Source organism: Hippocampus bargibanti, linkage group LG03 (genome assembly GCF_051943395.1).
Source record: "Hippocampus bargibanti isolate YZ-2025 linkage group LG03, ASM5194339v1, whole genome shotgun sequence".
Classification (NCBI taxonomy): domain Eukaryota; kingdom Metazoa; phylum Chordata; class Actinopteri; order Syngnathiformes; family Syngnathidae; genus Hippocampus; species Hippocampus bargibanti.
In genome coordinates, this window is record NC_142736.1 from 369,276 (window position 1) to 513,454 (window position 144,179).

The 144,179-nt window shown below is 42.5% G+C and overlaps 6 protein-coding genes across 10 annotated transcripts; 4 read left to right on the forward strand and 2 right to left on the reverse strand.

Annotated features, from left to right (window-relative positions):
- Positions 1–6,419: 6,419 nt before the first annotated feature.
- Positions 6,420–56,303, forward strand: LOC148899900 (ephrin type-A receptor 6-like). The gene is made up of 23 exons (XM_088991401.1): positions 6,420–6,680; positions 15,059–15,271; positions 17,265–17,604; positions 25,519–25,583; positions 31,572–31,700; positions 32,466–32,615; positions 33,254–33,415; positions 33,505–33,733; positions 37,314–37,469; positions 39,963–40,304; positions 48,274–48,398; positions 48,498–48,660; positions 49,691–49,796; positions 50,346–50,416; positions 51,406–51,531; positions 51,762–51,947; positions 52,039–52,100; positions 53,062–53,265; positions 53,336–53,485; positions 53,565–53,758; positions 54,673–54,783; positions 55,626–55,775; positions 55,877–56,303. Exons 3-23 carry the CDS (start codon positions 17,496–17,498, stop codon positions 55,989–55,991), a joined length of 3,105 nt encoding a protein of 1,034 aa, XP_088847527.1. The 5' UTR covers positions 6,420–6,680; positions 15,059–15,271; positions 17,265–17,495; the 3' UTR covers positions 55,992–56,303.
- Positions 56,304–58,564: 2,261 nt separating this feature from the next.
- On the forward strand, positions 58,565–64,809 carry arl6 (ARF like GTPase 6). The gene is made up of 9 exons (XM_088991403.1): positions 58,565–58,721; positions 59,424–59,576; positions 60,099–60,160; positions 60,252–60,320; positions 60,406–60,500; positions 61,076–61,205; positions 61,405–61,460; positions 61,954–61,999; positions 63,076–64,809. Exons 2-8 carry the CDS (start codon positions 59,457–59,459, stop codon positions 61,977–61,979), a joined length of 558 nt encoding a protein of 185 aa, XP_088847529.1. The 5' UTR covers positions 58,565–58,721; positions 59,424–59,456; the 3' UTR covers positions 61,980–61,999; positions 63,076–64,809.
- A 2,507-nt stretch (positions 64,810–67,316) lies between these two features.
- LOC148899902 (high-affinity choline transporter 1-like) lies at positions 67,317–76,910 on the forward strand. 2 transcript variants are annotated; one of them, XM_088991405.1, is made up of 9 exons: positions 67,317–67,492; positions 68,296–68,527; positions 68,962–69,075; positions 70,026–70,181; positions 70,252–70,400; positions 70,931–71,074; positions 71,171–71,324; positions 72,564–72,781; positions 73,662–76,910. In XM_088991405.1, exons 2-9 carry the CDS (start codon positions 68,344–68,346, stop codon positions 74,340–74,342), a joined length of 1,800 nt encoding a protein of 599 aa, XP_088847531.1. In that variant the 5' UTR covers positions 67,317–67,492; positions 68,296–68,343; the 3' UTR covers positions 74,343–76,910. The 2 variants fall into 2 exon arrangements, with proteins under 2 accessions (XP_088847531.1, XP_088847530.1); XM_088991404.1 differs by having other exon boundaries at positions 67,317–68,527.
- Positions 76,911–89,056: 12,146 nt separating this feature from the next.
- On the forward strand, positions 89,057–91,880 carry LOC148899903 (BTB/POZ domain-containing protein KCTD12-like). The gene has a single exon (XM_088991406.1). The coding sequence runs from the start codon at positions 89,422–89,424 to the stop codon at positions 90,238–90,240; it is 819 nt and encodes a 272-aa protein (XP_088847532.1). The 5' UTR covers positions 89,057–89,421; the 3' UTR covers positions 90,241–91,880.
- A 4,324-nt stretch (positions 91,881–96,204) lies between these two features.
- lmo7b (LIM domain 7b) lies at positions 96,205–118,749 on the reverse strand. The gene is given in 26 exon segments (XM_088991407.1): positions 96,205–96,773; positions 98,428–98,530; positions 99,799–99,907; positions 99,985–100,161; positions 101,024–101,073; positions 101,076–101,209; positions 101,862–101,914; positions 102,007–102,051; positions 102,259–102,401; positions 102,484–102,555; positions 102,638–102,745; positions 102,824–102,849; positions 103,672–103,786; positions 104,902–105,186; positions 106,681–107,205; positions 107,932–108,100; positions 109,051–109,202; positions 109,279–109,429; positions 110,425–110,563; positions 111,410–111,542; positions 111,619–111,732; positions 113,629–113,659; positions 114,604–114,710; positions 115,473–115,542; positions 116,737–116,807; positions 118,572–118,749. Coding segments are annotated over 26 exon segments (3,165 nt in total). The 5' UTR covers positions 118,641–118,749; the 3' UTR covers positions 96,205–96,759.
- Positions 118,750–122,790: 4,041 nt separating this feature from the next.
- On the reverse strand, positions 122,791–133,015 carry znf507 (zinc finger protein 507). Of its 4 annotated transcripts, none has more exons than XM_088991410.1 (10): positions 132,881–133,015; positions 130,363–130,937; positions 129,720–130,180; positions 128,379–128,744; positions 127,766–128,183; positions 127,001–127,121; positions 126,837–126,945; positions 125,425–125,529; positions 125,204–125,338; positions 122,791–124,004 (listed from the first exon to the last, which is right to left on the reverse strand). In XM_088991410.1, exons 1-10 carry the CDS (start codon positions 132,909–132,911, stop codon positions 123,656–123,658), a joined length of 2,670 nt encoding a protein of 889 aa, XP_088847536.1. In that variant the 5' UTR covers positions 132,912–133,015; the 3' UTR covers positions 122,791–123,655. The 4 variants fall into 4 exon arrangements, with proteins under 4 accessions (XP_088847536.1, XP_088847538.1, XP_088847535.1 ...); XM_088991412.1 differs by having other exon boundaries at positions 130,363–130,896; positions 132,881–133,010; XM_088991409.1 differs by having other exon boundaries at positions 126,837–126,942; positions 130,363–130,943; positions 132,881–132,986.
- Positions 133,016–144,179: the final 11,164 nt, after the last annotated feature.

Here is a 144,179-nt window from a genome sequence, read left to right on the forward strand (position 1 = left end):
AATATCATCTTGGCATACAAAGTAGTTTTCGGGAAATACACGGAGCGCCACGGTGGCTGGCGGACTAGTTTTCCACACCCACTTTCTTTGAGTGCACTCAGTGCAGACGTGGTTTGATATCGAGTGGATACCTTTGCTGTTTTGGGGCCGAAAAGACCCCACCTCAGGCTAGTGTTAAGCCGAAGAGGACACAAAAGAAAATGACGGTCGAGCAGAAGAAGGAAATCATCGAGAAACACGAACGAGGTGTGCGTTTGTGTGACTTAGCGTCTTAGTACCAGTACGCTAAGTGCGCCATTGCTACGTGTGGCTAAGGGTGTGTCTGTGTTGTCTAAGCAACGGTCTCAGGCAATAGAAGAGGTTGAGATACTTCTGTTGATTTGGATGAACGAAAAGCAGCTAGCAGGGGACAGTGCGAGTGAGGGTATTATCGCCGAGAAAGCACGGCCACTTCACTCGGATATCATCAAGAGGCAAACTGAAAGTTTGTCATTATTGACAACTACCATCACAAAGGTCAATAAAACAACTTTTTTTATACAGTACCGTTTATTTCAATAGCGCATTCATTATACGTGAAATAGGGTATATTTTGTGTAGTTCTAAGGCTTATTTAGTCGACAATTATGTTTTATGGGATCCCGGGAATGGATTATTCTCGTTTTTCATGGGGGAACAAATGTTTGGCAGAAGAACCTTTCGCCTTACACACACTTTCTGGGAAGCAATTAAGTTTGTAAGTCAGCTGAGGTGTCACTGTATACGAGATTCCATCTCTCCTGTTGCCGTTGTTAAGCAGAGCTATCTGCTAAAAACAACAAACTCCTCAACTTACAAACAGAATTAGTGAAGCTAAGCAGACACACTTTGGTTTGCGGTTTGGGTGAGAAAGTTTCAAAAGTGTTTCTCTTTGTCTATCAATCCCGGCCAAGACAAAGCATTGGCGTGAGTGGATGTAGCGGACAGTTGCTCAGTGGCTTCCGAGATGTACAACATTTCAGGGCGGCCATCATTCTTTTCAAACGTCGTCGCCATTTGTCAATATTCCATCAGTGGATGTGAGAGACAGAGCTGGCTTCCGCTGATGGATTGTTACACGCCGAACCTCGGAGGGCAAAAACAGCAAAGAATCAATAACCACAGGACGCCATTTGCGCCGCGTTGGATTTCGGACTGTTAAAAACAACGAGCCGACTTATTCGCCGGGCCACGTTAATGGCCAAGAAAGGACGCTTGAGCTTCCCGCGGCGTCAAAGACCACCGTGGGGACTCGCGGACGAGTGCCACGAGCTTGACAGACATGATGAATTAGCGGCGTGACACCCGAGGACGCCGCATCTTTGTTAACTTAGTGCGGGAGGGGGCGAAAAAAAAAGCCACAATAGGGTTTTCGGTTTCGGGACAACACAGAGCACCGTTTTGCTCGTCTTCCCACGGAAGCAAACATTCATTCTCTTGTGTTTTCTTATTGAGACATCAGGTGACATCAATGTCAGCGTTGAGGAAAATGACTTGGGGAGGAAATGAAAAGACAAGCGCCCCTCGGTTCATACCTGTCACATCGGACAGTGACTTTCAACCAGTGCGCCGTGAGAGATCGTCAGGTGGGCCGCGATCAATTATCCAATGTCACCCTTGAAAAATGTCATCACTTTCTGCAAATATGATGTCGTTGTCGGGTATCCGTGCTGAAAAGACGAACCAGGAGGGTCATTCAATATTCGTTCACGTGGCAACACGGAGCTGATCGTCTAGTTACTCCTATCGACTAATAGGTCGGTCGTGGTGACAGCGATGGCGAGGTTTTTAAAAAGGGCAACCGCAACCTCCGAATCGGGCTCTGCACAAGACGCTGACCTGGACGAAGGCCCTAGTATTAGTGGCGGGGGAAAAAAACTGCACGGACGCTCAAATCAAGACACGAGTGATGGGAATTCCGGCTCTTTTCAGAGAGCCAGCTCTTTTGGCTCAGCTCACTAAAAAGATCTGGCTCTATTGGCTCCCAATCGGCTCCTCCGTTTCTTTTTGTTGCTTACATTCACTAACCACCAAAAATGATGTAAAATTATGTGAAAAAGGAATTAATACGCTAGATGAAATATTTTTCTTGAGATGGCTCAATTTCTACGTGCACAGAGTTAGTGGATGCTAACTTTGACGTTCCCTGTGTTTACTCTGGTCTTATGATCACCTGTCGCTCATTTTCTTTTCATATGAATAATGCTATCATCCCAACAAGTAAAATTGATAGTACTCGAACAATAATAACAGCATCGTGCGCTAACATTTGTCCAGTGTCCCTGTCTCCACTGATCTCCATCCAGTGACCTGCTCAAATGGCTCCAAAACCGCTCATCCGTCAAGTCCATCATCAGCTCCTCTGCTAAGTTCTCCGAAATGTGTCTTTCATTGAACTCAAAACGATCCAGCAGACACGTCCCCACTTTGAAATGTTCAATCAAGCGGCATGTAACCAACGTGTAGGATGCGGTGGTTCGGGATGTCCAGCACTCAGCTATGGCTTTTTTGAGCCGTTCGTGGACTACAGCACATTCTTTGTCATATATGACTCTGCTGTGATTCTTTCAGAAAGGCTTTTCAGAATCAGAAAGCCCAAAGAAATTCCTTTTTTTCACTTGCTGCAGAAGAGCAGTGTTTGATCCCCCGCGCACCCCACCAATCAATTTGGAGAACTGAGTAGATGGACGGAGGTAATCTGTCCTACTTTTTGTCTGCGCTTTGTCTTCTCGTGCAGCTTTCATGGATGCCTTTTGTTTTCTTTCTCTCTCTCTCTCAGTACTACTCAGGACAGTATGGACATAAATCTCTAAGCGCACCTTGTCAAGTAGCGTCCAACACCACAGTTACGCTCCTGTAATCAGCTGAGTCGTTTTATCTTGATATTTGTAGAAGTGAAGTGAAAACACAAGCACATAACCAAAGCTATTTAAAGGACAACCGACGTCACTTTCTTGTTTCCGAACTGACGTCAGAAAAAAAAACATTTTCTCAAATAGCCAAAACACTTTTTTCTTGATTGTGTTTTTCTTCTTTCTTTTTCTTGTTCTTTTTTTTGTTTTTCTTCTTTTTTTTCTTTGTCTTCTTTTACTTGTTCTTCTTTTTCTTCTTTGTTTTTCTTTATCTTCTTTTTTTCCTTTTTCTTCTTATTTTTCTTCTTCTTTTACTTGTTCTTCTTTTTCTTCTTTCTTTTTCTTCTTTCTTTTTCTTCTTTTTTCTTTTTCTTTTTTTTCTTGTTCGTCTTCTTCTTCTTTTTTTTCTTTTTTCTTTTTCCTCTTTTTCTCCTCTCCTTCTTCTTCATTTTCTTCTTGCGGTTGTTCTTGTTCTTCTTAATAGTATGACTATGATTTCTGATGATGATTATTTTCTACCCCCGTCATCCGGAGTCATGTTTGTAAGGCATCATCTCCAGTGTAGTATGACCCACAAATAACGTATGCGCCTCCCAAAAAAAGATGTCAGATGATGGAGTTCTTGCACCTGACTTTTTAATTCATTTATGTCATGCTTCCAAGCTTCAAACCGGGGCCCCCTGTTGTGAAGAGAAAGGATGAATAATAGATTCTTCACCCCAAAGGGAAAAGGCGGAAAGAAAGTCAAAAAGGAGACATCTTTATACACGCAGACTTTCAGTTGAGAGTGAAATGTTGGATTGGCCTCTCGAAACAATATCATCAGTTCGGCCAAACTCTGTATTCATAGTTTCAGCTGAAGTTTAAAAGATGGAGGTGAGATGTGACGTCTGCATTTTAAATGTCTATTTTCGGTTGCTTGCATCTGGATGGAATACACAACTTTAGCATTTCTAGAATACAAAATCTTTTAGAAACTCCTAATCTGATGGATTGGATGAGCCCTTATTCGTCTCGCAGTGGAGAAATGTACATTTCACAGCAGCCAAGTGATGAAAGTAAGAGGAAAGGAAAGGAAGAAGTAGAAAAACAAAATACAGGAGCTGCTGGAAAGGCAGCCCCTCTCGCGGCGCCGTCTTGAAGTCAAAAGTACAAAAAAAAAAAACTAAAATACAAATAATATGACAACACAAAGACAAAGAGAGTCATTCAACCTTAAGCAATTTTCTGCACGCTCTTTGTTGCATGAAGCAACGGCAGTTCTCAATGAAAGAGGAGAGGATCAATGCGTCCTTTTCACCAGTGGATCAGAAACATCATGTTGGATTGTGTAGGTCTGCTACAAGCCAAACGTTGAAAGCAAACACGGAGCTCTAGCATCCATTGAGGAAAAGACACTGTCTCACATCTGTCCCAAATCCGCTTCAATTTCAAGCTGCGACCGTTCCACATCCGCATCGGCGCTCTGCACTGATGAATGTTGTGGCCAAAGATTCGTCACAATGCAGATAATTGCACAACTGAACAACTGTGACTTGTATGTATTTATTTTTCTCGAGGGTTTCTTATTTATTTGATGCGCAGTCAGCTGGGTTAGATTCCAATTTACCTACGACCCTTGCTAACGATAAGCGGTCTGGAAAAATGGATGGATGGTTGGATGGACGTTGCCGAAGTGACAAAGTATTTCATCAGCGGCACTTGGGCGGTCTTGGACTTAATCTCCAGACTGCGTGTACGGCGTACAATTTAACTTGCATTCACCCACCGTGCAAAACAAACAACCAAAAGATAATGAGGAAGGGGGAAAAAAAACAAAAGTGGACGAGGGAGCCTCTCAGTTTAATGTCTTCTCTCATTCAGCCGTCATTAGATTTGGACGACATGACAGCATTTGCGACGCACATCTTCAACTATTACGCAAAAAACGCCATTCAAATAAGTTAACAAATTCCATTACGAATCCATTATTTGTACAATGACAGATCAGATTATATATCACTAAATGATGCCTGGCGAAAAGTCAGTCGATGAAAGGCAATGACATCGCAGGCTTCCTAATTCAACGTAAGCACCATTTAGCTCCTCGGTGACTTCAATCGGAATCTGTTGTCGTTCCAGTGTCGGAGATGTTTCTTCGGACACTGTGAACAAAGGCTCCAACACAGGAAAGATCTTCTTTTACTGCCGGTGGCCATTCGTGACCGACGCCCGACCTCTGCAGCCCTCCGCCAAGCCATTTACTGAGAATACAGGTAACTAACATACGACCATTTTGACTTGCGACCGTTTGGTCCGAACGGAACTCGGTCGTAAGTCGAAATCCATTTAAAATGTGGAGTCGGAGGCTAAATGACTGGCAAACTCGTCCCTCTGGTGCCATCACACGGTCGATTGCCGTGCGACAGTATGACATGCTGGCTGGCTGGCCGAAACTACGTACGCGTTACCGACCTGTTTGCGCGTTGCGGTGCCAGGCGTAGAATAAAAAATTGAAAAATAGGGTCTAGAGGTTGTGGTGTAAGTACAGGTGGTCGTAAGTCGAGCCGGTCGTAAGTCGGATGTTACCTGTATATGCAAATGTAAGTGATACATTAGTAAAACAGAGTCTTCTTGATTTGAATACCACCCCCCCGGCCGGACCAACACCCATAAAGCGACAGAACGTTTTAATGGGTTGTCCTTTCCATGAAGTAATAGATTTGTAACGTGCCTGGCTAATGAGCTCTTCCTGCGAAGGCGTTTACCAAGTTGTAAATTCGTCCAAGGCTAGATCTCCTACATGAAGATGACAGTTTAACAGGCTGTGTCTGTTCACCTCGGATTGACCCCACCCAGATTTTCTGTGCTTCCATTGTAGGCCTTGCGTTCGGCCAATTAAGCATACAACAGCATGAAACTTTTAAATCTGCTAACTTCTATTCTGTCTATTGTCTAGCATCCAGGAAGGTTTTGTTTTTGTTTTTTGGAAACTCATTTTCCACCAATCGTCCAGATCACAGTCGCATCTGAAATGTACACCCTGGTATAAATGTCTCTTTCTCTTTCTCCACAGTCGAGCAAGCCTAAAGCAACATTTGGGGTCGGTAACGAAAGCCTTTTCCAAGCGCCGGTTGACGTCAAGTGACGTGACAAAGTGTATTTTTGAAACGCCACCTCTGGCTGGAACAAAGCCGTCTTTCAGGCCCGGCATTTTTCATTGATCTCTTTTCAAACTGCATCTTCTATTGCCGCCTCTTTGCCCGCATACCTTCAAGCCGTGTCCCCCTTTCCTCCCCCGTAGGCCCTCTCCCCCTAAGTGGCGCCTCCCGGCCGCGAGCCTCGGGGATGCGCGCAACTTGATTGTGTTTTGATGTTCTTGTGAAAGTCGCGAGTGCACTCAGCACTCCGCAGCCATAACATCCATTTTCAGGCCACGCACCCCGAGGAGAAGAGAGAGACTCGAGAAGAGCCAGAAAAAAGTCTTGACGAGCAATCCGAGGCGTGTACGCTCGAGCACACCGAATAAACACGCCCGAGCCACGGAAACACCATCTCGTGTATAAACATTGACAGTCTGCTACTGTAAACAGTTGCCGAGCTGTGAAGTGAACCCTGCCACCCTGAACGCTCCGATAGGTGACCCCCGTCCTGACCTCTTTACCGTGTCTCCCAATGCCGACGCACCTGAGTCAGATGATCGGGATTGGTTCTTAGGCACCCTGCGGAGCTTGCTGATCAGATGACCATTTGAGCTCAGGTCTGATTGGAGGCGAGGACAACTTGGACGAGTCACCAGCGGAGAAAAACCCACGCGAGCACGGCACTGAGGTACTGTCGATCATCAATTGTGTATATATATATATATATATATATATATATATATATATATATATATATATATATATATATATATATATATATATATATATATATGTATGCATATACGTGTATACGTATATACAGTATATATATATATATATATATATATATATATATATATATATATATATATATATACGTGTATACGTATATACAGTATATTTTTTTTTATATTTTTTTTTTTATCATGTTGGTTCAATTATTATTTAATGAGGTGGTTGCCCCAAATACGATCATCTGGATCCTGGTCATTAGTTTTTATTTCTCTATTTATTCATGTATTTATTTATTTTTGGTGGAATCACATGATAATATAAAATGGCTAATATTTACTGCGATGATATGACACGACACAATCGATAAAAAAGGACGTTTTGTTGATGTTTGAAATTGTGAGAAGCAAACTCTGTGAGACGGTGTGAAAAAGTGGCACCTTGGGATGTCATCAAAAGAATGGGAGGGAAAACATCAACACACGCTGCTGATTTGCCACATTCATTATGTGCCGCTCCTTTCGATGAATAATGCATCGGAATAAATGCTTCTACACAAGTACTTCAGTTATCATCATGAATAATAAATTTATAATCAAAAGGTGCTTGGAGATTTTAGTGATCGCTGTGTAATTATTCTCAGCGCGTCTCGTCTGTGTCAGCTTTACAAAACTTTCCACCTGTTGCTCGTAGAAACAAGAGACACACAAAAAAAAGTACGAGAAAATACGATTTGTTCGGGTTTTGTTTTTTTAAGATTGGGTGCTGATAAAGCGCCGGCCATGGCCTCTGGCAATGTTTTTCCATTCCACGAGGGGGCAGCATTTGCCTTTTTTCCATGTCAGCGCTTTGTTACAGCTTCAGCTGTTGTTAATGTGCTATATAAACCAATGAGTATATGTTGCATTGTATTTTGTACAGCCGCCCCCATTTCAAGCTCAGATAACACCAGACCTATATCATTTAGGAAGTAACTTTTTTTCTGATGAAAGAAGAGAATCTAAGGGTTCTAACTCTGTGTTGAATGTTTATGTAGTCCTAAAACTCAATATTGTGTGGGTCCTGGAATTCAAGTGACAATGCACATTTTTGCACGTCTGGCAGTGAATGAGTTAATGTTGAAATGAACAAATGTGATTGTTATTTCTAATTTCAAATGGAGACAGGTTTGGACTGCTGGCATGTCATTCTCGTACTGACCCTCTTTTCCTATCGAACTAAAATCTTACTGGTAGTTTCGGCCCTATAGTAAGACTTTAGTTGGCTGAAGAAGCATCTTGGATAAGAAGCGAAACGCCCGACGCTTTCAAAAAGTACAGATGACGGCTGAAGAAACCTTTTCATCGATGGACCACTCCTGTACGACTGAGAGCTTACACGGGCTCTTTTCCGAAGAATGGGGCGCCCCGACTCCTTCGTACTATCCGGGATGCAATCTTTTGAACAAACGGAATTGGACAATGTGCCCATCATTAGCAGTCGAACGTGGATGGACGGTACAGCGAAATATGAACCAGCAACACTACTTCCCCTTTTGAAGGCCTGAAGTATTGAACAGCGTGACTCCTTTGCTGTCAGTAGGCGCCGACTGAGAGATGCTGTGTCGGCTTCCTGCCTGGTCAACGCGAGGGCAGGCTCCTTCTGCCGCCATTTAAAGCCTCCCCCCCGGAGATACAGGCACACGGGATCTCGCCGACTCTTCTTTATCAAACCGAGGCTGCAGCTTGATCCTCAATCACAACACATTGCTTGGAGAGCCAGAGAGTGCAAAGCCTACCAGGGGAGCTGTTCCGACCGGACAAGTCTGCCATTCACCTTTTCAAATAAACAGACTCTTTGTGACACATAACCGCAGCACACCGAAAGTGGCAAACGTCGCCTGAAAGACATTTATTTAAGAATCGGGCACTGACCGTAGATTATAAAGTAGAATCACCAATCTTGTCCTTTTCCTTTGGGCTTCTCCCACAGCGAATCAGCATGCTCCATCTAACCCGGTTTTCTCTTCTCTCGCACCAGGTACCTTCATGTCCTCTTTGACAACATCCATAAACCTCCTCTTCGGTCTTCCTTTCGGTCTCCTGCCTGGCAGTTCAAGGCCCAGCATCCTTCTTCTGATATTAGGGTTAGGGTTAAGGATTAAGGGTGAGGGGTGAAGGAAGTGGTTCTTAAACTGGGTTCGATGAAACCATAGGGTGAGTCGGTCTCAGGGGTACGGTGGATCCTCGGCCACAGAGGTCCACCCCGCAGTCTAGTGGGCACAGTCATTGAAAGAAGGCTTTGATGAATGATCATATGAAACTGGTGGGGTTCGGTGCCTTCAACAAGATTAAGAACCACTGCAATATAGTCACTCTCTCTCCTCTGAAGATGTCCAAACCATCTCAGTCTGACTTTCTCTCCAAAGCCTCTAATATGAGTTGTCCCTGTGGTCGTATCCAACCTGGTCACTCCCAAAGAAAACCTCAAAGTAGATGAAGCAATGGAAGACAGATCACGATTTCTATCCAGGAGTCAGAAAACAGGTTGTCCATAACGTCGGCCAAAGATGAGGACGTGTTTCAGAGGCAGGGCGCCGTTCATATCCCATAATCACAGAACGAATTCTACGTCCTACTGGGCAAGTGGGACACAGCGTCAGTTAAACTCTTTAACCACGAATCTCGCCTCACTTTCCGCGACTTGGATCGATGCTCAAACAACAGGTGCTCAGATCCGCTCGCCCATCGACTGAAATTCCCGCCGGGCTTTTAGAACAAAGGCAATCAGCTCAGCGGGACACAAAAAGGGAGGATCACACTTTATGTGAGGTCCTCTGGAGAGGGCTGACGTGTCACCTTGACGTTTCGCGGGCGCTAACGAGGTGAATACAGAAAATGTCCTCTGACCGATTCAAGCCTCAAATGAAATGGGAAGTCCCTTATCAGTTCAGATCATTTGCAGATCTTTGCACAAGTCTGATCGGCTGAAGTGGAGGCAACAATTTCAACGCTATCTTCTTGACTCGCATGTCATTCTGTTGTCTGTCATCGTTAACTCATTCACTGCCAGACGTGCAAAAAATGTGCCCAGTCCGGTGCCAGGGGTTTTGTGATTGTCACTCAAATTCCAGGACCCACAGAATATTGATTTTTAGGACTACATAAATATTCAGTACAGCGTTAGAAACCTTAGATTCTCATCTTTCATCAGAAGGAAATTGTTAATGCCTAAATTATATGCATCTGGAGTTATATGAGCTTGAAATGAGGGTGGCTGTCCAAAATACAATGCAATACATACACATTGGTTTATTTTGCGCTTTAACAACAGCTAAAGCTGGAACAAAGCGCTAACATGGAAAAAAGGGAAATGTTTCTCCCTTGTGGAAGGCCAGAGGTCTGGCCAATGCTTTATCGGCACCTAAACAAGAAAAACCAAAACCCCAACAAAATCGGGAATGGCACTCTAAGTCATACTTTCAATTCCCCAATACATTCGTGAATGGCAGTGAATGAGTTAAAAGCATGGGCAGAGAAACATTTTGGTTTAAGGTGACCATACGGTTAGCTTGCTTAGCTTGGCGTGTTCAATGGAGCTGGAAGTTAAAATGACAGAGAGGAAAGAAAGAACGAACCGTTTGGTTGGCTGTTGGGATTCAAAATATATAAACCGCTATGTATGTGACCAAATGCACCTTGGCCAGACTCCAGTTGACCCCGTGACCCAAATGAAGTGAAGCATCTCAGATGATGGCCATTATGGGCGGATTGGATAGTCAATGCTTAACGTCACGTTGACATCTCTATGGCCAAGTTAGCGGGACCATGAAAGAAAACATTTATCAAATGTTAATTGTGACCTTTGCCGATGTTTTAAAGAAAAGTGAAAGGGCACCCCCGGGGGAGATAAAGGCACTGCATTTTCATCAAAGTCGTAAAGGGCAGCTCCATCCTTATGGATATGAAAGGAAACCTACAGATGATTTCATTTGGATTCTTCTCATGCAAACAGCTGCGGGAATACACAAAGTTGCACTTTCAGATTACGATGCAGCAGTCCCATATGAGATTCCGACTCCCACCATGGAGACATTTGCAATCGACATTGAAAGGGATAAGGCGGGGGGTCAAAGGTAAAACTAACTATTCAATGCACAAAATACATTATTCATCTTTTAGTGATGCATCAATTTATAGTCGCTAACATGTCAAATTTCTGATCCTGATTCCTTTGCATTAAACATTTTTTTTTTTTCTTCTTTTTTAAGAATGAACTATTCATATTTTTACAAATTGCTTTCCCATCTGGGTGGCCCAGTAATTGATTTCAAAATTTCCAATACTGGATTGGATGAGCATTTATTAATCTCGCAGTGGAGAAATTTACATTTCACAGTAGCAAAGTGATGAGAGGACAAGGAAAGGAAAGGAAGAAGTAGAAAAATAAAATACAGGAGCGGCTGTAAAGGCAGCCCTTCTCGCGGCGCCATCTTGAAGTCAAAACAACAAAAAAGACTCAATAACAAATAATGTGACACAGACATTCATTCAATCTTCACCCTCTTTGAGGTATTAAGCAGTTCTAGATGAAACCACAGAGGATCAAAGCATCCTTTTTGCCAGTGGATCAGGGACATCAAGGTGTAATGTGCACGTCTGCTACACAAAGCTATAGCATCCATTGAGGAAAACAAATTGTCTTATAACTCCTGTCCCACCTAAATCCGCTTCATTTCCATGCCGCGACATACGCATCACCGACCTTTCCCCTGAACAAAGCTGGGCTGTGAAGATATATCAGTATTATATAATGTATGAATATATTTATTTCTATTTGTAATATTTCTACTGTATAATCTATACATTTTTAGACATCGCTATCAGGTTTCAGCAGCTTCTGCGCAGGTTTCATGCCGGCCATGACGTAAAAAAGTGCAAAAATGGAATCCTCCCACTGTATGCAGTGAGATGAAAGATCTCTGAGTCAGACCTTTGACTTGAGCTCACGTACACATTTTGTCTCAGATGTTGCTCCATATGAGCCGTGATGCCCTTGTTCAATTACAGGACAACAATCAATCATAGTCGCTTGAGTCATGTGACCGTGAGAGCTCTTCAAATGGCATCTCCGGACTCCAAAACCTTGACTCCGTTTACTCGGGAACCCCTGGAAAGCACATCTGTAATAATCATCTTGGCCTAGTCCAGTAGCTGTCTGTTTAACTTGTCTGTCGTACGGGAGCGGTCCATCGATGAGAAGGTTTCTTCAGCCGTCATCTGGACTTCTTGAAGGTGTCGGACGTTTCGCTTCTTATCCAAGAGGCTTCGTCAGTGCACTGATTTTTTTTTTTGCTGGTAGTTTCGGTAAGGTAAAGTAAGCATCAATGTACGGGGTGTTGTCTCTCTTGCGGACGGTTGGGATCAGCGACATCATTGGCATTCATTCAGTAGCTGGGATGTACTCCCTGCACCGATGGGAGTAAATCCCCTTCCTAATGGGATGAATGCGTGTGTCATTAACTTAACCCAACCTATTTTCTTCTTTTGACTCGCACGTAAACCAAGACGCGGCATCTTTTTCCATCACTTGTCCATGAATAAAAGAGAATTATTTCTCTGAGCTTCTCTGTCAACATCCCCGGAGACTCCCCTTCCCTCTCTTTGGTCCTTTTCTCTTTTCCGAGCTCCACTCGTCCTTGCGTGTCGTCACTCTTCTGCATCGCCGCTTCCATGTCAGCCCTTAATTGTGTTTTGATGTTCCTCCAGACCTGCAATTGAGCTTCCCCTTTGCCAGCCAAAATAGAAAAGACATTTGCCAACGTGAGGCTTTCTTTCTCCTCCACCTTCACTTCCTGTCCTTTGACCCATTTTATCTATCCGTCTATCCATCCATCTAGCTATCTATTTTGCTATTGAGCTAGCTATCGAGCTATGAAGCTATCTATCAAGCTATGGAGTTATCAATCGAGCTATCTATCGAGCTATCTATCAGGCTAACTATCTAGCTATCAAGCTAGTTATCTAGCTATCGAGCTATCTAGCAAGCTATTGAGTGCACTATCGAGCTAAAGAGCTAGTTATCAAGCTGTGGAGCTATCTATCAGGCTATCTATCGAGCTAGCTATCGAGCTGGCTATTGAGCTATCGACCCAGTGATAGAGCTATTAAGCTAGCTATTAAGCTATGGAGCTATCTATCGAGCTATGGAGCTATCTAGCAAGCTATCGAGCTATCTATCTAATTATCTAGAGAACTCTATCCAGTGAGCTCTCTAGATAGATAGCGATCTATCTAGCTAGCTAGCAATTTGTCTCGCTATCTACCTACTGACCGACCGACTGACAGAGCGAGCGACCTATGTTGCTAGCGATCTATCGAGCTATGTATCTAGCCAGTTAGCGATCTATCCAGATAGCTAGCGATCTAGCTGTCTGTCTATCGATCTAGCTTGCTAGCTAGTTATCTGTCTATCTACTGTATCTATCTAGGTCTAGTATCTATCTGTGTATCTATATGTCTAGCGAGCTAGGTATCTCGCTATCCATCTATCCATCCCACTTCCATCCATCCATCCATCCATCTATCTAGCGCCATCATAGAGAAGGTGAAATGGAGCTGTATCATCAACCATGCAGGATGAGACCAAAGCCCTTCTCTGCCCTCTGGGAGCCATGTCACATGTAATCACAGTTACATCGATGACACGCACACACGCACACACACACGCACACGCACACACACACACACACACACACACACACACACACACACACACACACACACACACACACACACACACACACACACACACACACACAGTTTGTCCCGACACTCAACTAAGCCAAGTTCAGAGCGTAAATATTTGTGCTGTGCAAGCTCGAGACAGGCTCCTCATCTCAGCACTTCGCCACCAATTCATGAAATATTCAGAGCCAGAGAGAGAGAGAGAGAGGCAGCGAAGCGAGCGAGAGGGAGAGAGTTCATATCGGAGAGAATAAGATGGACCGAGGGTAAAAAGTGTGTGGGCAGGTGCCTCGGCGCTGCAGCAGAGGATCTGAGGGGAAAGGAATGGCTTGTTTGTGGAAAGGAAAAAAAGGAGGCAAAGAAACGCACAGGAGAAGGTGCTGAGGGAGGCACGATGAAGCAAGGCTGTGATGTGGGACAAGAAGATGGAGCGAGGGCCAAGAGACAACCAGGAAAAGGAGCAGAAAGGTGGCCGCTTCCTTAATCTAGATCTCGCCTGACAGGCCCATCAAATCCATCACGATCAGGTCCTTCCGTGAAGAAGGTGAAGGACACCAAGTTGTCAAACCTGCCGCGGTGGAAGCCGTCACAACGTTGCACGACTTCACCGCGCTTTACGTCTGCCTAAGCTCTCAGTGGTACAGGAATGGTCCATCGATGAAAAGGTTTCTTCAGTCGTTATCTGTACTTCTTTCAAGGGATCCAAGATGCTTCGTCATCAAACTAAAGTCTTACTGGTAGTTTCGGCCCTATATATGTCCAGACCTATCATAGCAGAGTCTGGCACCGCCACGTCTGGACAGTAGGGATATATATATATATATCGGGCCGAAACTACCAGTAAGACTTTAGTTCGCTGATCTTGAATAAGAAGCAAAACGTCCGCGATGAAGAAGTCAACATGCTTTTGAACTTTCAATGTATTTTCCAAAGATGGCGCTCAGTCTTTCAATGAAGCGACAACATATGAAAAAGTCTCATTCTTGCTTGCTTTACATGAGTTAACGCAATACAGTGATACCTCGGTTTACGAACCCCATGGCTTATGAACTTTTCGGTTTATGAACGTTTCATTTATGAAAATTTTACCTTGGCATATGAACTTTTTTCGTACTGGGAGCTGCCTCAATGAGTGATGTGTCATTCGCGAACAAGCCCGTTTTACTAACAAGAAAATGGCAGCCGCCTGCTTTTGTCCTCTATTTCTCGCCCCCAGTCTTCGGTTAAAGCCACGTGATTGGTCTGGAACGAAGCAGTGAGGGTGGGTGGTTTAAACATTAAAGAGACAGGCAGACGACAGTGAGAAAGTTTCAACTTTGATAGTTCAAAGGCAGAGTATAGACTGCAAGGTTAAAATATCCCATCAATCAGACTCCACAAATAACCAGCACAAGCCATCTGTACACTTGAAGCAAAAATGATGTTTTATAGGGACCTGGGAACGGATTATTCTCATTTTAATGGTTTCCTATGGGAAATTAAGTTTTGGGATACCCACTTTTCACCTCACACACTCTGTCTGGGAACCAGTTAAGTTCATAAGCCAAGGTATCACTGTACCTGCAAGCGATGGATGATTGGTGCACTTTGCGATTGTATTTGTGTGCAGGGTGTAAGACGGCCTTCCGGAAATGCAAATGCGGTGCGGTTGACTTTAGCGTGAAGTGGCTTGCTGGATGATGCGCCGCAGATGTCTCACACGGCCGCTGAATTGCTCGATGTCTGTCAACGACGGCGGATGAGAAAGATGTTGGGCAAAAAAGGCAGGTGCAGATGCTCGCGTCATTGCAAAAGCGGGACGGATTCTCATTTCAATTCACAGGTATGACATCGTTTCACAAAATGGAGATTTGTTTGCTCAGCTGATCTAACGGGACTGTCAACTAGTGGGAAATGCTAGATTGATGATAGTCATTGCTCCTATATAAAATATATATATATATACAGTAAAGTCTCGTTATATCGATATCGGATATATCGATAGTCCCGGTTATATCGATATTTTTTCAGACTCCCTTGAATATCGATATAACGAGACTTTACTGTATATATATATATATATATGTATATATATATATATATGTCGAGAGATCTAATTTCCAATCCCAGAGCATTGGAAGGATGATGCCGATTCTTTCATTTGTGCTTGAAACTGAAAATATGTGCATTTGTGCATTAATGTTTGTTTGTCGTCATAAAGGCCATCCATCCATACATCCAAAATCCATTCATTCATGCATCCATCCATATCAATCGATCCATCCATCCATCCATACAAAATCTGTTCATTCTTGCATCCATCGATCCATCCATATCGATCCATCCATCCAATACCCAATCCATTCATCCATGCATCCATCCAATAATATCTATCCATCCATTCACCTGTTCATCCATCCACAAAATAAAATCATTAAAACACTGGACTCCAAAAGTATTTCTATGCTATATTATAGCATACATATTTTAAAATGTTGTTGTCAAGTTTGCAAAATGTTACCTGCTGTAACGTTGTACAGCATCTACCTTCTATAATTGGGTATTTGAAATGAAAATACATTGGACAACATTCCCTACTTTGGGTCTTCCATCATGCTGATTGTATGTCACGCTAATGACACAAAATGAGCAGAAAAATTGGCTGCTTTGTGCCCGTACGAAAACACAATATGCGCTGCGGTATTTTTTATTGTTTTCCCACAATGCAAATGGTGCTCCAATCCGAACACAAAGAACAATATGAGGTCAAGGCGGAGGCCACTCAATAGAAATAGAAACACAAAAGGCGCTTTTGCGTCCAAGCAGGAAATAAATCCTTGCTTGTAGCCGCTGAGGGCTGCAATATTTGTCTGCTAAGAGCACTATCACCAGCGAGTCTAATCAATCAATCAATCAATCAATCAATCATTCAATCAATCAATCAATCAATCAATCAATCAATCAATCCGTAAATACATACGTAAATAGATAACGAAATAAATAAATACGTAAATAAATACATAAATAAATAAATAAATACATAAATAACCACAAGAATAAATAAATAAATCAATAAATATATAAATACATACATATATACATAAATAAATAAATAGAAAGAAGAGAGAAGAAAAATAAATCAATGAATATATAAAGAAATAAACAGACAAACAAACACATAAATACATAGAAGAGAGAAGATAAATAATCTCATGAATAAATAAATAGAGAGCAAAGACAAGTTTATAATAAAGACAAGAATAACATAAATAAATAATAGATAAAAAGACAAATACGTAAATAAATAGACAGACAAATAAATGAATGAATAGAGAAAATGAAGAAAAATAACTATATAAATAAATAAATAACAAATCAGTAAATAAATACATGACTAAGCAGATAAATAAATAAATAAATAAAAGAAAAGAGAAGAAAAATAAATAGAGAGAGAGAAGGGGAAAGAGTGTTAGAGAGAGGAGGGGGATACAAAGAGATAGCCAGAGAGAGAGAGGGGAGAGAAAGCGAGAGTGACAGAGAGATAAAGAGATGGAGAGAGCGAGAAAGAGCGATAGAGAGAGATATACAGAGAGGGAGAGAGAGGGGGGGGGGGAGATGTCAGGATGTTGATGGTTGTTGTTGCTTGCTTTGGGGATCAACCGCCTCCAAATGGCGTCCGTTACTTCGCGTTGAAAAGTTCGTCGTGGAACAATCCTGGCATATTCTTTTATTTTGGAAGTTGCGCTAACGAAGTGTTGGTGTCCCCCACTTCCCATTTTCCCCCTCCCGCAATGGTATCTCGTGTCCATCCCCCCTTCGCCCACCTCCACCTGCAGTTCCAAACGGGCGACTAGCGAGGAGAACGACTCGCGTGGAGCGGACGGTGGACGGCGGACGGTGGACGGTGGACGACGGACGCCGGACGCCGGACGCACCTCTCCCTCCGCCATCCGCCATCGTCAGCGTGGATACAACGGCTTCCTGGCTTTTATTTTGGAGGGTGACGTGAGGCTTCCGCGCACGCACGGCTCGAGCGGCACCGAGTGCTCACCTGTGCGCCTCCAACCATGGCAAGCGCGGCAAGCTCGGCAAGCGTGCTGTCCTGCGGGAGATGCTACCTGCTTCTCGTCCTGCTCGTCAAAAGTCACCTGGGCCAACAAGGAGTCTCAAATCAAGGTGAGCGCACGTGACCCGCCGGTGATTGACAGCGACGTGTTTTCGACTTGCTGGAAACTCGCGCGACGAGGCTCGTTTTTTGTGTTTTTGTTTGTGTTTTGTTTTGTTTTGTTTGTTTTTCCGACCACCTTCCGTTTTCGACGTGCACACATACTGTACCGGAATTCAATAATCAATAATAGCAGATGGGACTGCTGATTACATTGAACGACTTTTCGACTTTCTGCTACGGCGACGGTGCTACATATCATACGTATATGCATATTTGTCGCTTTCTCTGTCAACGTGACGTCTAGATAATAATGTTGTACACAAGTATATTGATCAAAGTCAGCTTTATTGTCAAATATGCTAATATGCATAAATAAATAAATAAATAAATAAACAACATAATTACAATACACTAATAAAACTATAAATAATAAGTAGATAATTAAAAAAAACTAATAAACAAACACAGACAAATAAATCAATAATCAAATCAACAAATAAAGAAACCAAAAAATAATTACAATACATACATAAAGTAAAATAATAAAATTAATACGTGAATAGACAGACAAATAAATACACAAATGCATAAATAAACAAACAACATATTTACACAACATAAATACAAATAATAAATATTAAATAGAAAAATAAATAGAGACAAATAAATCAATAATCAAATAAATAAATAGATTGACCGATAAATAAATAGATAACATAAATAAATGTATCCTTTGAATGTAAAGTATAAATGAAATGTATTATAAATATATACATAAAAACAATTTTTTGTCCATTTTGTTTCATCAGCATCAAAAACAACATAATTACAATATATAAATAAAATAAATAGATAGATAAACAAACATACGGACAAATAAATAAATAATCAAATTAATGAATAGATGAATAAATATATTCATAGATTAAAAAAAACATTTTTTGTCCCAATTTTTTCTTCTGGGTTTAACATCAAAAACAACATAATTACAATACATAAATAAAAATAAAATACATAGATACGCAAACTTGCAGACAAATAAATACATAATCAAATAATAACATAAATAAATAGATACATATTACAGATAGATACATAAAATAAAGAAATAAATAAAAGTCGACATTTTTGTTGGCCCAAATGTTTCATTTCACCAGATGAATTTGTTGTTATGCAGCTCGGTCAGCCTTCCTCAGTTAGATGAGGGAGGTCAGACTGGGTATCTTCATCAGAACATCACCGTGTGGACCTCGCACGCTCTCCATGGGCTTTTGTCACTTTTCTTTTTTTGCACCCGGCAAAACGCTTCTTAGGTTACTTCATGTAAAATGATTATCATTCATATTTTTTAATATTTGAATCAGTATGATGATGGTGATGAGTATCATTATGATGGCGAGTGCTACTGGGATGCTCCCCGGCTCACTCGTGACCCTAAAAAGATGGCTGGCCCGGTGTCAAAATCCACTTCTCCCTATCTTTATTTCTATTTAATCTTTTGAGAAATGGGCCAATACATTTTGCGTCAGTCTCCGCGTCGTAATTGTTTCAAAGTGCTCTGGCATCGTTATCCACAATCCAAAGTCAGCGATTGTTGCCCTGACAGGCAATGTGAGAGTTAAATGGAAGCCTGTGACATCTTGTCAGCTTGGCCAATACTTTGGACGTGCCTGTTGCCACCCCGTCGGCCATTTTTCTTGCTGGCAGACGTTTTGTTGGTGGAATATATTGCCAGCGTCCATGAAAGATCATCATCATCATCATCACGGCTTGCTCTCACCAAGCACGCGCAGTTAAGCGGCCTCCTTCATGTCAATCTCGTCTTGAAAAAAGTCCCACTTCACCCCTTCCTCTCAGGTCACTCGAATATTCCTCGCCGTCGGTTTGATGTTTAGGATACACGTTTTCAAAGCGGACATTTGGCCCGAGCCAAATGTCACTGTCTCCTTCACTTCATCTCAGCGTGCACATCATTTGATGTCAGTGGGCCCCCCCCTCGCAGAACACGCGTCTGCCTGCTTGCTTGCTTGCTTGCCTGCGTGCGTGCGTTAGAGACAAGCTTTAAAAGGACAACCGACACCAGTTTTTTTGGGGGTTTCCTAACTGACATCAGAAAAGCGTTTGAGAGCATCTCAAATAGCCAAAACACGCAAGCTGATATTTTGAGTCAAATGCAAAACACCAATAAAATGACTCCAAGTGTCCCAAAACTGCCACAAAATGAGCTCGGAACTGGGCAGATTCACAAAGTCCCGCCCCTTATTCGTGATGTCACTATGAGTCACACTGCCTTGCTCCAGAATCAAAACAATGGCTTCAAAGAGTTCAGATTGGGAGAAGATGCTTTCTTGTGACTCATCCACTTATGAATAGGATTCAAATAGTTGTGAAGAGGAAAGCACTCACTGCTCATCACTTTGCTGCTGTGAAATGTAAATTTCTCCACTGTGAGACTAATAAAGGCATATCCAATCCAATCAATGTTTGCAATCCATTAAAGAAGTCCTTCCGTATCAATTGGAGCCGTCTGGACTCCAATGTAGCGCCTAGAAAATGCACAAGATGGCGCACAAGCTTCGTTACTTAACTTACACCTTATTTATGCGTGTTAACAACACGATCAACACGGTGTTTTCAGACAAAAAAAAGTACCCAAAATGCATTGTGTTTTGCTTTGTCGGGCAGGGGCGTTCCCTACGTGTCGTCACTTAGGGCATCGTCATCAAGTGGAAAACAAGACTTCTGGAATATTCAGCGCAAGTCTTAAAAGGTCAAATCTAGCGACATGCGCTGGAATCTTTGTCAAATACGCTCAGTAGAAGTCATTTCAAGTCATTTTACAATGAATGAATAAATAAATAATTCAATAATTCAATAAATAAATGCAAGAATCGATTCAATAGTGGCGTTTCTTTCAAGTCATGATTTACAAAAACAAACAAAAGAAATGACCAATACTACATGTTTTAGAAGGCAAATGTAAGACACAAATTCCCCAAACAAGCACCAGAAACAAAATCATAAAAATACAAATAAAATAAAATGGAAAAAATGAAATTAAATTAAGAGATGACAAATAAAATAAAATTCAATCAAATAGAGCATGCGTGTGATTGTGAGAGCAGAGTTGCAGAGTTGCAAAGTGAGGGAGAGCGGCTGAGAGGAGAAAAAAAATATGAAGAAATCAAGGCAGAAATATATTTGATCAACCAAGTGATGGGGACAAAAATGTTCTCCTTAGTTGGGGAAGTCCTTTGAAGAAACAAGCCAGCCGTCCGGGCCGGCCGGGCCGGGCCAGAGCAGATCAATGCCAGAGTTCAATGATCATTACCGAGCGGGTGTTTCTCACACTTTGTGATGGAAAGTGACTGGCTCGCATTATCTTGGCACTTAGGGAGCCCGGATGCTCACACTCTTATTTGAATTAACTGCTCGCTCTTAAAAGAAGAACGGGGGAGTCATCGGTACAAAGGATGCCATTGATCGGAGAAGGTAAATAAATTGAGCGAGTGTCACCATCTTAATTGCATTGATTTTTTTTTTTCCGGGCGTCACAAAGTTTGCCTCACCGTGAGAACAAACATTGGTGCTGGTCTCCATTTTGGACTTGTTTTTTGCCTTGTGATTCTTGCTCCACTTTTTGTTGAGACTCTGCAAGAGATTTTGAAATACATAACACGTGTCATATGTTTTTGTTATGGTGAAATCATTCAGTGCCATTCACAAATTGTTTCGGGAATTGAAAATATGACATACTTCGGGTTAGTTTTTTTTCTTGCTTAGGTGCCAATAGAGCACTGGCCAGACCTCTGACAATGTTTTTTTTTTTCCTTCCACAAGGGGGCAGCCTTTCCCTTTTTTACATGTTAGCCCTTTGTTCCAGCTTCAGCTGTTGTTAAAGCGCTATATCAACCAATACGTATTGCATTGTATTTTGGACATCTGCCCTCATTTCAAGGTCATCTAAGTCCAGACCCGTATTACTTAGTCTTTAACTCTTTTTTTCTGATGAAAGAAGAGAGTCTAAGGTTTCTAACGCCGCCTTGAATGTTAATGTCGTCCTAAAACTCAATATTCTGTGGGTCCTGCAATTTAAGTGAAAATGACAAAAATCCTGGCACACATTTTGGCACATCGTCTGACGGTAAATGACACAAATTATAAACACAAATTAAAGGGCTAGATTGTTTTTGTTCACCAATTTTTCACTTTGCGTCCCAGTAGCAGTATGCTAAGTTGCTACCTGTGGCTAAGGGTCTTTCTGTGTCAAAAAGCGTAATTGTGGAATGATGATCAAGATGCAGCGATTTTGTGCCATCAATTGTCTACGTTGCAGTCCGTTCCACAACAAGAGTTATTGTCTCCAAATAGAAATCGGCATTGCATTGGCATAAAATATATTGCTCACTTTCTAAAACGGATCTTTTTTTTGGGGGGGATCGTAGTGCTGCGTTCGGAAACCTAAATACTCCTCCAAAGATGAGACAGTTGGACAGGAGTTACTGACAACCGTACTTGACTGACTTTAGTACTATTTAGAAAACAGGGAGTATTCATCAATCACATACGGAGTTCCACAAGGCGCAATCCTCGTCCCATCTCTTATGTTGAGTCCGAATTTTCAAATTTCTAATTCCTGAATAAATTGGGGAATGAGTGAACCTGACCGCAGCTTGTGGACGCCATATTGTAACAGAGGCTATTCCTATTCATAAGAATTATAGATCATGAATTATTAAAAACAAAAAAAAAATCATCAGTATGAATTTTTTGGGGTGATGCGCCGCCGTCGCATCTACAAATGCTGTTTTTAGCAATGACCCGAGAAGAGATATTGAATGGTAGCCATTTGCGATAATTGACGCCCGTGTCGCTGGTTAAAAGCGCCAAGTGCTGCAATCTCATCCGCCGCCGCCGCCGGTTTGGCTTTCGTCAAAGCGCGGCGGGGTGGCGAGGGGAGGGGAGGGGAGGGGGGGAGGGAGGGGAGGCTATATGCGACCCAGAGTGGCTCTCTGTACTGTACCTTCCATAACAGCGGGAAGACATTTATTTTTAGCGGAACGGAATCGCAAGTGGCGCCTTTCCGCACAATTCTACCACACGTGGCCCGGAAATGCCTTTTGCGTCTCCGCTCGGATGACGTTTTATTGGAAATGTCGCGACAGGTTCAAATATTTATCTTGAAATTATTTTTTTTTCAAAATCATGAATGAGATAGTGGTGTGCGTTGAGTGAGAGAGAGCCGTCCGAAAAATTACATGATAATGACATCCCTTCTTGGTCAAAATATATATCACAATCATCAGAATCAGAAAACCTTTATTCGTCCCACAATGAGGACATGTGCAGTCCACAGCAGCAATTTGAAAGGGGATGGGGTCATAAGGGTGGGGAGGGGGGGCGGGGGGGTTGTAACAACAACTTATATGTAAAAAAAAACAAACACACACCATGGAAGCACTTCTGAATGATTTGGTCAAACTGAAATGAATGTAAAAAAATGTATCAACAACAAATTTTCATTTTCAATGAATGTGATTTGACTGCGCACATTTCAAAATTAATGCCAGTGATGATGTTGCAAATATCATGTATGCAATATAAATATAATGTTGCTGGCCTTTTTTTCAACTTTGTGATAGATGCACTTGCTGTATATTATTGATTTTTTTATTTATAAATTCATTAATGTTTTTTTATTTATATATTTGTGTATTTATGTATTCATGCCTTTATTTATGTGTTTATGTGTGTATTTACGCATTTATTTGTTTATTTATTTCTCTATTTTTTATCATATGTACAGTATGTGTATTTATTTGTATATTTATTGTTTTTAATTTTTGATTTATTGATCAGTGTGTTTATGGGTGTGTTTTTGTTTATCTATATATTTATTTGTATATTTATTTTTTGAATTTTTGATTTCTTGATTAGTGTGTTTACGTGTGTGTTTTTGTTTATCTATGTATTTATTTATGGATGGATGGATTTATTTATCTATTTATTTATTGAATTGTTGATTTATTGATTAGTTTTTCATGTGTATCTATTTATCTATTCATGTATTTATTTATGAATCTATATATCTATTTATGTATTTATTTATTTGCTTATTCATTTAATTATTTATTTATTTTTAAGTATTAATTAATTTATTTGTTTATTTATTCGCAATGATTTATTTATGTATTAATTGATGTATTCATTTGCATATTTATTTAATTATTTGTTTATTTATTTCTTTGTGTGTTCATTTCGCCGTATATTTATTTATCTATTTATTTGTCTATTTATTGATTTGTTGATTCATTGATCAGTTTATGTGTATGTTTGTTTATGTGTATGTTTATTTATGTATATATTTATGTATTTATTCTTCTTTTCCTTTCGACTTTTCCCTTTCAGGGGTCGCCACAGCTAATCCGATTGATTAGTTTATTTATATTTATTTATTAATTTGTATTGTTATTATTCATGTATTATTTATTGATTTGTACATGCACTTTATTTTCATGATGCACTGATTGAGTGTCCTTTGTTTGCACTCCACCCCCCCCACTGTGATTCCATCCACAATGGTGTGAAAGGTGCATTGTACTTGGCAAGTGCTTCATTTGGTGCTTGTCGACATCATTCTTCAATAGCTGGCCGATTGGCACGACTTCCCGTTAATTACTCGTCGTCCTCTTGGAATGAGAACAACGCTTGGCACAAATGTTGCTTCAGATGGACCACGGAGGGAGGGAAGTGATTATTAGGGAAGACTACAAGGACTTTTTTTTCCTTCCTACACCCCAGTGATGCGCCTTGGCCAACAATATAAAAATAATAATAATAATATCACTTTGTTGGATTAGGTGTTACTCCAGAATTTGCATATTTGCAGTCACGCGTCACTCTCCAACATTGGTTCATAAAGTCAACATGTGTAGCGACAACCACATTTCTGGAGTCAATGGTGTCAAACTGGTGGCCCCGGGGGCCAACTCTGGTCCGTCACTTGCTTTTACATGGCCTGCAAAAGCAAATCACAACTGTCAAATTTAGATGCAAATAAATGCATAAATTAATGCATAAACACATAAATAAATAAATAAATAACCGCATACAAAAATAAATAAATAAATAAATGCCAACATTTGAAATGGTCTCAACCTTTGAAATGTCGATATTTTTGTTGTTGCTGACTCCCCTTTTCAAAATATGATGATTAATCGCGGGGCACTTTTCATGAGCTTTTTACAGACGCTCCCCTACTTACGAACACTCGAGTTATGAACAAGGCTACATCCGAACATTTTTCCGGGTATGTCGAAAAATGTTCGGACATGGATACTGTAAGTTCGATTTTGTATTCCGAATAGTGCTTTTTTCCGCCGCTAATACCGATGTGAACGAATTCACCTTGCGAACGAATTCACCTTCCAAACAAATTCAACTTATGAACGACTGTTTGGAACTTATCTCGTTCGTAAGCTGGGGAACGTCTGTATTATGCATTTACTTGAATTGAGTACTGTATGTCGTTTGCAGCGCCAATGTGAATCGTTCTATCTTCTCTTTTTTTCCGATTTGATCCACACCTCCCCATCGGAGCTTTTCACAGGAAAGTTGTTGTCATCCTGGCATTCCCCGTAGATGGAAGTCGGTTGTCTATTAGCGCAACGTTGTCCTAGACCTTGAAAAGAGCTGTTATTTCACCCTCGGTTGAATCCGTTAAGGCCGTCATTGACAGCTTGTTAAGTATTGTCTGCTCTCTTACCTTTTTGTCCTTTGCATTTCTCTGTACCTTTCCCGTTCGGCTTCTTTTGCACTCGCCTTGTTGGTTTTTGCTGTATTTTGACCCCTTTTGCCGCTGCCGCTGTCTGTGCTTTTTTCACTTTCACCACCATTTTACATAACTGTCTTTCTTTTTCCAGTGATTCTTTTGGACACCACGGCGGTGTTGGGCGAACTGGACTGGAAAACCTATCCTATCAATGGGGTGAGTTACAATATCATGAATAAATAGGCAGATTGTCACGTTCCGGCGGCGACAGTGGCAGCTGGCGAGCAGGAACGTGTGGTATAAGCGGTGGATCGTAGAGCAGGACAGAGGCGTGGGTACCGGCAAAGGATTTATTAACATAAAGCGCGGGTCCGAAAATACGCGGACCCGGTAACAACTCGTGAAACAAACTAAAAATGACAACTGACAATGTTAGTGGGTGAGTGGCGGCAATCCACCCAACCACACTAACCAAGAAAATAAAGTGGCACACGAGGGTGCAAAACGACCTACGACGCGGTGCAAACAACAAACGCGTTCGTGGCTAAAATCATTCCTCGGGCGAAGCAAATAACGTACTGGTAACAAGTTCCACGTACTAGCTTGGCGTAAGGCGAAGTATCTTCCGACGCTGGGTGGATGCCAGCGTCGGGTTTAAATGTCCACAGTTAATGAGGAGGGAATTGACAGCAGCTGGCGAGCGGCGGGAACGGAGGCCCCGCCCCGCTGTCAACTGGCTCATGACAGTACCCCCCCCTCAACGGACGCCTCCTGGCGGCCCGCCTGGTTTCGACGGGTGAGCCTCGTGGAAGTCCCTCAGGAGCGACGGGTCCAGAATCCAGGTTCGCGGAACCCATTGACGGTCCTCCGGTCCGTAGCCCTCCCAGTCGACCAGGTACTGGATGCCCTTTCCCCTGCGGCGTGAATCCAGGATCTCCCGCACTGCGTATGCCGGTCCTCCGTCCACCATCCGCGGGGGGGGGGGTTGGGCAAGAGGGGGGGCCAAGGGGCTGGACTCCACCGGTTTGATGAGAGATACATGGAAAACCGGGTGGATCTTCATGGAGGCGGGCAGCCGAAGTCGGACCGCGACCGGGTTAATGATGGCCTCCACAGTGAAGGGGCCCGCGAAACGCGGACCCAATTTGGGGTCTGGATGGCGGAGAACTGGGGGGTGAGAGAAAGCCTCTCTCAGCAGCCGGAACGCGGCGTCCGCTTCTCTCGTCCACCTGAACGGGGTCTTAGTGGAGGTGAGTTGGGTGAGGGGGAGGGCTTTCCGGCTGTAGTCCCGGATGAAGCGGCGGTAGAAGTTGGCGAACCCCAGGAAGCGTTGTAACTGCTTGCGAGAGGTAGGTGTGGGCCATTCTACTACCGCTTCGGTCTTGGCTGGGTCAGCCCGGATCTGCCCCCGCTCCACGATGAAGCCCAGGAAGGATAAGGAGGAGGTGTGGAATTCACATTTCTCGGCCTTGACGTATAGTCGATTCTGCAGCAGCCGCTGCAGAACTAGCCGGACGTGCTGGCGATGTGCCTCAAGGGACTCTGAAAAAATTAAAATGTCGTCCAAATACACAAAACAGAAAATATTCAGAAAATCCCTCAAGACATCATTAATGAGGTTCTGGAACACAGCGGGTGCATTGGTGAGACCAAACGGCATCACCAAGTACTCGAAGTGTCCCAGAGGTGTCTTAAATGCGGTCTTCCATTCATCCCCCTCTTTGACCCGAACAAGATGATAAGCGCTCCGGAGGTCCAGTCTAGTGAAGATGGTCGCGGCCTGGAGGGACGCGAAGGCGGAGTCAATCAGTGGGAGCGGGTATTTGTTCTTTATAGTTATTTCGTTGAGTCCCCGATAGTCCACGCACGGACGCAACGATTTATCCTTTTTAGTGATAAAAAAGAACCCCGCTCCCAGAGGTGACCGTGATGGCCGAATGAGCCCGGCCGCGAGCGAAGAGTCAATGTAGTCCCGGAGAGCCTGTTGTTCGGGTTGGGAAACGTTGTACAGACGAGAACTGGGAAACGGAGCGTTGGGCTGAATGTCAATGGCGCAATCATAGGGACGGTGCGGTGGTAACGACAGGGCGCGGTCCTTGCTGAACGCCTGTCGTAAGTCGTGGTAACAGGGCGGCACCCCCTCTAGGCTAATCTCCTCCCTAGGGTAGCTGTGAGATGGTGCCGGCCCACCCGCGGCCGACCGGAGGCAGTGAGCGTAGCAGAGGGGGCTCCACCCCTGAATGGTAGGTCCGTCCCACGAAATGGCCGGATTGTGGGTCCCCAGCCAAGGTAACCCGAGCACGATGGGAACCGAGCGTGAACGCATCACGAAAAACCGCCGGTTTTCCACGTGATTGCCCGAGAGTACGAGTCGAAGCGGCACGGTTTCTTGCGTAACCTCGGCGAGTAACCGACCGTCGAGATCGAGTATGCTCCGACTCGCCCCCAGCTGAACAACCCGACACCCCAACGCCGACACGACGCGCGGGTCTATAAAACAGCCGTCGGCCCCCGAGTCCACTAAGGCCCGAACGGACATTGTCCTGGTGGGACCGTGTATAACGGCATCCAGCTCCAGTCTCCGCGACGTGAACCCCCCCGCGGACCTTAAGGGAACCCGTTGCTTGTGTGGACGGGGTAACTTGCAGTCACTGGGGGTCTTTCCGGGAAGCCCCCAACTGGGACAGTCCGGGGCTAGATGACCCAACTTGCCGCAGAGCTGGCATGCCGGGCCGGTGTTGCGTCGCTCCGGCGCCCGCTCAACGGCCCTTTCGACCCCCATCTCCATCGGCTCCACGGCCGCGTGCCCCCCACGCGGAAAGGTCCGGGCACCCCCTCGGGTCCCTGCTGGCGGCTCGAGTTTTGCCTGGGCAGCCCGCTCCCGGGCCCTGTCTCGCATCCGGTTGTCCAGCTGCAGCGTGAGGGAGATCAGCTCGCGAAGGCTGGAGCACTCGTCGCGGGTAGCCAGCTCGTCTTTCAACGCCGCGCTGAGCCCGCGCCGAAACATCCCTCGCAGCGCACGGTCGTCGTACCCGCTGGCGGCAGCCAGGACGCGGAAGGCGACGGAATACTCCGCCGCCGATCGGCTACCCTGCTGGCAGGTCCACAGCTGGGACTCCGCTGCCTGCCCACTCACCGGGAGATGGAAAACCTGCCGTAACTCGGCGACGAAGTCCGGGAAGGAGGCTCGGAGCTCCGGCCGAGATTCCCAGACGGCCAACGCCCAAGCGGCTGCGGGTCCGGCAAGCAGGCTGGTGACGTAAGCCACTTTGGCCGCGTCCGTGGTGTATACGGAGGGTTGCTGGTCGAAAACTATGGAGCACTGCAGCAGGAATTGCGCGCAGCGCCCGGGCTCCCCTCCGTAACGGGTGGGATGTGGGATGTTGGGTTCGCGGCTCAAAGTCTGGGGAGGGACGGCCCCCGCGACGAAGGCGCCGCTGGCCTCAAGTCTATCTACCCGTTGGGCTAACCGGGTGATGTCGCGGCGGATCTCCGCGATGGCGGGCACCACTTGGCCGAGCTGCTCCGCCTGCTGAGCGAGGACGGAGAAGATTCGGTTACTGTCCGCAGGATCCATGTTGGTCGGAAGATTCTGTCACGTTCCGGCGGCGACAGTGGCAGCTGGCGAGCAGGAACGTGTGGTATAAGCGGTGGATCGTAGAGCAGGACAGAGGCGTGGGTACCGGCAAAGGATTTATTAACATAAAGCGCGGGTCCGAAAATACGCGGACCCGGTAACAACTCGTGAAACAAACTAAAAATGACAACTGACAATGTTAGTGGGTGAGTGGCGGCAATCCACCCAACCACACTAACCAAGAAAATAAAGTGGCACACGAGGGTGCAAAACGACCTACGACGCGGTGCAAACAACAAACGCGTTCGTGGCTAAAATCATTCCTCGGGCGAAGCAAATAACGTACTGGTAACAAGTTCCACGTACTAGCTTGGCGTAAGGCGAAGTATCTTCCGACGCTGGGTGGATGCCAGCGTCGGGTTTAAATGTCCACAGTTAATGAGGAGGGAATTGACAGCAGCTGGCGAGCGGCGGGAACGGAGGCCCCGCCCCGCTGTCAACTGGCTCATGACACAGATATTTATTATTTAAAGGGTTCATTTTTACACTTTTGCATATTTACACTTACATTTAGAGCCATTTTTGTTTTTACAGTATGAAATTTACAGCGTGAAGCGTGAAAGTCAAGACAACAATTGAAACGGATTCAAACCATTTTATTCACACCAATGTTTGTTTTGAGCATGTAAAGATAAACGCAGAATAAAAGACTTGTCATTTTTATGACCATATTTTCCGGGTGTATAAGGCGCACCTGACTATAAGGCACACTTTCAATGAATGACAACAGTTTTCCAAATATAATATATAAATATAGGCTTATAAAAAAAGCAAAGAAAGAAGAAGAAATCACAGTTGATTTCGTTCTCATCAATCGGCGCATCTTTATGAGATCACACTAAAATGTCACCCCATCCAAAAATGTCAAATTTCAGACACGAAAGGACATGCTGGCCAATGTGTGCATATAAATACATACATACACAAATAAATAACTACACAAACACAGATAGATAGCTTTAATTCCGTTGCATCTCAAAAGCCACCTGTTTAAAATTGCAATTTATATGTCGCTCTCTCTTTTATAATTGTATTTTATTTATTGTATTCTATTTGTGATTGTATTTATTTTATTTATCATAGTATCTATGCTTGTCTGTGACTGTGGCATTGAGAGCTTTGAAAGGCGCTAAAAATGAAATGTATTATTATTATTATTATTACAATTGTTACAATTTTAAAAGAGATAGATAGATATGCATATTTAATCTTTTACAGCAATATGAAGATACAGGAAAAAATGTTGTTCTACCTCAGAAAAGAAAATCTCTGTCAAAACAAGTCATCACGTGCACCGTAATTGATCAAACAAGAACACAAAACGTCAGCGCGCAGATTGACTTGAAAATCAATAATTCATCACCTCGGCGGAGATTTAAGATGATTTTCATACTGCGTCTCGCTCTCTGGTCTATAGGGAGACGATGACAAATTGGACGGTTGTCATTTAAATCTCGCTTGTATTCGCCAGGTTGACTTTCCCTACGCTTATGATCGACAAAATGGCGGCGTGCGCGTACGTTCGTTGAACTGCATCTGCATATTTACTCATAGAGAGCCTCTAATGAAACATCTCACATCTTAATCACATTTGGGCGTTATTAGCTTTGTGATTCATAATCTGTCAAAGTTCACCTTTTCAGCTTTGCACGTCGACGCTTCTCAGCACGTCGCGAGGCGAATGATGAACCGCGCCGACAAATAATCACCGCGTCGTTTGGGCTTCTGTCACGGGCGCTGCGGTTCGGCCTCAACGCGGCTTCACGTTGAAGTCTTATTCAGTCAGAATGGTGACATTGACACTTTATTGCTCGTGTTTATTAGTCAAACTGGGTTGCAACAAATATATATAGAGTGCTACCTCGGCTTACCAACGCTTTCTTTTACCAACGTTAAATTTACGAGAAATAATCTTGGCATACAAACAATTTTTTGGGAAGCAACACACGGAGCGCCACAATGAGTGGCGTGTCCTTCGCGAACGAGCCGATTCCTGAATTAGTTTGGTTTATTTTTTCTTGCACGGAAGGGGTGCGTTTAAAGCTTTGACCACACCTCTGGCAATGTTTTTCCCTTCCACGAGGGGGCAGCATTTGCCTTGAGTGCAGCCGCCCGCATTTCAAGCTCAGATAACTCCAGACCCATATCATTTAGGAATTAACTCTGATGAAAGAAGATAGTTTTCTTACGCTGCATAGACGTCTGTGAAAGCTCTCAGCGGTACAGGAATGGTCCATCGATGAAAAGGTTTCTTCAGCCGTCATCTGGACTTCTTTGAAGGTGTCAAAGAAGTCCAGATGACGGCTGAAGAAACCTTTCTATGCTGCATAGAATGTTAATGTAGTCCTAAAAGTCAATCTTGTGTGGGTCCTGGAATTGGAGTGACAATGACAAAAACCCTGGCACTGGATTGGACACATTTTTGCAGATCGTCTAGCAGCGAATGAGTTAGTATTGAAAATTCAACAGCAGCAAACCTGCAGCGTCCGTGGATTCCGTTTTTTTTTTTTTTTTTTTTCGACACAAAATAATGACATTGAAAAATGCCCTTTTTTCTTTCGCCGCAGTGGGATGCAATCACCGAGATGGATGAACACAACCGACCGATTCACACCTTCCAAGTTTGCCACGTGATGGAGCTCAACCAAAACAATTGGCTCCGTTCGGGATGGATACAGCGACAAGCAGCGCAGAGGGTCTGTCTGACCCGCCATTTTTACATTTCTTCATATGTTATTTTCTTCTTCTTATTGGCTGTGTAGCACACTTTTACACACCTCGGCGTTGAAGGATAAGAGAGATGAATCATTTTCCACATCGCAGTGGTAGTTCCACTTATGAAATTATTTGGTAACTGGAAAAGTTTGTAAATCGAGACGCGTTTTCCATGTAAATGCCCTAATTTGTTCCAAAGTCCTCGTTCGTTCCTAATTCACATCGTGAAGCATCGATGACATTTTTTTCTGGGTTATTAGCATCGGAACATATAGATTTGTAACCTGGCTAATGAGCTCTTCCTGTGAGGGAGTTTCAAGTCCTAAATCACTCCTGTGTCGAAAGAGTTTCCCAAGTCCTAAGTTCTGTCCAAGGCCAGATCTCCGAGATGAAGATGACAGGTTAACAGTCTGTGTTCAGATTGACCCCAGCCCATGTGCGCCTTTACTGTGGGCCTATTGTCCCGTTGGCCAGCTAAGCGTAGGAGTTGTAAATATGATAACTTCTTGTTCTGTCTAATCTCTATCAGTGATGAGCATTTACGTGAAACTATCGGAACACTTGCTAGAGTTTGGGTAGAGGAACCGCAGAGTTTCATATCTTTCACAACAAGCAATCATTTCCCATTGAGAAGTTTTGTAACTTGAACATTTCGCATGAGTAGAGGTAGAGGTACCACTTTTTTTGGGGGAAACTGTTGTTTTCCAAAGAATCCAATGCTGCTTCTTCTTTCCGTGACCCGCTAGGTCTACGTGGAGCTTCGTTTCACTCTGAGAGACTGCAACTCCATTCCTTGGGTTTCGGGTACCTGTAAGGAAACCTTCAACCTCTTCTACCTACAGACAAATGAACCCTTGCCCTCAGGGACACGTTTCCGGCCCACTGACTATGCCAAGGTTAGAATCCCCAAAAATGTATCCAACACACATACACACAGAATCATTTTCAAGCATTTATTCTCAGTTATTTGCACATTTTCCCATTTGCAAATGTCCCTATTTGTAGGCTAGATTAGAGGAGATGAGCCGTTATTTGTGCAACCGTGGAGAAATTTACATTTTACAGCAGCAAAAACCAAAATACGGGAGCTGCTGTCAAGGCAGCCACTCTCGCGGCGCCATCTTGAAGTCAAAAGAACAAAAAAAAAAACATAATAATATAACAATGCAAAGACACAGTCATCCAATTTTAAGCACTTTTGGCACCATCTTTGTTGTATGAAGCAGTTCTCGATGAAAAATGAGAGGATCAAAGCGTCCTTTTCACCAGTGGATCAGGTGGAATGTGCACGTCGGCTATAAGGTAAATCTTGAAAGCAAACAAGAAGTTGAGACGTCCATCGACGAAAAGAAATTGTCTCGCGTCTCCTGTCCCCACGTAAATCCGCTTCAATTCCAAGCCGCTGTCCAACAGCACCAACCTTAGTGCCGAACAAAGCGGGGCTGTGAAAATGGCGGCCATGACAGGCCACAAAATGCACAACGGGACTACGAAAGGCTTTCTGAATCAGATCCTTCCTGATTGTCGCTTGAAGGTTGACACCATCGCGGCAGACGAAAGTTTCACTCAGACGGATCTCGGCGATCGCGTTCTGCGCCTCAACACTGAAATCAGGGAGGTTGGGCCGTTGACGCAGAGGGGCTTCTACTTGGCCTTCCAGGACGTCGGCGCTTGTATCGCGCTCGTCTCCGTTAAGGTTAGCCCAAAGCTAACCAATCCCCCCCCCCGCTTTATTTGAATTCTATTTTCGGCTCGTCTGACCCAGCTTGAGTTTTCTTCCGTCAGGTGTTCTTCAAACGCTGTCCGTCCACCGTGAGGAATCTGGCGGTGTTCCCTGACACCGTTCCGCATGGGGATTCTTCTTCTCTGGTGGAGGTCAAGGGCGCTTGCGTGGAAAACGCCGAAGAGAAAGACACGCCCAAATTGTACTGCGGTGCCGACGGCGACTGGTTGGTGCCGCTGGGCCGCTGCGTGTGCGGCATCGGCCACGAAGAAAAAGATGGCCGCTGCCAAAGTAAGAACTACTTTTTGTTGATCTGGAGCTTGCCAGAACAAAGTGGCAAAGTGAGGAAAGGAAGACGTAGAAAAAAACATACAAGAGCTGCAGTAAAGGCAGCCGCTCTCGCGGCGCCATCTTGAAGTCAAAACATAAAAGATTGAATAACAAATAATGTGACACAGAACGGTCATCCATTCCAGTACTTCTAAACCCGTTGACCTTCTATTGAGCCTGTCGGCGGAGAAAATGTCAACCAAACGAAGGGAAAATAGCACTAACCTCGCATCACCTTCATCGACCTCGCCGGTCTTCCGCTTCTGGTCGGGGGACGGACTTCAAGAAACTGCCTGTCCCCAAAGGATCTTCTCCGTTTCGTCCCGTCACTCCTCATTTCCTTTCACTCTATTTGGTACCTTGTCCTTTTAATTTGACTCTTGCTATTTATTGCGAGTGCAGCCATACCTCGGCTTAGCGACGCTTTAGCTCACAAACCTTTCTCCCTACGAACATTACGAATCTTGCCATACAAACTAGTTTTTGGCAAACGAACCAAACCACATAGAGCGCCACAGTGACTGGCGGACTAGTTTTCATTGAGTGCAGATGTGGTTTGTTATTGAGTGGAGTACTTTTGCTATTATGGTACCGAAAAACAACCCACCACAGGCTAGTGTTAACTCGAAGAGAAACAAAAGAAAATGACGGTCGAGCAGAAGAAGGAGATCATCGAAAAACACCAACGAGGTGTGCGTTTGTGTGACTTAGCGTCCCAGTATGCTAAGTCGACCGTTGCTACCTGTGGCTAAGGGTGTTTCTGTGTTGTCTAGGCAACAGTCTCGGGCAATAGAAGAGGTTGAAAAACTTCTGTTGATTTGGATGAAATGAAATGTATTATTATTATTATTAACGAAAAGCAGCTACGAACGCTGAACGCTGAATTTCAATGGGTTGTCTTTTCCACGAACTGATAGATTAGTAACCTGGCTAATGAGCTCTTCCTGTGAAGGATTGGGCCAAGTGGTAAATTAGTCCAGGGCCAGATGACAGTTTAACAGGCTGTGTCTGTTCACCTCAGATTGACCCCACCCGGATTTTCTGTGCTTCCATTGTGGGCCTTGTGTTGGCCGGCCGACTAACCTTGAAAGTTTTAAATATGACAACCAGCAGCACATTTGCTGACATTTTACAAATCACCGCCGCCTCCGCGCGGACATCTCTGGACTCGTTTGTATTATTTCCAGGGGGTGGAAGAGCCACTTTGTCACGCACCTGTCGTTTTTTTTTTTTTTTTGCGCGCCGAATGCCGAGCGGTTGCAGAACGGACGTCCGTGAGCGATTATTATGAGACCGGAGAAGGCTGATAAATACTGCGGCGTTTCCGTAAAAGGCTATTTGGGATATGGAAGTCTAATTAGTTGTATCAGCATGACTTAATGTGCCCCGAGAGTCAGGCCAAAAGTTTACCGCAGCTGTCGGCCTTGCTGTGGATAGTTGCCGGCCTGGTTTCTCAATTAGCGCAAACGGAATGAGGAGGGGGGGGGGAGGGGAGGGATAGCCGGCTAATTGCCTTCATTTGTTAGTTCCGTTGCTAATTTAGCTTGCGTCTTGTCCTTTCCAGAAGTCCCCTAACCCTCTTTTTCATTCCTAAAGCTCAGACGTAGCGCAGGTAATGAAGGCCTGCGCTAAATTAACATGCCCGGCCGGCACGGTTACAGTTGAAGCCTTCGCGCTGTCATTTATTTTTATGGAGCGAAAGAAGACTCTCGGTAGACCCGCTTGAAAATTCACACGCAAACTCAAACGCAAAAGCGCAGTAATTACAAAGAGCCGACGGTCATTACGTGGGACGCCGTCTCATATCGCCGTTATTGCCCGTTGACGTTGAAAAACAGTTGGACAGCCCTGCCGTGGATCACTCTTTCTATAGTTCAGAAATAATCATGAGAATAAATAAAATACAATTCCATATAGAATAGAATAAATAACATACAATTGAGATAAGCACCTGTTGTAATTCCTAATTGTAATATCGGTGACATCAGTCCAATTTGTATTTGAACATGTCATGAATCGCCAAGCCTCCCGTTTTGCCTTTGAATCAGACATTTAGTTGAAATTAAGAAATAGAATCATCATTGGTGAACTTTTACAGTGTGGGGGGGGATGAGGGAAAACCCCCCCCAGCGCACTTTGCAAATAGTTGCAGGAAGTTTAGGCGTGAACTTGCGATGACTTCTGGTTTTCATTTTGGAACGCTGCTTCAAAGCGAGCTGTGATCAAAGCTGTCTGAGAGGCAGCGTGGGGAACCAGCGAGAGCCGGAGGGGTCGGGGGGCGGGCGGCGGATCGTATGAGTCGATGTGTGAGAGCAAGGGAGAAAAAGAGAGATAGCATGAATAGGGAAAACCCCCAGCGCCGCTTCCATATACGTATGAGCACAGCTTCTCTCCCAACATGTCCGCCTCCCGTCAGCCGAAACAGAGGGCCAGGATGGGGGGGGGGGGGGGGGGGGGTCCTGATCACGCCCCCCTTTCCAAGCCCGTCGCATGGCGACGCACTGTTTTGACATCTTATTCCATTCCTCTCTCTCATTCAGCGTCAGCCACCGGAGGATTGGCTTCTATCGTGACCTAGATAAGGCTACAAAACATGGTAGCTAGCGCTAAGGCTTATTTGTTCCATATCCGTTCATCACAGCGGCATCAACGACGAGGGGGGGGGGGGAGGCGAGCTAATAGACGTGTCTTTTGGAACATGACTGGAATGCCAACATCGATGTAAAATAAAAACCCGCCAGCATGCCAAGAGATGACTGGTTTTCACATCCAACTATTCTCTGACGCCGTTTTTCTGATGTCAGTTAGGAAACGAAAAAGTGACGTTGGTTGTCCTTTAACGTCAGGTTATTATTATGCTAATAGCTTTTTAACACCCATCAACACATGCATGATGCTCCAAATTTTTTGCCAAATGCAAGTGTCCAAACTACTATTTATGCCCACTTTCTTTTTCAGGGATAAAATAAGATGATACCTCCGGTTTGAAAAGCAATCACACTTTTCCGAGAAAATCTACGAACCCGTTGTGGTGTTTGCGCGCGGCTTTGTTCTCCCGCGTGTGTGGAAAACATCCCAGCATCACGGGATGAGTATTTGTGGCTGGGAGTAAAATATCCCTGCAATATTCAGATGGAGCGCCATGAATTTTACATTAGCTTTTCAAGGTCTAGCCCGACTTTTTATAGACTCCATTATAACGCCTTGTGACACAAGTTTGGGGCTTCCTGCAGCAAAAAAAAAAAACAAAAGCCAAAAAATTGCCAGACGACTTTTCACTATATTGGGCCATAAAAGAAGAAGGTCCTCAAGGGATTTCCATCCAAAAAAAGTGAGGATCCACAGGTAACAGCGCTACTACTCAATGTCTTTATTCTAAACGCGGGTCAGACGTTATTAATTTTATGACAGAAGCTGCGGGCCGAATGAAAATTAACCACGGGCCGCATTTGGCCCCCGGGCCGGAATTTGGACATCCTTGTTCAAGAGTTTTTTTTCATGACAGTTCCCGTTTTGCCGTATTTTCCTCTTCCTTTCCCAGCTTGTCAACCCGGTTTCTTCAAAGCGAGTGCGGGTCATGTGAAATGCCCCCAGTGTCCTCCCCACAGTTCCAGCCATGACCAAGCCGCAACCATGTGCCACTGCGAAAAAGGCTTCTACAGGGCCAACAAGGACCCCTCAACCATGGCTTGTACAAGTAGGTACAGTTGAAAGAACATTTCATTTTTTTCACTATTTTTAGTCGCAAAATAGATAGCTCGCTAACGAAATAGCAACACCATCTGGACAGACAGAAAAAAAATCTCTCTACTTCCGTCTCTCTCTCTCTTTCTTTTTCATAGTTAGATAAATAGCTAGCAATCTAGCTAAATAGCGAAGTAGCTACCTCGCGCTTGACCACACCATCCTGCCAGTCAGAGAGAAAGTCTCTCTCTCTTTTATAGTTTGCGAAATAACTAGCTCTCTAGCTAGCTAAATAGCAAAATAGCTACCTAGCGCTCATCCACGCCATCCAGACAGTAAGAGAGAAAAAGTCTCTCTCTTTTTAATAGTTAGCTAAACAGCTAGCTAGCTATCTAAACAGCAAAAACCTAGCCTTCGACCTCACCGTCCAGCCAGTCAGATAGAAACGGTCTCTCTCTCTCTCTCTCTTTTGTAGTTACATTAATAGCGAGCTAGCTAACGAGCCAGCTAATGAGCTAAATATCTATCTAGCTAGCTAGCTAAATAGCAGAATAGCTACCCAACCTTCGACCCCATGAGCCAGCCAGAGAGAAAAGGTCTCTCTCTCTCTCTCTCTCTCTCCTCTCTCTCTCTCTCTCTCTCTCTCTCTCTCTCTCTCTCTCTCTCTCGTAGTTAGATAAATAAGATAAATTTCCCCATTGCGGGACGAATAAAGGTATTCTGATTCTGATTCTGATTCTGAAATAGCGAGCCAGCTAAATAGCGAAATAGCTCCCTAGTACTCGACGACACCATCCAGACAGACAGAGAGAAAAAGTCTCACTTTCTCGCTTTTTGCAATCCCCCCCCCCCCCTCCATCTGCTTCACGTTTGTGTTTCTCACATCCTTTTGGCACGGCTCCGATTGCGACGCATCGCAACCAATGCGTCTTCATTATGGCCCCGGCGTGTTTGAATGTGTTTTTATCATTTCCACCCACAGTTCTGGAATAATATCCCGAAGCGTCTGACCACCAGGCACCCACCAACTCACCCACACGCGGCACTAAAATAGACGCTGGCCGCTTTAGTTGTTTTCACGTTGCCAAATGAGATACTTCATCACGAAGAAGCTTCACGGGTGTATTTATTGCTCAGGTGTCAAATTAGCCTGCTAGTTGCTCACAGGCCTCGCTTTCTTTTATTTTGTGCGGGTGAGTCGTTGGCTACAAGAACCTCCTCGGCGCATCACTTTTAAACTCTTCTCGTACTTTACTTACTGAGAAAAAAAAAAAAAAACACCATACGCGTATATAATATTTCATTGCACAATTTTATGAACAAAATTTCACATGTAAACATAAATACTTTGAACGAGTTACACCATATTTCTAGCAATAATCAAGTACATTCATACCTCAGCTTACAAACTTAATTTTAAACCCACCTATTTAACAAGTTGTGTCCATAATTTGTAAAATGGCTTCAAATGACTTCTACTGAGCGTATTTGACAAAAGATTCCACCACATATAGCTAGTTATATTTTACGTTTTAAGACTCGCGTTGTAAATTACGGAAGTCTTGTTTTTGAGTTGGTCACGAGTCCGTACGTGACGTCACTGAAGGAACATCCCTGACCGAGAAAGGACACACAATGCATTTTGTGGTACTTTGTTTGGTCTGAAAACTTTGTGTTGATGGTGAAATTAGAAGGAAAACACATAAATGGTGAATCGTTGTATGTTACACCGAGACAACTCTTTGACTTTCGCTGACAAAAATTCCAAGCTGTAAAATCAACCCATTTTCCAACGGAGCTCTGCCGCCATTTTGTGCATTTTCTGGGACGCTACACATCAGTCTTGATGCCTCAAAATGGCATGGACTAAATTCTTGAATCGATTGCAAACATGTATGCTTTCCTCTTCAGAACCATTTGAATCCTATTCATAACTGGATGAGTCACAAGAAAGCATCTTCTCCCAATCGGAAGCCATTGTTTTGATTCTGCAGCAATGCAAGACGTCTTGGTGTGACGTCACGAACTGGGGGTGGCACTTTCTGATACTGGCCACTTCCGGTTTGAAGTACTTTTTAGACACTTGAAGCCATTTTTATTGGTGTTTTTTACATTTGAATGAAAATATCAGCCTGCGTGTTTTTGGTATTTTAGATGCTATCAATCGTTTTTCTGATGTCAGTTAAAAAACAAAAAAGTGACGTCGGTTGTCCTTTAAAATGGCATTTTCTCTTTCTCTTGTTTCTATTTATAATTGTATTGTATTTTTCGTATTCTTTTTGTGAGTTGTACGCCCGCCGTAAAAGTTGCACGCCCCGGGCGTCCACCCGGACGTTATTTCGGACGCTGGTATTATCATTCTAAAGTTGCGTGTCTGTCGTCAGCCTGTTGCGAACATGCTCTCGATGAGAGCGAACAAGAACATCCGTTGTAGGAAGTTGTGGCGACGCCATGCGCGGTTCTCGCCGTGATACGACGACATGACGTCTGTTCTTGTTCCTGGCAGGGCCTCCATCGCCACCCAGGAACCTGCTGTCCTTAATCAATGACACGGCCCTTTTCCTGCAGTGGATGCCTCCCAGCGACACGGGAGGCCGCGGTGACATCACCTACAATATCCTGTGCCAGCGCTGCGACGGCGGCGGCGGCGGGATGCAGTGCGATCCATGCGAAGCAGACCTGAGATTTATTCCTCGGCCATTAGGCCTGACTGGGAATTCGGTGGCCATACTTGATTACGCCACGCCGGCTAACTATACTTTCACGGTGGAAGCCGTGAATGGAGTATCCGGGCTTGGCGTGGCGGCACGTGCGCTGATCAACGTCACCGTCAATACTCACCAAGCCGGTAAGTGTCTCTTTTCCATCGCAAACAAACTTTGGGATTGTCTTCTGTGCGCTTCGAACTTACCGGAGTACAATTGCCATTCATTGGTATGCCATCCACTATTTGAGAATTGTACAATATGCTCTGGATGGAAATTGGTCGAGCATCTGTTTGGGGGCGGGGCTACCCGTGAACACATTCTGACCACGCCCCTAGCCACTCCCACACCTATTTGTGATATTTCTGCCATTTTTGCATCAATATAACCAACGCTTTAGCTTGTGAACTTTTCACCTTCCGAACGGTAAATTTGCCAGAATGTAATCTTGGCATACAAAGTATTTTTTGGGAGAAACACGGAGCGCCACAATGAGTGATGTGGCGTTCGCTAATGAGCCGCTTCTTGGAGCTGGATCTCTGAAGTGAACGAGCAGCTGGAAATGGCAGCCGACCTTTTTTTTGTCCTCTATTCGTCGCCCCCCGTCTTCGGTTAAAGCCGCACGTGATTGGTCAAAATCCGTGCTGCGGGGAGGGGTTACAGAAACACAGAGCTGCACATGAACAGAAAAGGCAGACGACAGAGCTTGAAACAAAACAAAAGTTAAAAGGTGAGAACATGGATAGAAAATTGTCAAATTGAGACTCGTTTCAACTTTAATGATAGTTCAAAGGGAGAGTGTAGACTGCAAGGTTAAAATATCCCATCAATCAGGCTCCACAAAATGCTCAGTACGCCTTCAAGCGTAATGAAATATTCCGCATAGGGCCTAATACAAATGTAGCCGCGCAACTGGGTCGCCATTTTCGGTAGCCCGGAAATCACACTCATGAATATTAATGCCGAAATGTTTGTTTGGCGTGACATATGTATGCCATTAGTGCTGGTAGACGTTTACATATTTGTTGTGTACACATAGTTGCTCTCTTGAGCTTTCATGTTTTCGTTTGCCGAGGTTCCGCTTTCTCTTTTGTTCCGTTCATGTCAAAAAGGCGAAGGCCATTTGGGGCGCGTGGCTCGCTCGGCCATTTTGACGCTTTTGAGACTTTGTCTTCATTTGCGGACGGAGCCCCGCCGATCTGAGCTCACGCGCACGGCGCCAGTCCTCACTGCTGCTTTGGAATTAGGAACCCAAAGTTCACTGGACATTTTAGGATGTTTGTTAAAAGTGCCTTGCATGCTGGGTCCGAGAGGACAGTCATTTCAGCTGTGCTGTATGTCATGCATATTAGCGTATTTGACAATAAAGATGACTTTGACTTTGAACTGGCTTTTCTGTGGAGATAAATAGAGATTGAATCATGGATAAATCAGCAGAAACTGCGCAAACGCTGCGGAGAGTTGATGAATCAATTATCAAGGCGCTTTTCCTTTTTTTGATTGTGCAAGAAATTCACAGCACGCCTAAAACTGATGTCACAATTAACTCATTCACTGCCATTCACAGTTTGATCATCATCATAATAATAATAATAATTGTGTAAGTGCCTTTCAGACCACCCAAGGACACTTTACAATTAAAAGAACAATACACAGAACAATGAAACCATAAATAAATGATGAATAATATAAATAATTTATTCATGAATTGAAAATATGACGTAGAGATCCATTCCCGAATTTGTTCTGGTTTTGTTTTTTCATGCTTGGGTACCAATAAAGCACTGGCCCTGGCCTCTGGCAATGGTTTTTTTCTTCTTTTCCACAAGGGGGCAACATTTCCCTTTTTTTCTTTGTTTTTTTGCGCTTTGTTCCAGCTTGCATTGTATTTTGGACAGCCACCCTCATTTCAAGCTTAGATAAGTCCAGACCCATATATCTTAGGAATGAACTTTTTTTCTGATGAAAAAAGAGAGTCTAACGCTGTATTGAATGTTTAATTAGTCCTAAAAAAAACTCAAAATTCTGTGGGTCCTGCAATTTGAGTGAGAATGACAACAACCCTGGCAATGCAGTAGACACATTTTTGAAGTGAATGAGTGAAAATGCTTTTTATTTATTTCAGTGCCAAAGATCGACATTGAACTTTATATCGGCTTTAAATGGAATGAAAGGATGTGAAAATTAAGGCGCATGTTTACGATTGTATATTTCTTCTGCTTTTGGGTTATCATCGCATGGAAAGCAGATGGATGTCAGATATGTTATGTGTGTCACGAAGCATCCCGAGGCCATCAGACTGGCAGGAAAAAAAGTTAATCTGTGGAGAGGTGAAGCGGCCCCCGGGAGCGGGAGATGTTCCCATTAGGGGGCCCACATAGGATTAACTTGTCAAACCGCTTCCACTCAATTTACATATACACACGCACACACACGCGCACCCCCCACACAGGTTCAGTCATTGACACTTTCCGCACTCACCACTGACAGTCTTGCATATATATAGTAAGACAGCAGCCCACCTGCTTTTTGTATTAGCATATCAGATATTGTGTATATATACATACATACAGTATATACAGTGATACCTCCGTTTACAAACTTAATTGGTTCCCAGAAAGTGTGTGTAAGGCCAAAAGTGTGTCTTCCAAACAATAATTTCCCATAGGAAACCATTAAAAATGAGAATCATCCGTTTCCAGGTCCCCAAAAACATAATTTCCGACTAAATAAGCCTTAAAACTACACAACATAGACCTTATTGTATGTATAATAAATGTGCTATTGTATTGTAATTAAAGAAATAAACTGTACTGCATAATAAAGTCATTTTATTGACCTTTGTGATGGTCGTTGATGTAGTTGCCTCGTGATGATATCCGAGTGAAGTTGCCGTGCTTTCTCTGCGATAATACCCTCACTCACACTATCCCCTGCTAGCTGCTTTTCGTTCATCCAAATCAACAGAAGTTTTTCAACGTCTTCTATTGCCTGTGACCGTTACTTAGACAACACGGAAACACCCTTAGCCACACGTAGCAATGGTCAACTTAGCATACTGGTACTGGGATGCTAAGTCACACAAATGCACACCTCATTCGTATTTTTCCATGATCTCCTTCTGCTTGACCGTAATTTTCTTTTGTTTCTTCGTTGGCTTAACACTAGTCTGTGGTGGGGTCTTTTTCGGTCCCATAATAGCAGAAGTACTCCACGCGATAGCAAACCACGTCTGCACTCAAAGGGGGTGTGGAACACTAGTCCGCCAACCACCGTGGCGCTTTTTGGTGTTCTTTCGCCGAAAACTAGTTCATATGCCAAGATTATATTCTCGCGAATTTAATGTTTGTAAGGTGAAAAGTTATGAGCTAAAGTGGTCGTAAAATGAGGTATCACTGTTTTTACTAATTCCACATGTTGCGCCATTTTGTTGTGTTTCGCACCATTTTATTTTATTTTTTTCCACCATGGCTGACCGAAATATGCACGCACGATATTGAACAAAATGCAAATGATACACCATGATCAATTGCTCTTATCCAAGAATATTCAGTTTGCCAACCTGACTGAAATTCACATGTATATCTTTGTTTTTTTTGTTTTGTTTTTTTGCATGACGCTTTGGGCTCTCGCTGCTACTATCCGCCATCTTTATTCGTTTGTTGTTGTCCAGCGTATGAATGAGATCACGTGACCTGCTGGATGAGAGCTATTCTCAATTCTCATTTTTTGAGCGCCGGCAGAAAATGACGCCGATTGAGGCTATTTGTACTTTGGTCACTTTCCAAATCGGGACGAACGGTGTTGTTGCGAAATGGTGAAAAATGAGAGGGGCAAATAAAATGACTTTGTAGATGGGCGTGTTGTAGATTTGGCTCTCTAATCATGAGGTGTGAGTATTGTGGTCAAAATCGGGAGTCTCCCGACCAAATGGTGAGACGTAAAGGACAACCGACGTCACTTTTTTGTTTCCTAACTGACATCAGAAAAACGTTTGAGAGCATCTAAAGTACCCAAAACACGCAGTATGATATTTATAGTCATATGCAAAACACCAATAAAAATGACTTCAAGTACTTCAATTTGAAACAGGAAGTGGCCAGTTTCAGAAGGTCCCGCCCCCTTGTTCGTGACGTCACGCCAAGACGTCTTGCCTTGCTGGAGAATCAAAACAATGGCTTCAGATTGGGAGGAGATGCTTTCTTGTTATTATGGACACAAGTTGTCCAGAGACGTCGGATGTCCTTTAACCTGTATGCAAGACACAGAGCAGTGACACTTTGACAAGTGTTCTGCATTCCAGAGGGGTTGACGTGTCTGATGTGACTTTCCGACGTGGTCGGCATACTAAAATAAATGCAGACGTGTAGCGCGTAGCTTTTGCAAGCAATCGCATCAACCGGACGCCCGGAATGAAGGCAACAAATACATCCAAAAATAGTCCCCATTGGCATATACACATATGTCTATACGTTGCCTGCTATGATTCAAATGCGGCGGAAAGTTTCACAGTTTTGTTTATGAGGTTGCTAGCTTGACGTGAGCGAATGGCCGCTTCTCAATGCATTAGTGCCACGAGAGAACGAGTGCAGGACAAACGCATTCAACAGTGAACGGCGCGCTCCTTCGCAATAGACTCCTTCCATTATTGCTCAGCAAAGCGTTATTCAAGCCTCAAATTTCCCCCCACTGCCAAGGGGGCGCACGCTAGCAGAGGCGGCGCAGTCATCGCGTCGTTTATGGATTGAAACGAGTCATGACGGGCATGGAAACGTCGGAATCGCTCTCCGTTTGAGTCATGGTTGAATTTAAAATGGCACACGTCAAATCTTTTGAGAGGTCGAATCAACTTGCAACTTGAGTAGGGAAGCCCAGACTTCCCTCTCCCCGGCCACTTCTCACTGTTCCCTGAGGATCCCGAGGTGTTCCCAGACCACCTGGGTGTCTCTCCTGGGTTGACCAGGGTCACCGGGGAGGCATCTGGGAGGCGGTCCAAACAGATACCCGAGCCACTTCATCTCGTTCCTCTCCAATAGTTGTGAAGAGGAAAGCATACATGTTTGCAATCGATTCAAGAAGTCCTTCCGTATCAATTCCAGCTGTCTGGACTCCAATGTAGCGCCCAGACAATGCACAAGATGGCGCACAAGCTCCGTTGGAAATGGGCTGATTTGTCCGCTGGGAATTGGTGTCAACTTTCACCTTCTTTATGCGCGTTACCGCCATTGGCTGCGGCACACAACGATTCACCATCGCGTTATTGATGCCGTTTTCCTTGTAATTTTGCCATCAACGCTGTGTTTTCAGACAAAAAGAAGTCCTCAAAATGTATTGTGTGTCAGGGGGCGTTCCCTCCGTGACGTCACTTAGGGCATCGGCATCAAGTGGTAAACAAGACTTCCGGAATATTCAGCGTGAGTCTTAAAAGGTCAAATCTAGCGACATGCGGTGGAATCTTTGTCATTTCAAGTCTTTTGACAAATGATGGACGCAACTTGTTCGGGGGTGTCGGTTGGCCTTTAAATAAAAGAATAATGCAGATAATGAAATCAAATAATATGTCGACAGCAGTTATAAAATATCAGGCCCCATGTGCATCCCACCCGTTCACACCTGCGCTGCAGCTGCCCACTGCAGTTCACAGCCCCCCCCCCCCCCCCCCCTTCCTTCCTTAGGCTTCCTTATCCCTAGTGGGAACCAAGCCAAGAATGTAATCTCATGTTATATATGGACAAAGTTTCAACTAACAAAGTTGTGTCCCCTTTTTCTTCTCAACGTAATGCGTTGTCCTTATTGTGTGTGTGTGTGTGGGGGGGGGGTTACTTTGTTTCTCTCAAGGCACTCCCGCTTTTCTCCGGTGGGCTGCCTTTTGTTTTCATCTTCCTTTGGGAATAAGGCTTTCTCTGCTCAGAAGCTGTGGAGATCCAACCCTCACGGGAGCGTCTTCACAGCTTTCCCTCCTTGGCTTCTTCTTTCCTCTCTCAGCCGCTGCCCTTTCCGTAGATTGTCACCATTATCTCCGTCTAGAGACGCTGTTGGAGGAAGTGACCATTTCATTCATCCTCGCGCCGTTTGGCATCTTTGAAGCTTGACTGCATTTGTCTTTGGGCTTTCTGCTGCCGTTCGCTCCTTAAAATGGCGATCGATGGGTGCTCATCTATCAAAGAGCTTGTGGGACAAGTACTGCAGGCTGCAGTACATTTTGGAGAGGCAACTGTAGATCCCTGTGCTCACTATCTATTCCAAGACCCCCACCCTTCTTTGGATAGATGGGAATTTTCAAAATGTCATAAGCGCACTAACGGAGAAATGACGTGTGATATGACATTTGGCGACGTCCATCTCAAACAGGGTGCCTTATCGCGCACTTCTAACTCACTTCTCACTAGCTTCGCATGCAAAATTCCGTTTATTTACTTATTCGTGTGTTTATTTTTTATTTATTTTTTTTTATCTGGATATGTATCCATTTAGTTATTTATGTAATTATCTAATTATTTAGCAGTTTATTTCTATGGATATTTATTTATTTATTTATTTAGTTAGTGCGCCTTGTGTTTGCCCAATGACAGCTGGGATAGGTGCCAACGCGCCCCGCGGCAGAAAGATAGAGAGATTTTTATATACAGATGTTAATGTTAAAAATGGGTGAAAATAAAAGTTTGTTTTTATAGAATTTTACACATGACCTGCTCTATTATTAAGTTTTTATCCAGCTTATGCAATGAAATCGTTAAAAAGTTCTTTTCTCAACTTTGAACGGATTAAGATTTTTTTCATTGATTTTAATGGAAAGTGCCGTTTCGGTTTTGGAACAGGTTTCTGAAACGGATTACGGTCGAAAACCGATGTATCACTGTATTTCTATCAAGTGGAAGAAAGCTTCATTCGTCACGTACCTGATTAGTCCTCATTTAGCACCTCGGGCATGACCTTTGAAGCAGTCAGCAGCCCACTTGTGAATTCCATGCTCACGCTACCACTTTTGCTCCTCCTCCTGCTCGATTTGACTTGAAAATGGCGGCGGAGTCGGCGGTGTAGTTGCTGAACTATGAAGCATCCTGTCGGCTGGAAATTTTTCACGACAAGATGTCAAGTGTGCGTCTGCTTGCGACTTAGAAGCTCTCTCTCTCTCAAGAGCTGATTTGTGGCTTTTGGCCTTTGGCATCTTCCATGAAAAAAAAATGAAAATATGAATGCCGCTCCAGGCCCGATTTTACCTCAAGTCATCAACTCCTGAAAGGCATTTGGATGTTTTAGTTTGCTTCTAATCAGTGAAGACTTGACGAATAATTGATGGTTATTTTTTGGGGGGTTCTCATCAATATTGTCCTTCTTTCTATTTTTGCATCTTCATCAAAAATAAATAAATCAACACAAAATGTTAAGATTGACGACAGTCCCTGAACAAATTATATACAGCCTTTTTCTTCATTACGGTCAGTCATATTATTTAACATTGTGTGTTGTATATACTCAATGTTATTTTCTTTTCTTTTATTTTACATACATACATCAACACAAAGTTCTGCAAGCAAGCAGATGATTTTATTGTGTTCAAACAGTGGATGAAATAATGTTGAGTCCAATCATTTTTCCTTTCTATGTTCCAGGATCACGTTTTTGTCTGGGGCATTTATGTGTGCATTTATTTTCAATTGATGAAAATCATTTTTTTTTCTTCTGATGTCTGAAGAGGCTTCAGAAAAGCTTTGGTGAAACCACCTGACGAAAGCCCTCTCGAGTCCATGAATAATATCTGAAGCGGGCTTCTTAAGACACGTTTGCAGACTACAGTCGCTTTTCCTGCTTTAGATGTCTTCTTTCAACTTTTTTTGGTCAATATTGACTCCATTTGTGCTGATATTTCACATACTTCAAATTGGTCTATCATGCCAAGCATTTTGGACAGCACCAATCAAGTCCAACTCTCAAGCCAATGTCTTCATTTAAAAACAAAAACCAAAATGTGAGCTTGGTGGTGAAAGTCCTGAGACGTCAAGTGATGGCTACACCTTGGAGTGAATCATTGGGGTCAATATCGATCGCCCCGTCGGGTGAATGTGTGGCTGACCTCAGGTGAGTCACCTGTGGTCCCCCACGTGTCCTTAGGTCCTGCCCCGGTGGGCGTCATCAAGAAGGACTGGTCCTCTGATAACAGCATCGCCCTCTCCTGGACAGAAGAGGAACATCCGCCATTAGACATTGTCGACTATGAAGTCAAATACTATGAAAAGGTGATTGATTCCTCGCTCGGTTTTAGGCTCTATACTTGCTGGACATGTTTTTTCTCAATGTTTGGTTCCTCCGATTTTTTATTTATTTTATTTATTTAGGAACAAGAGCAGCTGAGCTACTCGTCCACACGAACTAAGAATCCGAGCGTGGTGGTCACAGGACTCAGAGCTTCCAGCGTTTACGTCTTCCACGTCCGCGCCCGAACAACCGCCGGCTACACCGCGTACAGCTCCAACTTTGAGTTTTCCACTTCAGCCCAAGGTATCAAATATTCCATGAACATTTCCTTTCATTTCCATTCAACACCCTCCCCCCCCCCAGTCAATACACACAATATTATGTCAATTTGCAACGTGACAGTTGCAAATAAAATAAATAAATAGTACGGGCAGGACAGCCATTGTATTATAGCTACTGTACATTTTGAGGGATGTCTTTTTTGGTGTGTTTTAGAAGTGCACCATATACATTCCTAATATCTGTTCCAGCCATGGAACTACACTGCAATTTTTTGGCTTGAATTTTCTGCATCTAAATTCCTCGAGTGGTTGCACAAAAATCAAATCACATCAACTTTTGAGGTAATATATTCATCTACTTCAAATAGTATATACAAATTCTGATGACTACATATCGTTTAACACCCGACATAGGTTTAGGTTGACACACCGTTGTTTTTCAGTGTAAATACACTCATCCAAATTTTATGAAGGCCAAAACGTGAACATATACAAAAAAAAAAAAACCAGAAGGCTTCAATTGCCACACACACAAAAAATATTATTTGATAATTTGACAAGTTCAAAATTTTATAATTGCAAAATTTTATTATTTTATAATGTTATCAATGTATTTTATTATTTTATAAATTGATAACATTATAATTGTATTAGTTTATAATTGTATTAGTTTATTATTATTGTATTTCATTATTATTATATTTTAATGTTGTAATAGTTTCATTGTTTTATTGTTTTATTATTTAGTATGTAGTATTTAGAATTTATTATTTAGTATTTAGCATTTATTATTCTAATATGTTATTATTTTATTCATTATTATTAATAATATATTTCATTCTATCATGTTACTATTTTATTTGTGTATTATTTTATGATATTATTTGATAGTTATTATTTTATGAATGTATTATTTTATCATTTTGTTTGTTGATGATTTTTTTGTTTATTTATTGGATTGGATTTGCCTTTATTAGTCTGTCAGTGGAGTGGAGTACATTTCCCAGCAGCAAAGCATGGATCTATTGATCGATCTATGTATTTATTTTCAGATCCCGATGTTGCCGATCAGGGTCAAGTCTTGGTTGTGGTCACCGCATCGGTTGGAGGATTCTCACTCTTGGTCATCCTCACCCTCTTCCTCCTCATTACTGGACGGTGAGACACACTTTATGCCTCTTATCTGCACACACACGTTGTCACGGTGTCACGCTGCAACCAGAAGTCTCCTCATGGACTCTCTTTTTAGCAGAAAGCAGGCAGCCTTATTTTCCAAATGACTGCAGAAATGTTCTGCTTAATTACTCAGCAGCCATTCGATCCATTCCATTCACTTCCTCGCCTCCCCCAGTTAGCGCAGATTGGTGTTGTTATCGAGCCTCGGCTTGGCAGACTTTTGCCATTAGCCGCAGTTCAGAGTAAACAATGAAAAATGGCCGAGGTGCACTCAATAATTTGCTTCAACTTCAGTTGTCTGCGCCATCGGGGCGACAATCTTCTTCAACTGCCTGCAAATAAAGCTGATTCAAACTTCACGATGAAATAGACGCCAAAGTAAAACCGGTCACCAAGGATCCGCCAGCGTCTGTTTTGCGTTTTTTTTTTTTTTTTTTGCTTTGCTAGCGTGAAAGTGAATGACAGCTAAAAAGTGCCAAGTCTTTGCGTTTGTTGTCGTCTTGGATCAGTCAACGTGTCGACGCTCCGCAGGTGTCAGGGTTACATCAAAGCCAGGATGAAGTCGCAGGAAAAGCGGAGGACGCGATTCCGGAGCGCCCACGGTAATGAACAAGCATTCTTTTGTTTCTCAAGTCAAGACGCTTCGCAACTTATGAACGAGATCAATTCCAAACGCTCGTTTGTAAGGTGAATTCGTTCGTAAGTTGATTCTGTGCTATATTTTCTATAGAATGTATGCTTAAGGCTCATACACGTATGTTTAGGATTGATATAAGTATGTTGAAGAACAAAAATGTTCATATGTACCGTTGTTCGTAACTCAAATATTCGTAAGTAGGGGAACGTCTGTACACTTTTGTTTATTTCACTTTTGACAGGCTCCTTTCTTCCTATTTTAATCCACCTTGGTTTTGCTCATTTCTTCCGGTGAAGGTTTAAATCTGAAGTCAGAGTTGATCGATCCCGGCGCACCTCCATCCACTTTCTTCAACTTGCACTGAATCAAAATGCTCATTAACTCCTTCACTGCCATTCACCAATTTATTCGGGAATTGAAAATATGACGTCGAGCGCCATTCCCAAAATTGTTTTGGGTTTTGTTTTTTCATGCTTGGGTGCTGTTAAAGCGCTGACCATGGCCTCTTGCAATGTTTTTTTTTCCACAAGGGGGCAGAATTTCCCGTTTTTCCATGTTAGCGCTGTTAAAGCGCTATATAAACCAATATGTCTGTATTGCATTGTATTTTGTACAGCAGCCCCCATTTCAAGCTCTGATAACTCCAGACCCATATAATTTAGGAGATAACTTTTTCTTTCCAATGAAAGAAGAGAGGCTAAGGTTTCTCACGCTGCGTTGAATGTTAATGTTGTCCTAAAACTCAATATTCTTTTGGTCCTGGAATTTGAGTGACAATGACAAAAACCCTGGCACTGGAGTAGATACCTTTTTGCGCATTGTCTGGCAGTCACTGAGTTAATGTTCTCTGTGCATATATATATATTTATGTATTTTTTAACTTGATGTCATTGTTCCAAGACGTGTGACGCTGTGCGTTTGTTCCATCCCCGCCCCTATACTGTTCCATTCTAGTGCCATTCTGCGGGATGAAGACGTATGTGGATCCCGACACGTATGAAGACCCCACTCGGGCCGTGGAGGAATTTGCCAAAGAGATCGAGCCCTCATCCATATGCATCGACCGCGTGATTGGCACAGGTGATTGGAGATATTCATCGTCCGACCATACCGGGAGTACTCAATTATTGACCAAGGTCCGTATTATCATATCCTGTGTCCACAGTTGGACTGCATACAAAATGCACACGTGAAAATGCGGGTAAAAATGTAAAAGTAGCAAATAAAATCACCATCTGCTGGCAATGGTTTGCCAGAGACATCCATGCGGATGCATGACACGCATTGATCTCAAGTGACTTCTTCCACAGGGGAATTTGGAGAAGTCTGCGGCGGTCGTTTGCGCATCGCCGGAAGGCTGGACGTGGACGTGGCCATCAAAACCCTGAAAGGCGGCTATATGGAACATCAGAGGCGAGATTTTTTACGCGAAGCATCCATCATGGGACAGTTTGACAGCCCCAACATCGTCAGACTCCAGGGAGTGGTCACCAAAAGTAATGCTCTTGTCTATCCGGCAACATGACAACGTGACGCCGCATGTTGATGTCTTTTTGAACTTCTTCAACCTCCGTTCTTGTTCTCCAGGCAGGCCCGTGATGATTGTGCTGGAGTACATGGCAAATGGAGCGCTTGACTCTTTCCTACGGGTGCGAATACACTCACATCAAAAGAAAACAGTACAAAAATTAGATTGACTCCATATATATATATATATATATATATATATATATATATATATATATATATATATATATATATATATATATATATATATATATATATATATATATATATATGGATACTCACACGTTAATCTATTTTTTCTATATTTCTATACTTATTTGAAGCTGCACTTAATATATATATATTAAAATATTTTTAGATACACATTCATATAGATATTAATAATACTTATTTGAAGCTGTATTTATATATGTGCGTATATATAATATTTTTACACACATTTCTATAATTATTTATATATTAATATACTTATTTGAAGCTGCATGTATTAACATAATTATTTAGATCCACATTTCTTGTATGTACAGTAAAGTCTCGTTATATCGATATCGGATATATCGATAGTCCCGGTTATATCGATACTATTTCTATGCACGCACAGAGAAAATTACATGCAAACAGGGTCGGATATATCGATAGTATCGATATTTTTTCCGACTCCCTTGAATATCGATATAACGAGACTTTACTGTATATATTTATTTGAAACTGCATATATATGTGTATATATATATATATATATATTTATTTTTTTATAGATACACATTTATATATGTATTTCTATATTTCTATACCTATTTGAAGCTGCATTTTATATATATATATATTTTTTTTACATACAGACTTATATATTATGTATTTATATACTTATTTGAAGCTGCATTTATATATATATAAATATTAAATATAAATATGTAATAAACTATATTTTTAGCTACACATTTATATATTTATTTCTATAGTTATTTGAAGCTGCATTTATGTCTCTTAAACTCTATTCTGTATTGCTTTTTCTTCATTCGTCTTCCATTTGTATCTTGCTCTTGCTCTCTTTCCATGTGGCGTGTTTCTCCGGGCCTGCAGGCACGTGAGGGTCAACTGACGGCGCCGCAGCTGGTGGCGATGCTGCGCGGCGTGGCGGCGGGGATGGCCTACCTCTCCGACATGGCTTACGTTCACAGAGACCTGGCGGCCCGCAACGTTCTGCTCGACCGCGACTTGGTGTGCAAAGTGTCCGACTTTGGCATGTCCCGACTGACGGAAGAAGCGAACGGCGCCACCGTCAACGTGAGTGCGGCGTTGGGGTGACCCGCCCCAAGGTCATCCAACGACCAGTCGCTCTTCCTTTTCTCATCAGGGAGGAAAACTGCCGATTCGCTGGACGGCGCCGGAGGCAATCGCTTACGGAAAGTTCTCGTCAGCCAGTGACGTTTGGAGTTTCGGCATCGTCATGTGGGAGGTGATGTCGTACGGCGAGAGGCCCTACTGGGAGATGTCCAATCGAGACGTAAGAGGCCAGAATGACACAGATTGACACGGTGCCGCACGGCTCGGCTTGCGCCATAACTTTGCCCTAACTCTCCCAGGTCATTTTATCAATGGAGGAAGGATATCGATTACCCGCTCCGACGGGCTGCCCCGTCACGCTGCACCGCCTCATGTTGCACTGCTGGCAAAAGGAGCCCAGTCAGCGGCCGCCGTTCATCGACCTGCTTTGCTTCCTGGACAAACTCATCATTACTCCCAGTGGCCTTCTGGCTCTGGTCAACCAGTCGCATGCGTACGGATCACCTTCCGCCAGCAAATGGATAACTTTAATATCTATCATCATCATCATCATCATCATAATACATTTCATTTAGAAGCGCCCTTCAAAACTCTCAAGCTCACTTCATAGCCACTGGATACGTTTGTCTGTGCAGCGGCAGCCACACGCGCCAGCGTTCGCTCAACACCGAATAACTCAAATAGAAAGAAAACTAGCGAGCTAATCGATAGCTAATCGCTAGCTAGATAGCTAATAGCCAGATAACGAGCTAGCTAATAATAATAATAATAATAATAATAATAATAATAATAATAATAATAATAATACATTTCATTTATAACCGCCTTTCAAAACTCAAGGACACTTTACAGTCACAGGATATTTTTTTCTGCAGGTGAGCAGCGGCGGCCACATGCGCCAGCGTTCACGCAACTTGGAAGTAACAAAGTAAAAGTTAACTAGCTAGCTGGATAGATAGCTAATAGATATCCAGCTAGCTAGCTAGCTAATATAGATATATAGCTAATAAGAGCTGGCTAATAAATATCTAATAGATAACTAGCTAGCTGGATAGATAGCTAATAGATAGCCAGTTAGCTAATGTTTTTGAATGGCCATTTTGTGTTTGGGAGCCTTTTATTGAGCGAGTTGCTTGTTCTGTAGCCACAAAGGGACATAAGTCTTCTTGTGCCGGTCCCAAGCCCAGATAATTTTGGGGGCGGGGGTCAGAGAAATTAATTTGCTGCTCGTGTTAAAAAAAAAAAGTTGTGTGCCTTAGCGCGTCCACGTGACTCAAATCGGGTACCTGATTCCAAAATGTCCAATCGACAAACGTTTTTTAAATGTTTAAATGGTGCCTGCCGTTCAATGAAGACATCGGACTTGAGCGTTGGTTGACATGCAGGCCGTCCTGTTCTCCTCCCCAGGCCCGAAGTCGCAGCACCGCCTGGTGGATCTTCTTGGTCACTGCACCACACGGCCCCCATGCAGGTGGGCTGCAATGGTGACGAGAGGAACAAAAACGCCTTATTAGCCGAGTAAGTATGTCATTTCTCTCTGGATTTTTTTTTTTATTCCCAAGTCAAAAAAAGAGTTGAAAGTGAACAATGGTCAAATGGTTCTGCAATGGCTGTTGCTCTTCGTTTCGGTACACACACCCCAATTTTTTTTACGGCAAATTACTGTCAGTTTAGGTAAATTAAGGTATGTTAAGATAAATTAAGATGAGTTAAGGGAGATAACTTTACATAAATGAAATAAGGCAAGTTAGGGTCAGTTTAGGTCAGTTAAGGTATATTAAGATAAATTAAGATTGGTTAAGATTAGATGAGCGATGTAAGGCAAATTAAGTTAAATTAGGCTCAATTATGGTCAGATTAGGTAAATTCATAATAAATAATAATAATACATTTCATTTATGTTGAGGTATGTTAAGATAAAATAAGTTAACCTCTCTTAACTAAGATAAGGCAAGTTAGGGTCACTTTAGGTAAGTTAAGGTGGGTTAAGATAAGTTAAGACATGTTAAGATAATTTAAAATGAGATGAGATAAGGCAAGTTAGAGTCAGTGAAGTTCAGTTCAGGTAATTTAAGGTTGGTTAAGATAGTTGGAGACAAGACAAGATATTTATCGATAAGATAAAAAACATTTATTGTCTCACAATGGAGAAATTTGCAATGCGCATGAGCAAAATATTTTTTTTTTTAATCAACTGTCCACGTGAAAGAATACAAGCTAAAAATATAAGCAGCTGCTTACCTATATGCAAATTGAGCATCTTCTTAGTTTGAACGGAAGGGTGCTGAAGTGGCTCCATCAAAGGATGTCCGTTTCCTCTTCTTTTCTGTCCTCAACGCCGTCCGTTTCAACGTCTTCAGTTTCCCCGATTCTCCCGACGGCCTGCCCGACTACCCTCTCTTCATCTCCGTCGGAGATTGGCTTGATTCCATCAAAATGAGCCAATACAAGAACAACTTCATCGCAGCCGGATACGCAACGCTGGATTCCATTTCGACGATGAGTGCTGAGTGAGTCAGCCCCCAATACCTTTTCTTTTAGCTCTCTTTGCATTTAATATTTTTTTTTTATTATTCTAGTGTGAGTGCTTTTTGTTTTGCTGTCTCCTCAGTGACATCAGACGAATTGGCATCTGTTTGATTGGCCACCAGAGGAGGATCATAAGCAGCATCCAGTCCCTGCGCCTGCAATTTCACCATATCCAACAGAACGGCTTTCAAGTGTGAGGCCGTCACACCAAGACGCCGGACGGACAGTTGACCACTTGGGCGCCGAGGGGAGCCGTCTGACGACGTCCGAACCCCTTTCGGGACTGCTCAAGTCAGCAGCGAGGAACTTCCGGCGGTTCTGGCTCAGTGTGATCTCGCTGACTCCGCAAAAAAAAATTGAATTTAAGATGAAACAAGTTTTATTTGATTTATTTATTGATTGATTGATCTATTTTCTTCCAGTGTTGATTCAAGTGCAAGTCAATGCCTCCGCTCATTCCAAGCGACAATCCGACGGTTTTCACCATGGACATTGATTGATTGATTGATTGATTGATTGATTGATTGATTGATTGATTGATTGATTGGTCTCAAATCGGATAACTCAAGACTTCAAGATTATTTGGAGAGAACATTTAAAGGACAACCGACGTGACTTTTTTGTTTCCTAAGTGACATCAGAAAAACGTTTGATAGCATCTAAAATAGCCAAAACACACAGTATGATAATTTTAGTCAAATGCAAAACACCAATCAAAATGACGAAAACTGCAAAAAAATGGAGCTGCGAATTGGGCATTTTCAGAAAGTCCCGCCCCCTTGTTCGTGACATCACGCCAAGATGCCTTGCATTGCTGGAGAATCAAAACAATGGCTTCAGATTCAGAGAAGATGCTTTCTTGTTACACATCCAGTTATGAATATGATTCAAATAGTTCTGAAGAGGAAAGCATACATGTTTGCCATCGATTAAAAAATTTATTGTGTGCCATTTTGAGGCAACATTGGGGGGAAATGTAGCACTAAAAAAGAGGCAGAAAATGGCGACAAAGCTCCGCCAGCCAGTTTCCACAGGCTGATTAATTCCTTACATGGAGCTTTGTTGCCCTCTTCTGCCTCCTTTTGATGCAACACGAAGTTTTCAGACAGCAAAATGCATTGACGTGATGGAAGGACTGCTACAATGTGTCTTTTTTTCGATCAGGGGCATTCCTTTAGTGACGTCACGTATGGACTCGTCACCAACTCAAAAACAAGACTTCCTGAATCTTCAGCGCGAGTCTTAAAAGGTAAAATATGCGGTGGAATCTTTGTCAAATACGCTCAGTAGAAGTCATTTGAAGCCATTTGACAAATTATGGACACAACTTGTCCCGAGACGTCGGTTGTCCTTTAATTGTGTATGGCTATTTTAATAACAAATCTAGTCCTAGTTTCTTCAACCAGGAATAGGAAATGTCAAAACAATAACAACAATTGTCTTTTTCGAACCGAAGACGAGTGAATGTGGAGAGATGTTTTTGGAAATAGAAATATGTTCTCTTCTCATGGTATCGCAGTGTGTCTTGTACTGCAAGTTACGTGAAAGCTGGCTGTTTCTTCCTGAATAAACGATTCTATTTTAATGCGTCGACATTATCTTTTGCGCACACGCAGTGACGATGGTATCCATGGATGCGTACACAAATACGGACACGCAAGGTCATTGTTTTCTTCCTGTCACTCAAGAGGCCGACACATTTTTTGGACATGAAGAATTGTCAGGTGAGTTTGTCAATGAGGTGCTGATGTAGGGCATCAAGGAAGGGCATGGACCGATTGCTTGGATGACTTTGACATGTAAACCCAATTTGATTCCTAATTGGGTTTACATGTCAACCCAATATGTAAAATGTTGCATGCAAATGTCTAACGCTTCAACGTTTTATAGACAACTGACTTTTTTCCCTAACACTGATCAGCAAAACTCACAACAGCCTTTTTCCCCCACAGATGCTCACTTTTATGCATTTTTTAATGCTATTATTATGTTTTTATTTTATATTATTGCATTGTATTTTGGACGGCAGCCCTCATTCCGTGCTTATATGACTCCAGACCCAGACAATTAAGGAATTAACTAGCTGGCGATCTTGCTAGCTACATATCTAGTTATCTAGCTGGATACGTAGCTTGCACTCTATTTGCGAGCTAGCTTTCTATCTATTTGTTATTCCGGGTTGAGTGAACAATGGCGATTGTGGCTGCCACTGCTCACCCACAGAAAAACTTATCCCGTGACTGTAAAGTGACATTGAGAGTTTTGAAAGGCGCGTGTCAAAAAAATGTATTATTATTTCTGTAACACTTCCGGTCTCTTTGAATGTGCTGCTACCTGAAGATGACAGTTCTTTGTCTGAGAATTATACCGTTTATGCAGTGATGCAGTCACTGGATATTGTGTAATAATATATAAAGCATTCAAACAAAAATTACATCCCTCAAACGCGTTACTCCGCCAAATATTTATTTTTAATAATTGCCTCGAGTTTATTGATGAGTTTTAAATTATGCGGTTGTGGGTTTCTTGGTGGCAACGTTTAATGTTGTGGTAATTTTGGCCTTCGAGTAGCATTTTGTCAAGGAGTCGAGGTTTGTTGTCACTTGCAACACAACGTTGTCAAGAAACTATCACGCTAAATAAAACACAACACGTACATAAATAACCGCGAAAGAATGATAGACGTGTATCGGCGAAGATAAAGCACAAAACGATTTCGTCATGTATGACCGTAGGACGTTCCCCGCTTGTTATGGGTGTAAAATCCCGACTCCGCAGAATGCAGCATAAATCAGGAGCGTGTCGTGGCGACGGCGGAAATGCGCACGAGAAATGAACGACAACTATGGACGCGACTCACCGCTGATGGAATAAACGAGCCCTAACTGCACTTCTGCTCACATCAACAACACTGAATTTAATCAAAGGTAACGTTCAGGGCGTATAAACGATTTACCGTTCCATATTTCCCAGTAGCATGCTAACTACCGGTAGCGCTGCTAGCTCTGACGTGAGCTGTTTACGTTTGCGTCACTTTGCACGTTTCGATTTTGCAACGTTCAGGTGGTGCTTACAACGTCAACGTGAAGACGTTGTTTTGACGTCAGTCTCTTGCGGATAGCAACCATTTGATCTAAAGCGTAATTACTGGCGTTCCATTCGAGGGGTTAGCTTGGGCTACCCCCGTGTGTGGTTGCAGAGCAGATTAACTAAATGGGACCGTGACGGTGAATTACGCTCCAATCTCTTTAGTCGGAGTTAACGGCTAACGGGCGAGGAGAAAACGTTGCAGCTCGTCGATGACACGGCAGCCGGTATCAACATGCGTCCATTTTCCTCTCCCCCCACAGCGGTTGCATACATGACCGTGAACGCAACACGTTGTCGATTGATTTTTGCGTTGTAATCTCGGATGTGCTTCCTTTGAACAATGAAACAAGAGATCACATTTATTTGTCTCACATTGGTACTATTCCCACTTCACCGCAGCAAAGTTAAAAAGCCAGAGGAGGGAAAAAAGAATAAGTAAAAAATAAAAGACAGTCATTTTCGCGGCGCTATCTTGAGGTCAAAATCAATTAGTGTAATCTGTGGAATTTGACAAGACTGGGGCTCTTTGTTTTTTTTAGAGTCGGCGGTGCGAATGCGGATGGTCGCCGTCGATGGGGCTGTTTGACAAGTTGGCCGGATGGCTCGGCTTCAAGAAAGAAGTCAACGTCCTCTGCCTGGGCCTCGACAACAGCGGCAAAACCACCATCATCAACAAACTCAAGCCGTCGCATGTAAGTCAAAATGCCAACGTGCGCCTTATAGTCAGTCTGGTGCGCTTTATATATGGGCAACGTTTGGAAACGCACCATTTATTGAGGGTGCGCCTTCTATGTGAAGTCATATGGAGCCGCAACGGGTCTCGCAACCGCTGTGACTCCATTTCTGCCCATAGAAAAGGTTGTGCATACCCCCAGCCTCGACGGTAGCGTAGCGCCTTATATGTAATGTGGTGCGCCTTTTATTGGGTATTTTTTTAATCTATTTATACTTTATATTTGGAAAGATTTTTTTTTCCTTCATTGAAGGTGTGCGTTATAATCAGCCCGGTGCACTTTATACATATGGAAAAGATTTGAAAATACACCATTCAGTTGGGCTGCGCCTTACACACTGGAAAATACGTTGTGTATGTATATCATCACTTTGCTGCTGTGAAATGTAAATTTCTCCACTGTGAGACAAATAAAGGCATATCCAATCCAATCCAATTATTTATTTATTTTTTGGAATAATTTTGATGGTTTCCTTCCTAGGCTCAATCCCAAGATATCGTCCCCACCATTGGTTTCAGCATTGAGAAATTCAAGACCTCCAGGTTGTTTTTTCCGCCATTGCTGGCTAATTGTTTGTCGTGTGTTTATTTGGTACCCATCGCGGAATGTCTTGTCTTTGTTGTCCTTGCGCAGCCTTTCCTTCACAGTATTTGACATGTCGGGCCAAGGCAGATACAGAAACCTGTGGGAGCACTACTACAAGTCAGTTTTCATCGCAAAGATGTTCACGTCTCATCATCATCCGGAAATGCCTTTTGTTCACCTTGCGTCAATTGTCTTTGCGCAGGGAGGGCCAAGCTGTCATTTTTGTCATCGACAGTGCCGATAAGCTGCGGATGGTCGTGGCTAAAGAGGAATTGGACACCTTGTTAAATCATCCTGGTGAGTTTGCGGGGCGCAATCATGCCGTCCGTCGTGGATACTTTCAACACAGCCTTCTTGTCCATTGTCCATATATAAGGCTCAGCGGAGTACAAGGCGCACCCCAAATGAATGGTTTATTTTCAAACTCTTTCCAAATACAAGATGCACCAGCGTATAAGGCGCAGGGTCATCTTTGGAAGAAAATCAAGCCTTTTGGGTGCACCGTATACATCGGAATATACGCTAATTATTGACGTGTCACTCGCTGTCCACTGTTAGCTCAACTTTGGAACCATATACTTTCTGCCGTTAGCTCATATTTAGCATTAAAAGTTGGAATTCGGTTCGTCAGCATTTTGGTTCCACCAAATATTTTGAGCCTTTTATCATTTTGCCAAAAATAGACATAAATTGGCCGCGTCACTGAAGAAGCCGCAGGGTTGAAAGTTTGGGCGAAAAGGACTGTGACTGTGTCGTGTTGTAACTGTGTTGTTCTCGGTCGCGTTTGTGTCCAAATTGTCCCCCCGAGTTGTGACGATCGTTCACGTCACGACGCCCGCCGTCCATCTCACGAGGTCTTGTCCTCACCGCAGACATCAAACACAAGCGAATTCCCATTTTGTTCTTGGCAAACAAAATGGACGTCCGAGACGCTTTGTCTTCAGTGAAAGTTTCCCAGCTGCTGTGCTTGGACAATATCAAGGACAAACCTTGGCATATCTGGTAAGAAACATATTGTACATTTTCTCAAATTGTTCCTCGGAAACAATTTTTCAGACATTTTGAACAGTTTTCAGCATCACAAATAAACTGTGTGTGTAAAGTATGCTGCGATTTGATTTGCTTTGATTTGCTTTGAAAGCTGTCCAGGCTGCGATTCTTCGTTCATGCCAAAGTGTTTTTTAATTTTTTTCTATTTCAGTGCAAGCGATGCGCTGAAAGGAGACGGCTTACAAGAGGGCGTGGAATGGTTACAAGGTAATTGTCATCGTGCGGACCTTAACTCATTCACAAATGTATTCAGGAATTGAAAATTGTTTGGGTGCCGATAAAGCGCTGGTCATGGCCTCTGGAAATGTTTTCCCCTTCCTCAAGGCGGCGTCATTTCCCTTTGGTCCAGCTTCAGCTGTTGTTAAAGCACTATATCAACCAATATGTATGCATTGCATTGCATTTTGTACACCCGCCCTCATTTCACGATCATATAACTCCAGACTCATATCACTTAGGAAATAACTACTTTTTTTCTGATGAAAGAAGAGAGTCTAAGGTTTCTTACGCTGCATTGACTGTTTATGTCGTTCTAAAACTCAATCTTCCGTGGGTCCTTGAATTGGAGTGATAATGACAAAAACCCTGGCACTGGAGTCCACACTTTTTTTGCACATCATCTGGCAGTGATTGAGTTAATTAGTACAATAAAAATAGACCATCTTGTTTTTTTTTCTCACTTTGGATGCTTTTTTTTCAGATCAAATCAAATCGATGAGATCATGAGGCCACGAGGGCGGCAGGAGGTACCAAAAATGTTGAATTTTCATTTGCATCAAATACTAAGTGCATGATTCCCATAAGACATCATTTCGCGTTATTTCTGCATATATAGTCACACACACACACACACACACACACACACACACACACACACACACACACACACACACACACACACACACACTTTGCAAAAAATGGTGGCAAAATAATTTATTCCGACACGAGTTATGCTTCAAGGACAACCGCCGTCTCCGGACAAGTTGTGTCCATAATTTGTCAAATGGCTTCAAATGACTTCTACTGGGCGTATTTGACAAAGATTCCACCGCATATAGCTATATTTTACCTTTTAAGACTCCCGCTCAATATTCCGGAAGTCTCATTTTTGAGTTGGTGACGAGTCCGTACGTGACGTCACTGAAGGAACGTCCCTGACCGAAAAAAACGGACACATTGTAGCAGTCCTTCCATCACGTCAATGCTTGTTTGGTCTGAAAACCTCGTGTTGCACCAAAAAAACGCCAGAAGAGGGCGACCAACCTCTATGGAAGGAATTTATCAGCCTGTGGAAACGGGCTGATTAATTCCTCACAGGAGCTTGGTCGCCATTTTCTGTCTCTTTTTTGATGCGACCACCCCTGATGCCTCAAAATGACACGGAATAAATTATTTAATCGATTGCAAACATGGATGATTTCCTCTTCAGAACTATTTGAATCATATTCATAACTGGATGTGTAACAAGAAAGCATATTCCCCAAATCTGAAGCCATTGTTTTGATTCTCCAGCAATGCGTGATGTCACTAACTGGGGGCGGGACTTTCTGAAAATGCCCAATTGGCAGCTCCATTTTTTTGCAGATTTTGGACACTTGAAGTCATTTTTCTTGGTGTTTTGCATTTGAATAAAAATATCACACTGCATGTTTTGGCTATTTTAGATGCTCTCAAACGTTTTTATGATGTCAGTTAGGAAACAAAAAAGTGATGTCGGTTGTCCTTTAAAATATAACTTATTCACCTCAAAAAAAAATTGGCCTCACTGTACAAACAAACAATTCTCTCCTGATCTGTTTTTTTAATTGTCAATTATTTTCAGGATTCCCAGCCAGGTCGTCCTGGAGGCACCTAAAGCGTCGTCTTGTCTCTCGTTTACCACGTCTTCAATTGTGCGCCCGTTTTCGATGTACAAAGTCAAACCTGGGTTTTCAAACGTCTTGGTTCACAACCAAAAATGGTGAGTTTTTTTTTTATGCCTCGTTTCACAACGGAAAATGGGTTCTCTACCAAACTGAGCGCACCTGAATGCACCACTCGACTCCCCAATGCGTCACTTCATGTCACTCATGTCGCGTCTCATTGTGACCGACGCTTTATCCTCCTGTAACGTTTCATTTTGAGCAGGCATGTTTGTATTGTTCAATCGTGATTAAAAAAAAAAGACAAATAAAATGCTCATCATGCCAAATGTTTCGCTTTTCGACCAAATCAGTTTTTATGGTAAAAAAAACCCAGATTTGACTTTACATAATAAATTGCCATCATTCACTTCAGAATGTCTTTTTTAGCAGAACGTAGCTGACAGTGAGCATTTAAAAAAAATCTATCCAAAAAAAGTGTTGTCGAGAATGAAAAAAAATGGGTCAGAAAGTGACAGACGCTTAGGTCCGTGGGCCAAATGACCATCATCGTTGATGATAATAATAATAATACATTATATTTTAAGTGCCTTTGAACGCTCTCAGGGACACTTTCCAGTCACAGACAAGCATAGGTACTATAATAAATAAAATACCATCACAAAATAGAATGGATTACTACTAATACTTGTGCAAAGTATCTGGCCGACTATTAGCTATTTGGCTAGCTATTTGGATAGCTATCTAATGTCTATCTAATAGCTATCTACTAGTTGTCTAGCTGGCTGACTAAACTCTATTAGCTATCTAGCCATCTATCTGTTAGCTATCTATTAGCTAGCTAGCTTTCGATCTGAGTTACTTCCGGGTTGAGTGAACGCTGGCCTGTGTGGCTGCCCCTGCTCACCCACAGATTTTGCTGCTGTGAAATGTAAATGTCTCCACTGCGAGACTAATAAAGGCAAATCCAATCCAATCCAAAAAGTTCTCCTGTGACTGTAAAGTGACCTTGACAGTTTTGAAAGGTGCTTAGAAATGAAATGTATTACTGTATTATTATTATGAAAGTGACAAACGCTTTAGTCCCTGGGCCAAACTAGCATCATCATCATCATCATCATCGTTGATTGCAGCTAATACTTGTGCAGCTTTCTTTGAAAATTCCTCACGTTTATTGTCTTTACTTAACTAAGTAAGTAAGTAAGTGTCCTCCAAAGGCCACGAGTAACGCCGGTCACAAATAGCCCGAGTTGAATTTCTGCCTTATGCCGTTGGCGCGCTGAAAGTTGCCCTTCACCTTCATCCAGCCGGGCTACTTTACCCATGAAACTCCGACGCGCGCTTCAAAGATATTTCACGTTTTCAAATTGTCATCACATCGGTTTGTAATCAATTAGCCTAGCTTGATTAGCTATGTTGAGCGTATAGCTAGTTAACGCGCGAACAACATCAACGTTGCTGCGACAAAACACTTGAAATCTGTTGTCTGATTCTTTCTTTTGAGATTGAAAAAACAAATCAGGATGATTGGAGCAGTTTGCGTGACTGACTGAAAAATAATCTTTTATACGTAAATGAGCCTCACATAGCTAGCAAACCACAATATTAGGACTATAAAATATATCAATCATCTTAAGATGCATGTATTTTATTTCAGTGGACATGTTTTCAAAGAATAAAGCATTTTTGAAGCATTTTTCTCTTCCCGTGTGTCAATAATTAGCTAACGTGCGTGTGTGCGCGTGTACGTCTTCTGCAAAATACAGTTTCTCATTAAAGAGCTAGCCGGTGTCCCCCGAACTACAATAATTATAATAATTAATGACATCATCGTTTCACAGGCTCAATCATTAGTTTTTGCCCTTCCGAGACCTTTCGGCCACTCAACAAGTTACTGTATGTCTTTATTATAAGAGTATAATATTGCCATTTGGCTTTTTCTACATGAATAAAATCGCAAATGTTTATTTGTAATGCAAAATGTTTACAAATTGACGTTTAGGTGGCTTTGTAAAAAAAAAAAAAACACCCTAGGCCATAAACTGGTGTGAACTGAGGATCCTGCTGTCTTATTTATTTTAGATATTTGTTTATTTGGTGTTTTTTCGTTATTTATGTATTTTTATTGACTCGTTTTTAAGCGATTATTTATTTGGTATTTATTTGTTTATTCGTGTATTTTTTAATAGATCGTGTATTTAGTTTTTATTTGTGTATGTTATTTGTTTTTTTTTTTTTCTAATCGAACGTGGCCCTTGCCGTTCCAAACGTGTACCGCTGTCCTTGGTCCTGAAACCATTGCAGTGCTTGGCCAGCAGGGGGCACTGCTTGTGCTCCCGTATTTTATCTTGACGTCGCTCGCTGTCAATTAGCCGCCATACTTTTTCGTTTGGATCCGTCGGCTTAGCAGGCACCCCCGACGTGTATCTAAGTGTGTGTGTGTGTGAGTGTGTGTGTGTGTGTGTGTGTGTGTGTGTGTGTGTGTGTGTGTGTGTGTGTGTGTGTGTGTGTGTGTGTGTGTGTGTGTGTGTGTGTGTGCGTGTGCGTGCGTGCGTGCGTGCGTGCGTGCGTGTGTGTGCCAGGTAGAAACTCCGATGTGTCATTCGATGGCTCCCTGCTACTGGCCGGGAATCATCCTAATTGGTAGGCTGTCAGCTTGGACGCGAAGATGGTACATTCCACGCAGGACGCCATTAGCAGGTCCACCTAATTGATGGCACTTTTTCCCACGACACGACACGACACGACATCCGTGAATTTAAAAGGCAGGCGTGCTACTTTTGAGAAGCATTCAGAATTGCGAGATTTTCCTTTCACTTTTGTCTTGTTTGAGGCGAGTGAATTGGATTCAACAGACAATGACTTATTTACCTTTCCAAATGTTTTTTTTTCTTTGAATTATTACTAATGCCGTACAATCGCTATCTGGCTGGCTAGCTATTAGCTATCTATTGGCTTGCTAGCTAGCTTTGTATCTCTTTGTCTTACGATTGGAGTTACTTCCAGGTTGAGTGTAAGCTAGCGCGTGTGGCTGCCGTCGCTATTTGCTATCTATTAGCGTTCTGGCTGGCTATTAGCCATCTGGCTATGTACCTATCTAGATGGCTATCTATGTGATATCTATTAGCCATCTGGCTTGCTATCTATTAGCTATATAGCCAGTTGTCTAGCTGGCTATCTATTATAAATGAAATCTATTATGATTATTGACGATCAGATAGATAGCTTTTTATCTATTTGAGGTACTTCCGGGTTGAGTGAACGCTGGCGTGTGTGGCTGCCACTGCTCACCCACAAAAAAAACTTATCCTGTGACCATAAAGTGACCATGAGAGTTTTGAAAGGTGCTTATAAATGACATTTATTATTATTATTATTATGTGAGGAGTCTCTTGTTTTGGTTTGCGACCAACGGGTGGCACTGCAGGGCCCTGCCTGCAGCTGCACATGTGTGGGTTGTTTTAATCAGTGGCAGTTAAATAATAATACATTTAATTTGTGAGTGTCTTTCACGTTTTATAATGGTTACATTTTAAAGGTAACTGTTAATGCTAATAGCTTGTGATATTTTAACCGAACATTCTCTCGTCTAGTATTACTCATGGTTTTGTTTGATACTTTGGACGTTTTTGCTCTGATGACTTTCTTGTTTGAGTTTTTGCTCCTGCTGACATTTATTTCATACAATGTGTCAAATGCACCCACCGCCACCACCTTGCAAATGGTGACAGAGGGGTCGTCCAATCAATTTTGGAAGCTATTAGCTAACTATTAGTGGATGAGCTTGTGACAAAAACAGTTCGGAATTCATTGTGCTGCTTTCTCGTGTGCTTTTTTAAATTATTTTTATGGTGCAGGTTTACGGCGGTTAATATTTAGTAGACTTGTATTATGTAATGTGTCGGTAGACTGTTTGCTTGGAATGATTCCGACATTTAAGAACGATCCTGCATTTGATGTGTCCTTTGGTTAATGCGTCAAAGCGTCCTTTCTCTGTCACACACAAACCCGATTCCGGTGAGTCAGCTAATTGGACTTGTGAGATGAATGCAACCAAAAAAATGATCCAGTAGGCCGAGCTGCCCCCCCCCCTCCCCTCAATTGCACTTTCACGAGATCATATCAAAGAATGTGGAGGGTGAGCGGTGGGGGGGGGGGGGGGTTGCATGGCGTGTCCCCCCCCCCCCCCCCCCCCCCGCATGTGCGACTCGCTCATTTGAGAAAGGTGCACGGGAGTCATTCGGTTCCTCTGACGTGTGTTCCTACTCCTCTGACGACGCCCCCAGGCAACCGCCCCCTCTTAAAAGCCACCCAAGAGACCTCGCCATTGTCTCTTTGGGGCGAGCAGCCCATCACATGCCGCCAGAAACTTTTCAGGTACGTTTAAAAGCACCTCACTCGCCTCAGTGCGCTTTGATACACATTTTGTCAATCGCGAGATTGTTTTTTTTCTGTTCTTAAAAAAATAAATGTAGGCGAATCATATTGTGAGTGCAATTCGGCATTTACGCACGGCAGATTCGTTTCTCGGGTGTAATTGTTGAACAGCGATGATTTATCGCTACGACGTTTTAGCTCATTTCCGCCTTGATGAAATTAAAAGCACGGAGTAGTTTGATAATATTTTGTGGGTTTTTTTCTGTTATTTTTTGATGTGGGCACTTCATATTGAGGGCGCAATTTGGCACTTGACGCACGGAAGATTCGTGACTCCATTGTGATTATTGTTTATCAGCGACTATAGGTCGCAACGGGTCGTTTTAGCCAATCTCCGCGTAGAGAAACAATAAAAACACACACTCGGAGCAGTTTGATAACATTTTGTGAACCAATGTATTGTGATTTTATGTTACTTAAATGAAGATGTGGACAAGGCGAGCCATTGCGGGCGCAATTTGGTACTTTCGTCTCGGTAGATTCGTTTCTCGAGTGTAATTATTGTTTATTAGCGGTTAGTTACGGCTACGTGTCATTTTCGCTCATTTCTGCGTCGAAAAATAAAATAACGAAGCAAGTTTCCACTGTGCAAAAATAAAAACGATTTTTTTTTTACTTGTGGCTGGTCGTACGCCGATTTCTGTTGGAATCGTTGAATCGCGGTTACCGCGAAGTACTTTTCAAAATGCTTTGCTGTACCGCGGACGAGCTTGACGCGAGAGGCGGTCGCCGCGTCTCCGCAGGTCTCCGTGCGTCCTCGTTCCTAAGCGCAAGACCGGCGAGGCGCGACCATGACCGTCCATGTCGAGGGGCTTGTGGCCATCGCGCTCTTCTACCTGCTCATCCTCTTCGTGGGCATCTGGGCGGCATGGAAGAACAAACGCTCCGGAGAGGCCGAAGGGACGGACCGCAGCGAAACCATCATGGTGGGAGGCAGAGACATTGGATTGTTCGTCGGGGGATTTACCATGACGGGTAGGCAAACCGCCGACCTGACTTTTCATTGTTCGCGCCAAACCGCAATAGAGTTGCTGTGTCAGTCGACACGCTTCAAAACGTTATTAACTACACCTAAGACACGGCTGTCAAAGTTAAAGCACGGGGGCCAAAACTGGCCCCTCACAGCAGGACATGAAGCAGTTGTAGATGAAAGAGGAGAGGATCAAAGCGTCCTTTTCAACAGTGGATCAGGGACGTCGTGGTAGAATGTGCACGTCGACTACAAGCTAAATGTTGAAAGCAAACACGCAGCTGTAGCATCCACGTCCCACATAAATCCGCTTCAATTCCAAGCCGCGACAGTTCCACAGTCCATAAGCCTTCGATGCAAATTCTGAAGAAAAAAAATGACTGTCCGTTGGGTTATTTTTAAAGAAATGATTTGATATCTTGTCTTCTTTTCTTTTCAGCCACTTGGGTGGGCGGAGGCTACATTAACGGCACAGCCGAGTACGTTTACTTGCCAGATTACGGCTTGGCTTGGGCACAAGCGCCATTTGGATATGCCCTCAGTCTCGTTGTCGGTGAGTGAGGCTACTTTCACACCTTTTTTTTTTGGGGGGGGGGGGGTCGTCTTACCCTTTGGATGATTTGTGGGCCATATTTTTGCATGCTTGCACCCTCGTGGCCATCTTTTACTGGTAACATCTGACTTACGACCGGCTCAACGCCTAGCGCGTTTGCAGTGCCGGGAACGCATAGGACAATTTTGGCCAGCCAGCATGTCACTCTCACACAGCAATCGACTGTGGGATGGCACCACAGGGGGGGGGGGGGGGGGGTTGCCACTCATTTAGCCTCCGAGTCTCTATTCAACATTTTGAATGGATATTGACTTACGACCACTTTGACTTACGACCGTTTGGTCAGAACGGAACTCGGTCGTAAATCGGATATTACCTGTACAATACATCAAAAAGGTCCATGATAAAGTAGAAGTCATGTGGCATTTAAATACAAGTAACATTCGACTTACGACCACCCGTACTTATGACTACGACCTCCAGACCCTATTTTTTAAATGTTAATTCTACGCCTGGTCAGCCAGCGATGCGTACAACAATTTTGGCCAGCCAGCCAGCATGTCACTCTCACGCAGCAATCGACTGTGGGATGGCACCACAGGGGGGGAGGGGGTGAGTTTGCCAGTCATTTAGCCTCCGAGTCTCTATTCAACATTTTGAATGGCTTTCGATTTACGACCATTTTGACTTACGGAACTGGGTTGTAAGTCGGATGTTACCAGTATTTTGTTATTGGACGTTATTTGGAGATACGTACTTTGTGAAATGTGTGGACTGAATAGCATGTGGTTGTGTCAAATGAAACCCGTTGACCAAATGTTTGGATTTTTTGGGGGAAAAATGTCACATTTGAGGTTTCACCCCGACACCGGGAAGATGGCTGAATATCTGTCATCATATATTGATTGATGGAATCGCTTGGAAATCAATCTAAAGTCTGCGTGTAACAGGAGGGCTGTTTTTCGCCAAGCCCATGCGCTCGAGAGGTTACGTCACCATGCTGGATCCGTTCCAGCAGCTCTACGGCAAGCGCATGGGCGGCCTTCTCTTCATACCCGCATTAATGGGCGAGATCTTCTGGTCCGCCGCCATTTTGTCTGCTCTCGGTAGGTTTACGACCGCCGATGCGGTTGATGGCGGATGTCCGCTTCACCCGGCCGGTCTTTGTCACCGTAGGCGCCACGCTCAGCGTCATCGTGGACATTAACATCAAAATGTCGGTGGTGATATCGGCCCTCATCGCCATCTTTTACACGCTGGTGGGAGGACTTTACTCCGTGGCCTACACGGACGTCGTGCAGCTCTTTTGCATCTTTGTCGGCCTGGTAGGTGCAGAGAGCGAGAACGGGGGAAGGGAAGACAGTCATACCTCGCCTTACCGACGCTTTAGCTCACAAACATTCAATTCGCCAGCATATCGTCTTGGCTAACAAACTAGTTTTTGGCGGAAGAACACCGACCCGCGCGGCCGAACAGCTACACGGTGGATGGCGGACTAGTTTGCCGCACCACCTTTCTTTGAGTGCAGACGTGGTTTGCTATCGAGTGGAGTACTTTGGCTATTATGAGACCGAAAAAGACCCCACCGCAGGCTAGTGTTAAGCCAAAGAGGACACAAAAGAAAATGACGGTCGTGCAGAAGAAGGCGATCATCAAAAAACACCAACGAGGTGTGCGTTTGTGTGTCTTAGCGTCCCAGTACCGGTATGCTAAGTCCACCATTGCTACGTGTGGCTAAGGGTGTTTCTGTGTTGTCTAAGCAACGGTGTCAGGCAATAGAAGATCATCAATCATGTCAATTTTCATTTGCAAGATGTATTTCCAGCAATGTTTTTTTGTGTGTTCCCATTTGCAGTGGATCAGCGTCCCGTTTGCTCTGAGCAACCCGGCCGTGTCCGACATCACGGTGACAGCTGTCAATCACGTGTACCAGTCGCCGTGGAGAGGCAGCGTCAACAAGAGTGACACCTGGGTGTGGATTGACAATTTTTGTCTGCTGGTACCGTGACGCCATCGCAGCATCCCGAGACGACCGGCGGCGCCGTTTTGCCGCGCCGCCAATCTTTCATTTGATGCGGGTGTGGTTTCATGGCAGATGCTGGGCGGCATCCCGTGGCAGGTGTATTTCCAGCGAGTCTTGTCCGCTTCCTCGGCGACTTACGCGCAAGTCCTGTCCTTCATCGCTGCTTTCGGATGCCTGGTCATGGCCGTTCCATCCGTTCTCATCGGCGCCATCGGGGCGTCCACAGGTGAGGCGGCTGGCGTATGCCCGCCCGCCCGCCCGTCTTTTTGTGGCGCCCATGTTGCCTTGAGATCAGAGAGAGCTCAGTAAACAGCAGCTGCCTCCTCTCATTCATAATGTAGCCGCCATCCCTTTGAAATGTTACCTCACCCACAAGGCAAAGGGGGAACCAATTAGTGGATGGCGCTCTGGATTTGGAGTTTTTATTTGCCAAAAGTCACCTTTCAACTCGTCCAAATGCAGTGATACCTCGGCTTACAAAGCCCTTGGCTTACAAACTTTTTGTTTTTACAAACGTTAAATTGATGAAAACTTTACCTTAGCATACAAACTATTTTTCGGGATACAGTGATACGAACTTAATTGGTTCCCAGACAGAAGGTGTGAGGCCAAAAGTTCGTCTGCCAAAAATTCATTTCCCATAGGAAACCATTAAAATGAGAATAATCCGTTCCCAGGTCCCCATAAAACATCATTTTCTAATTTTTCTAAGCCTAAAACTACACAAAATAGACCTTATTTCATGTATAATAAATGTGCTATAATATTATGATTAAAGAAATAAACTCTACTGTACAATAAAGTCATTTTATTGACCATTGTGATGGCCGTTGATGGCTTGATGGAATGGAGTGTCCGCTTTCCTCAGCATGAAACACTTGATGAGGAACGTAGCCTTCTTCTTTCACCATCTTGAGGAATGATCCCTTGGAGGTGCTTTCTATGCGATCATTTTACCTGTTTCCTCATCAAATGCGTTCTGTTTAGCTGGGTTGATCGCTTCTTGCATCAAGTGTACATACAGATGATTTGTGTGGGTTGTTTGTGGAGCCTGATTGATGGGATATTTTAACCTGTATACTTAGTCAACCATTGCCACCGTCCATTGACAACGACCATCACAAAGGTAAATAAAAGGACTTTATTATACTGTACAGTATATTTCTTTAATTAAAATACAACAGAACATTTATTATACATAAAATAAGGTATATTTTGTGTAGTTTTAAGGCTTATTTAGGAGTAAATGATGTTTTATGGGGACCTGGGAACAGATTCTTCTAATTTTAATGGTTTCTTATGGGAAATAAATGTTTGGCAGACAAACTTTTGGCCTTTCACACACTTTCTGGGAACCAATTCAATTGGTAAGCCGAAGTATCACCGTCGTCATGAACGTGTTTTGATGTTCCATGTGAATGAAGTGGCCTCAACTTAGTGGTCTTGACGTTTGTCTGTCGTTCAGACTGGAACCAAACCAGCTATGGCGCCATCCCCCCCAAGGAGAAAGAACAAGCCGATATGATTCTGCCCATCGTTCTCCAGCACCTGTGCCCGCCATTCGTGTCTTTTTTCGGCCTCGGCGCCGTCTCGGCGGCGGTCATGTCCTCCGCCGACTCCTCCATCTTGTCAGCCAGCTCCATGTTTGCTCGCAACATCTACCAACTTGCCTTCAGGCAGTCGGTGAGTCCGCCCCGTTTGTCTTCCGAGTGAAAACCTTCCAAGGACAACCGACACCTCTGGACCTCCAGATCATTTGTCAAATGACTTGGACTGGGCGCATTTGACAAAGATTCCAGCACACGTCGCTAGATTTGACCTTTTAAGACTGGCGCTGAATATTCAGGAAGTCTTGTTTTTGAGTCGATGACGATGCCCTAAGTGACGTCACGGAGGGAACGCTCCTGACCGAAAAAGTGACACACAATGCATTTTGGGTAGCTTTTTTTCATCTGAAAACACAGCGTTGATGGCAAAATTAGAAGGAAAACGACATCAATGACGCCATGGTGAAGCATTGTGCGTCGCAGCCAATTGCGGAAACACGCATAAAGAAGGTGTAAGTTGACACAAATTCCCAGTGGACAAATCAGCCCATTTCCAACGTAGCTTGGGCGCCATCTTGTGCATTTTCTGGGCGCTACATTGGAGTCCAGACGGCTCAAATTGATACGGAAGGACTTCTTGAATGGATGGCAAACATGTATGCTTTCCTCTTCAGAACTATTTGAATCCTATTCATAACTGGATGAGAAACAAGAAAGCATCTTCTCCGAATCGGAAGCCATTGTTTTGATTCTGGAGCAAGGCAGTTTGTGAAGGAGTATCCTGGCGTGACATCACGAACAAGGGGGCAGGACCTTCTGAATCTTTCCAGTTTCGAGTTCATTTTGTGGCAGTTTTGGGCCACTTGAAGTCATTTTGATTGCTGATTTGGTGAATTTGACTCAAAATATCAGCCTGCGTGTGTTTTGGGTATTTTAGATGCCGTCAAGCGTTTTTCTGATGACAGTCAATTCTTTGTCTTTGTGTTGATGTCGGGCGTCCATTTTGTTTTTGGCAGGCATCGGACGGCGAGATCGTGTGGGTGATGCGCGTCACCATCTTCGTGTTCGGCGGTCTGGCCACGTTAATGGCGCTGGTGACGGGCACGGTTTACGGCTTGTGGTACCTCAGCTCGGATTTGGTGTACGTCATCATCTTCCCGCAGCTGCTCAGCGTCCTTTTCGTCAAAGGCACCAACACGTACGGCTCGGTGGCGGCGTACTTGTTTGGCACGGTGCTGCGCATCGGCGGCGGCGAGCCCTACTTGCAGCTGCCACCTTTTATTTATTACCCCGGCTGGACGGTGGAGCAACGCAAGCACCACATCAGCGGAGAAATGGAAGACGTGGTCATTCAAAAGTTCCCCTTCAAGACGGCGTCCATGTTGGCTTCCTTTCTGGGCAACGTGGCCTTTTCCTACCTGGCCAAGTATCTTTTTGAGAGCGGCAAGCTGTCTCACAAATACGACTTCCTGGACGCCGTGGTGTCCAAGCACAGCGGCGAGATCATGGACAAGACCACCCTGGTCTCCCGCGGCGACAACATCGGGCTGTCCGAAATGGCGCCCGTCAAACCTCGCCTCAGCGTGACCTTGGCGGCCGCCTTTGCGCGACGCGACACGTTGCCGACGGAGACGGTGGAGGAGGAGGAGGAGGAGGAGGAGTCTAGCCCCGACTCCTCCCACCGCGACCAAGAATGAAAACCATCGACGCCGAATTGAAAATGAACGCGATGGGCCAACCAACGGACATCGTCCCCCCCGCAGGGGACGTTGAGGTACAACACTGGCTGACTGACTGCAAGCGGGACATTCGCGTCATCAACCAAAAAAATATGAACACGCGTTTTGACTTTTATTTTCCAGTCGCTGCATTTAGAATGGCTGCTCTCCGATACAATAACTGCACTTTCCATCAGCAATCCTGCTACAACTTGCCGCACGCAACACGAAAATATTGCCCAAAAAATGCATATCCATCCATCTGTCCAACCATCCTCCGTCCGTCCACCAATTCTTTTATCCATCCAAACACATCCATCCGTCCATTTGTCCGTCCATCCATCTATCCACCCAAATCCATCCGTTCATCCATCCTCCATCCATTCTTTTATCCATCCATCCGTCCGTCCGTCCGTCCATCCGTCCATTCGTGAAACGTAGACCAGCAAACCTGAAAAAAAAATTGACTTTGAACAAATCGCAGTAGTTCTCTTCCAGAAGCGGATTTTGCGCAAAATATCGACGTGATTTATTGTCTTTTTTTAAATTCTTCTGCCTTAACGCAAATCATGTGAAGAGACGTGACGCTGGTCCGACAGGAACCAGAAAAAAAAATACCCACTTGAATATGAATGTAATCTCAAATCATCTTGTCACATAATAAGACAAAATATTTGCTGTTGCTGTTGCGTTTTATTTTTTGCAAATCGTATTGTTGCAGACTAGCGTGTCGGTCGTGTTTTTAAAATGACAAATGTGTAACGTGTGTGTTGTTTCTGGCCATGTGTGTACACATTCTTTTCTCTCTGTGTAACGTGTGTGTGTCTGTCGAAATGTGGAGAGGAAGGCATAAAATAACAGATTGCTAATTACGTAAGAAACCAAGGCTGTTATCAAAACATTTATTGATTTTTGTTGTCATCGCAGATGTCTCTGTTAAGAAAAAATGTAATATTATCATGTAAAAAAAATATATATATAGATGTATATAAACTCTACTTTGGAATAGCAAATTGTTTTATGAGTAATATTTTGATATTCATGGTTAAACTCATTCACGGCCATTCACCAATTTAATCTGGAATTCCCAAATTAGTTTGGGTTTTGTTATTTCATGCTTGGGTGCCTATAAAGCGCTGGCCAGACCTCTGGCAATGATTTTTCTTTTCCACGAGGAGGCGGCATTACCCTTTTTGTCCATGTTAGCGCTTTGTTCCAGCTTCAGCTGTTGTTAATCAACCAATACGGATGGATTGCATTGTATGTTGGACAGCCGCCCACATTTCAAGCTCATATAACTCCAGACCCATATCATTTAGGAATGAACTCTTTTTTTCTGATGAAAGCAGAAAGTCGAAGGGTTCTTATGCTGCATACAATGTTTTTATAGTCCTAAAAGTCAATCTTCTGTGGGTCCTGGAATTGGAGTGACAATGACGAAAACCCTGGCACTGGAGTGGAGCCATTTTTGCATTGTCTGGCAGTGAATGAGTTAAATTCAACCCCACCATTTTTAAACATTATAAAAAAAATACATTTCATTTAGAAGTGTCTTTCAAAACTCTCAAAGTCACTTTACAGTCACAGGATGTTTTTTTTTTCTGTGGATGAGCAGCAGCAGCCACACGTGCCAGCCTTCACTCAATGCAGAAGTAACTCAAATAAATAGAAAGCTAGCCAGCTAGCCAAAAGATAGCTAATAGCCAGCTAGTTCGATATTTTAAGGCATTTTTCCTCTCAATTTTATTTGGTCGAAATTCAGATGAAAAAAATCATTTCAAATATGGACTTGAAAATGTAAGTTGATCCTGACGACTTTTGTCGCGGATGAAACAAATTCAGCACTTTATTTTTCTTTTCTGTGTCGTTTCTTTCACAGCGTCTTCTTTTCAACGTCCTCCCCTTCGGCCATTTTGTTGCAAGACACACACAAAAAAACGCGGAGGTAAATTAGCATTGCTCGGCTAGCGTCTTTGTCCCCACTCGTGGCCACGGTCTTAAAATAGCCTCCCGCTTATTTCCATGAGCTTAAGTGCTGCCCCCCCCCCCCCCCCGCCATCTTGGACGCTCGGGCGGGCTTTGGCGCCGCTCACTTGGCGCCGACCGTCTCCAAATGCGCAAAGATGACGCGTGAGGCCCCGCCCATCCCTCGCCATTCCTCCTTGGTCCTCAATGTCCTGGTTGTTTTTTTTTTTTTTTTTGTCCTTGAGAACGAAGAGCAATCCCATCATCAAATGGACAAGAGGGTGGCTGGGCAACATCTGTACTTTGCCTCACCGAGCACTCTCGCTAATGAACAATTAGGACGGAAAACTAGCGCCCGTCCCACTCAATCCATTTCTTTTGTGCTTGACTCACCAAGAGGAGATGTGACGTGGAATTCTGACCACCACAACGTTTGGATCACCACCAAAAGAGAATCTTTTGGTATTGGGGAGGAATGGCGATTTTTACGACCATGTATAGTAAAGCGTTTTTAGCCAAAAAAAAACCGACCATGTAACGAAAGGTGTTTTTAGGCGTAAAAAAACGACCATGCATAGTAAGGCGTTTTTAGCAACAAAAAAAAAACGACCATGTATAGTAAGGCATTTTTAGCCGAAAAAAATTACCATGTTATAGTAAGGCGTTTTTGACAACAAAAAAAAAAAAACGACCATGGATAGTAAGGCGTTTTTTAGCCAAAAAAACGACCATGTATAGTAAGGCATTTTTAGCCGAAAAAAATTACCATGTATAGTAAGGCATTTTTAGCCGAAAAAAATTACCATGTTATAGTAAGGCGTTTTTGACAAAAAAAAAACCGACCATGTATAGTAAGGCATTTTTTAGCCAAAAAAACGACCATGCATAGTAAGGCGTTTTTAGGCGTAAAAAACGACCATGTATAGTAAGGCATTTTTAGCCGAAAAAAAATACCATGTTATAGTAAGGCGTTTTTGACCAAAAAAAAACGACCATGTATTGTAAGGCATTTTTAGCTTAAAAAAACCCGACCATGTAACGAAAGGCGTTTTTAGCCGTAAAAAACGACCATGTATAGTGAGGCGTTTTTATCCGAAAAAAAAGACCATGTTATAGTAAGGCGTTTTTGCCCCGAAAAAAAAAAAAAACATGTATAGTAAAGCGTTTTTAGCCGAAAAAAACGACCATATGTAGTAACGGGTTTTTAGCCGAAAAAAAAAACGACCATGTATAGTAAGGCGTTTTTAGACGAAAAAAAAAAACAATCATGAACAGTGAGGCGTTTTTCGTAGAAAAAAACCCAACCATGTATAGTAAGGCGTTTTTAGACGAAAAAAAACGACCATGTATAGTAAGGCGTTTTTAGACGAAAAAAAAAACAATCATGAACAGTAAGGCGTTTTTCGTAGAAAAAAACAACCATGTATAGTAAGGCGTTTTTAGCTGAAAAAAACCACCATGTATAGTAAGGCGTTTTTAGCCGAAAACAATGACCATATATAATAAGCCGTTTTTAGCCGGAAAAAATCGACCATGTAAGGCGTTTTTGACAAAAAAAAACTACATGTATTGTAAGCCGTTTTTAGCTAAAAAAAAAACCCGACCATGTATAGTAAGGCGTTTTTAGATGAAAAAAACGACCATGTATGGTAAGGCGTTTTTAGCCCAAAAAAAAACCCCAAAAAAACAATCATGTATTGTAAGGCGTTTTTTTACGTGAAAAAAACGACCGTCTATAGTAAGGCGTTTTTTACTTTGGTTCTTTGCATGGATAGGTAGCACAGTGGTAGAGTCGGTGTTTGCAAATGTGGTGTCCCAGGTTCAATCCCGGCATCATTAATTAGGATTTTTGCACATTTTTGCATTGTGGGACTACTAAAAGCTTTCTTTTTCTCCTTGAGAAACGACCATGTATAGTAAGGCGTTTTTAGACGAAAAAAACGACCATGTATAGTAAGGCGTTTTTAGCCGGAAAAAACGACCATGTATAGTAAGGCGTTTTTAGACGAAAAAAACGACCATGTATAGTAAGGCGTTTTTAGCCGAAAAAAAACGACCATGTATAGTAAGGCGTTTTTAGCCGAAAAAAAAACGACCATGTATAGTAAGGCGTTTTTAGCTGAAAAAAACGACCATGTATAGTAAGGCGTTTTTAGACGAAAAAAACGACCATGTATAGTAAGGCGTTTTTAGACGAAAAAAACGACCATGTATAGTAAGGCGTTTTTAGCCGAAAAAAAACGACCATGTATAGTAAGGCGTTTTTCGTAGAAAAAAACCCAACCATGTATAGTAAGGCGTTTTTAGACGAAAAAAAACGACCATGTATAGTAAGGCGTTTTTAGACGAAAAAAAAAACAATCATGAACAGTAAGGCGTTTTTCGTAGAAAAAAACAACCATGTATAGTAAGGCGTTTTTAGCTGAAAAAAACCACCATGTATAGTAAGGCGTTTTTAGCCGAAAACAATGACCATATATAATAAGCCGTTTTTAGCCGGAAAAAAATCGACCATGTAAGGCGTTTTTGACAAAAAAAAACTACATGTATTGTAAGCCGTTTTTAGCTAAAAAAAAAACCCGACCATGTATAGTAAGGCGTTTTTAGATGAAAAAAACGACCATGTATGGTAAGGCGTTTTTAGCCCAAAAAAAAACCCCAAAAAAACAATCATGTATTGTAAGGCGTTTTTTTACGTGAAAAAAACGACCGTCTATAGTAAGGCGTTTTTTACTTTGGTTCTTTGCATGGATAGGTAGCACAGTGGTAGAGTCGGTGTTTGCAAATGTGGTGTCCCAGGTTCAATCCCGGCATCATTAATTAGGATTTTTGCACATTTTTGCATTGTGGGACTACTAAAAGCTTTCTTTTTCTCCTTGAGAAACGACCATGTATAGTAAGGCGTTTTTAGACGAAAAAAACGACCATGTATAGTAAGGCGTTTTTAGCCGGAAAAAACGACCATGTATAGTAAGGCGTTTTTAGACGAAAAAAACGACCATGTATAGTAAGGCGTTTTTAGCCGAAAAAAAACGACCATGTATAGTAAGGCGTTTTTAGCCGAAAAAAAAACGACCATGTATAGTAAGGCGTTTTTAGCTGAAAAAAACGACCATGTATAGTAAGGCGTTTTTAGACGAAAAAAACGACCATGTATAGTAAGGCGTTTTTAGACGAAAAAAACGACCATGTATAGTAAGGCGTTTTTAGCCGAAAAAAAACGACCATGTATAGTAAGGCGTTTTTCGTAGAAAAAAACCCAACCATGTATAGTAAGGCGTTTTTAGACGAAAAAAAACGACCATGTATAGTAAGGCGTTTTTAGACGAAAAAAAAAACAATCATGAACAGTAAGGCGTTTTTCGTAGAAAAAAACAACCATGTATAGTAAGGCGTTTTTAGCTGAAAAAAACCACCATGTATAGTAAGGCGTTTTTAGCCGAAAACAATGACCATATATAATAAGCCGTTTTTAGCCGGAAAAAATCGACCATGTAAGGCGTTTTTGACAAAAAAAAACTACATGTATTGTAAGCCGTTTTTAGCTAAAAAAAAAACCCGACCATGTATAGTAAGGCGTTTTTAGCAAAAAAAAAAAAAAAAAAAAAACGACCATGTATGGTAAGGCGTTTTTAGCCCAAAAAAACCCCCAAAAAAACAACCATGTATTGTAAGGCGTTTTTTTACCTGAAAAAAACGACCGTCTATAGTAAGGCGTTTTTTACTTTAGTTCTTTGAATGGATATGTAGCACAGTGGTAGAGTCGATGTTTGCAAATGTAGTGTCCCAGGTTCAATCCCGGCATCATTAATTAGGATTTTTGCACATTTTTGCATTGTGGGACTACTAAAAGCTTTCTTATGTATAGTAAGGCGTTGTTCAGCCGAAAAAAAAACCACCATGTATAGTAAGGCGTTTTTAGCCGAAAAAAACGACCATGTATAGTAAGGCGTTTTTAGACGAAAAAAACGACCATGTATAGTAAGGCGTTTTTAGCCGAAAAAAAACGACCATGTATAGTAAGGCGTTTTTAGCCGAAAAAAAAACGACCATGTATAGTAAGGCGTTTTTAGCTGAAAAAAACGACCATGTATAGTAAGGCGTTTTTAGACGAAAAAAACGACCATGTATAGTAAGGCGTTTTTAGACGAAAAAAACGACCATGTATAGTAAGGCGTTTTTAGCCGAAAAAAAACGACCATGTATAGTAAGGCGTTTTTAGCTGAAAAAAACGACCATGTATAGTAAGGCGTTTTTGCCCCGAAATAAAAACGTTTTTGCCCCGAAATAAAAACCACCATGTATAGTAAGGCGTTTTTAGCCGAAAAAAAACGACCATGTATAGTAAGGCGTTTTTAGCTGAAAAAAAACGACCATGTATAGTAAGGCGTTTTTGCCCCGAAATAAAAACCACCATGTATAGTAAGGCGTTTTTAGCCGAAAAAAAACGACCATGTATAGTACCATGTATAGTAAGGCGTTTTTAGCCGAAAAAAAACGACCATGTATAGTCAGGCGTTTTTAGCTGAAAAAAACGACCATGTATAGTAAGGCGTTTTTAGTCGAAAAAAACGACCATGTATAGTAAGGCGTTTTTAGTCGAAAAAAACGACCATGTATAGTAAGGCGTTTTTAGCCGAAAAAAAACGACCATGTATAGTAAGGCGTTTTTAGCTGAAAAAAACGACCATGTATAGTAAGGCGTTTTTGCCCCGAAATAAAAACCACCATGTATAGTAAGGCGTTTTTAGCTGAAAAAAAACGACCATGTATAGTAAGGCGTTTTTAGTCGAAAAAAACGACCATGTATAGTAAGGCGTTTTTAGCCGAAAAAAAACAACCATGTATAGTAAGGCGTTTTTAGCTGAAAAAAACGACCATGTATAGTAAGGCGTTTTTGCCCCGAAATAAAAACCACCATGTATAGTAAGGCGTTTTTAGCCGAAAAAAAACGACCATGTATAGTAAGGCGTTTTTAGTCGAAAAAAACAACCATGTATAGTAAGGCGTTTTTAGCTGAAAAAAACGACCATGTATAGTAAGGCGTTTTTAGCAGAAAAAAAACGACCATGTATAGTAAGGCGTTTTTAGACGAAAAAAAAAACAATCATGAACAGTAAGGCGTTTTTCGTAGAAAAAAACCCAACCATGTATAGTAAGGCGTTTTTAGACGAAAAAAAACGACCATGTATAGTAAGGCGTTTTTAGACGAAAAAAAAACAATCATGTATAGTAAGGCGTTTTTCGTAGAAAAAAACGACCATGTATAGTAAGGCGTTTTTAGCCGAAAAAAAACGACCATGTATAGTAAGGCGTTTTTAGCTGAAAAAAACGACCATGTATAGTAAGGCGTTTTTAGTCGAAAAAAACGACCATGTATAGTAAGGCGTTTTTAGCTGAAAAAAACGACCATGTATAGTAAGGCGTTTTTAGCCGAAAAAAAAACGACCATGTATAGTAAGGCGTTTTTAGCTGAAAAAAACGACCATGTATAGTAAGGCGTTTTTAGTCGAAAAAAACGACCATGTATAGTAAGGCGTTTTTAGCCGAAAAAAAACGACCATGTATAGTAAGGCGTTTTTAGCTGAAAAAAACGACCATGTATAGTAAGGCGTTTTTAGTCGAAAAAAACGACCATGTATAGTAAGGCGTTTTTAGTCGAAAAAAAACGACCATGTATAGTAAGGCGTTTTTAGCCGAAAAAAAACGACCATGTATAGTAAGGTGTTTTTAGCCCCCAAAAAAACGACCATGTATAGTAAGGCGTTTTTTGACGAAAAAAAAAAAAACAATCATGAACAGTAAGGCGTTTTTCAGCCTAAAAAAACGACCATGTATAGTAAGGCGTTTTTAGCCGAAAAAAACGACCATGTATAGTAAGGCGTTTTCAGCCGAAAAAAACGACCATGTATAGTAAGGCGTTTTTAGTCGAAAAAAACGACCATGTATAGTAAGGCGTTTTTAGCCGAAAAAAAACTACCATGTATAGTAAGGCGTTTTTAGCTGAAAAAAAACGACCATGTATAGTAAGGCGTTTTCAGCCGAAAAAAACGACCATGTATAGTAAGGCGTTTTTAGTCGAAAAAAAACGACCATGTATAGTAAGGCGTTTTTAGCCGAAAAAAAACGACCATGTATAGTAAGGCGTTTTTAGCTGAAAAAAACGACCATGTATAGTAAGGCGTTTTCAGCCGAAAAAAACGACCATGTATAGTAAGGCGTTTTTAGTCGAAAAAAACGACCATGTATAGTAAGGCGTTTTTAGCCGAAAAAAAACTACCATGTATAGTAAGGCGTTTTTAGCTGAAAAAAACGACCATGTATAGTAAGGCGTTTTCAGCCGAAAAAAACGACCATGTATAGTAAGGCGTTTTTAGTCGAAAAAAAACGACCATGTATAGTAAGGCGTTTTTAGCCGAAAAAAAACGACCATGTATAGTAAGGCGTTTTTAGCTGAAAAAAACGACCATGTATAGTAAGGCGTTTTCAGCCGAAAAAAACGACCATGTATAGTAAGGCGTTTTTAGTCGAAAAAAAACGACCATGTATAGTAAGGCGTTTTTAGCCGAAAAAAAACGACCATGTATAGTAAGGCGTTTTCAGCCGAAAAAAAAACGACCATGTATAGTAAGGCGTTTTTAGTCGAAAAAAACGACCATGTATAGTAAGGCGTTTTTAGCCGAAAAAAAACGACCATGTATAGTAAGGCGTTTTTAGCTGAAAAAAACGACCATGTATAGTAAGGCGTTTTTGCCCCGAAATAAAAACCACCATGTATAGTAAGGCGTTTTTAGCTGAAAAAAAACGACCATGTATAGTAAGGCGTTTTTAGTCGAAAAAAACGACCATGTATAGTAAGGCGTTTTTAGCCGAAAAAAAACAACCATGTATAGTAAGGCGTTTTTAGCTGAAAAAAACGACCATGTATAGTAAGGCGTTTTTGCCCCGAAATAAAAACCACCATGTATAGTAAGGCGTTTTTAGCCGAAAAAAAACGACCATGTATAGTAAGGCGTTTTTAGTCGAAAAAAACAACCATGTATAGTAAGGCGTTTTTAGCTGAAAAAAACGACCATGTATAGTAAGGCGTTTTTAGCAGAAAAAAAACGACCATGTATAGTAAGGCGTTTTTAGACGAAAAAAAAAACAATCATGAACAGTAAGGCGTTTTTCGTAGAAAAAAACCCAACCATGTATAGTAAGGCGTTTTTAGACGAAAAAAAACGACCATGTATAGTAAGGCGTTTTTAGTCGAAAAAAACGACCATGTATAGTAAGGCGTTTTTAGTCGAAAAAAACGACCATGTATAGTAAGGCGTTTTTAGCCGAAAAAAAACGACCATGTATAGTAAGGCGTTTTTAGCTGAAAAAAACGACCATGTATAGTAAGGCGTTTTTGCCCCGAAATAAAAACCACCATGTATAGTAAGGCGTTTTTAGCTGAAAAAAAACGACCATGTATAGTAAGGCGTTTTTAGTCGAAAAAAACGACCATGTATAGTAAGGCGTTTTTAGCCGAAAAAAAACAACCATGTATAGTAAGGCGTTTTTAGCTGAAAAAAAACGACCATGTATAGTAAGGCGTTTTTGCCCCGAAATAAAAACCACCATGTATAGTAAGGCGTTTTTAGCCGAAAAAAAACGACCATGTATAGTAAGGCGTTTTTAGTCGAAAAAAACAACCATGTATAGTAAGGCGTTTTTAGCTGAAAAAAACGACCATGTATAGTAAGGCGTTTTTAGCAGAAAAAAAACGACCATGTATAGTAAGGCGTTTTTAGACGAAAAAAAAAACAATCATGAACAGTAAGGCGTTTTTCGTAGAAAAAAACGACCATGTATAGTAAGGCGTTTTTAGCCGAAAAAAAACGACCATGTATAGTAAGGCGTTTTTAGCTGAAAAAAACGACCATGTATAGTAAGGCGTTTTTAGTCGAAAAAAACGACCATGTATAGTAAGGCGTTTTTAGCTGAAAAAAACGACCATGTATAGTAAGGCGTTTTTAGCCGAAAAAAAAACGACCATGTATAGTAAGGCGTTTTTAGCTGAAAAAAACGACCATGTATAGTAAGGCGTTTTTAGTCGAAAAAAACGACCATGTATAGTAAGGCGTTTTTAGCCGAAAAAAAACGACCATGTATAGTAAGGCGTTTTTAGCTGAAAAAAACGACCATGTATAGTAAGGCGTTTTTAGCCGAAAAAAAACGACCATGTATAGTAAGGCGTTTTTAGCTGAAAAAAACGACCATGTATAGTAAGGCGTTTTTAGTCGAAAAAAACGACCATGTATAGTAAGGCGTTTTTAGTCGAAAAAAACGACCATGTATAGTAAGGCGTTTTTAGCCGAAAAAAAACGACCATGTATAGTAAGGTGTTTTTAGCCCCCAAAAAAACGACCATGTATAGTAAGGCGTTTTTTGACGAAAAAAAAAAACAATCATGAACAGTAAGGCGTTTTTCAGCCTAAAAAAACGACCATGTATAGTAAGGCGTTTTTAGCCGAAAAAAACGACCATGTATAGTAAGGCGTTTTCAGCCGAAAAAAACGACCATGTATAGTAAGGCGTTTTTAGTCGAAAAAAACGACCATGTATAGTAAGGCGTTTTTAGCCGAAAAAAACTACCATGTATAGTAAGGCGTTTTTAGCTGAAAAAAACGACCATGTATAGTAAGGCGTTTTCAGCCGAAAAAAACGACCATGTATAGTAAGGCGTTTTTAGTCGAAAAAAAACGACCATGTATAGTAAGGCGTTTTTAGCCGAAAAAAAACGACCATGTATAGTAAGGCGTTTTTAGCTGAAAAAAACGACCATGTATAGTAAGGCGTTTTCAGCCGAAAAAAACGACCATGTATAGTAAGGCGTTTTTAGTCGAAAAAAAACGACCATGTATAGTAAGGCGTTTTTAGCCGAAAAAAAACGACCATGTATAGTAAGGCGTTTTCAGCCGAAAAAAAAACGACCATGTATAGTAAGGCGTTTTTAGCTGAAAAAAACGACCATGTATAGTAAGGCGTTTTTAGTCGAAAAAAACGACCATGTATAGTAAGGCGTTTTTAGCCGAAAAAAAACGACCATGTATAGTAAGGCGTTTTTAGCTGAAAAAAACGACCATGTATAGTAAGGCGTTTTTAGTCGAAAAAAACGACCATGTATAGTAAGGCGTTTTTAGCTGAAAAAAACGACCATGTATAGTAAGGCGTTTTTAGCCGAAAAAAAACGACCATGTATAGTAAGGCGTTTTTAGCTGAAAAAAACGACCATGTATAGTAAGGCGTTTTTAGTCGAAAAAAACGACCATGTATAGTAAGGCGTTTTTAGCCGAAAAAAAACGACCATGCATAGTAAGGCGTTTTTAGCTGAAAAAAACGACCATGTATAGTAAGGCGTTTTTAGCCGAAAAAAAACGACCATGTATAGTAAGGCGTTTTTAGCTGAAAAAAACGACCATGTATAGTAAGGCGTTTTTAGTTGAAAAAAACGACCATGTATAGTAAGGCGTTTTTAGCTGAAAAAAACGACCATGTATAGTAAGGCGTTTTCAGCCGAAAAAAACGACCATGTATAGTAAGGCGTTTTTAGTCGAAAAAAAACGACCATGTATCGTAAGGCGTTTTTAGCCGAAAAAAAACGACCATGTATAGTAAGGCGTTTTTAGCTGAAAAAAACGACCATGTATAGTAAGGCGTTTTTAGCCGAAAAAAACGACCATGTATAGTAAGGCGTTTTTAGACGAAAAAAAAAACAATCATGAACAGTAAGGCGTTTTTCGTAGAAAAAAACCCAACCATGTATAGTAAGGCGTTTTTAGACGAAAAAAAAAATCATGAACAGTAAGGCGTTTTTCGAAGAAAAAAACCCAACCATGTATAGTAAGGCGTTTAGAATATCTTGTTTTCTATCCTTTCACTCCCACCCCAACCCCATCCCTCTTCAATTGCTGCTGTGGACTGCAAATTTCCCCATTGCGGGACGAATAAAGGTATTCTGATTCTGATTCTGATTCTGTTTTTAGCTGAAAAAAACGATCATGTATAGTAAGGCGTTGGTAATGGTCATGTTGGTAAGGCGAAAAGTTGGTTAGCTAAAGCGTTGGCAAGCCGAGGTATCGTTGTCCATCCCGTGTTGGGCCTGGAAAGACAAATGAGCGCAGGAGATAGCGCCGTCCGTGTCTTGTCGGTTCCCACATATCTCTCCATCTCCGCCATTAGCTGAGCGGAACGGCGAGGCAAATGAATGTCGCGGCTTCTCTAATGAAATCAGAAGGCAATTATCCAAGGCCGGCCCCCACACAACCCCCCCTGGAAGCACTCAGACTGGCCGCAGGTCGACGGCCTGGAGCTCAGCAAACAAACAAACAAACAAACAAAACAGTCAAATGCCGTCCGATGGCTGAGGCGTGCGTGGCTGCCCTTTGCACATTTTGGTGGCCTTGACTTTTTTATGCCATAAATGTCTTTTTTTAATTTCTGACAAAGTAAATAGGCCTCCTTTCTGATCATTTCAATGCCATAAATGCCAATTTGTCTTTGTTTTTTTTTAATTTCTGTCTATTTCCTGACTCGATGAGTTTTTATCAATGGCTTCCATCATTGTTTCCATTCTCGGAATGTGCTTTGTTGACTTTGACGGCTGACAAGCGAGAACACATCACCTTTCCGTCCACGTCCAACTCTCGAGTGGACGGACGGACGGACGGACAGACATTCCATCTTTCAATTCCTTCCCTGTCTGAAATTGGCAAGCTATTGCGACAGACGCGCAAGGACAGAAACGCTCTTCCCCGCTTCTCACATTTTATGCGTTGCCACCGCGCTCTTATCAAGTTCCACGTACGCAGCGAGCTTTTATCAAGACAGAAAGGATGGAGACAGTTTTTTTTTTTACCCTGCCCATAGAAATGTAGCGGGGAAAATAATATAAGGAGCGCACGCACACACACACACAAAAGCACATATTAGCCCCTGGAGACCACTTCACTCTCAAAAGGAAGCTGAGAGGAGCGCGATGGATGGAGACCACCCACGTGAACCCATCACATTTGTTCCACTGGGGGAGGGGCGGAGTTAACGTCACATTTTTAGCATGCAGGGCGTTTTCATTTTTTTAAGGCATTGTTGTCAACGTCTAAAATGTTTTTGAGTTGTATTTTTAAGGGACTATTTTTTGCGGCGGGGGGGACTGACTGCAGCAAAGAGCAAAAATGAATGGAGGAGATGGCGGGATGGTCAGCACACTTTTTTACTCATCACGAGGCGCAGTCGCCACCAACCACGCCCTGTTCTGTGTGTGTGTGTATGCGTGTGCGTGTGTGTGTGTGTGTGTGTGTGTGTGTGTGTTGTCATCCTCACAGTCTTTGAGGGTAATGTCTGTAACCTTGTGCTCCTCAATCAGCACAAATGGATCCTCTGGCTCAGATTCAGATGGAGCACCGATGATGATAGTAAAGATACACACACACACACACACACACACACACACAAACCAAATGAAAACGACATACGTACTTGGAAGGTGGAGCCACACTCAAGAATGTACTGGTGTCAGCTTTTGGCTGCATGCATAATGATATTGGTGATGATGATGATGATGATGATGATGATGATGATGATGATGATGATGATGACGAAGATGCTGTGAGCATATGTGCCATATAAATCAATATGTATTGTGTGTGTGTGTGTGTCCGTGTGCTCTAGGTAGAAAATCGACTGACTCCCAAAACATATTTTTCATGATGAACAATGAAACATAACTAGTAATAATACTAGTAATAATAACCAGTGGCAAATTTGGAGGAAATAAAGCCACCGTTTCATTGTCACAACAGTTACGAAACTCTTCTTTGTGCCTGCATGACTGTATTATACTGCCCCCGGTGGTTAAGTCACACACGACAGATAGCGTTGCAACGATTTGATTGTGATGAATTGCCAGAATTTGTTTACATTCTCTATAGTTTAGTATTATTAAAATATATCAATCTCTCCATCCATCTATTTTTCTAGCTAGGTAGATAGCTATCGACAGACAGACAGACAGACAAAGACGTCAAAGCTTGGCCAAAACAAACATGCGAGTCAAACCTCCGAAGATGGAGGACACCGATTGGCTGTGGCGACCCCTTGAACAAAGGACTTGAAGAAGACGGCGAGAGGGAAAAAATGACATTTAAAGGGGACTTGCCATGCACACAATAGCTTATATGTGTGTGTGTATTCGGGAATTCATAATTCACCTTTCTTTCGGGTTGAAAATCAAGACTTGTATTGATTGCTCGATTTGCTGCTGTGAAGTTTCGAGTTTTTGTTAAACTGACGTCGATTTCTTGTCACAAGATGAATTTTGCACTTATGGTGCACTTTAGCCAAATTTCCACTAGATGGCAATACAATGCAGTGATCATGACACTGCGGTCATTATTTCAAAGAACACGACAGAACTTTAGGTACAGTACTATATATGTATGAATAATTATAGTACATTTCATTTATAAGCACCTTTCAAAACTCAATGTGTCATTTTGAAACTGTACATTTTGAAAAGTGAGCTTTGGGTCTGACTCTTGATGTATCATTAGTATTTTCAAAATGGCAGAAAATGAAAAACATGAACACGAAAACTATTATTACTATTATACTCAATCGTTATTAATAAAGTCAGAATTCTGACTTTAAAGTGAGATTAATGTGAGAATCTTGCAAACCTGATTTTTTTCTTCAGTGACGCTAATCCTCTTCCGTATAAAATACATTTTTTTTGTAGATTATCTTTTCGTTGATTCCAAATCTGCCCACCCCAAAAACAATCACTCAAAGAGCAGTGACATTAAAATTTGCTTTCGACGACGCGTTGTACTTTATTGAACACATTTTATCGGGTAGATTTTTTTTTTAAAAACGGAGGACGAGTTTTGTTGGTTTGGAGAGAGTCAAAACTCCCACTGAACAGTTACTCAACAAGCGATGTTGGCTCCGGTTGCGGTTGTCCTCCCACTCAGCCAAAGCCTCATAAAGCACTTGTGAAAATGAGGAAGGGGAGCGCACTATCGATCTGACGGTTCTACTTACCCTCGGACGACCACTTGCAGCGATGGCAGAGCCGGAGAGCCCCGGCAAGACTTTCCCCGACATCGTGGAGCTGAACGTGGGCGGCCAAGTGTACGTGACCCGCCTCGACACCCTGAAGGCGGCGCCCGGTTCTCTGCTGTGGGCCAAGTTCAGCCAAAGTTCCCCGGACGAGCTTCCGAAGGACGGCAAGGGTCGCTTCTTTTTCGACCGAGACGGCTTTCTCTTCCGCTACATTTTGGACTACTTGCGGGATTCGGAGCTCTTTTTGCCGGAGTTTTTTCAAGAGAAAAGGCGTTTGCAGAAGGAGGCGGACTTTTTCAAGCTCCCGGAGCTGTCGAGGCGCCTGGCGGCACCTCGCAAGGAGGAGGACGGCGGGGAGGCGGAGGAGCCTGAGCTCGCCAGCCCGACCACCGCCACCGCCGCTTCCTCCTCCTCGTCGTCGTCGGATAGAACCCTGCGCTCGCCCGGCTCCGTCTCCGGTTCCGGCGTGGGCTACATCACGGTGGGCTACCGAGGCAGCTACACCATCGGTAGGGACATCCAGGCGGACGCCAGATTCCGCCGAGTGGCCCGGATAACCGTGTGTAGCAAAATCGCCCTGGCCAAAGAAGTGTTTGGGGACACGCTGAATGAAAGCCGAGACCCCGATCGACCCCCGGACAAGTACACGTCCAGGTACTACCTGAAGTACAACTTCCTGGAGCAGGCGTTCGACCGCCTGGCCGAGGTCGGCTTCCGCATGGTGGCCTGCAATTCCACCGGCACGTGCTCGTACGCCAGCGGCGACCCGGGGGAGGACAAAGTGTGGACCGGCTACACCGAGTACGTCTTCAGTCGCTGAATTCGGAAGACGACTGACGCTTCGGAACTTTTTGGGGAGGTTTGGGCGCCCTCTCACTTCTCCTTGTCGTGTTTTCGGGGACGCAGTTTTGGAACCGAATTTCCTTGTTTTGTATAACTGCTTTGTAAACGAGGAACGAATGACGACCGGGTTTCAAAGGGGGAGCTGGAATCGCCAGTACTTTAATCGGATTGGCAATAATTATCTGTATGTCACACTTTATTTCCATAAGCCTCAATTTCGGATGACTTCTATAGCATTCCAATGAAAATAATGAGATTCCAAAGCTGTTTTGAAAGAAAGGGGTTACGTGTTAGTGGGTCTAAGGACATGAATGAATCACTTCTTGTCAATATGTTTTTTTGTTTAAATGTACAAAATCAAACCTTATTTTAACTCATTCACTGCCAGACATTGAAAAGATTTGTCCACTCCATTGCCAGGGTTTTTGTCATTATCACTCAAATTCTAGGAGCCACACAATATTGAGTTTTAGGACTACATAAACATTAGATGCAGCGTATGAAACAGTAGACCACAGGTGTCAAAGTCACGGCCCGCGGGCCAAATCCGGCCCGCCACATCATTTTTTTCGGCCCGCGAATGCAAATCAAACTTTTGAAATTCCAGGATGCTTGCTAAAATCCCAACCAAAATGTCATCTTTTTGGATGTCAGCCACAATAACAGTCATCATTCTTGACTTCAGATTTGAAAATTAGTCTGACCATCGCTTTAACAGCAGTCCCCGCAAGAAAAACTAAAACCCTAACAAATTCGGGAATGGTGCTCCAGATCATATTTTCAATTTTTTAATAATTTCGGGAATGGCAGTGAATGGGTTAAGAAAGGGGAAGCATGTTGGTGGCTCTCTGCTATTGAGCAATGACATTAATGAATCTCTTCTTGTAAATATTTTTGGTGTTTAATAATAACAATAATACATTTAGTTTCTAAGCGCCTTTCAAAACTCTCAAGGACACTTTACAGACACGGGATAAGAACTTTAGATTTTTGTGTGCGGGTGAGCTGCCGCAGCCATTTGTTTAAATGTACTAAATTGTGTTATTTTAAAAATATAGTGATACTTCGGTTTTCGACCATAATCCGTTTCAGAAACCTGTTCGAAAACCGATTTGTTCTAAAACCGAAACAGCACTTTCCATTAAAATCAATGTAAACAATCTTAATCCGTTCAAAGTCGAGAAAACAAATTTTTAACTATTTCATCGCATAAACCGGATAAAAACTTAATAGAGCAGGTCATGTGTAAAATTCTATAAAAACAAACTTTTATTTTCACCAATTTTCTTTCTGCCCCGCGGTGTGTTGGCAACTATCCCAGCCGTCCCCCCCCAAAATTATTAACTATTCCCCCCCCCCAAAAAAAAAAAAAAAAAAATTTTTTTTTGGGGGGGGGGGGGATAATTGTACTCCCTGACAGATATTGTGGCCGACACGTCTGAAAAATAAAAATACATGTTTCTCATCAATATTTTCACCACAAGAATAATATTCATCAATATTGGCAGTCAGATTGCCTGATGATCAGAGATTTTTTTAATTGTCAAAATAGGCTGCGATATATATTGTATGATCTGTATGTACTGCATTTAAACGTATTAAAGACAACATGGCGTGGCAATGCTTACTGTCCTCTTTTCTTATGTCCACTGGCATCCAAATCCATCCAATGAAATCTATGCGTAAATACACAATACAAGGCCAGTGATCCATTTCAAACAATCCCAAACGTCCTACGAAACACAAATGGCAAATCTACAAGGTCCACTCAACGGGCAACGCTGGCCTCCTACACAAAAGTGCGGCGTCGACACTAACAAGCTCAAATTTGGCGTCATCCGAGCCAACCATCTGTGCCGGAAATAGGGAAGCCGACGGGGACTTTTACACAAAGGAAATGGTGCTCCACAACAAGAACAGTCAAGCGAAACGCTACGAAATCCAACTTCTGAAAGCAGAAAAGCCTTGTAATACGCCGGCCGGGGTCCAGGTGACTACGCATGCGCAGTAAAATCAGAATCAGAATCCCTTTATTCGTCCCACAATGGGGAAATTTGCAGTCCACAGCAGCAACTGAAGAGGGATGGGGTTGGCGTGGGAGTGAAAGGATAGAAAACAAGATATTCTAAGCATAACAAAATTAAAATGTCAACTGTATACTGTGCAAATGTAAATGTGCAAAAACCGTTCTATAAACAAAACTGTACATAGTGCAGAATCAAGAAATGCATTTTGATATATTGCAACAACCCATATTTACAAGTGTCCAGTTTTTTTTCTTTTTTCCACATGTGATCATTGAGAATTGTGAAGCGTGACAGCAGTCGGTAGGAACGAGCGGCGGTACCTCTCCTGCATTTGCGCTTGTTAGCAGGTTTTTTTATCATTTCAAATAATGGACGGCGTACTACAACTTATAGATGGGAATTGTCATCATTTATACGAGTAGCTATTAGCCAAGGTTGACAAACTGGCGTCATTTTCACCTTTTCTTGAGCCAAGTCGAACTCCTGGAAATGCTTGGGAGTATTCCTCACCAAACGACTGTACTTTTCTTTTACTTTTCACACTTTTTGTAGATTTTTTTCTCCAGCAGATGCCATGACAAGACAATGATTAAAAACGCCGCTAACTCTTGAGTCCCGATTCCATGTATGAGCTGTCACAATTCATCTAAAGCTGGAGTTGAACACGCTCGAGACAGTAGAGATGATGGTGGACTTTAAATCTAGCAAATTTGCAAGTTTGAAATTTGCTAATTTGCAAGTTTGAAATTTGCAAATTTGTGACTTAAAATCTAGCAAATTTGTGACTTTAAATCGAGCAAATTTGTGACTTTAAATCGAGCAAATTTGTGACTTTAAATCTAGAAAATTTGTGACTTTAAATCTAGCAAATTTGAGAGTTTGAAATTCGCAAATTTGTTATTTTAAATCTAGCTAATTTGCGAGTTTGAAATTCGCAAATTTGCGAGTTTGAAATTCGCAAATTTGTGACTTTAAATCTCGCCCTTTTTTTCTCCGAATAATAGCCCATGTCAAAAAAAAAATCGATTTCAACCTGGCTCTAATGCTCTTCCGTACAAATGAGAAGCGAAACTTTTTCTAGGCCCGCTGCACAGCCACATTTGTATGGGCAATGAAAGCGAAGGGCGAGAAGACCACACGAATGCGGACGTTGCCATTTCCTTCCGCAACGTACGAGAGCCACTCTTGCGAAACAATCACGAAGATCATCGGAGCGCCATAGCTGTTGTGTAATGGTTACAATCGGAGTCAGCACGGAGCGTCGAGAGCCAGACGACAGTGACTGAGCCAAAGGGCTCGGCATTGGCAAGTCAAATAACAGCGACCGCGTTAACACAACAGCTGGACTCACGCGGGCCTCATTTCATAACACCGCAATCATCAAATGTCATCCAAATAGTCGCCAAAGGGGGTGACGTGACTTTTCACGCTTTGAAAAGTTATTTGAGGCAAAGACACAAGATGGTCACGCTGTAGCTTTTCTGACTACAAGTCAAACTCGCGATTTGGCCGCGAAAACAAACACTCTGCTATGAGAAACAATTATCAGCACAAATTCGCATCAACAATCTAATGAAAGCGTCGCCATGCCCGCAACTCGTACGCCTTCGATTAATGGCATCTGCTTTGCCTTGCATTTACCCAGAAGGGGAAATGCTGCCAGTTTGCCGCCGAGCTGCTCTCGGCGCGCGGCGGCAGACCGGAGATCGGTGGGGGTAGTGGGCGACTTCCAGTGGCAAAGCCGAGCCTTATACCATCCTGGTAAAGCGTCAAGTAAAAGGCTGCCAGCAGCGGGGAACAGAGAAGGAACATCCTCCTCCCCTGCTGCGGCTGCCTTACCTGGGCTTCCTCTTCACTCCAAGTACCCCCCCCCCCCCCCAATCCCATCACGACACCCCCGAGCGCGCACACACACACACACACGCACACGCACACACACCTATCAACCTCCCGGATACTGTCACAGCTTTCTGAAAGGGCAAGACATGAACGAAGCTGATTAGAAACCCATCACCGATGTCACCATCCTGTGTGTGTGTGTGTCAAAGCTGAAGACATTTATCAGTTCAAAAAAAATATCACTAAATTCACATTTTTATGAATTTCATAAATATAATTTGTCATGTTTGAAATTGGGTTCCCACGGGTCAAATCCATCACACACACTGGACCCACCGGTTAGCAAAAACGTGTATGTGTGTGTGATTTGTGAAGCTCCCGCGAGGTTGGCGAAAAATGAAATCAATAAATATGCCATTTTAAAGTGATTACTGAGTTGTTTCATCAAAATATTTTTTTCATGTGAGAAATTGGGTTCCCACGGGCCAAATCCTACGCACACCTCGTCCCCACCATGTAGCAAAAACGTGTGTGTGTGTGTTTCCGTGAAGTCCCCACGGGGTTGGCAAAAACCTGGAAAAATTAAGAGAAATGAAATATTGTTTTTGTTTCAATATATTTGAGCTTCTAAGTGTACTTTGGTGTGCTGTTAAAAAATATTGAGACACACAATGTCAAGGGTGAAAAATGTGAGTGTCCCACATGTATTCTGTGGCTGCAAATGTTCAAAGTCCGTAAAGTGGACACGTTTGAATGGATGAGAAATAATGTTTAAGCCATATGTTCTCATCTTCAGTATGATGACAAGATTTTTCCAAAGACTTGTTTTGATTTGTGAGCTCACAGCGGATTTGCCACTTTTGGTTTTTGGGCCCTGAGAGTCATTCTTTGCTTTGGTTTTTTTTTCCTCTTCCACTGGGTTACATCCCATGGGCCGATACGTGTGATGACATTTTCATGGGAGAGGCCTGGAACTTGTTTCGTGGTATTATTTACTCAGACAAAAAAATGGTTTTTTTTTCCCCTCCTAGAAAAAAATGGCAGTTGACTTGCCTTTTAAGGTTTATCATCTGTACGCCGCTGACTCCTTCCTGCTCTGGCCTCCCTTTTTCAAACTACAGTGGGACCTTGGCTTACGAACTTAATTGGTTCCCAGTCAGAGTGTGTAAGGTGAAAAGTCTGTCTCCCAAAAATTCATTTCCCATAGGAAACCATTAAAATGAGAATAATCCGTTCCCAGGTCCCCATAAAACATCATTTTCTAATTTTCTAAGCCTTAACTACACAAAATAGGCCTTATTTTATGTATAATAAATGTGCTGTAGTATTATTATTAAAGAAATAAACTGTACTATACAATAGTCATTATTATTATAAAGTCATTGCATTCTATTTTGGACATCTGCCCTCATTTCAAGCTCATATAACTAGAATCATTTAGGAATTAACTCTTTCTGATGAAAGAAGAGAGTCTAAGGTTTAGAACGCTGTATTGAATGCTTATGTAGTGGGCATGAGTTAGCTCATTCCCTTCCAGGCGATGTGCAAACATGTGTCCACTCCAGTGCCAGGGTTTTTGTCATTGTCACTCAAATTCAAGGACCCACAGAATATTGAGTTATAGGACGACAAACATTCAATGCAGCATAAGAAACCTTGGACTCTCTTCTTACATCAAAATAAGTTAATTCCCAAATGGTCTCGAGTTATCTGAGCTTGAAATGCAGGCGGATGTCCAAAATACAATGTAATACATGTGTATTGCTTTATATAGCGCTTTAACAACAGCTGAAGCTGGAACAAAGCGCTAACATGGACAAAAAGGAAATGCTACCCACCCTTGTGGGAAAAAAAAAAAAAAAAAACATTGCCAGAGGTCTGGCCAGCGCTTTATCGGCACCCAAACAAGAAAAATATCCAAACCCGAACAAATTGGGGAATGGTGCTCTACGTCATATTTTCAATTCTCGAATAAATTGGTGAATGTGTGAAACTCCGGAAAATATGGTACCTAAAAGGAGACGAGATGAATTTTGATATCACAAGTAAGAATTAAGGAGAAACTTCAGTGAAAATGTGTTGCTTTCCAAGTTTAATACAAACAAACATACGAGCACATCAGATTGACACGACAGTACAAATGTGGGATAGTACAACGCGACTGCATGACAGCTTGCGTTCACTGAAGACCAAATGCAGCCGTCAAGTGAGGCACCAAATGAGGAAAAAGTGGCTCCGAATATTGCTTCATTTCCGACAATTGCCCTCTGCTGGTACACATGAAGCGCAAAAACAAACAAAACGCTACTTCTAGAGCAACGTGCAAAGGGAGAGTTCATATTTCTAGGGGGTTTCAAGTGCTTGCATACAAATGTGCTTCCAAACGCAATCCACTGGCTAATATTTAGCTTTACTGTTTCACAATGAAAACAAACCAAAATAAGCGCGAAACATTTCATGATTGGATTGGATAATCCATTCACACCGAAAAAGAAAAAAAAATCCACTTGTCACGTTGATCTAAACTTTTAACAATGACAAAATGACAAAAGGACATCTTGTGTGGTCAAAGCTTGTGTCGAGATGGTCGCCGTTTTGTGGATTGACTCCGCTATCTTGATTTGTTTTCATCACACGGATGTTGCTGAAAATAAAAGCAAACAACTGCATTGACATGATCAACGCACCAAAAATGTTTGCTATTCCAAAAAAAACCGATTGTTTTTAAAGAGTAAAGTCTTGGAGTACAGATGCTCCCCAATTTATGAACACAAGTTACGACGTTACTGTACATATGAACATTCTTGCCGGTAAAGTACAGTGGGACCTTGGCTTACGGACTTAATTGGTTCCCAGACAGAGTGTGTAAGGCGAAAAGTGTGTATCCCAAAAATTTAGGACATAGGAAACCATTAAAATGAGAATAATCCGTTCCCAGGTCCCCATAAAACATGGTTTTCTAATTTTCTAAGCCTTAAAACTACACAAAATAGACCTTATTTTATGTATAATAAATGTGCTATAGTATTATGATTAAAGAAATAAACTGTACTATACAATAAAGTCGTTTTATTAACCTTTATGATGGTCGTTGATGGCTTGATGGAATGGAGTGTCCGGTTTCCTCAGCATTAAACACTTGATGAGGAACGTAGCCTTCTTCTTTCACCATCTTGAGGATTGATCCCTTGTAGGTTCTTTCTCTGTGATAATTGTATCTAGTTCATCAATTGCTGTTTAGCTGGGCTAACAGCTTTTTGCATCAAGTGTACAGATGACTTGCGCGGGTTATATGTGGAGCCTGATTGAAGGAATATTTAACCTTCCAGTCTACACTCTGCTTTTGAACTTGACAAAGTTGAAATGGGTCCAAATTTCAGTGCTTTCTATGCATTTTCTCACCATTTTACTTGTTTTTTTCACTTTTGTTTTTTGGTTTCAAGCTCTATCCTCTCCCTTTCGTGTGTGTGTTTTCTGTCTGTCTGGCCGTCTCTTTAATGTTTACCCCCCCCCTCCCACACTGCTGGGTTCTTGACCAATCACGTGGCTTTAACCGAAGACGTCATTTTGTTTTTGGGAGAACGGCCTCACTCCGTCTGTCTGTAAGCCGATCGATCCCCCGGGGCCGGGGAATAGAGGACAAAAAAACAGTCCGCTGCCATTTCTTTGTTTGGAGAACGGGCTCATTCACGAACGACACATCACTCATTGTGGCGGCTCAGTGTGTATCCCGAAAAATAGTTCGTATGCCAAGTAAAATTGTCATAAATGTCACGTTCGTAAAGCGAAAAGTTCGTAAGGCAAGGGCTTTGTAAACCGACGTCCCACTGCATGTTGAAAAATGTTCAGACAGAGATGCTGTAAGTTAGATCGTGTATTGCGAGCCCTCTTCTGACCGCGCTCGCTTGCCATTGGCTGCGTCGAGTATGTGGGCGGGGAGGCAATCCCTCTTGCTAGTTGACGCTCCAGGAGGACGTGATGCATAGCAAAAAATAATGGCTGCTGGCACGTGATTCAGAAATGACGTGCCAGCAGCTTCAGTCGTGGCTAACTGAAGACCCAAGGATATATGTGGTCTCATTAAAGAAGCTGTCAATTTATTTGACGACTGTTAGAGTGTCTGTGTTTGATACTTCCCCGTTTAGTGTTTGACTTCAACATACATTCCATTCCACTGAAGATACTTAGGAACACATTCGCCCGACAAACCAACAAACGCTCGGAACTTCTCGTTTGTAAGTTGAGGAGCGTCTGTATAATTTGTGAAAATGGCCATGATGTAAAAGTAGAAAACTCACAGTTTAGTTGGAAATAACAGGGCTCACAGTATGGCTTGTTGTTTCGGACCCGAACTTGTACTCTGGTGTCTGTTTTTCCCAGATATTGCTGGCAGCCCACACACTGAGGAGGAGGAGGAGGAAGGAGAAGTGAGGAAAAACAACAACAACAACAACACAGCTGACAAAAATAGAGGCCTTTGCTTAAATCTCCTTTTTGAAAATAATATTACAAAGGGCGCAGAACAGCACAGGGTCTCCCGTACGCTTGCCGAGATGAATTAACTCATCCACTACATTTCCTAAATTGATTCAGGAATTAACAATATGATTTAGAGCGCCATTCCCAAATTTGGTCGTTTTTTGTTTCCTTGCTTGGGTGCTAATAAAGCGCTGGCCAGACCTCTGTCAATGTTTTTTTTTTTTTCCCCACAAGGGCAGGTAGCATTTGCCTTTTGTCCATGTTAGCGCTTTGTTCCAGCTTCAGCTGTTGTTAAAGCGCCATATAAATCAATATCTATTGTATTTTGGACAGCCACCCTCATTTCAAGCCCCGATAACTCCAGACCCATATCATTTAGGAATTATTTTTTTATTTCTGAAGAAAGACGAGTGTCTAAGGCAGGGGTGTCAAAGTCATTTTTTGCTGCGGGATGATATTGGGGAAGACATTCGAATGTTTCAGCCCCTCCACATATATGTCATATGTGGGGAGCGCACAACAAATGAATGAAGAACTAATTTTCAAATCTGAAGTCAAGAATAATGACCGTTATTGTGGCCTACATCCAAAAATATGGAATTCTGGTTGGGATTTTAGCAAGCATCATGGAATTTCACAAGTTTGATTTGCTTTGGCGGGGCGGAAAAAATGATGTGGCAGGCCGGATTTGGCCCCCGGGCCGCGACTTTGACACCTGTGGTCTCATGTTTCATACGCTGCATCTAATGTTAACGTCGTCCTGTGGGTCATTGACAATGACAAAAACCCTGGCACTGCAGTGGACACGCTTGTGCACATGTCTGGCAGTAAACGAGTTAACTCATACTCGCGACTTAAAGGACAACCGACATTACTTTTTTGTTTCCTAACTGGCTGGCTGGCTAGCTATCAAGATAGCTACCGTGTGCTACCTACCGTACAGTCACCGTGTGACTGTAAAGTGACCTTGAGAGTTTTGAAAGGCGCTTTGAAATCAAATGGATTAATATTATTATTATTATTTTTGTGAAAACATTTTTGAGGCGTTTCACAACTTGAAATTTCCGTGTGCAGAAAGTCTTCAACCCAGTGAGAAAATTCCTGGGGCCCAAAGATGACCCGACCGAGCGCAGAGTTAAAAGGGTGACTGATACGAGCGCACGGTGGCCCCAGGTTCGTGAACGCCTCACCTGAAAACAGGCAAAATGGAAGCAGAGACTAAGGGCTTCAATAACCACGGCCGCCCCACTACTCAGGTGACCTTCACACACACAGCAGGTTCTCCTTCCGCTGAGCATCCTGGGGCGGGACACCACGTACAGGGCTAACGTGACCAACGTGGCGAACGAGGCGGGGGTGTCTGACGTTTGCGTTACCTGGCAGAATGAGAGTCTGGGATGGGCGCGTTTCTCTGCGACAACCTCCGTCCGTGAAGGTAACGCGCGGAAGCGTTTCCACTCGGCCCGCCATAACCCGCCGCGGCCGAATGCGGTCGGGGATAACCGGTCGCAAAGGTTGAACGAGTGCTTCCGAGGGCATCAAGAGACTCGTACCTATGAGCACAACCAAGCATTAAAGGACAACCGACACCATTTTTGTTTGTTTCCAAACTGACATCAGAAAAACGGTTGATAGCATCTCAAATGGCCAAAACACGCAGGCTGATATTTTGAGTCGAATACACCAAAACACCAATTAAAATGACTTCAAGTGGCCCAAAACTGCCACAAAATGAGCTCGGAACTGGGCAGATTCAGGAAGTGCCGCCCCTTCCTTCGTGACGTCACTCCAGGATACTCCTTCACAAACTGCCTTGCTCCAGAATCAAAAATATGGCTTCAGATTCGGACAAGATGCTTTCTTGCTACTCATCCAGTTATGAAGATGATTCAAATAGTTCTGAAGAGGAAAGCATACATGTTTGCAATCAATTAAAAAAAATTATTCCGTGCCATTTTGAGGCAACATTGGGGGGAAATGTCTCACCCAAAAAGAGGCAGAAAATGGCCACCGAGCTCCTGTGAAAAATGAATCAGCCCGTTTCCACAGGCTGATAAATTCCTCACATGGAGCTTGGTCGCCCTCTTCTGGCTCTTTTTGGTGCAACATGACATTTTCAGACCAAACAAGCACAGCAAAATATATTGACATGATGGAAGGACTGCTACAATGTGTCCTTTTTTTTGGTCAGGGGCGTTCCTTTAGTGATGTCACATACGGACTCGTCACCAACTGAAAAACAAGACTTTCGCAATATTCCGCGCGAGTCTTAAAAGGTAAACTATAGCTATATGAGGCGGAATCTTCATTCAGTCATTTGAAGCCATTTTATAAAGTATGGCCACAACTTGTCCGGAGACGTCGGTTGTCCTTTAAGTGAAGGAATCATCTGAAGCAAAAGGGTGAATTTGGAACCTCTTGAGGGGGAGTCCGATGTAGATGGGCTCCTTGTAGCTGCTGCTGCTGCTGCTACGCTACGCTGGCGGATCCAACTGTTGTCAGTCACAAGTTGAGTTCTCTTTTTCATCTCCTCCAAGATTTGCTGCCTCTCTCGCTCGGCCTTCGATGAAGAAGACTCTTCTTTCCATTTCCTTGGCTCACCTGCACCAGAGGAGGCAACGTTATTGGCATTACGGTTTCCTCTTGAGGGCTGTTATGAATTTGGGGAAGCCATTTGAACAGGGGTGCTCACACTTTTGCAGCAGCGGAGCTATTTTTGAAAGTCAACATGGTCTAGCCATTATACTTATTGAGAAATATTTTGAGGATTCTTGCAACTTATGTTGACGTCAGCGAAATGATGCTAACTAGCTTAGCGAACATGCTAAAGGCGACGGTCACGTTTCGGCCTTGAAGAAACAAGCCACCAACATGTCGCGGGAATACGACCTACTACTGGACGAACACAGTCAACTCTTGGTGGGGGTGGCCATTTTGTCGCGCTGTTCAAATGTGCCATTTTCCCCCTTTTTTCGCTCAAATTTCTTTTGTCCCATTTAGCTTTTTTTGTCTTCACTTTTTTATTTATCTAGCTATCCAGCTATGTAGCTAGCTAGCTTTCTTATTAGCTATCAAGCTAGCTTTCTTATTAGCTATCGAGCTAGCTTTTTATTAGCTAGATGGCTTTTAGCCATCTAGCTCGCTTTCTGTTAGCTATCTTTCTATTAGTTATAAAGAAACAGAAAAAAAGACAAAGGGGAAAAAGAGCCTACTGGGAATATAGACAGATTGTAGAAGAAGACGCTAGGCTAACCTTCTGCTTGTTTGTATGAAGCGGCCAGTGCTGGAGTGGACAAGGACTTTAACCTGCGGGAAAGTGCAGAAAGTCAACTTTTGGACACGTTGGCTGGAAAGAAAAACGTTACAAGTAACGCATGACGAGAAACGTTTGTTCCCACCTGTGTGCGGGGGAGAGCTGCGCAAAGCCACAGATGCCTTCAGCCCTGAGGTGTCATTTTAGTTGTCAGAGGGAAGGAAAAAAAAAACAAGTCGAATGACTATTAAGCGGATGAAGAGTGCGCTTGCTCGTCAAGTTATTTGTGTACGAGGCCTTTTCTAGAGCGCCCAAAAAAAGAAAACTGCATTGGATTCCTTCACAGTGCAAATAGTTCACTTGGAATATTTTATCAATGGAAAGTACGGCGCCTTACCTGTCGCTCACGTGATCCTTCAGTGTGAGATTCGGAGACTCTAGCGCAACTTCTTCAGGGCTTTGCTCGGTTATTTTTGTCAAACTCTGGAGATGAATCCCTCCCGGTGGGCTCTCGCTATCTTTACGCATTCCAAAGTTGTCCTGCGATGGCATATTTACATTTTGCCGACCTCGTTGGAATTTGTTGTGAAGCTACTTGAGCGTGGGCCGAACTGCAACGTACCTCCTCGACGGCGTGCCGTTTGGCTTTCTGCCACTCGGCCTCCAGCCTCTTTTCATCTCGCTCATATTGCGCCTGAACGACGGAACAAGCGCACAACATCTCAACCGCCATGAATGATTTCTGATGTCTCCAACCTGCCGTTCTCTATCATGACCTGAAGGAGGCGCTCTTGTTCTTCCCGCCGTTTCTGCAGGCGCCTCCGCTGGCCTTCCTGGTCCCGCGACCAGCTGGACGAGGAGGTCGTGAGGGACGGCACGTGGAGCTGGAGCACACAGAGGAGGAGATCATCACCGCAGATGCACGCAGACACAAGGCCCTTCATCAAATGCTAGAAACTTACATCCGATATTGCAGATTCAGAACCTCCTGTGAGGAAAAAAAGAGTGAAAGTTAAAAAAAAAAAAAAAAAAAAAATCTACTTACTGTATGGATCATTATTCATCAAAATCCAGGAAACACACTTAAAGGACAACCGACGCCTCCGGACAAGTTGTGTCCATAATTTGTCAAATGTCTTCAAATGACTTCTACTGAGCGTATTGGACAAAGATTCCAACACATATTGCTATATTTTACATTTTAAGACTCGCGCTGAATATTCCGGAAGTCTTGTTACGTGGCGGGCCGGATTTGGCCCCCAGGCCTCGACTTTGACATCTGTGCGCGATATAAACCAATATGCAAGTATTGTATTCTACAGGGCGACCCAAAAAGATGCGTACCCATGAAATTTTCAATTGTGGCTTTGATTAAAAAGCGATTGATTTCAAATGACAAGCAGACATTTTTCAGTTGATGGAAGAGCATTCAGCAGAGTTTCAGCTATTTCTCTCCATTTTTAGTCCATTTATGGTTTTGCCAAGATGTGTCCCAAATGTCCACCATTTGGTTGCAAGCAAACTTGTACTCATCTGACAAAGTTGTCAATCACTGTATTTTGGACAGCCGCTCTCATTTCAAGCTCATATAACTTCAGACCCATATCATTTAGGAAATAACTTTTTTTCTGATAAAAGAAGAGACTAAGGTTTCTAACAGTTTATTGACTGTTTATGTTTTCCTAAAAGCCAGTATTCCATGGGTCCTGGAATTTAAGTGACAATGACAAAAACCCTGGCACTGGAGCCAACACATTTTTGCACATGTCTGGCAATGGATGAGTTCAGTGAAAAAAAAAACACAATTTACCTGGATGAACACATTTTATTCTCGTTCCAGGAACTTCCCATCGGGGCTGGAAAGCAAAATCCGCTCTCTTGTTTGCTACGGCGGCAAAACTAACAGTCATGTCTCGCTGGCCGACCTGAAAAAAAAACACAAGGTTGAAATATGAAGGCCATATTGTAGTTCTGGTTTCCTCTCGGGGGCCGTGATGATATTGGGGAAGCCATTACAATGTTTCATCCCCTCCACATATTTCAGATAGAGCGTACAACAAATGAATGAAGAACTAGGTTGGAATACGATTCCAATGTCACGTCGTTCCAGGGATTTGTGCGGAAGAGCATTAGGGCCTGGTTGAAATTGATTTTTTTTTTTTTAGAGATGGGGTATTATTCTGAGATAAAAAAGTCGCAAATTTGATAGATTCAAAGTCGCAAATTTGCCAGCAAAAAAAAAAAAAAAAAAAAAGAAAAAAAGTTTTATAGCATTTAAAATAGCCAAAACATGCAGGATGATATTTTTAGTCAAATGCAAAACACCAATCAAAATGACGAAAAGTGTCCAAAATCTGCAAAAAAATGAACCCGGAAGTGGCCAGTTTCAGAAGGTCCCGCCCCCTTGTTCGTGATGTCACGCCAAGACGTCTTGCCGTGATGGAGAATCAAAACAATAGCTTCAGATTGGGAGAAGATGCTTTCTTGTTACTCATCCAGTTATGAATATGATTCAAATGGTTCTGAAGAGCAAATCCTACATGTTTGCAATCGATTAAAGAATTTATTCCGTGCCATTTTGAGGCAATAGCGGGGGAAATGTAGCAACAAAAAAGGGGGCAGAAAATTGCGACAAAGCTCCGTGTGAAGAATTAATCAGCCCGTCTTCGCAGGCGGATTAATTCCTTACACGGAGCTTTGTCGCCCTCTTCTGCCTCTTTTTGGTGCAACACAAACACACTTGTTTCAGACCAAACAAGTATAGCAAAATGCATTGACGTGATGAAAGGACTGCTACAATGTGTCCTTTTTTTCAGTCAGGGGTGTTCCTTCAGTGACGTCACGTACGGACTCGTCACCAACTCAAAAACAAGATTTCGGAATATTCAGCGCGAGTCTTAAAAGGTAAAATATATGCGGTGGAATCTTTGTCAAATACGCTCAGTAGAAGCCATTTGACAAATTATGGACACAACTTGTCCGGAGACGTCGGTTGTCTTTTCAGATGATCATATGGCCAAGATGCAGAAATGAAAGGTACCTTCTGGACGTCAAGGCCGGCACGACTTGGCAGAGTTGTGCCTTGGCTGTGCTGGTGCTGTAGCTGATGGATTTTGTTTTCCAAGGTTCGGTCAGAAAGACTCCTCCGTTGGGTCTTGGCAAAAGCAGTCGGCTCCACGCGTTTGGCCGCCAACAATGGATCGTTGTGGTGCGGAACTCGGAGGTAAGACGTGGCCGTCTGTCTTTTGAGCGGAGCGCTCGCAGGAGGGGAAGACGTTTGGTCTCCTTCGTCCTGAGCTCTCGTCCAGTTGGGGTTGTCGTTGAGCTGAGTGAAAGAACACAAGTTTCCGTCCAGGCACGAATAATACTTAAATAAAACGAGCGGATTTTCCGCTGTGTAAGGCACACTCATAAGCCTTCATTTGCTTGAAAAAAAAATGACCATGCACCTTATAAGTCTTCCAAATATAATAGAAATATAGAAACACTTTTCCAAATATAATATAAATATTTAAAAAGGTTTTCCAAATGTAATATAAATATAAAAAAAAAATCAAATATATATAAACGTTTTACAAATGTAATAATAATAATCCATTTCATTTATAAGCACCTTTCAAAACTGTCAAGGGCACTACATAAATATAGAAAAGTTTTCCAAATATAATATAGAAATATAATTGTCCCAATATAACCCAAATAGAAGTGTATAGTGCAATTTTTCTGATGATGATGATACGAGTGCAGCGTGTTCTACCGGAAACAAATTCCTTGTGTGTTCTTCATACTTGGCAAGAAAGATCATTCTGATATAAATATAGAAAGGTTTTACAAATATATGAATATATAAAAGTGTTCCAAATATATAAATATATGAAAATTTTCCAAATACGATAATATCTAAAAGTTTTCCAAACATCATAAAGAATTATAGTTTCCAAATACTGTATAGTATATAAATATATACACATTTTCCAAATATACTACAGTAAAGTCTCGTTATATCGATATGGGATATATCGATAGTCCCGGTTATATCGATACTATTTCTATGCGCGCACAGAGAAAATTACATGCAAACAGGGTCGGATATATCGATAGTCCCGGTTATATCTATTTTTTCGGACTCCCTTGAATATCGATATAACGAGACTTTACTGTATATAAATATAGAAAAGTTTTTTTCAAATATAATATACAATCTAGAAAAGTTGTCCATATATAACAGAAACATTTTTCAAATATAATACATAAACATATACAAGTTTTCCAAATATATATAGAGAAAAGTTTTTCAAATATAATATCAAAATATAAAAATTGAGTTGTGGCAACAGTGCGCGGTCCATGCAAGGATATATAAAATGTAACCCCAGCCTCTACTGTAGCGCCTAATAATGCGGTGCGCCCGATATATGCATGGAAAACTTTTTTAAACATGTATTCATTGACTTATATAGTCTGTCCGTTGCACATGATACTGTATATGAATAAATAAATAAATACACCATTCATTGGAGGTGTGCCTGATATTCCGGTGAGCTTTATACAATTGAAAATACAGTTCTTATAATATATATATATATATACATTACATACCACCATACAATACATTGCTTGAAAAAAAAAAAGTCCAATAACCAAGACATTCAATCTGAAATCGCAGTACAAATGATTTCAATGTAATTGCCCTTGTGATTTGAATCAAACCAAGAATGAATCGTCCCTTCCCGAGTGTGGAAAAGTAAAATGAAGCAAAAAATAAATATGAAAATGACAGGATAAATAATAATTCCGGCGCTATATTGAGCACACTCACTTGGTTGCGTTTTGGTAGCGTTGACATCCCAGATGGCTTGGTGCCAAAGGGTCTCGCTGTGATGACAGACGAGAGGCGACGGGAACCTTCCGATGGTCGAAACCCACGAGGAAGACTTGCCGAGCTGGACCAAGAAGGAGCTCCAGCCAAATATTTGCTGCCGGACTGACGTGGACTTTTGTCAGACAGGCTTTCACGTCTGTCCACGTCTGACAAGGATTTGCGGTGGGAAAGGTGTCCGAAGGTAGCCGAGACATCCACACCGCCGGCCCATTTTGCTTCATTTGGAGAAAGGAGGGCGTCGGTTGAAGCCATTTGGGCCGCGTCCTTCTCTGGTCGACTCGCAGCACTTGCAGGTTGAACAGGAAGAGAAAGGTGCTTGGCTTTCGGCGCCATTTGGGAACTGAAAGCATCGTCTTGCGTTTCTGTGCCGACTGCTGCACCAGTTAATGACAAAGATGCTAAACGGCTCTCCACTAGCGGGACGTTCCCATCACGGACAGGGATGGATCCAACTGAGGGTGCCTGACGAAACGATAACCAGACAAAGAAAAAAAAACATTGAGAGAGCCATTTCAAGCACACTTTTTTCAATCGGTGGTATCTTTTTAAATCAGACCTATAGAAAGCGCACATGTGTAAGGAATGAATCAGCCCGTTTCCACAGGCTGATTAATTCCTTACACGGAGCTTTGTCGCCCTCTTCTGCCTCTTTTTGATCCTACACGACATTTTCAGACCAAAGTACAGCAAGATGCATTGACGTGATTGAAGGACTGCTACAATGCATCTTTTTTTTCAGTCAGGGGCGTTCCTTTAGTGACGTCACTTCCAGTTTCAGCTGTTGTTAAAGCGCTATACAAATCAACATGGATGGATTGTATTTTGGACAGCCAGCCTTATTTCAAGCTCAAATAACTTCAGACCCAAATGATTTAGTTTTTTTTTTTTCTGATGAAAGAAGAGAGATTTCTAATGCAGAATTGTTCTGGTGTTTATTGTTCTTCTAATTGTAAAGTGTCCTTGGGTGCTTTGAAAGGCGCATGTAAATTAAATGGATTATTATTATTATGATTAATAACATTGAATGTTAATGTCGTCCTAAAAGTCAATATTCTGTGGCTCCCGCAATTTGAGTAAAAATGACAAAAACCCTGGCACTGGAGTGAGTGGACCCATTTTTGCACACCATCTGGCAGTGAATGAGATAAAAGTAGGAGGGCGAAACTGTTGACAGAAATGGAAACGTACCCGCGCGGGGGAAACATCACGGCCGTTATACGAAGAAACCTCGGTAGCGTCGCTTCGAGTCAGCGGAGCTCGACCGGTCGTCCGGAAAAAAAAGCTGGACAACTTTGATGGAGGGGAAGCGGAGTGCGAGCGCGGGGCAGGGCTATGCCTTTGTGCCGACAGCCGCTCTCTGGAAAATTGGTTTGGAATGGAGGAGGAGTCAGAGGAAAAGATGGAGGATGTGTCACATGACTCCACTTCGCTCCTCTATACAGACAACCCAGGTCAGCAGCATTTTACACACTTGGAAAAAAAAAACTTTTACATACACTCATACCTCAGCTTACCAACTTAATTGCTTCCCAGAAAGTGTGTGGAAGGCAAAAAGTGTGTCTTCCAAACATTAATTCCCCATAGGAAACCATTAACATGAGAATAATCTGTTCCCGGGTCCCCATAAAGCATCATTCAAAACATTCATCTACTAAATAAGCCTTAAAGGACAAGCGACATCACTTTTTTGTTTTTAAGTGACATCAGAAAAACGTTTGATCGCATCTAAAATACACAAAACAAGCAGTATGATATTTTTAGTCAAATGCAAAACACCAATCAAAATGACTTCAAGTGTCCAAAATCTGCAAAAAAAAAAAATAGCATTTTCAGAAAGTCCCGCCCCCAGTTCATGACATCACGCCAAAACGTCTTGCCTTGCTGGAGAATCAAAACAATGGCTTCAGATTCGGCGAATATGATTCAAATAGTTCTGAAGAGGAAAGCATACATGTTTGCAATCGATTCAAGAATTTATTGCGTGCCATTTTGAGGCAACATTCGGGGGAAATATCTCACCCAAAAAGACGCAGAAAATGGCCACTGATGGCCATTTTGGCCTGTGGTCGGGTGTTTTTCGGTCCCATAATAGCAAATGTACTCCACTTGATGGCAAACCACATCTGCACTTAAAATGGGGTGCGGAAAACTTGTCCGCCAGCCATTGTGGCGCTCCGTGTGTTTCCCGAAAAGTAGTTTGTATGCCAAGATTATCTTTTCACGAATTTACTGTTCGCAAGGCAGAAAGTTCACAAGCTGAGGTATGACTTTATATGCCCCAACTTCTCACATCACAGATTTATTTACCTTTCTAGCTGGGCGCCGGGGCGGTTTTCCTTCTTCTCAAGGTCATTCCCAACTCCTTTGGCTTGCTTGGAAAGCAAGGCTTCTTGGTCAAGAGACTTTCTGCGGAGATTGGACTTGGAGTTCTTGCGATGGTTCTTCCACTTTGTTAAGGCCTGAAAAGCGTCACATGACTCATACCGATGGGCCGATTTGCAGCTAAACGGCACGTAAAGATCAATTTTGACGTGCCTCTTGCCAGCGCGTTTCGCAGTCTCGGGCGGCGCTGTGGCTCCTCCATTTTCTGTCTTGATTCCTTTTGGCTGGAGCGCCGTCGTAACCTTCACTCGCCGAACCACTTCCTGGGACCTCGTTCAAAGATTTGCTTCTGTTGCACAAAACGCTGCAAAAAAAAAAAAAAAAACAAACAAACAAAACATTATAATAATCTGCTATTAGAAAGTCCTTGGCATATTTCTGCCAATTTATATTGATAGCTAGCGAGCACTTTTGCGTGCCCGTAAAATGCTGTCGCGGGCCAGATTTGGAGGCCAAATAAAAGTAGAGAGCGCTGCATTAAAGGACAAGCGACGTCTCCGGACAAGTTGTGTCCATAATTTATAAAATGGCTTCAAATGGCTTCTACTGAGCGTATTTGGCAAAGATTCCACCGCATATAGCTAGATTTTACGTTTTAAGACTCGCGCTGAATATTCCGGAAGTCTTGTTTTTCATTCAGTTGGTGACGAGTCCGTACGTGACGTCACTGAAGGAACACACCTGACCGAAAAAAAGGACACATTGTAGCAGTCCTTTAAATAGTCTTTCAGCTTCGGCTCCTGACTTTTCGTATTTAAACATTGAACCAATCACATTTCAGCCAGCATTTGTTACCGGGGTCAGAAATCGACCTGGACGCCTTCACAATCAGTACCGCAGGCCCCGCAGCATCAAATAAGTGTTGATAAAACTGTTGCTTTAACCAATCAGATTTGGAGTTGGCAACTGAAGGCTTGCTCGTAGGAGCTGGAAACGTCACTTTTCGCAAACTGAATGGACGGTCACTAGCCAAACATAGCATCGCTAGCCGCAAGTGATAAGAGTAACCACTATCTATAGCGAGCTGCATAAGAAAACATATTTTTGTGTTGATTTAATCGCGGTTTTGTCGACCCACAATGGCTGAACGAGGAGAAAAAAAATGGATTTGCTTGCAGATATACTCTTAAAGCCATTTTCAAGAATAGATGGATTTTTGTGTTCTTTTTACTATAAGATGGCGCCGCCTTTCCAGCAGCTCCTTTATTTTGTTTTTCTACTTCTTTCTTTCCTTCCTTTTCTCTTCCTTTCCAAACTTTGCTGCTGTGAAATGTCCATTTCTCCACTGCGATGTAGTACCCAGTCAACGAAGTTGAGACGTTCCCCATTTCCTCTTTGCGTTTCCTCCGGAGGAGTGGAGGTAAAATGAAGCCTTTGGGCGGCTGCTGCGTGAGATCCGTCCTAAATACTTGCTCAGCTTCCGCATCACTCCCACAACCTTTCGGTGGGGGGGAAGAAAAAAAAAAAAAAAAAAAACACAAGTGAGTGCTCTCTGACTTTTACTGTAGCCGGCCGGAAGCAAGCAGAGGCACACAGTTTCAGTTCCCGGTGGTCAGTCCTAAATATTTAAATTAAGGTGCTTTGCCACAAAAAAAAAAATTCAAATCCTACTCACTAATATAATAAGAAAGCTTTTAATAGTCCCACAATGGTGAAATTTGCTATGCTATCAATTCTTTATAATAATAATAATACATTTCATTTCTAAGCGCCTTTCAAAACTCTCAAGGTCACTTTACAGTCACAGGATCAGTTTTTCTGTGGGTGAGCAGCGACAGCAAACAAGCGCCAGCGTTCACTCAAGCCGTAATTAACTCGGATAGAAAGCTAGCTAGCTAATAGATAGCTAATAGATAGATAGCTAGGCCTTCACTCAACCCGGAAGTAACTCAGATTTATGTTGATTTTTTAACCTTTCATGTTGAGCCGTTTGGTCAACTTCAAAATATTTATTAGGATATGTTCTTTGCACCACCATCAGTTTTAATATATGTGGAATATGAATTCAGCAGCTGAAATCTCGCCGCATTTAGCCATCTTGGGGAGCGGCCATTTTGTTTTTGGCTGTCGACCGATAATGACTTGAACCGCTGGGCAAGGAATGAGCAATCGTGGAGCCACTTCAAGATGTCTTCAATCTACGTCAAGATGTCTAAAAACAAGTACATATAGCTGCTTTAGCCATATTTAACAAATTATCGGGCACAAATGGAGCAGATGGGCTAATTTTTCGCCGCTGTGTTACGAGCACTGGAAGCCAAAGAAGCCCGCAGAAAATAAGCACCTTCACTGCTTGGTCGGGGGGCCGGGCTTTCTCCAGAGTCCAAGCTCTCCGCGGAATCCTGGCTCTTATAGCTCATTCGCCCTCTTGGGCGAGCGCCGTCTTTCGCACACACGTTAATGCCCTCGTCAAGAGCCTGACGGGAACAAGACGCTCTTTCAGGTGTTTCAGGCCATGTCCACAAAAGTGCAATTGAAGAAAAGGGATCCGACCTTGGACAAGGCCAAGCCCAAGAGACCTTGGAAGGCCTTGAAGTTGAGCTGAGCGCCGTTGTAGCCGTCATCCGAGCAGGCCTTCCTTCCCAACCAGTAGACGGTGATAAGAACCTCACATGACAAATGCGTGGAATCAAGTTGTGGCAAGTGAACCACACAAAAAAAAAAAAAGACTACGCTGCATGAAGAATGGCTCGAAAGATCTCACATGGCAAGTATTTTTGTATGTCATTTATTGTATTTATTTATTTTTAGTCACTTATTATTTTTTATGTATTTATTAAATTGTATTTATTTGTTATTGTATTTATTTGATTAATTAAGTCGTGATTTATTTTTTCATTTAATGCATTTATTTAATCAATTTAATGTATTTATTTAATCAATTTTAATTATTTATTTAATAAATGTATTTAATCCATTTCATTTGTGTATTTATTCAATCAATCAATTTTATTCATTTATTTATTTAATTCTATATTTGTATCTGTTTGTCTATTTATTTACCCATATACAGTGGAACCTCGGTTCTCGACCATAATCCGTTCCAGAACCCTGTTCGAAAAGCAATGTGTTCGAACACCGAAATCATTTTTCCCATTACAAATAATGTAAATCGTTTTAATCCGTTCCAACACTGTGAATGTTTACCTTTTTAGTATTTTATGCATTATTTTATGCATGAAATTGCACATTAAAATGCTGACCAACACATAAAAAGCAATGTATATCTCAGAAAATGTGAAGCAAAATGGCAAAGACACAAATAACAAACTTAAATATAACCCAGGCTAATCGTACGTTCGCGTTATCGTAATCTTCCGTACAAAAGATTACGCCAACATGAATGTGTAAAAATAAAAATTAAAAAGATAAAGAAAATAATTATGAATAGGATTTCACAGCCTCCTTATTCTTTAGTATCGTACTGATCGTAGCTTTCGCCATGCTGTATTCCCTCGCCAGATCAGACACTCACACACCTCCTTCATATTTTGCTATTACAGTAAAGTCTGGTTATATCGATATTCAAGGGAGTCCGAAAAAATATCGATATAACCGGGACTATCGATATATCCGATATCGATATAACGAGACTTTACTGTATTTCTTTCTTAAATGCAATAGTTGTACGCACTACTTTTCTTTTGTCACTTGTAGCAGCTTTGCCGCTTGCACAGACTCTTTGGAGGCATGATTCGAGGCTAAAAGACTTGGTACACCTCTATTAAACGCGAGAGCAAAACGCAGCACGTCCGCACGCGACAATAGTTGGTCACGAAGAGAGCGATCTAAAACACCCGTACGCCGCTCAGCATGCCACCCTCGCGTATCGCCGTTCGAACTCCGATTTTTGTTCGGACTGTGAGTCGTTAGAAAACCGAGGTTCCACTGTATTCATTTATTTATTTATCCATCTATTTCTTAATCTCTTTATTTTGGGGGAGTTGTATTCTCTGACCTGCACTTTACTGCTCATTAATTTTAGTCACATAAATGTGTAAAAAAAAAAGGGGGTGGGGTCTTTGGTCTGATCCCATCTCCAGTAACAAAACAAAACAATTGGTGGCAAACAACATCTTACTGTGTGTATTAAAAGCGGATGAGAGAATGCCCTTCACATACGCTAACTGGATGTCAATCAACACTAACTGACCCCAATTGCCTAATAGAAAGAAAAAAGGAAAGGCCACACAGTCCTTTTCAAAGCGACTGGGCACCAACAAAGAGCCTCATTAATGCGTGCATGCGCTCAACCGGCGCGTGAATTCAAATGAGGCAACTATGCAGCAAGTAAGAGCGCGTACGAATGCGCGTATCCATTCACGTGCAATGCATGTGAAAAAAGAGGCCACTTCAGACTGGTATAAAAAACACCTTTAAGCATCCCGTGCAAATTTAGACGGTCGCAAGTGCAAAATCCTGCTTCTAATCGGAGATGAAATGCAAGGTTTGAAATATGGGACTGCGTTCGGAAATTGAGCAAAATAAAAAGACACAACTTACATTCTTAAGTCTTCGACTGCTTTCATTTCGTCTAAAAACAAACATACAAACAAATACATTAATATAAAAATACCAAAAATGAACAAAAAATATAAATACATGAATAAATGCATAAATGCAATAAAAAGAGAAACAAATGAAAACAGAGAATCAAACAAATAAATGAATACATAAATCCATAACTATCGATGAAAAGGTTTCTTCAGCCATCATCTGTACTTCTTTGAAGGTGTCGGACGTTTTGTTTCCTATCCAAGAGGCTTCGTCAGTGAACTAAAATTTGCTGGTAGTAGCGAAACGTCCGACACCCTGAAAGAAGTACAGATGACGGCTGAAGAAACCTTCTCATCGATGGACCACTCCTGTACCGCTGAGAGCTTACACAGACGTACACCAATAAATGCATAAATACAATAGATAAATAAACAAATAAAAGGAAACAGACGATCAAACAAATAAATACATAAATCAACAAATATCTAAAATAATGAAATAAATAAAACACAAATAAACAAACCCATAAATACCTAAAACAATCAAACAAATAAATACATAAATATATAAATGCATAAATACCTAAAATAATGAAATCAATAACTAAAACACTAATACATAAATCAATAAATACCTAAAATAAATAAATACATAAATAAATTCCGACCCCCCCACCAAAAAAAGTTTTCGGAATACAAATTAGTGCAAGTGCCCTACGCCACTATATTTCATGATTATTTTTGATTTACAGTAGTTTGAAAATGACATGGCAAATATACTAAAAAAAAAAAAGATTGGCTGGCAACTGGTTCAAGGTGTCCCCCAACCAAACCACCACCACGCCCCTTCTCCCAGCTGCTGGAATAATCTCCCAAATAGGGAGCAGCGGATTAAAACAATGGATATGATGCACCAGACTGCATATTTGACAAAAAAAAAAACTAAAAAGATAGCAGAGTGCTGACAAACAATTAAGCGCACCTGACGATGGGTCGATTTGAAAGGTCCTGCAGGTCTCCGGGGTGAAAGAGCTGCGACTCGTTCAGTCCCACTTGGCCGCAAGCTTGCAGAAACACATTGATGTTATCCTATGGATGAAAACCCAGAACGGAAAAGAAACAGAAGAAGAAGAACCAGTTGGAAATACTCGTCCAAATGCCCTTTCTTTATATTCCATTCATTTTGATGAGCTTTGGAGAGGGGGGCTCCATTTTTTTTTTTTTCACCTTTAAAGGACAACCGACGTCTCCAGACAAGTTGTGTCCATAATTTGTAAAATGGCTTCAAATGACTTCTACTGAGCGCATTTCACAAAGATTCCACCGCAGGTAGCTAGATGTTACCTTTTAAGACATGCGCTGAATATTCCGGAAGGCTTGTTTTTTAATTGGTGACGAGTCCGTACGTGACGTCACTGAAGGAACGCCCCTGACCGAAAAAAAGGACACATTGTAGCAGTCCTTCCATCACGTCAATGCTTGTTTGGTCTGAAAACTTCGCGTTGCACCAGAAAGAGCCAGAAGAGGGCGTCCGAGCTCCATGGAAGGAATTTATCAGCCTGCAGAAACGGGCTGATTCATTCCTCACAGGAGCTCGGTGACCATTTTCTGCCTCTTTTGACAAATGATGGACGCAACTTGTCCGTGGGTGTCGGTTGTCCTCGAACGCGTGTGGGAGGATGGGTCGTCAGCCCGAAAAGGAAAGACAATTTAGCCAAGCGCGCGACCATTCCTCATCAGGCTTTGGGAAGGAAATCTCAACACGTCCCCGCTAAATCGGAGGGAGGCATTTGACTTGAATTAACAAAGTCCAATGACCCGCGGGGGGAGGGCGGATTGCGCAACACTTACCAAACCAGCAATGGGGGTCGCGTGTCGATTGACTTTCTTAATGATGCCGGGCTTCAACCCGTTGATCAGGCTGTGAGCAGGAACAAAATACGGGAGGAATGCATTTTAAATCACCGGAAAAACATAAACAGGCAAACATAAATAAACCAATACATAAATACATAATTGTGCAAACAAATGAACAAATCCACAATTAAATACAAAATAGGCAAATAAATAAATACATAAATCAATAGATAAATACAAAAGTACATAATTGTTCAAATAAATGAACAAATCCATAATTAAATAAAAAAAGAGGCAAACATAAATAAATTAATTAATCAAATAAAAAAAATAATAATTGTGCAAAAAAATGAACAAATCCACAATTAAATAAAAGAGAGGCAAATAAATAAATACATAAATAAACATGGCCAAATAACAAAAAAAATAATTAAACAACCAAACAACAAAATTAATGAATAATTAAATAAATAAACAAGCAAACAAAAATCACCAAATACACACATCAAGAAAAAATAAACAATTCAGAAAATAAATGAACCAATACACAATTAAATAAATCGCCAAATAATTAATTACTATACTAAAATACCTAACTAACTAACTAAATGACAAAATAAATACAGTGATACCTCAGCTCACGAACTTTTCGCCTCACGAAGATTAAATTTGAAAGAATATAAACTTGGCATACAAACTAGTTTTCGGCGGACGAACCAAACCACACGCCGCCACGGTGGCTCGTACCGTTTATTTCTTTATTTACAATCCAATAGCACATTTATTATATGTAAAATAAGGTATATTTTGTGTAGTTTTAAGGCTTATTTAGTAGTGAAGTATGTTTTATGGGGACCTGGGAACGGATTATTCTCATTTTAATGGTTTCGAATGGGTAATAAATGTTTGGTAGATAGAATGTTAGTCGCCATACACACACTTTCTGGGAAACAATTAAATTCGTAAGCAGAGGTATCACTGCAACTAAATAACTAAACAATAAAATAAATTAACAAATAAACAAATAAATAAATAACTACCTTATTTTGCAGTGTATAAGGTACATCCTCAATGAATTGTGTATTTTCAAAGAAAATCAAGGCTTTTGGGTGCGCCTTCTACACCGGAAGATACGGGAAGTAAGTGTGCATGTTTTTTAAAAGCTTCTACTTGAGAAAATTAACTTTGAAAATGTGAAGAGGTGCCCCAAAGAGATACTTTGAATGATATCCACTTTACAAAACACAACATGACTCACTCGCAAAGAAGGACTCCATTCTCAAGAGCTGCACGAAAGTCACTGCATCCAAAAGATTGTCCAGTTACCTCCTAAAATGCCAAATGCAAAAATGAAAAAAAAAAGACACCAATTCAATTGTGCAATTCAAAATGCACCCACGGGTGGAGGTCGTGGCCCTAATGGCCCTATTGGCCCTATGGCCCCACCTTCTGCTCACAACTCGGCAGTTCCACACTGAAGCACAATGTGAAATGTCCATTTCTCCACTACGACACTAATAAAGGCAAATCCAATCCCAATTCATTCTCTATTCGCTATGGCAGCCATTTTAAAAACTGTCAAACGAACTAGAATCACAAAACAAAATGTCCATTTGTCAACTCCAAGTTGCAAATTTATGATCAGTTCATCCTGAAATTGTTTTTTAAACCATTCAATATCAGTTTTGAGGCGAACACTGCATTATTTGAATCACCTGATGCTACTAAAATTGAGGCCGAACCCCACTGGCCTCCCACTTGGCACTGTTAGCGAATTCTTGGTGGGCTATTTAGAACATCACTCACCAACTAATTAATAACAATGCCGTTTTCGGCCAGCCTGGTACGCGCACCCCCTTCCTCATTCTTTTATTTGACAGGGGATAAGAAGTAAAGGGATGGGGGGGGGGGGTGGTGCAACAGTGGCATGGGTTTACAGTACTGCCAACCAACCATTGTGCATTCTCGAAATCAGGGGTCAGGAACTTTTTTAACAGCCATAAAAAGCTAAATATTGTGATTTTTTTTGTGAAAGCCCCCCAACACACGTGTATATACTGTATGCACGTGTATATGTGATATGTGAACAAACTGTCAGAATGTATCACGGAAAACAATTTTGTGATAATAATCACCATTAAAATGGTTTTCCGTTCCTCGTGATTGGTAAAAATTCAGCCAGACGATCGGAATTAAAATCAATTTGTCGGGTGCATACGCTTAGTTACTGCTCATTAGCTTGCACACTAGCTTTCTGCGGTCTCTCGCATAAGTATATTGATGCAAACGTAGCATTGGGTTTGTCAAAGTGCCACTGATATCCAATGGTTTCATCGATGATATTGTTTCATTGCAAATTTGAATCACGGCAGGACCTGTTCTCTCCACAAAGGCGAATTTTCAACCTGAAGAAACAATCTTTTTCACTCGTCGGGCTTATTCAAAAGGGACATTTACCTGTTTCGACATCTGCGGATACCAAGGCTAGTATCATCCAATCAAAATTGCGCTTTTAGCCAAGTGCAAACCCAAACGAGAACAGAGCGGCGAAAAAGTGGGAATATTTACTATTATCTGCGAGCCAGATGCGATCATCAAAAGAGCAATAAGTTCCCCGCCCCTGTTCTAAATTATCCACTCGGACAGCCAATTTTGTTGACTAATGTCAACATTCAGGGAGGGGCTGCTCATTTCAGTTGAGAATATAAGATTCGTAAAATGTGCAACGCTTAGACAAAAACAATGCACTAAACCGACATCCGTCAAACGCAACTTTGCATTCATGTCTCGCCCACAGTTAAGGACGCTCGACTGAGTCGTATACAAAATTATAAAATATAGAAATACCGGAAATGGAAAAGTGATTTGCTTTAATATTGCCAAAAAGAACACGTTAAAAACGTTCATGTGATAAAGTATCCTTCTAGCATTGCTTTCATATTTTTTTTAAAATCGTATGTTGAAAAAAAAATCATGTGAAAAAGTATTCTCCCTGCAGAAGCACGATTATTGAACTTGTAATGAATCAAATAAAGTCGAAGTGACAACTCGTGTTTGGTCCAAACATGAGAAAATAAAAAACGCGTCACTCACTTGAATCCAGCGCCGAGCTTCAGCGAAGGCATCCGCGCAGCTGAACGTGCTTTGCTGACGCCACTCCATTTGGTCTGGCTCTGAACGAGCAAAAAAAAAACACAATTCCACAACCAAACCACAAACCCGGCGAACGCAAGACAAACACCTGCAACGCGTTTACGTCGAGCCGCCCCCCCCCCCCTAAAAACACACACACACACACACAAAACGATGCAACCGAAATGGCAACGATCGTGTCGAGATGGCATTGAAGGGTTGACCGGTGCGCGTCCCCTGCTAATTGGCGTCCGGTGGACCAACGAACTGCTTCTGTCCTGCTTACTCAAATTAAGCAGTGTCCCCCCCAAAAAGACATTTGAAGGCCAGGCCACCGCCCACCCCGACACCGCAACAAGTTTGTGGTGTCAAGTCGAACACATATGTGGCCTAGTGGCCGCCCGGGGTATAACATGAAACCAGAGTGGAGAGGGTGTGGATTGTGAGCAATCCACACCCTCTCCCGATCAACAAACGTGTAGCACCAAACTCTTTATTTATTTGTTTGTTTGTTTATTTATTTATTTATTCCGACGTAAAAGCTTGGCTAAAACAAACATGCAAATCAAACCTCTGAAGACGGAGGACACTAATTCGCTGTGGTGACCCTTGAAGGGAAAAGGCGAAAGGAAAACATTCATTCATTCAATCATTCATTCATTCATACAATAATGCATGCATTCTGGCTGGGAGAAGACTAACTTGACCAACGAGCAACGCCGCCCTGTTTTGTTCTAATCCCCCTGAATACCGAACACAAATCTAAGTACAAAACGAGGAAACAAAGTGCAATACAAACAAACCCGTGCAAGAATCAGCACGGTGATATGTGACGCATGACGCATCTGTTGCATTATTTCCGACTGCCGCTAGAGGGTGCTGTTACTCTGCACGAACACCGGGAATTGTGCTTTGTTATGTTTTGCTGAATTGTATTTTCAGTACAGCGATGAGATCGGTGATGGCTGTCAGACTGAAAGGGCAGTGAAAACGCAGATGGGAGAAAATTGGAGTCCCCCCATTTTACAAGTACGTACCTGTCTGTTCTTCCCTATTCAACTGTCTGGAATGATGCACAGAAAATTTCACATTCTTTCATTTCCCCCATCATTAATGAGGGTGATCATTTTAATTTCTATCAAATTATGTAGCATCATTTTGTTACTAGTACATCACCTGCTCATTATCAGGAAAGATATTCATAATCACCCCCCCCCCATTTAGAGCTGATGTGTTTTCGAAGTGTTCCTCTAATTTTTTAGAGCAGTGTCTTTTGCTGAATTCATCTGTTCAGCTGTAAGAACAAATGTATTTCAATTTTATGACAGTGCACTTTTAATTTAATTTATTGTTTGTGATGTTTGGAAGAGAATGATTTGCGTTAAATATGAACAAGAATGCATTGTCAACTTCAGATTTAAAGTATTTTATTGAAATACATTTAACAAAAAAAAATGACCAAAACACCATGTTTGCCTCACGATAAATACATTTTACATTCATTTGTGTGACCAGTAGTAACTAAAATTTAAGTCATGATAATTTCATAATAGTGAGCGAGTAGAAATGACCGATTTTTGGTTAAATAGAGTATGGTTGTAAAAGCGTCCTTTTTTTTCTGTACTACTTCTGTGAATTTTTGTGAAATTTTAGAGTATAGCCACTTCTCAAGGGACCACTACACCACTGGTCAGGACTTATTTTTCTGACATCGTCGACGCAAGCCTCACCAACAGCTACGTCCTCTAATTCAAAAACAAAAGCAAGAACACATTTGTTTGGTCACGTGAGTTACATTTAACTTAGTAGACACACTTTGTGACGTTGATGGAGCAAGAGTCACAAGTATACAAAGTCAGAATTCAAATTCCGACTTTAAAGTCAGAATTCTGAGAAAAAAGTCAGAATCTTGCCAACCTTATTTTTCCTCTTCTGTATGTTTGACAAATGGGATGACAGTAAATGTATTCTCTTTTTTTTTAAAGCACAAAATGGTTTGTGCAGAGGAAGCCATTTTGGTGGAAGGGGACTCGAGCAACATTCAGCTTGGTTAGTTATAATATGGCTCATTTCAATTTATATTGGTAATTTGATTTTTTTTTTTAATTAATTACTATCCAATTTCCCAATTCAAAATCCTGTTGTTTCCGTTTTTTCATAATATTGAATTAACCCTTGGTGTAGGTTAGTGCCTAAACGTGTACATTTAGGCTTTTTTGTTCTTTTTTAATCACCATAAATCACTCCGTTTAATTTCATGAAACTTTGCCGGGTTGTCTTTTTTGTGTTACTTTTAAATTCTGTTGTTACTTTTACGCCAAGGTGTATAGAGTAGGAGATTTTTATTTTGCCTACACTTGTTAGCTTGGCATCCATTTTGGGCGCATTGACTACCCATCATAAACAGTGTTGATGGATTACAATCTTGACATTTTAAATCAAACTTTCTACAAATTACTTTAAAATCAAAGCTTTTCTCATCAAAATTTACAAAAATATATTTTATTTTATTGATATATTTATATTTTTCGCACCTGAACTTGAGTGAGCAAATTCAAGTGGCACCAAAAGTATGAATCTAAGATGGCCGACCGACGCAATAAAAAATATAGATTGAATGTCGAAGATCAGCAAAATAAAGCACATGTAATTGTAGCCTACGGTTGAAATGGTTAGATCCGATTCCATTTTAAAAGCCACCCAAAGTCATCAATCGCTCAACAGTAAGAAAAATGTAAAACGTGGCATCACGTTTCTGTGTGTTGCGTTGCGTTCATTTGAAACATTCACACGCTGATGTTGCGACTTGACGTTTTATTGTCATTTGTGTTGGTGTTGGCGGGAGCAGCAGTTTTTTTCCCCCCTCCTACATTGGAGCAAGAAAGTCTTTTAAAAGAGTGAACAAAAAGATGACATGTAAAAATAGAACATACACACTGGGGCAATATAGAAGCATAAAAAAATTAACTTGACACTGTAGATGTTTTTTTAGGCACCATTCTGGGAAAATGAGTCCCTCTTTTCATCCCTTTCTCCCCCTGCTCACTAAAAAACTAAACTTGGTTTTCAACATACTATACAGCATACAAAGTCAACCAAAAATCCACTTTTTCTTTTCAAAGTGTCGTGAAAATAAAACATGCGCAAAAAGAGATAAATACGTCTAAACTCAAGCAGTGATTGGGTTTCAAGATATTATTATATTAAATAAACATTAAATATGACGATAGCTATATTAAAAAAAACTAATGAGCTGCCTTGCACCAGCTTGGTTTTTGTTTCTAAGAGGTATCAACTTGGACCAGCGCTCTATCAGCACCACACCGCTGGAGACGGATTCTGTGTCCATTCTTTGTTTTTTGGTACCTCCGCCAAGGAACTTGCATTGAAATAGTTGGGTGGGGGCATTATTATTCACATCTCACCACTGGAAGGTTGAATGCTAACATGCTAGGGACGGACGGCTACGTTAACATATCTAACTTATCCTGCGACTGTAAAGTGACCTGGAGTTTTGAAAGGCGCTTAGAAATGAAATATAGTATTATTATTATATATTATTATTATATACTGGTGGCTTTTGAAGCAGTTTGGATAACATTTTTGAAGGAAAATGCCATAGCTATACAATATGATTAGTTTTTAAAAACTATGAATTATCAATTAGCTTGCCTTTTGTTACATTATTGCAGTCAGTTTTTAACGTTTTTTTTTGGAGGTGGGTCTAAAAGTCTTTTTAGAAAACTCGTGTATTTTTTCATAACATTGCTGGGCAACTACGAATAAAAACTTCCTGATTATTGCATGTATAAAATGTTTGTGGAGCAAAAAAATAAAAATAAAAATGAAAAAACATGCGGCATTAACGAGGGCGACGTCGTCCTTCCAGACTTGTCCTGCTTCATTGGCTTGTTTGGCAATTTTCTGAATACAGTGACACTTCAGCTCGCAAACTTAATTGGATCCCAGAAAGTGTGTGTAAGGCAAAAGTGTGTCTTCCAAACATTTATTTCCCATACAAAACCATTAAAATGAGAATACTCCATTCCCAAGTCCCCCTAAAACATATTTTCCGACTAAATAAGCCTTAAAACTACACAAAATATACCTTCTTTTATGTATAATAAACATGCTATTGGATTGTAATGAAAGAAATAAACTGTACTATATAATCAAGTCGTTTTATTGACCTTTGCGATGGTTGTCAATGGATGACGAACTTCCATGTTGCCTCGTGATAATATGAATGTGAAGTTAGCGCGCTTTCTCGGCAATAATACCCTCATTCACACTGTCCCCTGCTAGCTGCTTTTTATTAATCCAAACCAACAGAAGTTTTTCAACCTCTTCTATTGCCTGTGACCGTTACTTAGACAACACAGAAACACGCTTAGCCACACGTAGCAATGGTCGGCTTAGCGTACTGGTACTGGGACGCTAAGTCACACAAACGCACACCTCGTTGGTGTTTTTCCATGATCTCCTTCTGCTCAACCGTAATTTCCTTTTGTGTCCTCTTCGGCTTAACAATGGCCCGTGGTGGGGTCTTTTTCGGTCCCATAATAGCAAAATGATCCACTTAATAACAAACCATGTCTGCACCGAGTGCACTAAAAGAAAGCGGGTGTGGAAAACTCGTCCGACAGCCACCGTGGCGATGTTCGCCCGTGTTGTTTGGTGTTCTTCCGCCGAAAACTAGTTCGCCAGCCATTGTGGCGCCCGAAAACTAGTTTGTATGCCAAGATTATATTCTCGCGATTTTAATGTTGGTAAGGCGAAAAGTTCGGTAGCTCAAGTGTTTGTAAGCCGAGGTATCACTGTACACTTTAAATGAAGAAAAAAAGAGGAAAATAAACGTGTCATTGAAGCAAGAAAAAAAAAGGAATGTGATCCAAATTGTGCTGGTTGGCCTTTGGCGGAGGTCTAGTGTTCATTCGACTATTGCTATTAAAAATGGTTCGCGTTGTTGCGAACGGTTGACGGATGAAACGCCAACACGGAGGTAAGTGAGCATGTGAAATATTCTGGGATGGGGGGGTCAGGGGTCATTCGGGGTTGGGCGCCCCCACCTGCGCGTCATCGTGTGCGTCCTTGTTGTTGAGGATGATGCTAATGAGGTCCCCTTCGTGCTCCTTCATGTGCTCCATCAGACGTTCCTTGCTGGTGGACTCCAAGCCGCAGATGCAGCAGCAGAAGAGCAGCACGCAGTACTCCACGCCGCCACCGGGCGGCTGCGGCGGGACCTCCGAGCTCCTTTGCGCCGGCGGCGCCGAGGGGTCCGGACTGGGTTGGGGGAGCGCCGAGGGACGTTCCGGAGCCGGTTCTGCCGGGATTTTGGCCTTCTCGGGCGAGGACGTCGTCAGACACTCGGTAGACGCCGATGCGGTGGGAACTCTGAATACAATCCAATACAAGACATATCGATCGATACAGTCGTAGCTCAGCTTACATGACATTCGCAAGCATATAGTCTTGGCGAACTAACTAGTTTTCGGCGGACGAAGCAAACCACACGGCGCCACGGTGGGCGGCGGACTAGTTTTCAGCGGATGAACACCATACCGCACGGTCGAAAAGCGCCGCGGTGGGTGGCGGACTAGTTTTCCACACCTCCTTTCTTTGAGTGCAGACGTGGTTTGTTATCGAGTGGAGTACTTTTGCTATTATGGGAGCGAAAAAGACCCCACCACTGGCAAGTGTTAAGCCGAAGAAGACAAAGAAAATGACGGTCGAGCAGCAGAAGGAGATCATCCAAAAACACCAACGAGGTGTGCGTTTGTGTGATTTAGCGTCCCAGTACCAGTACGCTAAGTGGACCATTGCTACGTGTGTCTAAGGGTGTTTCCGTGTTGTCTAAGCAACGGTCTCGGGAATTGGAAGAGGTTGAAAAACTTCTGTTGAGTTGGATGAATGAAAAGATGCTAGCAGGGGACAGTGTGAGTGAGGGTATTATGGCTGAGAAAGCACGGCAACTTCACTCGGATATCGTCAAGAGGCAAACTGGAAGTTTGTCATCCATTGACAACAACCATCAATAAAACGACTTTATTATACAGTTCAGTTTATTTCTTTAATTACAATACAAGAGCACTGATGAGAAGGTTTCTTCAGCCGTCATCTGTACTTTTTTGAAGGTGTCGGACGTTTCGCCTCCTATCCAAGAGGCTTCGTCAGCGAACTACCTACCTAACTAACTAACTAACTAACTAACTAACTAACTAACTAACCTCTTGGATAGGAGGCGAAACGTCCGACACCTTCAAAAAAGTACAGATGACGGCTGAAGAAACCTTCTCATCGATGGACCACTCCTGTACCACTGAGAGCTTACACAGAAATACATGAGCACATTTATTATACATAAAAGAAGGTATATTTTGTGTAGTTTTCCAGGCTTATTTAGTCGAAAATGATGTTTTATGGGGACCTGGGAACGGATTCTTCTAATTTTAATGGTTTCTTATGGGAAATAAATATTTGGCAGACACTTTTGGCCTTACACACACTTTCTGGGAAGCAATTGAGTTGCGTTTGTGGCTAGGAGGTAGTTTTGTGGCGACAAGTTAGCTCTCATTTAGCAAAGAGTCGTTTACCGTCCGCTCTGCGAGATGGCCTCGTTGATGGCCTTGTTGACCTGCTCGTAGTTGTAGTTCTGGTCTCCGGCGTGCTTCCACATGTGCGACTTGAGGGAGGGAGGGTGGCTGCACACGTAGCCGCAAAGCGAGCATCTGAAAGTGTTGAGATGATACGCGTTGCTTGCTAGCTTGAAAGGAATGTGGAATCTGGCTTGGAGGGGGTCCGTCCAGGGTCTCACCTGTACTGCTCGAGGAGCTGCACCGTCTGGCGCTCCTGAGGATGCCGCCTCATGTGACTCTTCAAACTGTTCATGTTGGTGGTGGCAAAGTCGCAGTTGCAGCACCTGCGCGCCAAAGGCGTCAAAGCATATTAACCGACTTGCAGCTTCAGATTGACCAAATGATGTTCAAAACGACATTTTACCTTCAAAAAAATTTGACGGCGGTGTATTTGCATATTTCCTTTTTCGGTTTTTCACCTTTGACCTGTTATATCACTGTAAAATCACCTTGAGAGTTTTGAAAAATGCTTAGAAATGAAATGTATTATTACGACTGTATCTATTAGCTAGCTATCTACCTAATTATCTATTTGCTATCTAGCTGGCTTGCTAGCTATCTAGATAGCTATCATTTAGCTATCTAGCTGGCTAGGTAGCTATCTATTAGCAACTGTATCCTGTGACTGTAAAGTAACCTTGAGAGTTTTGAAAAGTGCTTCTAAATTTGCTATCTAAATCTAAATTTCTAACTTTGCTGCTGTGAAATGTAAATTTTTCAACTGCGAGACAAATAAAGGCAAATCCAATCCAATCCAAATGAAATGTATTATTACTGTATCTATTAGCTAGCTAGCTTTCTATTTCTATTTGATTTACTTCCGGGTTGAGTGAACGCTGGCGCGTGTGGCTGCCGCTGCTTACCCACAGAAAAGCTTATCCTGTGACTGTAAAGTGACCTTGAGAGTTTTGAAAGGTGCTTATAAATGAAATGTATTATGATTATATTTTCTCTTTTTCCATTCCACAAATGTTAGCATTGTGCACAAAATGCTGTCTTAATAACGCACAAACGTCTGAAAAGAAGGTTCAGTTCAGAGTTCACCTGCGGTGTACGCAAAGTCCATGGAAAAAAACCCGTGTCCTCCTGCTCTTGAACCTCTTCAAACGCCACTTTCACAGCACACAACATAAACTAACATTTTACAGAAGCCCAGAAAATTGAAAAGGCGCTGAGAAATAAAATGTATTATTATTAAAAGCAGAGAGAATAGAGATTGTGCAGCGTTCTGCTGACGCCTAGCGGATATGAAGAGAACAGCAAGTGTCTGCACAGCACAATTGTAAAAAAATGCATTAAAAATAATAATCATAAAATATAATAAATGTCATTTATAAGTGTCTTTCGAGACTCTCAAGGACACTTTACAGTCAGGTCAAAAAGTAGCTTCAGATTTGGCACAAGAAATATAGCAATTAAGACAAACTTTTCGACTTAAACACACATTTTTTGGGAACCAATTAAGTTCGTCAGCTGAGGTATCACTGTACTTGATCAATAATTTTGGGTTCCAGAACGGTACTCTGTGGAAAACCTTTTTACGTTTTGTTTTTTTACACATTACCGTCATTTTTTTCAGTCAAAGACTCACCGGTAAGGTCTGTCCGAGTTGTGTATGCGTCTGTGGTTCCTGACCCCCACGTAGGTCGCACTGGTGTAGCTGCACGCGTCGCACTTAAACATCTTGAGAAGAGCGACTTCTGTGGACCACAAGATGATCATCAGGTGATCGGATCCAAAGTCAGAGTTTGTCACCTTCATCGGCGGGGTGCTCCGCTTCCTCGGCCGCGGCGGCCGTCTCATCCACGGCCGGCAGCGCCGGTGCGTCGACGCCGACGATGCTGTGATGATCCCGCTCGTGACTTCTTAATTGACTCTGAAATACCAAAAACACAAAAAGGGAGACGGTCTGACTTTACGGAAGCCATTGGAATGTTTCACACCTTCCACATTTTAAATATAGAGCGCACAACAAATACAAACGGCGGTTCGATAATGTATCTCGTTCGTAAATTGGGGAGCATCTCTACAGGTTACTTCTACACGCCTTAAACATACTTATATAAGCCTTGAAAATACATTCCATCCAAAATATAGCACTGAATCAACTTACAAACAAATTCACCTTACGAACAACCGTTTGGAATGTATCACGTTCATAAGTTGGGGAGCATCTCTACAGCTTATTTGTACACGCCTTAAACATACTTTTATAAACCTTAAACACACTTATATAAGCCTTAAAAATACATTCCATTCAAAATATAGCACTGAATCAATTTATGAACACATTCACCTTACGAACAACCGTTTGGAACGTATCACGTTCGTAAGTCGGGGAGCGTCTGTATGTAGCACCGCGTCAAGCTGCCAATTACTGAAAGGTAATTTTTAGGTGTCACTAGTGCAAGAAATAGATCCATTTTTGAAATCTGTAAAATGATCGGAATACGGTCGGATCAAAGATGAGAATATGCAATGACTGGCAAATTGGGACGTTGTAACGGGCACGTCGCTGACCTTGTAGTGGAACGCTTGGGCGCAGGTCTTGCACCGGTAGGTCCTGGTCTTGCAGTGGTTGATCATGTGCGTCTCCAGGTGGTGGATGTCGGCGGCGACGTGCTGGCAGATGGGACACCGGAAGGGCTGGCGCTGGCGGTGCACCCGAAGGTGCTGCTTGATGTAGCCCTTGTTGCCGCTACTGTAGCGACACAGCCGGCAGCGATACGGCCGCTCGCTACCGGCCTGGTAGTCCACAAGACCTTCATCCGGAGGCGTCCCGGGGTCTTCCGGGGAGGCTTTGGCATTGTCCCGAAGCTCCTTGAGGATGTCCTCGTCTGAGGCGTTCTGGTCCGAGCGCTCGCGAAGACGCTCGATGACGGTGAGCAGGGACGAGCTGATGCCGGCGCTGGCGGCGACAGCGGCGGACTCGGGATTCCTGCACATTGCAAATGTCAGTAAGGACTTGTTTTTCGCCAACTTAGTTGGCTCACAAAAATGACCTCAAATGTACCCATAAATCACAGATTTGGTTTTTCTTCTTATTACTATTACAAGAACATTTTTTTTCGAAGATTAATTTTTGTTTTTGAAGTGTCATGTCTCCTAACTTTATTTTCCAGAAAATTCATACTTGCGCAGCAGCCCCGCGTCCCCGTCCCCGTCTCCGTCCATGTCTTGGTGATGCACCACCACGGACGCCGCCTGGGGTCTTCGCTCGTGGGTCCTCATGGGCATGGCGACCAGGACCTCGGCCGCCAGCGAGTGAAGACGAAGCGATTCCGAGTGCGTCCTCTTCCGTCCGGCCGGTGGGACGTTTTCGTCTGGGGGGGCGTCGCCGCCCGGCGCCGCCGGCGCCGCCTGCTCCTCGTCCTCTTTGACATCCGAGCGGCTTTGGCCGCCGTCCGCTTCCGGGTCCAGCAGCAGCGGCGCGGCGGCGTCCTCGGCGGACGGCAGACGCTCCACGATCACGTTGATGTGTCCGGCGCTGTTGGGGTCGCTATTGATCGCAAGATCATGGAACAGGATCAGCGGATTTCACCATCACAAGTGTAGCGCCATCGCTATCGGTGACTGTTATCGGCAGCCTAGACGGATGCTCCATACATTGAAAGAAGGCCAAGACAAGGACCCTTCGCACCCTGCACACCACCTTTTTCCGGCGACTCCGCTCAGGCAGGCGGACATTCAGGCAGACATTTAGAATCAGAATCGTCTTTATTGCCAAGTATTTAGAACAAACAAGGAATTTGTCTCCGGTAGAACACGCTGGACTAGTATCCTCATAAGAAAAATGGAGGCACTCTACAGTTCTATAGTTCTATTTGGGTTACCGTTTAGAGCAGGGGTGTCCAAAGTGGGTCCTGGAGGGCCGCCGTCCTGCCTGTTTTCCAGCTCTCCCAGGAGCAACGCACCTGATTCAAATCATCAGGACCATTTTGATGCTGCTTCAGAGCTGAACATTTGAATCAGGTGCGTTGCTCCTGGGAGAGCTGGAAAACAGGCAGGACGGCGGCCCTCCAGGATCGACTTTGGACACCCCTGCTTTAGAGAGTTAATGGCCGCTCGACCGTCATTTTCTTTTGTGTCCTCTCCGCCATAACTCTAGCCTGCGGTGGGGTCTTTTTCGGTCCCAAAAAAAGCAAAAGTATCCTCGATAACAAACCACGTCTGCACGTAAAGAAAGGGGGTGACAAAAACTAGTCCGTCAGCCATTGTGACGCTGTTCGACCGTGTGGTTTGGTGTCCTTCCGCTGAAAACTAGTCTGCCAGCCATTGTGGCGCCGCGTGTGTTTCCCGAAAAGTAGTTCGTATGCCAAGATTATATTCTCGCAAATGTAATGTTGGTGAGGCGAAGTTGGTGAGCAAAAGCGTTCTTAAACTGAGGTGTCACTGTACAAGCGAGCAGAAGTCGGCCAATAGAGAGGATTCAAATTCAGATTCTACAAAACGGCATCATTGGCACGGGTTTTACCTGTTGATGATCTTCTGCGCCGACGTCAGCAGGCTATCGGCCGCAGACGCCGCCTCGTCCTCCACCCCCGTGTTAGCGGCGACGTTCACCTCCGTCCCGGATACTTCGGGACTCGGATCCTTCATTTCAAAGTCGCCCGGCTCCTCTTTGACCGGGTGGGGCGGGCTGGGTTGGCATTGTTGCAGTTTGATGGAGGTGGAGACGGCGTGGGACTCCGCCCGAGGACACGCGGACGTTACGACGGCCGAGGTGGCTTCCGTCTCTTCCGCTTGGTCCTCTTCTTCTTCGAAGACGGGGTAGGAGCAGTCCAGGAGTCCGGCGTGCTTCCAGGCGTGCGTTTTGAGCATGCGCTGTTGGCTGCACACGTAGCTGCAGATCAGGCAGCGGTACAGGCCGTACTCCTCGTAAATGTACCACTTGTTTTTCTTCTCCCGCCGCTGCCCATCGCGGTCGACGGCGCTCTGCCGAGCAGAACGGAGCAAACTTGGGCCACGGTTGGAAGCACAATCGTGTCACCGAGAGCAAGAACGGGCCAACTCCGACCGGGTCACATTGAACGTTTCGTCCCAAAGCGGTCGACGCGGACGATTGTTCCTGCAGACACATGATCGGTACTACCGCGGCGTCAAAGTGATGGGCCTACCTCGCAGTCCGCCGGTTGGGCGTCCCTCCTGCGTCCGTCCTCGTCCCTCTTGACGTTGTCATCCAGGTGCATCCTGACGTGCTCCTCCAGCTGCGCTTGGTCTCGGGAACTGAAGCGGCACTCTGAGCACATGAGGATGAGGTCCTGGTTGTGCTCGTTGTGCTGCTTGAGGTGCTCCTTGAGTAGCGCAAGGGTGGGCGACAGGTAGGGGCACAGGCTGCATTGGTAGCAGGTGACGGCGGGCTTCAGCTCGCCGCAGTCGTTGTTGTTGTTGTTCAGGTCTCCCTCCGCATTCAGCTTCTTGGGAGGCGAGTCTTCTTCTGGTCTGGGCTGGAAGCGCTTGTGGCCCGTCAGGGGTCGCTGCTCCACGATTTGACTCAGCTTCTCAATCACCTGGATGAGAGAGTCGGCATCTGGTTGGCGCTCGGAGGCCTCGGCGAGGCGCCGTTGCTCGCGGGGCTCGGACAAAGGCGCAGATGAGGAAGCGGCGGCGGCGGCGATCAGGACGGCGACAGTGTTGACGTCCTCCATGACCTGACTCCGGAAACGACAAATCCAAGTGAAGTCCAGAAGTTCTTTTCCTCCGACAAAAAAGCGGATTTATAATCATAATACATTTCATTAATAAGCGCCTTTCAAAACGGTCAAGGTCACTTTACAGTCACAGGATCAGTTTTTCGGCGGTGGGTGAGCAGCGGCAGCCACACGTGCCAGCGTTCACTCAACCCGGAGGTAACTCAAATAGATAGAAAGCCAGCGAGCTATCCTAGTACGTTTGAACCTATTTGATACTCTGTTTTAATTTTATTGTGATTTTTTTAAATGAATTTATCTGGGTTCATATGAACAGCCTAAAAGGGTTTTAAAGGACAACCGACATCACTTTTTTTGTTTCCTAACTGACGTTTTATAGCAGTTAACATACCCAAAACACGCAGTATGATCTTTTTAGTTAAATGCAAAACACCAATAAAAATGATTTAAAGTGTCCAAAATCTGCAAAAAATGGACAAATTGTAGCAGTCCTTCCATCACGTCAATGCATTTTGCTGTACTTGTTTGGTCTGAAAACTTCGTGTTGCACCAAAAAGAGGCAGAAGAGGGCGACAAAGCTCCGTGTAAGGAATTAATCAGCCTGTGGAAATGGGCTGATTCAATACTCACAGGAGCTCGCTCGGTGGCCATTTTTTGCCTCTTTTTTGGGTGAGACATTTCACCCCAATGTTGCCTCAAAATGGCACGGAATAAATTCTTTAATCGATTGCAAACATGTATGCTTTCCTCTTCAGAACTATTTGAATCATATTCATAACTGGATGAGTAACAAGAAAGCATCTTCTCCCAATCTGAAGCCATTGTTTTGATTCTCCAGCAATGCAAGACGTCTTGGCGTGACGTCACGAACTGGGGGGCGGGACTTTCTGAAAATGCCCATTTCGCAGCTCCATTTTTTGCAGATTTTGGACACTTGAAGTCATTTTTATTGGTGTTTTGCATTTGACTAAAAATATCATACTGCGTGTTTTGGGTATTTTAGATGCTATAAAAGGTTTTTCTGATGTCAGTTAAGAAACAAAAAAGTGACGTCGGTTGTCCTTTAAGACTCAAGGTGTAATGTTTACACTACGTAATACAAGGTGACGTTTTCAAACTGAGTCAACGAACTTGGGAGTAAATATTTATTTTGGGTTTGACACTTTTGTGCTTGTATGGAAATGGAGTTCATGTCAAATCTGTGGATTGACCCAACTGATTTGAAATGCTTTGTTAATCTTGTTCATGGGAAGTCCGATAACAAGTCACACACACACACACACACACACACACACACACACACACACACACACACACACACACACACACACACACACACACACACACACACACACACACACACACACACACACGTGCTTTTGTTGACGTTGCGATTGGAAGGGGAAATGAGCGCACGTCCTTCATTCACTTTCTTTCATCTTTTCTCCACTCCTTCACTTTCCCAATCGCCTTCCTCTTTTCTCGCCACTTCTGCTTGAGCGGAGTTAAACAATTGGAACAACCATCAGCCATTCACCGATTTGTAATCTGAAAATTGCAGGCGTTTGGAAGAGTTGTAAGGCTCCATTGGAGGACTTGTTTGTGGGCGCGAAGGCCCGGACAGCGTCCAGCCTCCAGCGAGCACCTGTTCGACCACATCTAAAAATATGTCACCCTCTTTCCTTTCCATTTGTGGAATTCTCCTTTAAACACAACCAAACGTTGAGTAAACTAACACATCGATACGTCTGGGTATTGGTAAATGGCCCGAGAGCGTTGTTTTTATATGTTTTTTTTTAGGAAGAAAAGGCGTCGACGATGAAACGTCAAGTTTGGTCACGTTAGCATCTGTTAGCTCTGAGGCTAAACCAGTACATAAGCGTGTCGAAACCCGCCGGAATAGAAGGACTTTTTTATTTGCGGTTAATGGGTAACCAACACATTACGACACTGACGCTCGTGAATACAATTATGTTATGCTCACCGAGTCGCCGCGCTCTTTGTCCTCCAAGCATGCAAAGGCTCGCGTTGGTTTTATTCGCCAGTTGGAAAGAAAAAAAAAGAAAAGGAAAAAAAAAACTGGCCTCGGTGGCTCACATTGCAAAATGGCGAGAGTGGAGCCTGGGTCACGTGACTCGGAGTTTGCTGTCAGGTGACTAAAAAGCAGTTTGGTGATTGGACTGGCTGGCGGGCCACTCACCCGCGGATGGTGCTTTTCGGGGCAATTTGAAAAATGATACCTCTCAATCTTTTCAACGAGGTGAACCCGGCTATATTAAAAAAATAGCAAACATACTAATCATAGCATAAAACTGACAAACGCACTTTCAGTGTAGATTGAAAGTAGATTATATTAGATTAAATTAGATTAATTAACGTTTATTAGTTTTACAGTGGAGAAATTTACATTTCACAGCAGCAAATTCAAAATACAGAAACTGCTGTAAAGGCAGCCACTCTTGCGGCGCCATCTTGGAGTCCAAAAATAATAATAATAATAATACAAATTCTATTTATAATTGTAATTTATTTATTATTGTATCTATGCTTGTCTGTGACTGTAAAATGTCCCTGAAAAGCTTTGAAAGGCGATTGAAAATAAAATGTATTATTATTGTAACAAAATACACGCACACTCACACACATCTATTTTTTAGTTGTATTTTTGGGAGTGGGGATAAGAAAAAAACAATAGCAGCCCAGGAGGACCAGATTGGCAGCCCCCGGTGTACTAGAGTATTCCGTCGGTGTTTTCTTTTTTTCCTTGCTGACGTCCACACATGATCCAAATGTGTCTCTGGTGCTGCCCTGGGCTATGGCCAGTCGCTCATCAGCGTCACTCATCTCGGGGCGACTTCCAAAGTACCCCGGTGGGCCCGGCGTCCAACCCCCTCTGACGGGTCATAAAGTTCCCATGGCACATTAGAAGCGAGCCCCCCGGGCGTGAAAAAAGATGGTGGCCGAAAGCAGCTTATTTCTGTTGCCCTATTAAAGTCATACTTCAGTCCAGCCTCTCAGTTCTTGTTTCAATCCAGCTAAATAAAAGGACATTAGAATGACTTTTTCTTACATTTCAAGCTACACCACACACACACACACACACACACACACACACACACACACACACACACACACACACACACACACACACACACACACACACACACACACACACACTTTGGAGCATGCATGACAAATAATCCAAACTACATGACTGACAGCTGCCATTGTTGCGAGAGTGCAAATAACACGAGTCAATATATACTGTATATATAGAGTGATACCTCGACTTGCGCTTTAGCGAACCAACCTTTCGCCTTATGAACATTCAATTCGCAAGAATATGATCTTGGCATCCAAATTAATTTTCGGCAGACGAACCAAACCACACGCCGCGCCACGGTGGCTGGCGGACTAGTTTTCCACACCCCCTCTGTTTGAGTGCACACGTGGTTTGTTATCGTGTGGAGTACTTTTGCGATTATTGTATTATCGCAGAGAAAGCATGGCAATCTCACTCTGATATCATCAATCGGCAACTACATCAGCGACCATCACAAAGGGAAATGAAACGACTTTATTATATAGTATAGTTTATTTCTTTCATTACAATACAATAACACATTTATTACACATAAAATAAGGTACATTTTGTGTAGTTTTAAGGCTTATGTAGTAGAAAACTATGTTTTGTGGGGACCTGGGAACGGATTATTCTCATTTTAATGGTTTCCTATGGGAAATAAATGTTTGGCAGACGAACCTTTGGCCTTACACACACTTTCTGTGAACCAATTAAGAGGTATCACTATATATATATATATATATATATATATATATATATATATATATATATATATATATATATATATATAGATATAAGACGCGTTCGTGGGTCAAACTTAGAAACAGAACATGGAAAAATATCCGAAAAATCTTATTCTCGCTCTTCAAAAAAGGGAAAGCAGCCTTTCAATCATTCTGCAGTACCAAATTTTAACAGCAGGTGCCAGCAGTGGCGTGCGAGTCACATCGTTGCGTTCCAAATCATTGCATTCCAACACTTTGCATTCAGTCGAGTTTTTGCAGCAATCAACAATGAGCAACCTGACATGACACATGCTGAGCTATTCAAATGGAATTAGAATCTTGAAAAAAAAAATTGAAGTCAAATTAATAATTAAAAATAAATTGCACATTTCCCCATTGTGGGACTATTAAAAGCTTTCTGATTCCGATAATAGCAATTTTAGGGATTTGAAATTGATCATTTTGAAGTCACATTTGGATCAACCTATTAGAATGCTTTGAATTGATTTCAAAAATCTATACTTTTGGAATTCAGTACTGATATTTTATTTGCGTATTAAATTAGGGTCATGAACGCGGCACAGCAGGTGTTAGCAGTTAGCACGTTGGCTTGATAATCCAGAGGTGCACAGTTGCAAACCGAAATCCGTACGGACTCGTCACCAACTCAAAAACAAGACTTCCGGAATATTCAGCGCGAGTCTTAAAAGGTAAAATATAGTTATATGCACTGAAATCTTTGTCAAATACGCTCAGTAGAAGTCATTTGAAGCCATTTTACAAATGATGGCCGCAACTTGTCCGGAGACGTCGGTTGTCCTTTAAATCAGAATCTCATGTGCGCTTTATTCATGGGACAAAAAAAGGTGGAAAAAAATACAAATTTTGTTTCTTATATAAAAAGAATTTGTGATGATGAAATCCAGTGTAACATGAAGGGTATATGTATGTATGTGTGTGTGTGTGTGTGTGTGTGTGTGTGTGTGTGTGTGTGTGTGTGTGTGTGTGTGTGTGCGCACACTCACACACACACGTCACGACAATTCCATTTTTTGTGTCATATTGTTCTTTTTTGCAGGCAATAAGCCTGGATGTATGACCTCCATCTTGGCAAAGGACTAAACAAATACAGGCGCACGCACGCACGCACACACACAGGGCGCTCGGGTCGTTTTGCTTCCCGCTCGCTGCTTTATTGTGGCTGTGGATTTGATTTCCCGCACGCTCTCGGGCGATTTCACTTTTTCCGGCTGCAGCCACGTTCACACACACACACACAAAAACAACAACAACAACAACAGCAGAAGAATGGTCGCCATGTTGTTTCGGGCTTAAAATGACAGCCAAAAGCACAATACAGTGATACCTCATTTTACGCCCAGAAAGTATGCGTAAGGCGAAAAGTTTGTCTGCCAAACGTTTGAAAATGAGAATAATCTGTTCCCAGGTTCCCATAAGACATAATTTTCTACTTTCTAATTTTCTAAGCCTTAAAACTACACAAAATATACCTCGTTTTATGTATAATAAATATGCTATTGTATTATAATTAAATACATCAACTGTATTGTATAATAAAGTTGTTTTATTGACCTTTGTGATGGTAGTTTTCAATGGATGACAAACTTCCAGGTTGCCTCTTGATGATATCCGAGTGAAGTTGCCGTGCTTTCTCGGCGACACTACCCTCACTCACACTGTCCCCCGCGAGCTGCTTTTCGTTCATCCAAATCAACAGAAGTTTTTCAACCTCTGCCTAAGACCGTTGCTTAGATTAGTGATTTTCAACCACTGTGTCGCGGCACACTAGACGTCACTGATTGCCTCTTTCCTGCGAGATGGTTCATGGTGTGCCGCAAAAAAAATTCCAAGGTAAAAAAAACGTGCCCTGGTTCAAAAAAGGTTGAAAAACACTAGCTTAGACAACACAGAAACACTCTTAGCCACACGTAGCAATGGTCGACTTAGCGTCCCGGTACTGGGACGCTAAGTCACACAAACGCACACCTCATTGGTGTTTTTCGATGATCTCCTTCTTCTGCTTGACCGTCATTTTCTTTCTTGTCGAACACTAGCCTGTGGTGGGGTCTTTTTCGCGCCCATACTAGCAAAAGTACTCCATTCGATCACAAACCACGTCTGCACTCAAAGAAAGTGGGTCTGGACAACTTGTCCGCCAGCCATTGTGGCGCTCTGTGAGGTTTGGTCCATTTGCCGAAAACTAGTTCGTATGCCAAGATTATATTATATATTATATTTAATGTTCGTAAGGCGAAAAGTTGATAAACTAAAGCGTTCGTAAACCGAGGTGTCACTGGAGGAACCAAATGCGATTGCTTCAAAGCAAACCAGTCAAAAGCAAAAATCATTGATGGAACAAGTTTGTCACTGTCACGTTTTGGTTTGCGGCCAACGGGTGGCGCTGTCGGGCCCCGCCTGCAGCTGCACAGGTGTCGCTCGTTTTAATCAGTGGCAGTTAAAAGAACCATTGTGGGACGAATAAAGGTTTTCTGATTCTCAACTTCCGGTGTCAAGTTATTATTTGTTTCACCTCGTCATGTTTGTTTCTTCTTGTCATGTTTTACTCGTGGTTTTGTTTGCTACTTTGGACCCCGTTGTGCTCTCTTGCCTGCATGTGGACGGCGCCTGTGATCATGTGAACGCGTGTCAATTCATAAAAAGTCCAAAACAGCTTCCTTTTTGCTTTTGCTTCCTTTTAATGACTCACAACTGTAAAAGTAATGGATGGGCGCCGTTAATGAGCATCAATTTGATTGGACGCTCGGCCAGTACATATCAGGAGGTCTTATGACGGAAATAAACAATTATTTATCACAAATCAGACGCCTAATTCATCAAATTAACAACACAATCTCACATTTATGACATTTACTTAAGGTATTCCGTCGCCAAGGACCTCTTTCCTTTATTTGTGTGCGTGTGTGTGTGTGTGTGTGTGCTCATTTTATAGGTGGTCGCTTTATGCGTGAGATTAACAGCGGCCCGGTGTTTTGTTTTTTTTTTTCTTTTCTTTTGCGTGATTTACAGCGGCCGTAAAGTGGTGCTTTTATTGAGCCGGAGCAAATCATGAAATGGTGGACTTTTAAGTGCAATGTTCATCTCACGTGCCAGGAAATATCACCTCGTAAAAGTCAAAGTTATCCACAAAGTCAATGAGTCAAAATATTTACATCAAGCCGTCTTTGACGGCTCCGTGTGAGCTTGCATGCTAACACGATGCTAACGCGCAACACTTAAAGACAACCGACATCACTTTTTTGTTTCCTAACTGACATCAGAAAAATGTTTGATAGCATCTAAAATACCCAAAACACGCAATATGATATTTTTATTGAAATGCAAAACACCAATAAAAATGACTTCAAGTGTCCTTAATCTGCAAAAAAAATGAACCCGGAAGTGGCCAGTTTCAAAAGGTCCCGCCCCCTTGTTCGTGACGTCACGTCAAGACGTCTTGCATTGCTGGAGAATCAAAAAAATGGCTTCAGATTGGGAGAAGATGCTTTCTTGTTACACATCCAGTTATGAATATGATTCAAAGAGTTCTGAAGAGGAAAACATAAATGTTTGCAATCAATTAAAGAATTCATTCCGTGTCATTTTGAGGCAACATTGGGGTGAAATGTCTCACCCAAAAAGAGGCAAAAAATGGCCACCGAGCTCCTGTGAGTATTGAATCAGCCCATTTCCACAGGCTGATAAATTCCTTACATGGAGCTTGGTCGCCCTCTTGTGGCTCTTTTTGGTGCAACATGACGTTTTCAGACCAAACAAGCAAAGCAAAATGCATTGACGTGATGGAATCGGTCAGGGCCATTCCTTTAGTGACGTCACGTACGGACTCGTCACCAACTCAAAAACAAGACTTCCGGAATATTCAGCGCGAGTCTTAAAATGTAAAATCTAGCTTTAATATGCCGTGGAATCTTTGTCAAATACGCTCAGTAGAAGTCATTTGAAGCCATTTTACAATGGCACAACTTGCAACGGTGGTCAGACGGCGGGCAGATGCAACTACCAGTGCAAACTTTTCCACTAATATTATCAACAATGATGACAACGTATTTCAACGGTGTCAGAATAAGTTGGATGGAAACAAAAGAAGTGGACGGAATGTTATTTAACTGCGGTGTGAAATGACTTTTGAAATTAGATGAAAATCTTGATTTCAACCAGCAATCCAACAACAAACCCCGTCCAAAAATAAACAAACAAACAAAAAATAAATACATCAATATGTAAATAAATAAATACATTGATATCTAAATAAATATTTAGAAACTGCTAAATACTTACATAAATAACTGAATAAATAAATAAATAAAAATAAATATATACATAAATACATCAAATAAACTGATAAATACATACATACATAAATAAATAGCTAGACACATACGTAAATAAACAGATAGATAAATAAATAGATAAATACATACATAAGTAACTGAATAAATAAATATACATAAATGAACCAAATAAACTGATAACTACCTAACTAAATAAATAAATAGTTCAATAAATAAACATCTGAACATTTTAGCCAAGTTGATTCTGAGTGGAATGAAACTTGCTGTACTTGTTGATCGAGATGGCAAAAAAATGAAAAAAGAGGCACGACCACCTACTTTTGAAGTGTCATCAACCCACTTGGGCGTTTTGGTACCGAGTGATCCAATTCTTTACTGCAACTATACCAAGTACACCATCACGTAGCAAAATCTAGAGATTGGAGGTCAGATTTTGCATTAGAACACCAACCGAATAACCAATCAGCAGCAGGAACATTTGTGTGTTGTGTGTGTGTGTGTGTGTGTGTGTGTGTGTGTGTGTGTGTGTGTGTGTGTGTGTGTGTGTGTGTGTGTGTGTGTGTGTGTGTGCGTGTGTGTGTGTGTGTGTGAGAGCATGCATCGGCTAGCATGTATTGTCATGTATGCTCATCTGTTTGCTTGCCAGCCGCGGCGCGGCTGAGCAATGGCCTAATAGGATAATGAATTCTGTGTGGTGGCGGCGGCGGCGGAGGCGACATCAGAACCGCTGTTTTTGAGTGTGCATAAATGTGTGTGTGTGTGTGTGTGTGTGTGTGTGTGTGTGTGTGAGCACGGGTGTGGGGGCGGGGGGGTGGAATGGTGGGGGTTAATACAACATGATAAATATTTGATTTCTGCCGGGGCTGCTCCTGCACCTACAGAATGGGAAATGGCTGTAATGCCATTCACAACAGATTGTCCTTGGGGAGGCCCGACATTTTGTACGCCCGTGTGCGTGTGCGTGTACATGCGTGTGTGAAAGTGCGCTGACCGCCGATGTATAGCCAGGGGAAATAAAGGAACAAATGGGCTTACAAATCAGTCCGCACACGTACTTGCTCGTCGGCAGTTGCCGGACCCGCGTCGCCGTCAGCAGTGGTGACCGCGAACCTGTCGGCCATTAAGGACTAAGTGACTTTCGGACCCTGACCACACATGAACGTTATCATTAGCATCATTAGCGATCATCGCCATGATCGGTGAGTTCGCTCAATCACAAACAAATGCAATTTTAAGATTATAATATTTATTGTTTTGAATAATACATGTTGAAATATTTTTTTCAGGTGTATTTATTTATTCCTTTATGTATTTATGTATTTATTTATTTATTTGCTTATTCGTTTATTCATTTGTTGATTTATTTAGTTAGTTTATTGATGTGTTAATGTATTTATTTATCTGTGTATGTATTTATGTATGTACCTCATCTCATCTCATTTTCCGTACCGCTTATTCCTCATTAGGGTCGCGGGGGATGTATGTATGTATGTATGTATGTATGTATGATTATGTATGTATGTGTTTATTTATTTATTTATTGCTATGCAAATTTCCCCATTGTGGGACGATAGAAGGCTTCCTAAGTCTGATTTATATTTTTATCTGTCTGTCAATCTATCTAGATAGCTCACTATCTGTCTAGCTAGCTAGCTCGCTATGTGTCTAGCTAGTTAGCTAGCTAGCTACCTACCGACCTCTCTGTTTGTTTATGTATTTATTTACTTATTTATGTATATATTTATGAATTTATGTATGTATTTATTTATTTTACATACACTTCTAAAATATGGGCAAGTTAGCACAGAGATCCTGACATCCGACAGCTTTTTGTGAAAAAAAGTAGCTTTGGCTCTCCAGTGCAGCCGGCGCACCTTTCCGTGAGGAGGACGTGAATATGAGCCTTTCCACACTAGCTGGCACATGCTCGCCATTTGTAATCAAAAGCTAGCATTTTTTACGTTGAACATTAATTTGTCATAAATGCCTCTCGTAAATGTCGCATTTTTGACATTTATCTCGCAGTCAAAACGTTCAGATGCGTTGAACGTTGGAGATGATTGAAGACACATTAGCTTATATGCTATTAGCCTTGTTTATGGGATCCATATGTGGGCTAAACAGAGCCATAAACTCTCCATTAGCTACGAGGTGCACCCCTCCCCCCCTAAACCTGAAGTCCCTTTTACCCAGCGAGCTGATGATTTAGTGGCCGCAATAAGACGATCTTGTGTTTGTGTGTGAGTGTGAGAGAAAGAAATATGCATTTGATATTTGGAGATGCGCAGGTTAGCGGGGTCGCTGGGTCGTAAGGGCGTCCGGACTTTTTATGTGACAAGAGCAAAAATGAATGCTCCAATAAGACGAGAGAGAGCCGCTATCGCACAGCGCAAATTACAGAGGCCATTTTCCTTTCACGTGAGCTTCAGACCGCACGATGCTCTGACCACCTCCGCCAAAATGTCAGCCTTGCATCGAGTGAGGCGGACGTCCCTCTCCAATGTCTCGTTTCACTATTTTTAGCTTGTGGATGGGAACTGATTTTCACATGGCAGGATCGTGTTCATTAAAAACAGTACCTGGATTTAAACCAAATGAATTAAAATCATCTATCTATATCAATAGCTAGCTAGCTCACTAGCTAGCCCACATATGGATCCCATAAACAAAGCATATAAACTCATGAGTCTTCAATCGTCTCCAGTGAGCTAGCTGAGAAGATCAAGAATAAAATGTTGACTTTACTGTCTATTTCAACGTCTTACAGCTAGCTAGATAGCTAGATAGCTCTATAGTAATAGCTGGCTACCTAGCTAGCCCACATATGGATCCCATAAACAAGTCTAATAGCATATAAGCTCATGAGTCTTCAATCGTCTCCAGTGAGCTCGCTAAGAAGATCAAGAATAAAATGTTGACTTTACTGTCTATTTCAACGTCTTACAGCTAGCTAGATAGCTAGATAGCTCTATAGTAATAGCTGGCTACCTAGCTAGCCCACATATGGATCCCATAAACAAGTCTAATAGCATATAAGCTCATGAGTCTTCAATCGTCTCCAGCGAGCTCGCTGAGAAGATCAAGAATAAAATGTCTACTTTACCGTCTATTTCAACGTCTTACAGCTAGCTAGATAGCTAGACACATAGCCACACATATGAAGAACATATGAATCAAGAATAAATAAAATATTAACATGAATATCATCATAAAAACAGTCGGATATGGAGTGCAATTCTTCACACGCAGTCAACTTTGACAAAAAGAAGGAAGAAGAAACAGAACAAGGATCGAGAGGAAACGCCAATAAAAACTCACAGGACAGGATGAAATTAAAATCTATTTTTGTCGCTACAAGTGACGTGACACAAGGTGCGGCGAAAAGGGTGTTCAGCCGCTGCTGATTAAAATGAAAATTAAAATGATTTGATTTGGTCTTTGGCGGAATGGTAAAGTTTAATTTGTCAGCGGGACACGAGCAAAAGGGCAGCCCGACTTCTCCTTTAATTGGCCTCAAGCAGAAGGACACAAAGTCACTCAGTAAGAAGTAAGAGAGCCGACGGACTTTTTTAGTTAGTACAAGAAGAAGAAGAAGAAGAATCTGGATGGAGTTATTAAGAGGCGCTTTTTAAAACGCCACAGTGACATTAACGCTGATTCCAATGTGCGACTTGGTCCCCGTGTGAAAATCAAGTGGGAACCTGAAATTGAGACTTCAACACATGAACAAAAAGGGAATGAAAAAGTCACACTTGCTTCAAAGGAATGACTTTTTTTTCCTTCTAAACTCATACGTGGGAATACGGCGATACCTCAGCTTACCAACAACATTGCGCCTCACAAACATTAAAGGACAACCGACGTCTCCGGTCGGACAAGTTGTGTCCATCATTTGTAAAATGGCTTCAAATGTCTTTTACTGGGCGTATTTGACAAAGATTCCACTGCATATTAAAGCTATATTTTACCTTTAAAGACTCGCGCTGAATATTCCGGAAGTCTTGTTTTTGAGTTGGTGACGAGTCCGTACGTGACGTCACTAAAGGACCGCCCCTGACCGTAAAAAAACATGCATTGTAGCGCTCCTTCCATCACGTCAATGTATTTTGCTGTACTTGTGTTTTCTGGGGACCTCGTGTTGCACCCAAAAGCCGCCAGAAGAGGGCGTCCAAGCGCCATATAAGGAAATTATCAGCCTGTGGAAACGGAGGTGGCCACAGGAGGTCGCCATTTTGTGCCTCTTTTTTTTGGGTGAGAGATTTCCCCCCAATGTTGCCACAAAATGGCACAAATAAATTCTTGAATCGATTGCAAACATGTATGCTTTCCTCTTCAGAACTATTTGAATCATATTCATAACTGGATGAGTCACAAGAAAGCATCTTGTCCGAATCACGAACCGGGGGCGGGACTTTCTGAAAATGCCCAATTCGCAGCTCAATTTTTTTTGCAGATTTTGGACACTTGAAGTCATTTTTATTGCTGTTTTGCATTTGACTAAAAATATCATACTGTGTGTTTTGGCTATTTTAGAGGCTATAAAACGTTTTTCTGGTGTCAGTTAAAAAACAAAAAAAGTGACCTCGGTTGTCCTTTAAAGTCGCGAGAATATAATCTTGGCTGACAAACTAGTTTTCGGTGGACGAACCAAACCACACGAGTTTTCAGCAGCCCCTTTCTTTGAGTGCAGCGAAAAAGACCCCACCCCAGGCTAGTGTTAGACACAAAAGAAAATGACGGTCGAGCAGAAGAAGGAGATCATTGAAAAACACCAACGAGGTGTGCGTTTGTGTGACCTAGCATCCCAGTACCATGACGCTAAATCGACCGTTGCTACGTGTGGCTAAGGGTGTTTCTGTGTTGTCTAAGCAACGGCCTCAGGCAATACAAGAGGTTGAAAAACGTCTGTTGAGTTGGATGAACGAAAAGCAGCCAGCAGGGGACAGTGTGAGTGAGGGTATAGTAAGATAAAAAGTCAGCAGACTGAGATGTATACTGTAAACGTGCAAAACTCTATGCATAAAAACTGTACGTAGTGCAAGTATCAAGAAAGGCATATGGATATATGTAGCTGTATTTCACCAACCCACATTTTCAGTACAATTGTCCAGTTTTTTTGTGTGGTTTTCAGGCTTATTTTGT

Coding starts and splice junctions, on each gene's coding strand:
- LOC148899900 (XM_088991401.1), top strand. CDS start 17,496: ATGGCAAGCGCGGCAAGCTCGGCAAGCGTGCTGTCCTGCGGGAGATGC. Junction 50,417..51,405: donor GCGATTCCGGAGCGCCCACG/GTAATGAACAAG, acceptor GTTCCATTCTAG/TGCCATTCTGCGGGATGAAG. Junction 53,486..53,564: donor GGGAGATGTCCAATCGAGAC/GTAAGAGGCCAG, acceptor TAACTCTCCCAG/GTCATTTTATCAATGGAGGA.
- arl6 (XM_088991403.1), top strand. CDS start 59,457: ATGGGGCTGTTTGACAAGTTGGCCGGATGGCTCGGCTTCAAGAAAGAA. Junction 60,161..60,251: donor GAGAAATTCAAGACCTCCAG/GTTGTTTTTTCC, acceptor GTCCTTGCGCAG/CCTTTCCTTCACAGTATTTG. Junction 60,321..60,405: donor CTGTGGGAGCACTACTACAA/GTCAGTTTTCAT, acceptor GTCTTTGCGCAG/GGAGGGCCAAGCTGTCATTT.
- LOC148899902 (XM_088991404.1), top strand. CDS start 68,344: ATGACCGTCCATGTCGAGGGGCTTGTGGCCATCGCGCTCTTCTACCTG. Junction 68,528..68,961: donor CGGGGGATTTACCATGACGG/GTAGGCAAACCG, acceptor TTTTCTTTTCAG/CCACTTGGGTGGGCGGAGGC. Junction 69,076..70,025: donor TGCCCTCAGTCTCGTTGTCG/GTGAGTGAGGCT, acceptor TGCGTGTAACAG/GAGGGCTGTTTTTCGCCAAG.
- LOC148899903 (XM_088991406.1), top strand. CDS start 89,422: ATGGCAGAGCCGGAGAGCCCCGGCAAGACTTTCCCCGACATCGTGGAG.
- znf507 (XM_088991408.1), bottom strand. CDS start 132,911: ATGCTTGGAGGACAAAGAGCGCGGCGACTCG. Junction 127,122..127,765: donor CCCAAGCGTTCCACTACAAG/GTCAGCGACGTG, acceptor TTGGTATTTCAG/AGTCAATTAAGAAGTCACGA. Junction 126,946..127,000: donor GGAGCACCCCGCCGATGAAG/GTGACAAACTCT, acceptor TGTGGTCCACAG/AAGTCGCTCTTCTCAAGATG.